The sequence below is a fragment of the Oncorhynchus tshawytscha genome, linkage group LG12 (genome assembly GCF_018296145.1).
Source record: "Oncorhynchus tshawytscha isolate Ot180627B linkage group LG12, Otsh_v2.0, whole genome shotgun sequence".
In the NCBI taxonomy this organism is placed as follows: Eukaryota; Metazoa; Chordata; class Actinopteri; order Salmoniformes; family Salmonidae; genus Oncorhynchus; species Oncorhynchus tshawytscha.
This window is the reverse complement of record NC_056440.1, coordinates 17,313,512-17,457,690: the sequence shown is the minus strand read 5'-3', so window position 1 is coordinate 17,457,690 and position 144,179 is coordinate 17,313,512. Positions and strand designations below refer to the sequence as shown.

The 144,179-nt window shown below is 45.8% G+C and overlaps 2 protein-coding genes and 1 long non-coding RNA gene across 4 annotated transcripts; 2 read left to right on the top strand and 1 right to left on the bottom strand.

Annotated features, from left to right (window-relative positions):
• The first annotated feature begins 37,966 nt into the window (after positions 1 to 37,966).
• Positions 37,967 to 40,162, top strand: LOC121847926. Its single transcript, XR_006084802.1, has 2 exons — positions 37,967 to 39,613; positions 39,777 to 40,162. It is a non-coding gene; the product is annotated as an uncharacterized LOC121847926 (long non-coding RNA).
• A 1,984-nt stretch (positions 40,163 to 42,146) lies between these two features.
• Positions 42,147 to 124,811, bottom strand: LOC112262638 (zinc finger SWIM domain-containing protein 6-like). Of its 2 annotated transcripts, XM_042331412.1 has the most exons (15): positions 124,053 to 124,811; positions 77,868 to 78,224; positions 77,283 to 77,431; positions 75,850 to 76,000; positions 72,419 to 72,598; positions 63,516 to 63,686; positions 57,156 to 57,302; positions 56,791 to 56,937; positions 54,770 to 55,030; positions 50,754 to 50,889; positions 46,192 to 46,349; positions 45,300 to 45,463; positions 45,144 to 45,225; positions 42,510 to 43,365; positions 42,147 to 42,443 (listed from the first exon to the last, which is right to left on the bottom strand). In XM_042331412.1, the coding sequence occupies exons 1-15, from the start codon at positions 124,477 to 124,479 to the stop codon at positions 42,434 to 42,436; spliced, it is 3,396 nt and encodes a 1,131-aa protein (XP_042187346.1). In that variant the 5' UTR covers positions 124,480 to 124,811; the 3' UTR covers positions 42,147 to 42,433. The 2 variants fall into 2 exon arrangements, with proteins under 2 accessions (XP_042187346.1, XP_042187345.1); XM_042331411.1 differs by having other exon boundaries at positions 42,147 to 43,365.
• Positions 124,812 to 128,441: 3,630 nt separating this feature from the next.
• LOC112262637 (small integral membrane protein 15) lies at positions 128,442 to 130,083 on the top strand. Its single transcript, XM_024438292.2, has 2 exons — positions 128,442 to 128,597; positions 129,437 to 130,083. The coding sequence occupies exon 2, from the start codon at positions 129,469 to 129,471 to the stop codon at positions 129,691 to 129,693; it is 225 nt and encodes a 74-aa protein (XP_024294060.1). The 5' UTR covers positions 128,442 to 128,597; positions 129,437 to 129,468; the 3' UTR covers positions 129,694 to 130,083.
• The last annotated feature ends 14,096 nt before the right edge of the window (positions 130,084 to 144,179 follow it).

Sequence of the window (144,179 nt, the reverse complement as noted above, 5' to 3'; positions counted from 1 at the left end):
TAATTTTCATCATAGGTACACTTCAACTATGACAGACAAAATGATTAAAGAAATCCAGAAAATCACATTGTAGGATTTTGAATTAATTTATTTGCAAATTATGGTGGAAAATAAGTATTTGGTCAATAACAAAAGTTTATCTCAATACTTTGTTATATAACCTTTGTTGGCAATGACAGAGGTCAAACGTTTTCTGTAAGTCTTCACAAGGTTTTCACACTCTGTTGCTGGTATTTTGGCCCATTCCTCCATGCAGATCTCCTCAAGAGCAGTGATGTTTTGGGGCTGTTGCTGGTTAACATGGACTTTCAACTCCCTCCAAAGATTTTCTATGGGGTTGAGATCTGGAGACTGGCTAGGCCACTCCAGGACCTTGAAATGCTTCTTACGAAGCCACTCCTTCGTTGCCTGGGCGGTGTGTTTGGGATCATTTTCATGCTGAAAGACCCAGCCACGTTTCATCTTCAATGCCCTTGCTGATGGAAGGAGGTTTTCACTCAAAATCTCACGATACATGGCCCCATTCATTCTTTCCTTTACACGGATCAGTCGTCCTGGTCCCTTTGCATAAAAACAGCCCCAAAGCATGATGTTTCCACCCCCATACTTCACAGTAGGTATGGTGTTCTTTGGATGCAACTCAGCATTCTTTGTCCTCCAAACGCGACGAATATGACATTCTCCCAATCTTCTTCTGGATCATCCAAATGCTCTCTAGCAAACTTCAGACGGGCCTGGACATGTACTGGCTTAAGCAGGGGGACACGTCTGGCACCTCAGGATTTGAGTCCTTGGCGGCGTAGTGTGTTACTGATGGTAGGCTTTGTTACTTTGGTCCCAGCTCTCTGCAGGTCATTCACTAGGTCCCCCCGTGTGGTTCTGGGATTTTTGCTCACCGTTCTTGTGATCATTTTGACCCCACAGGATGAGATCTTGCGTGGAGCCCCAGATCGAGGGAGATTATCAGTGGTCTTGTATGCTTCCATTTCCTAATAATTGCTCCCAGAGTTGATTTCTTCAAACCAAGCTGCTTACCTATTGCAGATTCAGTCTTCCCAGCCTGGTGCAGGTCTACAATTTTGTTTCTGGTGTCCTTTGACAGCTCTTTGGTCTTGGCCATAGTGGAGTTTGGAGTGTGACTGTTTGAGGTTGTGGACAGGTGTCTTTTATACTGATAACAAGTTCAAACAGGTGCCATTAATACAGGTAACGAGTGGAGGACAGAGGAGCCTCTTAAAGAAGAAGTTACAGGTCTGTGAGAGCCAGAAATCTTGCTTGTTTGTAGGTGACCAAATACTTATTTTCCACCATAATTTGCAAATAAATTCATAAAAAATCCTACAATGTGATTTTCTGGATCTTTTTTCTCATTTTGTCTGTCAGAGTTGAAGTGTACCTATGATGAAAATTACAGGCCTCTCTCATCTTTTAAGTGGGAGAACTTGCACAATTGGTGGCTGACTAAATACTTTTTTGCCCCACTGTATCCACCTAATTTTCCTTCATAATAATGCCATCTATTTTGTGAAACGCACCAGTCCCTCCTACAGCAAAGCACCCCACAACATGATGCTGCCACCCCCATGCTTCATGGTTGGGATGGTGTTCTTCGGCTTGCAAGCCTCCCCCTTTTTCCTCCAAACATAACGATGGTCATTATGGCCAAACAGTTCTTTTTTTGTTTCATTGACCAGAGGACATTTCTCCAAAAGGTACAATCTTTATCCCCATGTCCAGTTGCAAACCGTAGTCTGTCTTTTTATGGCAGTTTTGGAGCAGTGGGTTCTTCCTTGCTGTGAGGCCTTTCAGGTTATGTCGATATAGGACTCGTTTTACTGTGGATATAGATACTTTTGTACCTGTTTCCTCCAGTGTCTTCACAAGGTCCTTTGCTGTTGTTCTGGGATTGATTTGCACTTTTCGCACCAAAGTACATTCATCTCTAGAAGACAGAACACATCTCCTTCCTGAGCAGTATGACGGCTGCGTGGTCCCATGGTGTTTATACTTGCGTACTATTGTTTGTACAGATGAACATGGTACCTTCAGGCATTTGCTCCCAAGGATGTACCACACTTGTGAAGGTCTACACTTTTTTTTCTGATGTCTTCGCTGATTTCTTTTGATTTTATCATGATGTCAAGCAAAGGCACTGAATTTGAAGGTTGGCCTTGAAATACATCCACAGGTACACCTCCAATTGACTCAAATGATGTCAATTAGCCTATCAGAAGCTTCTAAGGCCATGACATAATTTTCTGGAATTTTCCAAGCTGTTTAAAGGCACAGTCAACTTAGTGTCTGTACACTTCTGACCCACTGAATTGTAAGTGAAATAATCTGTCTGTAAACAATTGTTTGAAAAATGACTTGTGTCATGCTCAAAGTAGATGCCCTCAACTGACTTGCCAAAACTATAGTTTGTTAACAAGAAATTTGTGGAGTGGTTGAAAAACAAGTTTGAATGACTCCAAGTGTATGTAAACTTATGACTTCAACTGTAGTCCCCCATTTTGTGGGACCAAAAGTATTCATTTATATGTGTATTAAGGTGGTCGAAGGTTTCTTATTTGGTCCCATATTCCTAGCACACATTGACTACATCCAGCTTGTGACTCTACAAACTTGGAGGCATTTGCTGTTTGCCCAATAGAATTGAATGGTAAATTATGTAGTGTCATTTTGGAGTCACTTATTGTAGATAATAGAATGTTATATTATAAACATTTCTATGTTAATGTGGAGGCTACTATGATTACAGATAATCCTGAATTAAATCAGGAATAATGATGAGTGAAAAAGTTGAAGGCACAAATATCATACCCCCAAAACATGCTAACCTCTCACCATACAGTAACTAATGAACACAAGGGGAGACAGAGAGCTGGTTTCAAGCGCACGGTGCAGCAGGTGTTTATTGCAAAGGACCACAAGAGGAGGCAGGTAGCTGGGTCCAGGTGTAAGCAGTAGGTTATACACAGGAGGAGGCAGAAGGTCATACACAGGAGGAGGCAGGTAGCTGGGTCCAGGGGCAGGCAGAAGGTCATACACAGGAGGAGGCAGGTAGCTGGGTCCAGGGGTTGGCAGTAGGTCATACACAGGAAGAGGCAGGTAGCTGGGTCCAGGGGTTGGCAGTAGGTCATACACAGGAGGAGGCAGGTAGCTGGGTCCAGGGGCTGGCAGAAGGTCATACACAGGAGGAGGCAGGTAGCTGGGTCCAGGGGCAGGCAGAAGGTCATACACAGGAGGAGGCAGGTAGCTGGGTCCAGGGGCATGCAGAAGGTCATACACAGGAGGAGGCAGGTTGCTGGGTCCAGGGTTAGGCATTAGGTCATACACAGGGGTCCAAAAGGGCAACAGCACAGACAGAGAAAAGGCTAGTAACATAGTCCGGAAGATCAGGTAGATAACAGGAAATCCAATATGCTAAAGTGCAAGGCAGGGAATAGGCAAAAACTATCATAAACGGGATAAGTAAATTATGGGGAAACCCAAAGCTCTGAGAGGCACGTGTCCAAAAAAAACAATGCCTTACAGTTATGGGGTGCAAAGAACTGAACTAAATAGTGTGTGATAATGACATACAGGTGTGTGAACAGGTGATTAGAATTCAGGTGATTGTGATCTGGAAAGTGAGCTGCGTTCAGGGGATCTATGTGTTTGAGAGTGTGAGCTGGAAAGTGGGCTGCGTTCAGGGGATCTATGTGTTTGAGAGTGTGAGCTGGAAAGTGGGCTGTGTTCAGGGGATCTATGTGTTTGAGAGTGTGAGCTGGAAAGTGGGCTGCGTTCAGGGGATCTATGTGTTTGACAGTGTGAGCTGGAAAGTGGGCTGCGTTCAGGGGATCTATGTGTTTGAGAGTGTGAGCTGGAAAGTGGGCTGCGTTCAGGGGATCTATGTGTTTGACAGTGTGAGCTGGAAAGTGGGCTGTGTTCAGGGGATCTATGTGTTTGAGAGTGTGGGCTGGAAAGTGGACTGTGTTCAGGGGATCTATGTGTTTGAGAGTGTGGGCTGGAAAGTGGGCTGTGTTCAGGGGATCTATGTGTTTGAGAGTGTGAGCTGGAAAGTGGGCTGCGTTCAGGGGATCTATGTGTTTGACAGTGTGAGCTGGAAAGTGGGCTGCGTTCAGGGGATCTATGTGTTTGACAGTGTGAGCTGGAAAGTGGGCTGCGTTCAGGGGATCTATGTGTTTGACAGTGTGAGCTGGAAAGTGGGCTGCGTTCAGGGGATCTATGTGTTTGACAGTGTGAGCTGGAAAGTGGGCTGCGTTCAGGGGATCTATGTGTTTGACAGTGTGAGCTGGAAAGTGGGCTGCGTTCAGGGGATCTATGTGTTTGACAGTGTGAGCTGGAAAGTGGGCTGTGTTCAGGGGATCTATGTGTTTGAGAGTGTGGGCTGGAAAGTGGGCTGTGTTCAGGGGATCTATGTGTTTGAGAGTGTGAGCTGGAAGCAGAGGTTACAGTAACAGCCCTAGTTTCTGATTTTTGCACTGGTTATGATATTTATTCCTCGGGAATTGTATCATTTCAAATCCAAAGTGCTGGAGTACAGTAGTCAAAACAAGAAAACATGTATCAGTGTCCCAATGTGTTTGGAGCTCACTGTATTCCCATGTAGGTAGATAAACTCAGAGATTGCTCAGAATTCTGAATGTGATGGATCATGCACTATCCCTGATACACGAGCTGGGTCATGTACTTCACTGGAACTAAAACAGGGTGGGAACGGAGATAAGTGCATCATATCACACCTTGTACTGCTGCACATTGATCTGGTACTGGTTGGTATAGAGGGTTGCCAGGTGACATACGACGCCTCCTGGCGACCATGTTGGAAGACCACCGCATCAACTCTTCCGACAACAACAATTGAAAAGCTACCCCAAGCTACATGATAACAGTGCCTAAAACTACTTGATTCATCACCATGGTACATTTCTGTGCCGTATTTGGCTGCTCAAACAAGGCAGGAAAGACAACGGAACATTTTTTTTTTTACAGATCATGAATCATGAAAGATTCAAGTTTTGAGTTTTAATGTCACATGAACAAGTACAGTGAAATGCTTTTCTGGCTAACTCTAAACGCAACAATGCAATAATCAAAAGCAAAGTATTACTAGAAAAAGGCACAAGAGAAATATGAAATATGAAATACACAATAAAGTATGTAAGTAAGCATACAATATACAGGAATTATTTACAAAGTCAGTTCCAATACCATATTTACATGTGCAGGGACACTGGAGTGATGGAGGTAGATATGTGCAGTATAGGGGTAAGGTGATTAGGCAACAGGATATAAGATAAACAGAGTAGCAGCAGCTTGTATGTGAGTATAAATGTATGTGAGTGAGCAAAGTGAGCAGATGATGGAGTGTGTGAGTGTGTAGGGCCTGTGTGAGTGTGTAGGGCCTGTGTGAGTGTGTAGGGCCTGTGAGAGTGTGTAGGGCCTGTGAGAGTGTGCAGGGCCTGTGAGAGTGTGTAGGGCCTGTGAGAGTGCATAGAGAAAATACAAGGTCAATAAAGATACAAGGTAAACTTGGTCAGTGTAGCTATTTTGTAAGCTATTTATCAGTTGTATTGCTTAGGGATTTAAGCTGTTCTGGCTGTTGGTGCCAGACTTCGTTACCTCTTGCAGTGTGGCAGCACTCCAAGTTGGGATCTTGGACAATTTTCCGGGCCTTCTTGATGGCAAGGAGCTCGGCCTCAGTGATATACTGGGCTGTCCGCACAAGCACCTCTAGCGCCATGCGATCGAGGGCGGTGCTATTGCCATACCAAGCAGTGACGCAGCCAGTCAATATACTCTCAATGGAACAGCTGTAGAACCTTTTCAGGATTTTTTCAGGATGCCAAACTTTTTCAACCAACTGTGTGTGTGTGTTTGGACCATTTTAAGTCTTCGGTGATTTGGACACTGAGGAACTTGCAGCTGTCTACCTGCTCCACTGCCGCCCCGTCGATGTGGATCTTAAATCCAATCAAATCAAATCAAATTTATTTATATAGCCCTTCGTACATCAGCTGATATCTCAAAGTGCTGTACAGAAACCCAGCCTAAAACCCCAAACAGCAAGCAATGCAGGTGTAGAAGCACGGTGGCTAGGAAAAACTCCCTAGAAAGGCCAAAACCTAGGAAGAAACCTAGAGAGGAACCAGGCTATGTGGGGTGGCCAGTCCTCTTCTGGCTGTGCCGGGTGGAGATTATAACAGAACATGGCCAAGATGTTCAAATGTTCATAAATGACCAGCATGGTCGTATAATAATAAGGCAGAACAGTTGAAACTGGAGCAGCAGCACGGTCAGATGGACTGGGGACAGCAAGGAGTCATCATGTCAGGTAGTCCTGGGGCATGGTCCTAGGGCTCAGGTCCTCCGAGAGAGAGAAAAAAAGAGAATTAGAGAGAGCATATGTGGGGTGGCCAGTCCTCTTCTGGCTGTGCCGGGTGGAGATTATAACAGAACGTGGCCAAGATGTTCAAATGTTCATAAATGATCAGCATGTTCGAATAATAAGAAGGCAGAACAGTTGAAACTGGAGCAGCAGCACGGCCAGGTGGACTGGGGACAGCAAGGAGTCATCATGTCAGGTAATCCTGGGGCATGGTCCTAGGGCTCAGGTCCTCCGAGAGAGAGAAGGAGAGAATTAGAGAACGCACACTTAGATTCACACAGGACACCGAATAGGACAGGAGAAGTACTCCAGATATAACAAACTGACCCTAGCCCCCCGACACATAAACTACTGCAGCATAAATACTGGAGGCTGAGACAGGAGGGGTCAGGAGACACTGTGGACCCATCCGAGGACACCCCGGACAGGGCCAAACAGGAAGGATATAACCCCACCCACTTTGCCAAAGCACAGCACCCACACCACTAGAGGGATATCTTCAACCACCAACTTACCATCCTGAGACAGGGCCGAGTATAGCCCACAAAGATCTCCGCCATGGCACAACCCAAGGGGGGGCGCCAACCCAGACAGGATGACCACATCAGTGAATCAACCCACTCAGGTGACGCACCCCTTTCAGGGACGGCATGAGAGAGCCCCAGTAAGCCAGTGACTCAGCCCCTGTAATAGGGTTAGAGGCAGAGAATCCCAGTGGAAAGAGGGGAACCGGCCAGGCAGAGACAGCAAGGGCGGTTCGTTGCTCCAGAGCCTTTCCGTTCACCTTCCCACTCCTGGGCCAGACTACACTCAATCATATGACCCACTGAAGAGATGAGTCTTCAGTAAAGACTTAAAGGTTGAGACCGAGTTTGCGTCTCTGACATGGGTAGGCAGACCGTTCCATAAAAATTGAGCTCTATAGGAGAAAGCCCTGCCTCCAGCTGTTTGCTTAGAAATTCTAGGGACAATTAGGAGGCCTGCGTCTTGTGACCGTAGCGTACGTGTAGGTATGTACCGCAGGACCAAATCAGAGAGATAGGTAGGAGCAAGCCCATGTAATGCTTTGTAGGTTAGCAGTAAAACCTTGAAATCAGCCCTTGCTTTGACAGGAAGCCAGTGTAGAGAGGCTAGCACTGGAGTAATATGATCAATTTTTTTGGTTCTAGTCAGGATTCTAGCAGCCGTATTTAGCACCAACTGAAGTTTATTTAGTGCTTTATCCGGGTAGCCGGAAAGTAGAGCATTGCAGTAGTCTAACCTAGAAGTGACAAAAGCATGGATTAATTTTTCTGCATCATTTTTGGACAGAAAGTTTCTGATTTTTGCACTGTTACGTAGATGGAAAAAAGCTGTCCTTGAAATGGTCTTGATATGTTCTTCAAAAGAGAGATCAGGGTCCAGAGTAATGCCGAGGTCCTTCACAGTTTTATTTGAGACGACTGTACAACCATTAAGATTAATTGTCAGATTCAACAGAAGATCTCTTTGTTTCTTGGGACCTAGAACAAGCATCTCTGTTTTGTCCGAGTTTAAAAGTAGAAAGTTTGCACCCATCCACTTCCTTATGTCTGAAACACATGCTTCTAGCAAGGGCAATTTTGGGGCTTCACCATGTTTCATTGAAATGTACAGCTGTGTGTCATCCGCATAGCAGTGAAAGTTAACATTATGTTTTCGAATAACATCCCCAAGAGGTAAAATATATATTGAAAACAATAGTGGTCCTAAAACGGAACCTTGAGGAACACCGACATTTACAGTTGATTTGTCAGAGGACAAACCATTCACAGAGACAAACTGATATCTTTCCGACAGATAAGATCTAAACCAGGCCAGAACTTGTCTGTGTAGACCAATTTGGGTTTCCAATCTCTCCAAAAGAATGTGGTGATCGATGGTATCAAAAGCAGCACTAAGGTCTAGGAGCACGAGGACAGATGCAGAGCCTCGGTCCGATGCCATTAAAATGTCATTTACCACCTTCACAAGTGCCGTCTCAGTGCTATGATGGGGTCTAAAACCAGACTGAAGCATTTCGTATACATTGTTTGTCTTCAGGAAGGCAGTGAGTTGCTGCGCAACAGCCTTTTCTAAAAAATTTGAGAGGAATGGAAGATTCGATATAGGCCGATAGTTTTTTATATTTTCTGGATCAAGGTTTGGCTTTTTCAAGAGAGGCTTTATTACTGCCACTTTTAGTGAATAATATATATCTTAAAATGTGGGGATTACAGACTGGGACAAGGAGAGGTTGAAAATGATCGTGAATACCAAGGAGATAAGACAATAACTGTCCGAAAAGTCAATAAACCTTTTTGTCCATCATTCTCGTGTATTTTGTTCCTCTTGAATTACACTTTTTTTATATTTGTACAGTACCAGTCAAAAGTTTGGACACACCTACTCATTCAAGGGTTTTTCTTTATTTGAGCTATTTTCTACATTGTAGAATAATAGTGAAGACATCAAAACTATGAAATAACACATATGGAATCACATAGTAACCAAAAAATTGTTAAACAAATCAAAATATATGTTATATTTGAGATTCTTCAAAGTAGCCACCCTTTGCCTTGATGACAGCTTCAAAGAGTTCCCACATATGCTGAGCACTTGTTGGCTGCTTTTCTTTCACACTGTGGTCCATCTCATCCCAAACCATCTCAATTGGGTTAAGGTTGGGTGATAGTGGAGGCCAGGTCATCTGATGCAGCACTCCATCACTCTCATTGGTCAAATAGCCCTTACAAAGCCTGGAGGTGTGTTTTAGGTCATCAACCTGTTGAAAAACAAATTATAGTCCCACTAAGCGCAAACCAGATTGGATGGCGTATCGCTGCAGAATTCTGTGGTAGCCATGCTGTTTAAGTGTACCTTGAATTTGAATAAATCACAGACACCAGCAAAGCACCCCACACCATCACACCTCATACTCCATGCTTCACGGTGGCAACCACACTTGCGCAGATCATCTGTTTACCTAATCTGTGTCTCACAAAGCAAGTCTCTTCTTCTTATTGGTGTCCTTCAGTATTGGTTTCTTTGCAGTAATTCAACCATGAAGGCCTGATTCACACAGTCTCCTCTGAACAGCTGATGTTGAGATGTGTATGTTACTTGAACTCTGTGAAGCATTTATTTGGGCTGCAATTTCTGAGGCTGGTGACTAAGGAACGTATCCTCTGCAGCAGAGGTAACTCAGGGTCTTCCTTTTCTGTGGCAGTTCTCATGAGAGCCAGTTTCATAAAAGCGCTTGATTGTTTTTGCGACTGCGCTTGAAGAAACTTTAAAACGTTTAAACTTGAAATGTTCCGTATTGACTGACCTTCATGTCTTAAGGTAATGATGGACTGTCGTTTCTCTTTGCTTATTTGAGCTGTTCTTGTTATAATATGGACTTGGTCTTTTACCAAATAGGGCAATCTTCTGAAGGAAAGAAATTCCACAAATTAACTTTTAAGTAGGCACACCTGTAAATTTAAATGCATTCCAGGTGACTACCTCATGAAGCTGGTTGAGAGAATGCCAAGAGTGCAAAGCAGTCATCAAGGGAAAGGGTGGCTACTTTAAAGAATTTCAAATATAAAATATATTTTGATTTGTTTAACACTTTTTTTGGTTACTCCATGTGTGTTATTTCATAGTTTTGATGTAACCATTATTATTCTACAATGGAGAAAATTGTAAAAAATAAAGAAAAACGCTTCAATGAGAAGGTGTTGTCATGTCTGCTCCTGCTCTTCACCCCCTGGCGCCAGGCGTCCCTGCATCACGCACTCCTATCCTCCATTACGCACACCTGCCTACCCTCGTCACGCGCATCACCGATATTGGACTCACCTGGACTCACTCATCACCTGTTATTACCTCCCCTATATTTTTCAGTTCCCCAGCTCTGTTCCCCGCTTCTGCATGAATTGTTTTTTTGTTTGTATTACTCGTTTGCTGACGCTGTTCCTGTCTCGTTCCATGTCCGTTCTTTATTAAATGTTTGACTCCCCGTACCGGTGTCGTCTCGTCATTCCATTTGACCGGTGTCCAAACTTTGACTGGCACTGTATGTATTTAATGTTCTACTCTGCATCGTTGGAAAGGGCTCGTAATCAAGTGTTTCATGACAAAATGTGATTTCATGTGTTACTCAATAGTGTCATCAAAACATATTACTGAATCAGCCATTGAGGGTGTGTTCCAGCTATGTCACACTTCTGAACTGTAACAGTCTTTGACTCAGCATAATATTGTTTTATCTCTGTAACTGTTTTGAGGGAAAGGGTTGATTAGAGTTTGTTACATACAATTCTAAGAATGTGGCAGTGTTGAGTCTTGGATCATATATTTGGCTGTTTGAAAGCATGACTTTGAACCAAATACTTTGGTCCAGATGCCTGTAAGTGTGAACAACCCATCTAAAAGTGCTTTTACGTTGATTACTTTTTTCAAATCCAATGTATTTTCCACTTCACAATATGTTCATAAAATACATTGAAACAACATTGATTTAACCTGTTTGTGCCCAGTGAGAGGCTTTATAAGACCTCTTATCAGGGGGGTTCTTAATGTTTTGTACACTGTATATTCAATGTTTCAATACTGTAGTGTACTTCTACTCACCCCTAATTCGTTCAGTGTACACCGGAACTGTTGTGAATTATTTTTATTTATTTCACCTTTATTTAACCAGGTAGGCTAGTTGAGAACAAGTTCTCATTTACAACTGCAACCTGGCCAAGATAAAGCATAGCAGTGTGAACAGACAGCAACATGGAGAAAACAAGAGTCTATATACATTGTGTGCAAAAGGCATGAGGAGGTAGGTGAATAATTACAATTTAGCAGGTAGAGATACTGGTGTGCAGAAAAGTAAATAAATAACAGGATGAGGTAGGTAAATTGGGTGGGCTATTTACCGATGGATAGCAGATGTTTAAAGTTGGTGAGAGAGAAAAGTATTTTTGCAATTAGTTCATGGATTTATCGGTGACCGTGTTACCTAGCCTCAGTGCAGTGGGCAGCTGGGAGGAGGTGCTCTTGTTCTCCATGGACTTCACAGTATCCCAGAACTTTTTGGAGTTAGAGCTACAGGATGCAAATTTCTGCTTGAAAAAGCTGGCCTTTGCTTTCCTGACTGACTGCGTGTATTGGTTCCTGACTTCCCTGAACAGTTGCATATCGCGGGGACTATTCGATGCTATTGCAATCCGCCACAGAATGTTTTTGTGCTGGTCGAGGGCAGTCAGGTCTGGAGTGAACCAGGGGCTATATCTGTTCTTAGTTCTGCATTTTTTGAACAGAGCATGCTTATCTAAGATGGTGAGGAAGTTACTTTTAAAGAATGACTAGGCATCCTCAACTGACGGGATGAGGTCAATATCCTTCCAGGATACCCGGGCCAGGTCGGTTAGAAAGGCCTGCTCGCAGAAGTGTTTAATGGAGTGTTTGACAGTGATTAGGGGTGGTCGTTTGACTACGGAACCGTAGCGGATACAGGCAATGAGGCAGTGATCCTGATTGAAGACAGCGGAGGTGTATTTGGAGGGCCAGTTGGTCAGAATAATGTCTATGAGGGTGCCCTTGTTTACAGATTTAGGGTTGTACCTGGTGGGTTCCTTGATGATTTGTGTGAGATCGAAGGCATCTAGCTTAGATTGTAGGACTGCCGGGGTGTTAAGCATATCCCAGTTTAGGTCACCTAACAGAACAAACTCTGAAGCTAGATGGGGGAGATCAATTCACAAATGGTGTCCAGGGCACAGCTGGGAGCTAGCGGGGGGGTCAGTAGCAGGCGGCAACAGTTCGAACTGTTTGGGTATGGACCTGGAAAGTATGACATTACTCTGCAGGCTCTCTGCAGTAGACTGCAACTCCTCCCCCTTTGGCAGTTCTATCTTGACGGAAAATGTTATAGTTGGGTATGGAAAGCTCAGAATTGTTGGTGGCATTCCTAAGCCAGGATTCAGACACGGCAAGGACATCAGGGTTGGCAGAGTGTGCTAAAGCAGTGAGTAAAACAAACTTAGGGAGGAGGCTTCTGATGTTGACATGCATGAAACCAAGGCTTTTTCGATCACAGAAGTCAACAAATGAGGGTGCCTGGGGACATGCAGGGACTGGGTTTACCTCCACATCACTCGCGGAACAGAGGAGGAGTAGAATGAGGGTGCGGCTAAAGGCTATCAAAACTGGTCGCCTAGAGCGTTGGGGACAAAAAATAAAAGGAGCAGATTTCAGGGCGTGGTAGAATATATTCAGGGCATAATGCGCAGACAGGGGTATGGTGGGGTGCGGGTACAGCGGAGGTAAGCCCAGGCACTGGGTGATGATAAGAGAGGTTGTATCTCTGGACATGCTGGTTGTAATGGGTGAGGTCACCGCATGTGTGGGAGGTGGGACAAAGGAGGTATCAGAGGTATGAAGAGTGGAACTAGGGGTCCATTGTAAACTAAAACAATGATAACTAACCTGAACAACAGTATACAAGGCATATTGACATTTGAGAGAGACATACAGCGAGGCATAAAGTAATCACAGATGTTGATTGGGAGAGCTAGCTAAAACAACAGGTGAGACAACAACAGCTAATCAGCTAACACAACAACAGCAGGTAAAATGGCGATGACTAGGCAGAGAGGGTCGGATTAACTACACACAGAGCCTGAGTTCGCGGCTGGGGCCTACAGATAAAAAATAAATAAACAGAATGGAGTACCATGATTAATGGACAGTCCAGCAGGCATCAGCTATGCAGCCAAGTGATCATAGTGTCCAGAGGGCAGCAGTAGATGGAACAGGGGAGCCCCACTACGCTAGCGACACGGCGTTTAAAGTTAGCAGCTTCTGCTCCGCCGGATGCCGGATGAAGGCACAGCGGATGGAGTATTCGCTGGCAGACCAGTCGTGGTGGTGCGGTGGAGCGCCGTGACAACAGAGAATCCAAGCCAGATGGTGAAAGAGGTATTGTGGAATTTAGTTTGCTAGCCGGGAGATGTGCCTGGCTCACGGCTAACTGGTGCTAGCTTCGTGGCAGTGGCGTTAGCCACTAAATCCAATCGGTAGCAGCGATGATCCGGTGCCAAGGTCCAGAGTTTACAGCAAGGATCCGGTGGAGTTTTGGGCTCTAGCCGTGTATGAGTGGGGTTCGGGTGAACAGCTGAGTAGGCCGGGAGATGGGCCTCAGGGAATAGCTTCGGTACTAGGTGCCACGGTGAGTGACTGTCTCTCCACAACAATGCCGGATTCCTGCCGTAATCCCTGGACCACTACTTCTGATCTTCACCGCTAGCTTGCAGCTAGCAGTGAAGCTCAGAAGTAGTGGTCCAGGGATTACGGCAGGAATCCGGCGTTATTGTGGAGAGACAGTCCGATATTGGTAGACAAGCGATATTGGTAGACAGGCGAGTATTATCCAGGCTAAAAACAGGGCTGGTATCTGTGCAGAAGGTAAAAGCCGCTAGCAGTGGCTAACAATGACTAAATAGCTTGTAGCCAATTAGCTGGTTAGCTTCTGGAGAGTCTTGAATGTGTTCTAAAATTGAAAATAATAGCGATTCCGTATCACATTGGGTGAGGCAGGTTACCGGAAGGTATAATCGAATAAAAAAATCGAGAAGAGATTGAAAATAAATTGAAATATATATACAAAAAATACAAAAGTACACGAGGACAAAACAAACACGTCTTCACTGCTACGCCATCTTGAATAATTAATATGTTGAAGGCACCTGAAGTGTAGGCTTGGTAGAACTTTACTCAATGATTATAATAAGATAACGTGTGCCAGGACAGTATAAAATGGGACATCAATTGAATATTCTGCACTCAGATAAAATTTAAAAAATGCTACAAGACCTAAGATGATTCTTCGGCAGTCCCCATAGGAGAATCTTCTTTTGCTTCCAGTTAGAACCGTTAGAACCATTTTGGGTTCCATGTAGAACCACAGAGGGTTCTATATGGAACGCAAAAGGGCTCTATGTGGAACCAAGAACGGTTATCCTATTGGGACAGCCGAAGAACCCTTTTGGAACCGTTTTTTCTGAGTGTAGCAATGAATGTAAGGTGTGGAGACTGATAGATAAGGCTAATGAGGGCATTATAAAAGAAACAGTAAACTGGAAATACACTGTTGGATATTACTGGACCTGCTGGAAGAAGATGGCATGATTACAGAAATAAAATTCAATGACCTATGATTGTTGCTGATTAGAACAGCAAAGCCCTGAGGCCTAGTATTCAACAAGCAATGTTGTCCTGTACATCAAATGCTGTAGTCTCAACCAGAGACATACCAACCACGGTTTAGCTCTAAACTAATAAACATCGATAGGCTGCAGTCAATCGTTTTGACTTCAGCCTATCGGTTGAAGAGACAGTTTTGACCTGTAGCTAGTGATTAGTGGTCAATAAAAATAACTGATAATGAGGGTCTTTATCAGTGGAGCAGACTGTTTATAATGAGCTGTTCTAAACGCTAAATGACTGTTTGAGACAGTAGCATGAAGATTCTCCCAACTTGTGTTTTGCACAAACTGACAGAAATACGCAATACAGTTGCACTACTCTGGCCTGTTCCCTAGTTTGACTAAACGTAGCCTCAACTCTAACCTGAACCCTAACCCTGTTCCCTAGTTTGACTAAACGTAGCCTCAACTCTAACCTGAACCCTAACCCTGTTCCCTGGTTTGACTAAACGTAGCCTCAACTCTAACCTGAACCCTAACCCTGTTCCCTGGTTTGACTAAACGTAGCCTCAACTCTAACCTGAACCCTAACCCTGTTCCCTGGTTTGACTAAACGTAGCCTCAACTCTAACCTGAACCCTAACCCTGTTCCCTGGTTTGACTAAACGTAGCCTCAACTCTAACCTGAACCCTAACCCTGTTCCCTGGTTTGACTAAACGTAGCCTCAACTCTAACCTGGACCCTAACCCTGTTCCCTGGTTTGACTAAACATAGCCTCAGCTCTAACCTGAACCCTAACCCTGTTCCCTGGTTTGACTAACCCTGTTCCCTGTTTGACTAATCCTAACCCTGGTTTGACTAAACGTAGCATCAACTCTAACCCTAACCCTGTTCAGGGTTTGACTAAATGTAGCCATAGCCCTAGCCGTAACCTGAACCCTATGTCCACACCCCGGTTCAACCTTTACCCCAGCCATATCTCGAACCCCTCCAAATAGAGCTCCCCTACCTCCAAATCAATTCAACCCCTGATTACAACCAGGATGAAAATTACAACAACTTAAACAAACATCCAGACACACAATCACTACACAACATTGGTGTGAGCTCAGCGCCAGTCTTCAGAAGATGTAGGGCTGATTATTGAGTTATAATTATAGATTTTTGGAGATCCATCAGGCAGCCAGTCCAATTAGTGTTGGGGACAGGGACAGAGCTGAAGGACTGTTCATTAATCAGCTGGACCATGATGAAGACCTGCCCATCCTCCATCCCTCCCAATGTCATTAATACACATGACAGTCACTCATGCACACTCAGCCATATATATATATAATTATACTAATCTGTTATGCTGTCATACACATCATGACATGACACGACAACACCAGAAACACAGAGGCACGGCGCAGAGACACAGCACAAAGACTCATAGACACGGAGACACAGCACAGAGACTGTTGTGGGAACACAGACAGACCAGACATATCCAGTGCTAGACAGTACTGTAGTACAGTATACATGGATGTCACGTAGAGGCAGTCACATACTGTATACACACAACGTACACACACACACACAATGAGTGGAGAAGAGCCTACGTCAGGTTCCTGCAACACCTGCAGAGATCGGTAGGGGGCAATATCCGACAACCTTGTGACTTCTATTGCAAGGCCCGTTTGGTCAGGGGGGTATGCAATATATATGTGTGATCAACTAGAACCATTGTGCACTAGAATATTCAAAAAATGACATGAACCAGAATCAAGCATTCATGGTCTGCTGGAAGCAGTGTCACGATTGTGTTGCATCCATACCAAAGTAGCCTACTGTCTCTTATCAACTAAATTACAAGCAAACCAAAAGATGATCTTCATAACGTTCAATGTAATGACACCTTAAGTTCTATGGGACAAATCAGAACCATTCGAGAGCATGTGGTGGACGCTGTCAATCTGGTTTTAACAGCTAGCTAATGTCCAACACAGGGAATTGTGGTTCAGTTTACAGCCCCCCTGGGTTCCAGCTTCCAGATAATGTCTGTCAGAAACTATGCACTTGGTTTACAGCCATGTGATTCTTTATTATTATGGAGAAATGTCTTATCACTCAACCATGAACATGGGAGGCGAGGATGATGTCATTATGCAACTGATTTAAGGTCATGTACGTGATGGGTCTAATCTGGTTTATATGATTATGATGGTCATAATGCTTCTTTTAAAGTGTATTTTCATGGTTCAAGTAAAGTGACACAGGATGGTCATAATGTTTCTTGACAGTTTGTGTGGCAGATTTGTAGTATAGGTGAATATTCATTCAACAATAAGATATCAACACTGTGGATATATTTGCATTATCCCTGTCAGAAGCAACTTGAAATAATGTTGCGGTCATGTCACACTCTCAAACACTGAGGCGCTGTGTCCACACAATGCACTTTTTCTATTAGGCTACCCCTCATGTGCCTGTGGAGAGGTTGTGTTTGCCAGACGTGTCATATGTATAGGTGCATATGGGGAATATTGTGTACATACAGTACAATGTGTGTGTGTGAAGACAGGAGAGTGAAGGGCGTGTGATTATTGCAGTTCCATGTACTGGCCTGATTTTATATTCTCTCAGGAAAGACATGTACTTCACCTCTTCACAACATACACATTGTCCTTCACCCATTAACCCCTTCACACCATACACATTGTCCTTCACCCCTTCACACCATACACATTGTCCTTCACCCATTCACCCCTTCACACCATACACATTGTCCTTCACCCATTCACCCCTTCACACCATACACATTGTCCTTCACCCATTCACCCCTTCACAACATACACATTGTCCTTCACCCATTCACCCCTTCACACCATACACATTGTCCTTCACCCATTCACCCCTTCACACCATACACATTGTCCTTCACCCATTCACCCCTTCACACCATACACATTGTCCTTCACCCATTCACCCCCTTCACACCATACACATTGTCCTTCACCCATTCACCCCCTTCACACCATACACATTGTCCTTCACCCATTCACCCCCTTCACACCATACACATTGTCCTTCACCCATTCACCCCTTCACACCATACACATTGTCCTTCAGCCATTCACCCCTTCACACCATACACATTGTCCTTCACCCATTCACCCCTTCACACCATACACATTGTCCTTCACCCCTTCACACCATACACATTGTCCTTCACCCATTCACCCCTTCACACCATACACATTGTCCTTCACCCCTTCACACCATACACATTGTCCTTCACCCATTCACCCCTTCACACCATACACATTGTCCTTCACCCATTCACCCCTTCACACCATACACATTGTCCTTCACCCATTCACCCTTTCACACCATACATACTCTTCCCCACTTGGGCTTTCTCATAGTGAGTGAAACCACAACAGAATTGATGATGGGGGTTTTCCCGGTGCAGCTTCATTATGATGCTCATATAATTCCATTACAGCCATATTAGTAGACTACTATTTTATTGTATTACTTTTTATTATTTTTACTTTAGCTTATTCGGTAAATATTTTCTTAACACTTCTTTAACTGCACTGTTGGTTAAGGGCTTGTAAGTAAGCATTTCACGGTCCCCTATTGTATTCGGCGCATCTGACAAATAAAGTTTGATTTGATTTGTGTGTTGCTATTGAATGGGGACGATGGTGTTGTGTGTGGGGTGTTGAATGGGGACCAGGTTGTTGTGTGTAGGGTGTTGAATGGGGACCAGGTTGTTGTGTGTAGGGTGTTGAATGAGGAGCATGGTGTTGTGTGTTGATGTTGAATGGGAACCGTGTTTTTGTGTAGGGTGTTGAATGGGTACCAGGTTGTTCTGTGTCGGGTGTAGAATGGGGACCAGGTTGTTGTGTGTAAGGTGTTAAATGGGGACCAGGTTGTTGTGTGTAAGGTGTTAAATGGGGACCGTGGTGTAGGGTGTTGAATGGGGACCAGGTTGTTGTGTGTAAGGTGTTAAATGGGGACTGTGGTGTAGGGTGTTGAATGGAGCTAAGGCTGAGGGGGATAGCTAAGGCTGAGGGGGATGACTGAGGCTGGGGCTAGAGGGGGTGGCTTAGGCTGAGGGGGATGGCTGAGGCTGGGGCTAGAGGGGGTGGCTTAGGCTGAGGGTGTTGGGGATGGCTAAGGCTGAGGGGGATGGCTGAGGCTGAGGCTGGGGAAGGTAATAATCATATTGTATAACTCAGGTTAATGAACACAGGACCAGTTGATCAACCATAAAGAATGATAGGGAGTCACTAGGAACCAGCTCATGAATTTGATCTACTTTGGCAGGACTACATGTAGTATAAATCTGTAGTGACTCAAGTTCAGGCTGAGAGACAGTGAGAGCGAGTGAGTGAGTGATTTTCTCAGGTGATGAGTACATGCCATCATAGAATTGGAGTTTAGACAGAGAATTAGGAATAAATCTAGTGCATTTGGCTAGGTATCGTCAGTATTTCCACGAGGATAAAAACAGTACACTTTATTCCTCTACACGGTAACACGCACACGGAAGCACACAAACACAGACGGAAGCACACACACACACACACGGAAGCACACAAACACAGACGGAAGCACACACACACACACACGTGTAACACCATTGTTCTCCTATTGAGTGGCTATTCTCTCTTCCCTTCTCTCTCTGTTCATCGGTATGCAGGCAGGGTCTTGCTGTAGCAGTGAGGGCAGTGGGGGCAGACTTGGCTGTTCTGTACCCTCTACATGTCTGCTAAATGACAGTAATTATTTTCCTGGGCTGCAGACGACTCGTGCATGTTTTATTCCCACCTCCACCATCTGCCTGGCCACAGAACACTGTAGTGAATTCAAAAACAGACCAGTTCTCCTGTCCACATCTCTCCCTATTGGGATTCTCTATCCCCCAGTCACTTACTGAGGGGGCCCAGTCTTTATTACCAGTAACACTGGGATGTATGAAGAAATAGAAAGATGATGAGATCACTCACACGTGATGCGGAGAACGGTCTGGCACTAAATGGCTGCCGTGCATCCTCCAGGTGGGTGCTACACATCACCGATGATGGTGAGGTGAGTTACTCCTCTTTCCAATGTAAAGCACTTTCAGGTCTGGGTGGTCTGGGTTCTTGCACAAAATGGCTGCTGTTTGTGATGCTTCACCAGACCAGGATGCTATCTAACACATCAATGGTGGGCGGGTGAGTTATTCACCCTCCTCACACAATGCAAATCTATGTCAAAGCAAAAGGAAAGGTACTGGATAAATGCCATCCATTAAAACTAGGGGATATTGTATATTTTTATTCTGTCATTAGCAGATGGTGTGTTGGGTGGCATCTCTTTTCCAGCCATCCAAAGACAGGCTGTGCAGGCTTTTGTACTAGCCCAGCCATAACAAACCAGATTCAACTAGTCAACGAATCATCAAGCCCTTGATTAGCTGAATTTCCCCAGGACCAGGCATGATTGAAGGTCATTGTTCTTCTGTGAATGGTTTTACTGTATTGCCCAGTGTTTCCTTTGGGTTTTGTGTGTGAAGCGGGGACAGTCGAGCCCATACACCGCAACATGCAGGGCAGCCAGAACTGACATTTCAATAGTCAAAGAAAGGTCATTGAGGGGATTGAAATCAAAATGATCTGAAATATAATACCATCAATTCAATAGTTTTAAGTTTGGATCGTTGAGTTGCATGCACACACACACACACACACACACACACACACATACCTCTGCAACTCATCCTTGTTATTGCTCTCTAACACTCATTCATCAGTGGAGGTGTCAGGGACACCATGGCAACAGTATAATGGGGTTACCCTAATCCAATCCCAGGGGCAAGTGCGGCCCTGACGGAGAATGGTTCTGGGCCTGAGTCCTATTCAAGTCAAGACAATGTGTCAGAGAGCACAGACACTGGAGAAAGCCGACGCTGTCTTGATTGCTCTGTTTACTCTGCCCCTCTCGCCTCTATTCAATACCCCACTTTATGTTCTCCTCCTCGCCTCTATTCAATACCCCACTTTATGTTCTCCTCCTCTCGCCTCTATTCAATACCCCACTTTATGTTCTCCTCCTCGCCTCTATTCAATACCCCACTTTATGTTCTCCTCCTCTCGCCTCTATTCAATACCCCACTTTATGTTCTCCTCCTCTCTCCTCTATTCAATACCCCACTTTATGTTCTCCTCCTCTCCTCTATTCAATACCCCACTTCATGTTCTCCCCCTCTCGCCTCTATTCAATACCCCACTTTATGTTCTCCCCCTCTCTCCTCAATACAATACCCCACTTTATGTTCTCCTCCTCTCGCCTCTATTCAATACCTCACTTTATGTTCTCCTCCTCTCTCCTCTATTCAATACCCCACTTTATGTTCTCCTCCTCTCTCCTCTATTCAATACCCCACTTTATGTTCTCCTCCTCTCTCCTGTATTCAATACCCCACTTTATGTTCTCCTCCTCTCTCGCCTCTATTCAATAACCAACTTCGTTCTCCTCCTCTATTCAATAACCCACTTCATTCTCCTCCTCTATTCAATAACCCACTTTGTTCTCCTCCTCTCTCGCCTCTATTCAATACCCCACTTTATGTTCTCCTCCTCTCTCCTCTATTCAATACCCCACTTTATGTTCTCCCCCTCTCTCCTCTATTCAATACCCCACTTTATGTTCTCCTCCTCTCGCCTCTATTCAATACCCCACTTTATGTTCTCCTCCTCTCTCGCCTCTATTCAATACCCCACTTTATGTTCTCCTCCTCTCTCCTCTATTCAATACCCCACTTTATATTCTCCTCCTCTCTCGCCTCTATTCAATACCCCACTTCATGTTCTCCCCCTCTCTCCTCTATTCAATACCCCACTTTATGTTCTCCTCCTCTCTCTCCTCTATTCAATACCCCACTTTATGTTCTCCTCCTCTCGCCTCTATTCAATACCTCACTTTATGTTCTCCCCCTCTCTCCTCTATTCAATACCCCACTTTGTTCTCCTCCTCTCTCCTCTATTCAATACCCCACTTCATGTTCTCCTCCTCTCTCCTCTATTCAATACCCCACTTTATGTTCTCCTCCTCTCTCGCCTCTATTCAATACCTCACTTTATGTTCTCCTCCTCTCGCCTCTATTCAATACCTCACTTTGTTCTCCTCCTCTCTCCTCTATTCAATACCCCACTTCATGTTCTCCTCCTCTCTCCTCTATTCAATACCTCACTTTATGTTCTCCTCCTCTCTCCTCTATTCAATACCCCACTTCATGTTCTCCCCCTCTCGCCTCTATTCAATACCCCACTTTATGTTCTCCCCCTCTCTCCTCTATTCAATACCCCACTTTATGTTCTCCTCCTCTCTCCTCTATTCAATACCCCACTTTATGTTCTCCTCCTCTCTCCTCTATTCAATACCCCACTTTATGTTCTCCTCCTCTCTCCTGTATTCAATACCTCACTTTATGTTCTCCCCCTCTCTCCTCTATTCAATACCCCACTTTATGTTCTCCCCCTCTCTCCTCTATACAATACCCCACTTTATGTTCTCCTCCTCTCTCTCCTCTATTCAATACCCCACTTTATGTTCTCCTCCTCTCTCTCCTCTATTCAATACCCCACTTTATGTTCTCCTCCTCTCTCTCCTCTATTCAATACCCCACTTTATGTTCTCCTCCTCTCTCTCCTCTATTCAATACCCCACTTTATGTTCTCCTCCTCTCGCCTCTATTCAATACCTCACTTTATGTTCTCCTCCTCTCTCCTCTATTCAATACCCCACTTTATGTTCTCCTCCTCTCTCCTCTATTCAATACCCCACTTTATGTTCTCCTCCTCTCTCCTCTATTCAATACCCCACTTTATGTTCTCCTCCTCTCGCCTCTATTCAATACCCCACTTTATGTTCTCCTCCTCTCGCCTCTATTCAATACCCCACTTTATGTTCTCCTCCTCTCTCCTGTATTCAATACCTCACTTTATGTTCTCCTCCTCTCTCCTCTATTCAATACCCCACTTTATGTTCTCCTCCTCTCTCCTCTATTCAATACCCCACTTTATGTTCTCCTCCTCTCGCCTCTATTCAATACCCCACTTTATGTTCTCCTCCTCTCGCCTCTATTCAATACCCCACTTTATGTTCTCCTCCTCTCTCCTGTATTCAATACCTCACTTTATGTTCTCCTCCTCTCTCCTCTATTCAATACCTCACTTTATGTTCTCCCCCTCTCTCGCCTGTATTCAATACCTCACTTTATGTTCTCCCCCTCTCTCCTCTATTCAATACCTCACTTTATGTTCTCCCCCTCTCTCCTCTATTCAATACCCCACTTTATGTTCTCCTCCTCTCTCCTGTATTCAATACCTCACTTTATGTTCTCCTCCTCTCGCCTCTATTCAATACCCCACTTTATGTTCTCCTCCTCTCGCCTCTATTCAATACCCCACTTTATGTTCTCCTCCTCTCTCCTGTATTCAATACCTCACTTTATGTTCTCCCCCTCTCTCCTCTATTCAATACCCCACTTTATGTTCTCCTCCTCTCGCCTCTATTCAATACCTCACTTTATGTTCTCCTCCTCTCTCCTCTATTCAATACCCCACTTTATGTTCTCCTCCTCTCTCCTCTATTCAATACCCCACTTTATGTTCTCCCCCTCTCTCCTCTATTCAATACCCCACTTTATGTTCTCCTCCTCTCTCTCCTGTATTCAATACCTCACTTTATGTTCTCCTCCTCTCTCCTCTATTCAATACCCCACTTTATGTTCTCCTCCTCTCTCCTCTATTCAATACCCCACTTTATGTTCTCCTCCTCTCTCCTCTATTCAATACCCCACTTTATGTTCTCCTCCTCTCTCTCCTGTATTCAATACCTCACTTTATGTTCTCCCCCTCTCTCCTCTATTCAATACCCCACTTTATGTTCTCCTCCTCTCGCCTCTATTCAATACCTCACTTTATGTTCTCCCCCTCTCTCCTCTATTCAATACCCCACTTTATGTTCTCCTCCTCTCTCCTGTATTCAATACCCCACTTTATGTTCTCCCCTCTCGCCTCTATTCAATACCTCACTTTATGTTCTCCTCCCCTCTCCTCTATTCAATACCCCACTTTATGTTCTCCTCCTCTCTCCTCTATTCAATACCCCACTTTATGTTCTCCTCCTCTCTCCTCTATTCAATACCTCACTTTATGTTCTCCTCCTCTATTCAATACCCCACTTTATGTTCTCCTCCTCTCTCCTCTATTCAATACCTCACTTTATGTTCTCCTCCTCTCTCCTCTATTCAATACCCCACTTTATGTTCTCCTCCTCTCTCCTGTATTCAATACCCCACTTTATGTTCTCCTCCTCTCTCCTGTATTCAATACCCCACTTTATGTTCTCCTCCTCTCTCGCCTCTATTCAATACCCCACTTTATGTTCTCCTCTCTCATTCTACTTGTCCTTTTCTTTCCCCTTCCCCTCTCATTCTACTTGTCCTTTTCTTTTGCCCTTCCCTCTCTCATTCTACTTGTCCTTTTCTTTCCATCTCCCACATAGGATTGAATTAGTACGTTTGGATATCTTCCTGTAGAAGACCTGGCCCAGAGACAACCTAAAGTAATAAACCTGGAACTGGCATCGGGCGCACTCACACACATACACTGGCACAAGCTTGCATCGACACACTCATTCACACACTCATTCACACAAGCACATGGTCACCTTATCTCTCAGTGAAAATAAAAGGAGAGGAGAAAAGGATAGGGAAGTTTAAAAATAGGGATGAGTGATAGAGAATCAATGAGAATTAAAGGGAGGAGTAGAAGAAATTAAATGTAGTATCTACATATAGGGTGTGTTCATAAATTCACTCTGGGGTGCCAGAGTGCGTTCAGAGTGCGCTCTGGGCCTTCATAAATTCAGAGCATTGTTCATAAATTCAGAGGTTTTGCTCTTGGGCATTCAGAGCACACTGGATGCTCTGGCCGAGGAGTAGGGTTGATCAAAGCGTTCTGACCTCACAATGGCAGTCAAGCACCCAAGCTAACTGGCTAAAGTTGGCTAGCTTGCTATCTAGCTACTTCCAGACTCAAATGAGAGAACAAATGAGAGTTACATTCTTATGCTGTGGCTAAATGAAACATTATTCTTTTGTTTCCTCACAGTCAATAAATGTCCATTAATTGAATGACAGGCTGAAAGTACAGGAAATATTCAGCCACCATTAAAAAACATGTTCCCTCATTAAAAGCCTTCTTCAGGGTGCCTGGTCCAATCACAACCCTCCATACTGAGTGAGTGACTTCCATAGGGACACAGTGGCAGCTTGTTAAGGGGAACAGTTTTTAACAGTGGGGGGAAATGGTGTGTAACTCCTGTCACTGGTTCTGCATAAAAGAGAAGCAAGGGACTAGCCTGGGGCCATCTGCATTTGCGGGTGGGGGAAGGGAATGGGGTAGTGATGAAATTTGCATCCCTTTGACTCCGTATCTCTGTACAGCAGAGCAAGAGAAGACGGTGACTGGTAGGGAGGCACAGCATGTCAGCGGTATAGGATATCCAAATTTGGGTTAGTACATAGTGTGAAAAGCGTGTGAACCATGCAAGTTCTAAATTCTTTACTATGTGTCATATCTGTAGAACAGCAACAGACCCATGCATTTCATACAAATAACTATAGTATTCAATCAACTAATTCATTGTATTTACATAGCTAACACTTTTCACATCTTCATTTGCCACAAAGTACTGAGCAGCGTAGGCCAGCACGCTCAAAAGAGCTAGCAACAGGTGACAGTTAAGTCCTACCGGTGGTAATGTTCCTACCACCTAACACCAGTAGTTTTGTCTTTACTCAGAAATGCAAAGATGTTCAGTCCCCAGATGATATAGCACAAGGAAATATTGTTAATGACCATGCTTTGTTATTCTGTAGTCTTCATGACTATTCTACATTGTGCGGAAATCTTGCTGACTGAAAATATATGATCTTGTTTATTTCTCACTCTATCCCTCTCTTTCCTTCCTGTGTTTCTGTTAATTGGACACAGAAAGCCTGCTGCAGAGGAGAGAAGGCTGGCTAACCGCAGAGCCGATCTCAGTTTCTTATTTAGCCCTGTTGTCACACATGGAATGTAAATGATATCTCCAGCTCACATTAAGAACACCTGCTCTTTCCATGACATTGACTGACCAGGTGAAAGCTACGATCCCTTATTGATACCACTTGATAAACCCACTTCAATCAGTGTAGATGAAGCAGAGGAGACAGGTTAAAGAAGGATTTTTAAGCCTTGAGACATGGATTATGTACTATGTGTGCCATTCAGAAAGTGAATGAGCAAGACAAAAGATTGAATAGCCTTTTTTTCCCACCTTTATTTAACCAGGTAGGCCAGTTGAGAACAAGTTCTCATTTACAACTGTGACCTGGCCAAGATTTTTATTTTTTATTTTTTTATTTTACCTTTATTTAACCAGGTAGGCAAGTTGAGAACAAGTTCTCATTTACAATTGCGACCTGGCCAAGATAAAGCAAAGCAGTTCGACAGATACAACGACACAGAGTTACACATGGAGTAAAACAAACATACAGTCAATAATACAGTATAAACAAGTCTATATACAATGTGAGCAAATGAGGTGAGAAGGAGGTAAAGGCAAAAAGGCCATGGTGGCAAAGTAAATACAATATAGCAAGTAAAACACTGGAATGGTAGTTTTGCAATGGAAGAATGTGCAAAGTAGAAATAAAAATAATGGGGTGCAAAGGAGCTAAATAAATAAATAAATAAAAATTAAATACAGTTGGGAAAGAGGTAGTTGTTTGGGCTAAATTATAGGTGGGCTATGTACAGGAGCAGTAATCTGTGAGCTGCTCTTACAGTTGGTGCTTAAAGCTAGTGAGGGAGATAAGTGTTTCCAGTTTCAGAGATTTTTGTAGTTTGTTCCAGTCATTGGCAGCAGAGAACTGGAAGGAGAGGCGGCCAAAGAAAGAATTGGTTTTGGGGGTGACTAGAGAGATATACCTGCTGGAGCGTGTGCTACAGGTGGGAGATGCTATGGTGACCAGCGAGCTGAGATAAGGGGGGACTTTACCTAGCAGGGTCTTGTAGATGACATGGAGCCAGTGGGTTTGGCGACGAGTATGAAGCGAGGGCCAGCCAACGAGAGCGTACAGGTCGCAACCACAAGTTCAAATTGTTTGGGTACAGACCTGGATAGTAGGACAGAACTCTGCAGGCTATCTTTGCAGTAGATTGCAACACCGCCCCCTTTGGCAGTTCTATCTTGTCTGAAAATGTTGTAGTTTGGAATTAAAATGTCTGAATTTTTGGTGGTCTTCCTAAGCCAGGATTCAGACACAGCTAGAACATCCGGGTTGGCAGAGTGTGCTAAAGCAGTGAATAGAACAAACTTAGGGAGGAGGCTTCTAATGTTAACATGCATGAAACCAAGGCTATTACGGTTACAGAAGTCGTCAAAAGAGAGCGCCTGGGGAATAGGAGTGGAGCTAGGCACTGCAGGGCCTGGATTCACCTCTACATCACCAGAGGAGCATAGGAGGAGTAGAATAAGGGTACGGCTAAAAGCTATGAGAATTGGTCGTCTAGAACGTCTGGAACATAGAGTAAAAGGAGGTTTCTGGGGGCGGTAAAATAGCATCAAGGTATAATGTACAGACAAAGGTATGGTAGTATGTGAATACAGTGGAGGTAAACCTAGGTATTGAGTGATGAAGAGAGAGATATTGTCTCTAGAAACATCATTGAAACCAGGAGATGTCATTGCATGTGTGGGTGGTGGAACTAATAGGTTGGATAAGGTATAGTGAGCAGGACTAGAGGCTCTACAGTGAAATAAGCCAATAAACACTAACCAGAACAGCAATGGACAAGACATATTGACATTAAGGAGAGGCATGCTTAGTCGAGTGATCAAAAGGGTCCAGTGAGTGGAGAGGTTGGTTGGGGGTCACGGCGATTTAGACAGCTAGCCAGGCCACCGGTAGCAAGCTAGCATAGGATGGAGGTCTGTTGTTAGCCACCTCTTGCGTTCCGTCAGTAGATTAGTGGGGTTCCGTGTGGTAGAGGGGATTAATCCAAATCACACAACAACAACAAAAATAAAAAAAATAGATATAGTTATAGAGGCCCAAGAAGAAAACATAATAATAATACAAATAAATAAATTGTCCGATTGTCTATTCAGATAGCAGCCGGTAAGACAGCTAACGGTTAGCAGGCCGCAGATGGGCGTTCAGGTAACGTCGCGACGGAGGAGCCAGCCGGATCTCCTTCGGGTAGATAACGTCAGCAGTCCAGTTGTGAAGGCCCGGTGGGGCTCCGCGTAGGCAGTAAAACGCGTCCGGATAGGTGATTGCAGCCCAGGAGTGAGTGATGGAACTCAGGAGTGATTGACGGACCTTGCTAGCTCCGGAATAATTGATGTTTGCTCCGGAATCGACGAAGGCCGATAGTCACACGGATAGCAGCTAGCTAGCTGTGAGATCCGGGTATGAATGTCCAGAGAGCAGTCGAAATCCAGGGACATGGAGAGAAAAATTGGTCCGGTATGTTCCGTTCCGAGCCGCGCTGCGCCGTACAGAACTGGTGATAGATTTTCGAGCTAAAGGATAGCTGATGACCACAAACCGTGGTTAGCTGAATACTAACGATTTGCCAGTAAAGAAGCAAACTAGCTTCTGAACTAGCTTCTGATTAGCTTCTGGATTAGCTTCTGGTTAGTTTCAGGCTAGCTTCTTGGAGTTTCTGGCTAGCTTCTTGGAGGATTACAGATTTGAGGTAAATAATACTTTTTTATAAATATAAATTGGTGAGGCGGGTTGCAGGAGAGTGTTTTGAAGATGAGTTGATGGAAAATAAAAATAAAATGTATGTGAAAAAAGTTGTAAATATATATATATATACAGGACACGACAAGACGAGGACAAAAAGACATCTGAACTGCTATGCCACCTTGGAGTAAGTAAGTAAGATAAAGCAAAGCAGTGCGACACAAACAACAACACAGAGTTACACATGTAATAAACAAGCGTACAGTCAATAACACAATAGAAAAAAAGAGTCTATATACAGTGTGCAAATGGTGTGAGGAGGTAGGCAATAAATAGGCCATTGTATCGAAGTAATTACAATTTAGCAGATTAACACTGGAGTGATAAATGAGCAGATGATGACGTGCAAGTAAAGATACTGGTGTGCAAAAGAGCAAAAAAGTAAATAAAAACAATTATGGGATGAGGTAGGTAGATTGGGTGGGCTATTTACAGATGGACTATGTACAGCTGCAGCGATCGGTTAGCTGCTCAGATAGCTGATGTTTAAAGTTAGTGAGGGAAATATAAGTCTCCAGCTTCAGCGATTTTTGCAATTCGTTCCAGTCACTGGCAGCAGAGAACTGGAAAGAAAGGCGGCCAAATGAGGTGTTGGCTTTGGGGATGACCAGTGAGATATCCCTGCTGGAGCGTGTGCTACGGGTGGGTGTTGTTATCTTGACCAGTGAGCTGAGATAAGGCAGCGCTTTACCCAGCATAGACTTATAGATGACCTGGAGTCAGTGGGTCTGGGACGAATATGTAGCGAGGGCCAGCCGACTAGCGCATACAGGCCGCAGTGGTGGGTGGTATAAGGGGATTTGGTAACAAAACGGATGGCACTGTGATAGACTGCATCCAGTTTGCTGAGTAGAGTATTGGAAGCTATTTTATAGATGACATCGCCAAGGTCGAGTATCGGTAGGATAGTCAGTTTTACGAGGGTAAGTTTGGCGGCGTGAGTGAAGGAGGCTTTGTTACGAAATAGAAAGCCAATTCCAGATTTAATTTTGGATTGGAGATGTTTAATATGAGTCTGGAAGGAGAGTTTTACAGTCTAGCCAGACCTCTAGGTATTTGTAGTTGTCCACATATTCTAAGTCTGAACCGTCCAGGGTGTTGATGCTAGTCGGGCAGGCGGGTGCGGGCAGCGAACGGTTGAAAAGCATGCGTTTGGTTTTACTAGCGTTTAAGAGCAGTTGGAGGCCACAGAAGAAGAGTTGTATGGCATTGAAGCTCGTTTGGAGGTTAGTTAACACAGTGTCCAAAGAAGGGCCAGATGTATACAGAATGGTGTCGTCTGCGTAGAGTTGGATCAGGGAATCCCCCCAGCAAGAGCGGCATCATTAATGTATACAGAGAAAAGAGTCGGCCCGAGAATTGAACCCTGTGGTACACCCATAGAGACTGCCAACAGTGTGCCTGACAACAGTGTGCCTGACAACAGGCACACTGAACTCTGTCTGCAAAGTAGTTGGTGAACCATGCGAGGCAGTCATTTGAGAAACAAAGGCTATTGAGTCTGCCGATAAGAATAAGGTGATTGAGTCGAAAGCCTTGGCCAGGTCGATGAAGACGGCTTGAGCGTGGCTGAGGTGCACCCGTGACCAGCTCGGAAACCGGATTGCACAGCGGAGAAGGTACGGTGGGATTCAAAATGGTCAGTGATCTGTTTATTAACTTGGCTTTCGAAGACTTTAGAGAGGCAGGGCAGGATGCATATAGGTCTGCAACAGTTTGGGTCTAGAGTGTCACCCCCTCTGAAAAGGGGGATGACCGTGGCAGCTTTCCAATTTTTAGGGATCTTGGATGATACGAAAGAGAGGTTGAACAGACTGGTAATAGGGGTTGCAACAATGACCGCGGACAGTTTTAGAAAGAGAGGGTCCAGATTGTCTAGCCCAGCTGATTTGTACGGGTCCAGGTTTTGCAGCTCTTTCAGAACATCTGCTATCTGGATTTGGGTGAAGAAGAAGCTGGGGAGTCTCGGGCAAGTAGCTGCGAGGGGGCGGAGCTGTTGGCCGGGGTTGGGGTAGCCAGAAGGAAAGCATGGCCAGCCGTAGAGAAAAGATTATTGAAATGTTTGAATATCATGGATTTATCTGTGTTTACCGTGTTACCTAGCCTCAGTGCAGTGGGCAGCTGGGAGGTGCTCTTGTTCTCCATGGACTTTAGTGTCCCAAACTTTTTGGAGTTAGAGCTACAGGATGCAAATTTCTGCTTGAAAAGGATAGTCTTTGCTTTCCTGACTGACTGTGTGTATTGGTTCCTGACTTCCCTGAACAGTTGCATATCGCAGGGACTATTCGATGCTATTGCAGTCCGCCACAAGATGTTTTTGTGCTGGTCAAGGGCAGTCAGGTCTGGAGTGAACCAAGGGCTATATCTGTTCTTAGTTCTACATTTTTTGAAAGGGGCATGCTTATTTAAGATGGTGAGGAAATTAATTTTAAAGAATAACCAGGCATCCTCGACTGACGGGATGAGGTCAATATACTTCCTGGATACCCGGGCCAGGTCGATTAGAAAGGCCTGCTCGCAGAAGTGTTTTAGGGAGCGTTTGACAGTGATGAGGGGTGGTCGTTTGACCGCGGATCCATAGCGGATACAGGCAATGAGGCAGTGATCGCTGAGATCCTGATTGAAAGCAGAGGTGTATTTGGAGGGCAAGTTGGTCAGGATAATATCTATAAGGGTGCCCATGTTTACGGATTTAGGGTTGTACCTGGTGGGTTCCTTGATGATTTGTGTGAGATTGAGGACATCTAGCTTAGATTGTAGGACTGCCAGGGTGTTAAGCATATCCCAGTTTAGGTCACCTAACAGAACAAAACTCTGAAGATGGATGAGGGGCAATCAATTCACATATGGTGTCCAGGGCACAGCTGGGAACTGAGGGGGGTCGATAACAGGCGGCAACAGTGAGAGACTTATTTCTGGAGAGATTCATTTTTAAAATTAGAAGTTCGAACTCTTTGGGCATAGACTTTGACAGAACTTTGCAGGCTTACTTTCCATCTCTGCAGTAGATTGCAACTCCTCCCCCGTTGGCAGTTCTATCTTGACGGAAAATGTTGTAGTTGGGTATGGAAATCTCCAAATGTTTGGTGGCCTTCCTAGGCCAGGATTCAGACACAGCAAGGACATCAGGGTTGGCGGAGTGTGCTAAAGCAGTGAGTAAAACAAACTTAGGGAGGAGGCTTCTGATGTTAACATGAAACCAAGGCTTTTTCGATTACAGAAGTCAACAAATGAGAGTGCCTGGGGACACGCAGGGCCTGGGATAACCTCCACATCACCTGAGGAACAGAGGAATAGGATGAGGGTACGGCTAAAGGCTATCAAAACTGGTCGTCTAGTGCGTTGGGGACAGAGAATAAAAGGTGCCGATTTCTGGGTGTGGTAGAATAGATTCAGGGCATAATATGCAGACAGGGGTATGGTGTGGTGCGGGTACAGTGGAGGTAAGCCCAGGCACTGAGTGATGATAAGAGAGGTTGCATCTCTGGACGTGCTGGTTAAACTGGGTGAGACAGATAAACAAAAAAATAAACAAAATGGAGTACCGTGATAAATGAACAGTCCAGCAGGCATCAGCTATGTAGCCAAGTGATCATATGGTCCAGTGAACAGCAATAGATAGAGCAAGGACACCCTAGAGCACTATTTACATTTGAATGCTTAACAGGACAGGAAAATTGTCAAATTCACTCACTTATCAAGAGAACATCCCTGGTCATCCTTACGGACTCTGATCTGGCGGACTCACTTATTAACACAAATGCTTTGTTTGTAAAGATGTTGGAGTGTTCCCCTGGCTATCCGTATATAAAAGTAAACAAGATAATGTTGCCGTCTGGTTTACTTAATATAAGGAATTTGAAATGATTTATACTTTTACTTTTGATACTTAAGTATATTTTAGCAGTTACATTTACTTTTGACACTTAAGTATATTTAAAATCAAATCGTTTTAGACTTTTACTCAAGTAGTATTTTACTGGGTGACTTTCACTTTTACTTTTTTACTCAAGTATGATAATTGGGTACTTTTTCCACCACTGGGTAGGAGGGTCCAGGCGCACCAGTTTGTGGCAAGAACTGCAACACTGCTGGGTTTTTCACGCTCAACAGTTCCCATGTGTATCTAGAGTGGTCCGACACCAAAAGGACATCCACCACCCAAAGGACACAACTTTGGGAAGCATTGGATTCAACACGGGCCAGCATCTCTGTGGAAAGCTTTCAACACCTTGTAGAGTCCTTGGCCTGACGATTTGAGGCTGTTCTGAGGGCAAATGGGGTGCAACTCAATATTAGGAAGGTGTTCTTCATGTTTGGTATACTCAGTGTATTATTCACTGTGTTATTTATCATGCCTTTGGCCAATCACCATACTACTCAGTGTATTATTCACTGTGTTATTTATCATGCCTTTAGCCAATCACCATTCTACTCAGTGTATTATTCACTGTGGCTAAAGGCATGATAAATAACACAGTGAATAATACACTGAGTAGTATGGTGATTGGCTAAAGGCATGATAAATAACAATCACCATACTACTCAGTGTATTTTCCACTGTGTTATTTATCATGCCTTTGGCCAATCACCATACCCTGAATACATGTACAAAGTCTGACTTCTCTTACCTACACTATTACAAAAAAAATGGTTCCTAATGGGTCCTTCGGCTGTCCCCATAGAAAACCCTTTTTGGTTCCATATAGAACCCTCTGTGGAAAGGGTTCTACATGGAACCCAAAGGGGATTTACCTAGAACCAAAAGGGTTCTTCAAAGGGTTCTCCTATGGGGACAGCCGAAGAACACTTTCAGGTTCTAGATATCACCTCTGCAACTCAGCGTATGTATCACATTGTTTGAAAACACGTTGTTTGAGAAAGAACACATTTTCTAATGAAAATCCATCTAGTCAATAACTGAACACAGCGCAACTTCTATACATTTTCTTTTTAAACATTCTTTACTGTGGTCCTTTACTGTGAACAGTAGGACTGGTAGGGCCAAGTGGCAGAAAGGCACTGAGAAGAGTGTGTTTACTCTATTTATCCCTTTCCATATAACACGATTTCCTGTTGTCAAAATGACCATCCTGGGGATGTTGAAACTGCACTTGGTTGCCCTGTTACTATGCATAACCATTCTGACTAGCTCTAATGGAACATATTTGACCTTTGTGACCCAATGATTGTGAAAGTATAAAAATAAATGCTACGTGTAACACTGTTCTGTCAAGTTTATAGGCCTCTAAATGTTATCCTGGCTTTTTAAAAGGTTTATTTGTCAAATGAATAAAAAGATGAGTCTGTTGTGTTTCCATGGGGTATAACTTATGGACAACTTTCTCACTGTGTCAGGCGTTTTAACTCTCTGTCCTGGAGGACATATTCATTTGGTACCCTTAAATAAAGTCCTTTTATATAAAGCTGGAGTTAAATAATGAGAGCTGCTCCCGCCCTGAAGTCCCCCCTTCGGCTTGAAATTAACTTCTCGCTTTTATTAATGTCCCCTTATCGCTCATCGCGCTCACTGACCCGTCTCGCCCCTTCCCACTCAACCAGAGAGAGCGCTCTAGCAAGTGGTCGCTCTCTGCAAATGTAATTGAGGGCAATTTTCAAATTAAATTTTCAAAACCCTCCTCGATCTCCGTGAGGCAGGTGGCGGGAGGGGAGTGGAGAGTGGGGAGCGGATGTCTTGATCGGGTTTTGTGGGCAGGTACCCCGGGTCGAAGAGGTGGAATGATGAACGAGGGGCATTAATCTCCATGACAGGGAGAGGAGTTAGCGCCAGTGATAGCACGGCTAACGGCTTTAATTAGCATTTAATCAGACGCCCCGGGGCCGTTGGGGGGGAGAGGAGAAAATCAAACTGTAACAGCCATAGAAGAGGAGAAAGAAGACAGTCCCACTAGTGACCAAACTGCTGGCAGCACTGCTCGCTAGCATACCACGAAGAGGCCTATGATCTCTCCTCATGTATGGTGGTTTAGATTAGTACAATGACTAGGTAACTATTCTCTTGTGCCATAAAGATCCTGACCTAATATAAAGGTCTATCAAATTTAAACAGCCAGAGAAGAGGAGGAGATCCCACTGGTGATCAGAACACTACGCACTGCTGCGGAGTAGCCCTAGTGAGCATGCACACTTGCTTTTCATAGGTTGTTGTATGCTGTCCTTGGGTAGGTTCCTGGTTTAAATCTGGCTCAAAGGACCATGAAAAACTGATGCCACCTTGAAACCATCGAGACCTCTTTCGGAGTCCCCCGATTAACAGGTCTTCATATATACAGTCATTGTACAAGGGGCCACTCATTTCCAGAGAGGATAGACTCAAAGACATGCATCAAGACTCACCATATACCTTTTCCCATTCTAATGTAGTATCCTTCATTTCACCCTGACACTTGTGACAAGATGCATTAGGTATGTCTGTCTCTGCAAAATGTTTCTAGTGTAGAACTAATGGTTCTCCCCACTAGACATGTAGGATTAGGGTGATATCTGAAAGTGATTTGGCAGATGAGTGAGTGAGTGAGTGAGTGAGACGTGTGAGTTGATGGTGATGGGAATGAAAAGGGCTTTTGGCACAATGTCATTAGAGGTATACAGTGAGACCGGTCTGTTCAGGCTGCCGTACTGTAGGGACGTCATTAACACCTGTTACTGAACAGGGTCCTATGCTATGGTCAGTACCACATACACACATGGACATAGGCACAGACACAAGAACACAGCTAACTGACAAGCCATTTTCTCTCAACGCCGTCAATGTTACAACACAACAAATGGACAGGTCTAACTTCTCTTTGATTGATGTTTGTAAAGTGTACACTGGGAGTCGGGAAGCACGTTCAGGGAGTGAATCATTTAACAAACTAACATGGACAAAACAAAAAACACGAGCAATGCACAGACTTGAAACACTGAAAAGGAAACAATGCCTGGGGACAGACCTAAAGGGAGTGACATATATAGGGAAGGTAATCAGGGAAGTGATAGAGTCCAGGTGAGTCTGGTGAGGCGCTGGTGCGTGTAACGATGGTGACAGGTGTGCGTAATAATGAGCAGCCTGGTGACCTAGAGCGCCAGGGAGAGAGTATACATGACAATGTTATTTTCATCAGGAAGATATACATTCTGAGTATCCATGTGCACTGCCAACAAATTAACCTAATTACAGTACCAACACACACACACACACAGAGTAGGCCTACATTCGGAAAGTATTCAGAGCCCTTCACCTTTTCACATTGTTATGTTACAACTTTATTCTAAAATTGATTCAATCTACACACAATACCCCATAATGACAAAGCGCAAACAGGTTTTTAGAAATGTACCTTATTTACATAAGTATTCAGACCCTTTGCTATGAGACTCGAAATTGAGTTCAGGTGCATCCTGTTTCAATTGATCATCCTTGAGATGTTTCTACAACTTGATTGGAGTCCATCTGTGTTAAATTCAATTGATAGGACATGATTTGGAAAGGTCCCACAGTTGACAGTACATATCAGAGCAAAAACCAAGCCATGAGGTTGAAGGAATTGTCCGTAGAGCTCCGAGACAGGATGGTGTCGAGGCACAGATCTGGGGAAGGGTACCAAAACATTTCTGCAGCATCGAAGGTCCCCAAGAACACAGTGGCCTCCATCATTCTTAAATGGAAGAAGTTTGGAACCACCAAGACTCTTCCTAGAGCTGGCCGCCTGGCCAAACTGAGCAATCGAGGGAGAAGGGCCTTGGTCAGGGTGGTGACCAAGAACCCGATGGTCACTCTGACAGAGCTCCAGAGTTCCTTTGTAGAGATAGGAGAACCTTCCAGAAGGACAACCATCTCTGCAGCACTCTACTAATCAGACCTTTATTGTAGTGGCCAGACAGAAGCCACTCCTCAGTAAAAGGCGCATGACAGCCCGCTTGGACTTTGCCAAAAAAAGTACTTAAAAGGACTCTGACCATGAGAAACAAAATTCTCTGGTCTGATGAAACTAAGATTGCACTCTTTGGCCTGAATGCCAAGCGTCACATCTGGAGGAAACCAGGCACCGCTCATCACCTGGCTAATACCATCCCAGGCATGGTGGTGGCAGGATCATTAATTGGGGATGTTTTTCAGTGGCGGGGACTGGGAGACTAGTCAGAATCAAGGGAAAGAGGAACGGAACAGAGTACAGAGAGATCCTTGATGAAAACTTGCTCCAGAACACTCAGGACCTCAGACTGGGGTGAAGGTTCACCTTCCATCAGGACAATGACGCTAAACACACAGCCAAGACACCAAAGGAGTGGCATCGGCCAAAGTCTCTGAATGTCCTTGAGTGGCCCAGCCAGAGCCCAGACATGAACCTTATCAAACATTTCTGTAGAGATCTGAAAATAGTTGTGCAGCGACGCTCCCCATCCAACCTAATAGAACTTGAGAGGATCTGCAGAGAATGGTAGTAACTCCCCAAATACAGGTGTGCCAAGCTTGTAGCGTCATACCCAAGAAGACAAAGTTTTTGCTTTGTCATTATTGATGAGGGGAAAAATGACTTAATCCATTTTAGAATAAGGCTGTATCGTACCAAATGTGGAAAAAGTGAAGGGGTCTGAATACTTTCCGAATGCACTACACACACACACACACACACACACACACACACACACACACACACACACAGCAGCTTGTGTTGCTGTACCCACCTCTGTGTGTTTGTGCCTTATTACTGTTCACACACAGACAGTTTCAGTGTTTGTGTCAATATTTAATGAGTGACGGGAGTCTGGGGACCCCACAGCTGTCAGGAGTCTGTCTGGAACTACCACCTGTTCCCAAATCCCCAAACACACACACTAACTAATAAACCATGTTCTCTCAACACTGTGGGGAATTGGGGATGCTGTGGCAACATTGTCCATGCTACATACCTGTAAACAGGTGTGTGGTATAGACTGGTCCAAATTTGATTCACAAACTATGGATGTCATTGAATTCTATTGTGATGGAGTTGAAAAACTGCATACAGAACAACTGGATCCAGTGAGTGATTCTTAGTGATTTTCCTGATTGAGCTGCACTCGCTGGTCTGTTTCTATGCCGACCATCCTTTCGAGCCACCTTGTGTATCAGAATGAGATGTACTGTAACCACACGAATACAAAACCAAGGAGCCCAAAATGTACCTTTAAAAAAAAAAAAAGAACTTTAATTCAAACAAAAAAAGATTATAAAACAGTGATTTTAGTTACATAAATAAATTGATATCGGTGTATCAAATCTTCATTTCATAAGCATGTATACATGGATCATTATAATAAATAAAGTGGGAAAACAGAAGATTCCATTTCCTACAGGAACAGAAGAAAAGAAACAGCTAGAGAAAGAGGAAATGCATTCATTAGAGGACGAGACACACAGGACAAAGTTTTCCACCAAACACACGAGGAAATGCTTCGTTAAAAGCACAGTGTTTACAGAGCCATTCAGTTACTAATTAAGGACACTAAAGCTGGGACCAAGGTGGCTTGGCTTTCACTTCTTGGAACATGTTTGGTTGTTAGAACTCCTGTTTGGTTACTTCAAAACAAGGCAAGAGAGAAGGCTGTTTATTCTTTAAAGAACAAAAGAGAAAGCACTTCAACAAAAACCAGAAAAATAAAGAAACAAGACAAGTTATTAGTACAATAGCCGGACCTCGTACAGGAAGACACACACACTGGTCTGGTCTGTGGCGTGTTCAGAAGCAAGCGGACATTTCAGCGGAACACAACTCTTGTCCTGAAGGGTGACAGCCCTGCTGGTTTTAATAGATCAGTTAGTATCACTGACTGACCTAGCTTTCACACCACTGATTAGCCAGATATAACTCTAAAGTCTGGGATTACCAGATAAGGAAGAGAACCAGCAGACCCCGTGGCCTTCGAGGACCAGAGTTATACACAACTGGATGTTGGTCATTTCTCAACAGCTGATCAGTGTTATGATGCCACGTAATGAAAAATCAATGCTCGGGTTATCATATGACATTTCAATGGAATACTGTACATCAGTCAAATACATACATCTGTTCATTGTGAAAAGTAACCCTAGAGAGAACAAGATAATATTTTCACTGTGCTCCAATACCTTGAAGACACCAAATCAAACTGTTGATAGCAGTTCAATAATCTGAACCAATGTCTTAGTACTGACACTACCCTTGTGAGCCTACAGTAACCCTCCATTAGCAAGGCCAATGTGATGTGTTCTGTGGTAAAAAAAAATGACATTGAAAGAAAAAACACTAAGAGAAAAAGAGCAAGCTACAGCGGCTTCAAGTATTTCACATCACATAGAATACTCTGTATAAATTAGTTAACATATACTTTTGAATCCTCCATACACAGTACAATACATGCTTGCTCATATCATTGTTTCCTGTACTCATTCCTTCTTCCTGTTAGTTTTAGAGAAATCCCTGAGAACGTCTTTTGACAGTTGCTGAAGGTTATACACATAGAATAGGCCTATTAAAACTGTATTATAATGGAATTCTAATTATCCTATGGTTCCACATGCACAGAAGTATTGACACTGGCCCATTCTGGAGCTACACTCACCGATTCTACCGATGTGGGATCCTAATTTGAGCCTGTTTGCTACAGTAGGAAAATAATCCTGCAGCAACAGGAAATTTGAACTATGTATAAAATAAATTGACATTTTTGTAGGAGTTGATACATTTTTCGTAAGGGAAAATCAAGTCAGAAATTGTGGAAAAGTGGAAATGAAACCACTTTAAACATCAAAATAAAAGTAAAACATTCTGTATTGCAGGTGATCCAATTAAGATCCTACATCTGTACAACTAGAACCCTGGTAACTTTGGCACTGTAATTAGTTACCCAGCCTGTATTCTTGTGAACACAGAAACAGCCAGGTCACCAGGTTAGTTTTGTGAATACATAAACAGTCAGGTAACCCGGCTAGTCTTGTGAAGGTTAGTCTTGTGAATACAGAAACAGTCAGGTAACCCGGCTAGTCTTGTGAAGGTTAGTTTTGTGAATACAGAAACAGTCAGGTAACCCGGTTAGTCTTGTGAATACAGAAACAGTCAGGTAACCCGGCTAGACTTGTGAAGGTTAGTCTTGTGAATACAGAAACAGTCAGGTAACCCGGCTAGTCTTGTGAAGGTTAGTTTTGTGAATACATAAACAGTCAGGTAACCCGGTTAGTCTTGTTTTGAATACAGAAACAGTCAGGTAACCCAGCTAGTCTTGTGAAGGTTAGTCTTGTGAATACAGAAACAGTCAGGTAACCCGGCTAGTCTGAATACAGAAACAGTCAGGTAACCCGGTTAGTCTTGTGAATACAGAAACAGTCAGGTAACCCGGCTAGTCTTGTGAAGGTTAGTCTTGTGAATACAGAAACAGTCAGGTAACCAGGCTAGACTTGTGAAGGTTAGTCTTGTGAATACAGAAACAGTCAGGTAACCCGGCTAGACTTGTGAAGGTTAGTCTTGTGAATACAGAAACAGTCAGGTAACCCGGCTAGTCTTGTGAAGGTTAGTTTTGTGAATACATAAACAGTCAGGTAACCCGGCTAGTCTTGTGAAGGTTAGTCTTGTGAATACAGAAACAGTCAGGTAACCCGGCTAGTCTTGTGAAGGTTAGTCTTGTGAATACAGAAACAGTCAGGTAACCCGGCTAGTCTTGTGAAGGTTAGTCTTGTGAATACAGAAACAGTCAGGTAACCCGGCTAGTCTTCTGAAGGTTAGTCTTGTGAAGGTTAGTCTTGTGAAGGTTGGTCTTGTGAATACAGAAACAGTCAGGTAACCCGGCTAGTCTCCAGCAACTGTTCATCCTAACACTTGAACCAGTAACTAACCCACAATTACAGGTTTGTTGGTTTTAAGTACATTGTGCACTGTAAAAAAAATATATATATATATCCTGTTGTTTTTACGGTAACTTACTGGCAGCCAGTTAGTTACCTGTAAGTTACTGTAAAAAAGGTTACCATAAATTCCAAAGAAACTTTTGTTTAACGGTACATTACTCTAAACTTTACTGTAAACATGATTTGTTGTTACAGTGTGGGATATTTCTGGCATAATACACCAAATGCTGGTACTCTTGATAATACTCCATATCCTCATCTTATGGCCCATGTGCCATTACTGTAGTCCTGCATTGTTGTCCTTAATCTAACACAGATAGTTATGATTACTGCATCTGAAACAACACCAGTCTGTTAAGACTATTTTTCCAAAACTAGAATCTAACTAATACCTATGACACAGAGAAAACACAAGTGACGAGTCAACAGAAATATTAAATGGTGGTTTTCTCATGGAGCCGAGCTGTACAGTGCTTCCAATAGTCAGGTCTGTGTAGTTTTAAAGCCATAGTGTCTCTTTGAGGCTGCCAATGTGTTTTTACACAAGTGCTTTCGGACAAGGGACTTTAAGCCACTTGACATATACTCAGTATAAAACCAAGATATAAAACAGGGGGATGCTAATAATAATAAACGTTTCTGTTATCTGCTTTTTCCTCTCGCACACACATGGAAAAACACACGCAACATTTCCTCTTCTGAAAATAAAACACACATAGTACTGTACACAGTAATAATAATAATGGTAATGTTTATAACAATAACAGCAAGAATGATAATACTGTGTGGCTCTGGAATTATTTTTTTCCTTCTTCTTTTGCTTTGTCCTCCAACTCCTTACTTGTCCATGTTTAAGTCCAAAGAAGTTCAAAAGGCAGACTGAAGTTAATATAAAAGTACTAGGAGCCGACCCCGGTCAGCCGAACCTCCCCCTCGGGGCCGACCCCGGTCAGCCGAACCTCCCCCCCGGGGCCGACCCCGGTCAGCCGAACCTCCCCCCCGGGGCCGACCCCGGTCAGCCGAACCTCCCCCCCGGGGCCGACCCCGGTCAGCCGAACCTCCCCGGGGCCGACCCCGGTCAGCCGAACCTCCCCCGGGGCCGACCCCGGTCAGCCGAACCTCCCCGGGGCCGGCCCGGTCAGCCGAACCTGTCCCTAGGGGCCGACCCCGGTCAGCCGAACCTGTCCCTCCCCGGTCAGCCGAACCTGTCCCTAGGGGCCGACCCGGTCAGCCGAACCTCCCCCTCGGGGCCGACCCCGGTCAGCCGAACCTCCCCGGGGCCGGCCCGGTCAGCCGAACCTCCCCCGGGGCCCTCCCGGTCAGCCGAACCTCCCCCCGGGGCCGACCCCGGTCAGCCGAACCTCCCCCGGGGCCGACCCCGGTCAGCCGAACCTCCCCCCGGGGCCGACCCCGGTCAGCCGAACCTCCCCCCTCAGCCGAACCTCCCCCCGGGGCCGACCCCCGGTCAGCCGAACCCCCCCGGGGCCGACCCCGGTCAGCCGAACCCCCCGGGGCCGACCCCGGTCAGCCGAACCTCCCCCCGGGGCCGACCCCGGTCAGCCGAACCTCCCCGGGGCCGGCCCGGTCAGCCGAACCTGTCCCTAGGGGCCGACCCCGGTCAGCCGAACCTGTCCCTAGGGGCCGACCCCGGTCAGCCGAACCTGTCCCTAGGGGCCGACCCCGGTCAGCCGAACCTGTCCCTAGGGGCCGACCCCGGTCAGCCGAACCTGTCCCTAGGGGCCGACCCCGGTCAGCCGAACCTGTCCCTAGGGGCCGACCCCGGTCAGCCGAACCTGTCCCTAGGGGCCGACCCCGGTCAGCCGAACCTGTCCCTAGGGGCCGACCCCGGTCCCGAACCTGTCCCTAGGGGCCGACCCGGTCAGCCGAACCTGTCCCTAGGGGCCGACCCCGGTCAGCCGAACCTGTCCCTAGGGGCCGACCCCGGTCAGCCGAACCTGTCCCTAGGGGCCGACCCCGGTCAGCCGAACCTGTCCCTAGGGGCCGACCCCGGTCAGCCGAACCTGTCCCTAGGGGCCGACCCCGGTCAGCCGAACCTGTCCCTAGGGGCCGACCCCGGTCAGCCGAACCTGTCCCTAGGGGCCGACCCTGGTCAGCCGAACCTGTCCCTAGGGGCCGACCCTGGTCAGCCGAACCTGTCCCTAGGTGCCGACCCTGGTCAGCCGAACCTGTCCCTAGGGGCCGACCCTGGTCAGCCGAACCTCTCCCTCACCAGCATCATGAGTTTCTTCTTTCCCTTATAGATCTGTTTGAGGTTGTCTATGAACTGTGTGAACTGGATGTGTCCATCTTGGGCCATGAGGAACGTCTCCCGGGTCTTCCCCAGGAACTCTATGAACTCGCTGTAGTGGCGTGGGCTGATGTGCGTGAGGCGAGAGTGCGTGGTGTTGATGTAGGCCCCGATGGTAGCATCCAGCAGCTGCCTGAGAGGAGCTTTGTCCAGTGACATCAGCTTCCCAGAGTTCCTACGGCTGTGCAGTGCTGACACCAGCCCCGGCGTAGTCAGTGTGCACCGCCGCAAAATATCCGACAGCACCGTGGCACACTTCACACTCTTCACCACCAGGGGGATGACGGCGGCCAGCTCGTTCTTTCCCAGCGAGTGACTCAGAGCGCAGGCCCACAGCACGTCGTTGATGGCTGGGTGGGTATCCTGGTTGTAGCTGAGGTTTAGATGAGCCATGGCTAGCGTGGCTAGCTTGTACGCCCTCATAGGGTACCCCCTGTGCTCCATGTACCTGGCTATCGTGAACAGCTGTGTGTAGCTCATCCCCGTGGCGGCCGCGTCCAGAACGATCTGGTAGGCCGTCTCGAAGGCTATGTGGTCCTTCTCGCAGAGCGTGAGGGCGGAGAGGGCACAGTTCTGGGGGTCCTTCATGGCACACTGCAGGGCCAGGGTCCGGGCAGAGGAGGCCAGGTTCTCCTGCTGGTGACAGTCCAGGTGCAGCCGGACGATGGTGGTGTTGGACATGACGGTGGTGGCCACGATGCTGGTGGCCTCGGTCGGGGTGAAGAGGGTGAACCAACTCTGCATGATGCTGTCCAACGCATACACCCCTGACACACACACACACACACACACACACACCACACAAGAACGAGAAGTCAGAGAGTTAGCAGAGTAATTTGAATAACAATATTTATTTTGAAGCCCTCATACTGAACTAAATATATACTTAACTAAATATGAACTAAATACAGTGAGCTCCAAAAGTATTGGGACAGTGACACATTTTATGTTGTTTTGGCTCTGTACTCCAGCACTTTGGATTTGAAATAACAAAAAGGGGGTTCTACTAAACTAATGTACGGAATTGTTTTAAGATGGCCATAGCAAGGATCATTTAGCTATTTGATATTGAAATGTAAGACCCCTTAAGGGGTTTATTTGATGAAACATTGAATTTGGCATCACTGCTATTAACAGATTCACTACATGGAACAAGATAGACCCCCCAAAAAATCTAAAGGAAGTTTGTTCTGAAGTGACTGTCCTATATCTGAGTGAGATACAGTATAAGAAAGATCAGGAAACATTTTACATATATATTACACACACACACACACACACACACACACACACACACACACACACATACATACATACATACATACATACATACACACATACACACATACACACATACACACATACATACATATATATATATACACATACATACATTTTTACATTTAACCCCCTATTTTAGGCACTAAACTATATCCATATACACATAAACTGGTACCGGGGACCTTTAGACGTGTCTTGTGAGCTTGTATAGCAAAACCTTCCCTCAGAGGGGTCATATTAGTGTGTACTCAAACACTACAGACATAAGTTGGCAGACTGGCTGTACCGACTTAAGACCAGTCCCAAGACGCTTGTGGGGGGTCGTAGAGCAAAACACCAAGTTCACGAGAGTCTCATCTTTGTTTGTAGGCCAAACCGTTTGGATACTACAGACATTGTCGTGAGAAGACCGATTTTCAGGATGTCTCATGGTCTGACGAACACCGCTCTAGCTCTGCCACCTTTCACCACAGATGTGTAAGGGCGATATCGGCGGATGCAGTAGATTGAGCCCACGCAAAATAGCAGATATCTCTAGCTTAAACGGGTGTTCATGAGGATTTTTGTATTATGTTCATTCAATTTCCGCGGGGCCGGGGAAATTGTCAGATTTAATTTGGGGGTATTTTTATCCATATTGGGTGAACCGTTTAGAAATGAAAGCACTTTTTGTACATAGTCCCCCCATTTTAGGGGACCAAAACTAAATGGGACAATTTCACTTGGGTATTAAAAAAGTATCATATTTGGTCCCATATTCATAGCACACAATTGTGACTCTACAAATTTGTCAGATGCATTTGCGGTTTGTTTTGGTTGTGTTTCAGTTTTAATGTTTTACGCCCAATAGAAATTAATGTTAAATAATATATTGTGTCATTTTGGAGTCACTTTTATTGTAAATAAGAATAGAACATGTTTCTGAACACTTCTACATTAATGTGGATGTTACCATGATTACGGATAATCCTGAATTAATTGTGAATAATGATGAGGGAGAAAGTTAGAGGCACAAATATCATACCCCCAAGACATGCTAACCGCTCACCATTACAATAACAGGGGAGGTTAGCATTTTTGGGGGGGTATGATATTTATGCCTCTAACTTTTCATACATTCGTTTAGTAGAACCCCCCTTGTATTATTTCACATCCAAAGTGCTGGAGTAGAGAGCCAAAACAATCCAACATGTGTCACTGTCCTGATCATTCTGGAGCTCACGCTTTGTGGTATATCATAGGAAGGGAAACGTTGTACACTTACCTACTTCAGTGGCACAGGTAACTAACCACCGTACCATCTCCCTCCTCCTCCAGTTCAACGTAGACAGGGTTATCCTCATCACCTGTGAATGAGAGACAGTTAGGGATGGTAGAGAGGTGTAAGTGTGTGTGTGTGTGTGTGTGTGTGTGTGTGTACCTGCAGCCCCAGCTCCAGTGAGACTTTGAGCAGTGTGATGTCTGGCAGGCTGTCCATCAGAGTAGCGATCTTGAAGGCATCCTGGCCCAGTTTAAAGATGTGAGATGAGGAATGGATGTTCTTCTGGATGGACTCTAGTACAGTCTCCAGCTTACGACTATCACCTGGACCAACAGAACAACCACATACAGTACAATGACAAAGGGACCAAAATGTATGTATGTATGTATGTATGTATGTATGTATGTATGTATGTATGTATGTATGTATGTGTGTATGTGTATATGTATGTATGTATGTATGTATGTATGTATGTATGTATGTATGTGTGTGTATGTATGTATGTATGTATGTATGTGTGTGTGTGTGTGTGTGTACGTATATGTGTGTGTGTGTGTGTGTGTGTGTGTGTGTGTGTGTGTGTGTGTGTGTGTATGTATGTATATGTGTGTGTGTGTGTGTGTACGTATGTATGTATATGTGTGTGTACGTATGTATGTATGTATGTGTGTGTGTGTGTGTGTACGTATGTATGTATATGTGTGTGTACGTATGTATGTATGTGTGTGTGTGTGTGTGTGTGTGTGTGTGTGTGTATGTATATGTGTGTGTGTGTGTGTGTGTATGTATGTGTGTGTGTGTGTGTGTGTATGTATATGTGTGTGTGTGTATGTATGTGTGTGTGTGTGTGTGTGTGTGTGTGTGTGTGTGTGTGTGTGTGTGTGTGTGTGTGTGTGTGTATGTATGTATGTATGTATGTATGTATGTATGTATGTATGTATGCATGTATGTATGTATGTGTGTGTGTATGTGTGTGTGTGTGTGTGTGTGTGTGTGTGTGTGTGTGTGTGTGTGTGTGTGTGTGTGTGTGTGTGTGTGTGTGTGTGTGTACCTTTGGCTGCAGTCAGCATGGTGGAGGCCAGTTCACACTGCTGGGACTCTATGTGGGTGAGTGTGAACCAGCGAGGGTAACGGTTAGGGACCACAGACACCATGTGATGGGGTCGCGACAGGTCACCTGACGAGGCTGTGGACTCCAACACAGGCAACCTGAGGAGCACAGAAAAACCACAAGGCTGATTTGGATCACACACACACAAACACAAGCACAAAGTATAATCAGCAAGATTGTGTCAGTGTTCTGGAGTACATTAAAGGTGTTGGCATACTGCAATTTACTTCCAACCAAGTCCTTCATCACAGAACTGAAGCAACAGTAGCATAATGACTGTTTTCTTGACTTGAATTACTGGTAATTAAGAACATAGGCCTGCTATTCCTGCTGGCCAAAATATATCACAATATTTTTCTTATTTTTGATGGCATTTTCTGTTTCTGAATAATAAAAGTCTAAATATGTTATGAGTAGTGCATGACCCTAGGATGGCAGTAAATGAATTATAAGTTGTTTTAATGTCTTTCTCTATTCTGATGGTTTTATACTCAACCAAACTGACAGTTAAGTAGTCCAATTTGTAGAACTTTTCATTTACTTAGCACTTTATACAAATACCGTTATAGACAGTATTGTAAAGATCCATACCAGTATGTGGATCCATACCAGTGTACATTAAAAGACGATGCATCACCCAGCCCTAGTGTATATAGGTCTTACGCATCTGCAGACAGACAGACATTGAAGTATACAATATTCTTGTCTTTATGTGTGCTACTGTGGGCAGCTCATCTCAGTTTCAAACCTCATCTTCCAGCCCAGTTGCAAAGGTCTCTTGCTGCCTTGGAAAGAGAAGAGAACCTGGGCAGATCTCAACCAATCACAAAGCTAATTGAGTCCATGGGGAAATGAGCGGATTCACCTTCCAGCCCTCTATGCCTGGACACACATCAAACCCATACGCACCCACCCACACACACCCACCCACATAAAAGCAACGTTACAAGACTATGCTAAATGGCAGTTTGATTTCAGAGAAAAGGGCCAGAGACACTATTGCTACGTGAGGAATACCTCCAAGTCTGGTTCTAATGTTGATTATTAGCTGAAGTATGTCAGGCCCAGACAAGGTAAACGCCTGGCCAACAGTCTGGCTAGATAAAGGTGAGAGAAAGCAAGACGAGACTTGGTGTGAAATGGAGACGTGCCGATGCCAAAGAGACAAGGGGTTCGTTCCAAACACATCTAAAGATCTGCTAATACACTGGGGGATTCTGGACCATTGCTGGGGTGGAACTAAGCAAAATGTCTCTCCCTAAAGATGGAACCCTTGTCAACATTCCTACCTTTGTGTGCCTTACAGAGACCCACTGGTGGGGACTGATTGTTTGCCACCAATTCTCCTTATAGGACACATCACTGCACTCTATACTCCTCTGTAAACTGGTCATCTCTGTATACCCATCGCAAGAACCACTGGTTGATGCTTATTTATAAAACCCTTTTAGGCCTCATTCCCCCCTATCTGAGATATCGACTGCAGCCCTCAACCTCCACATACAACACCCGTTCTGCCAGTCACATTCTGTTAAAGGTCCCCAAAGCACACACATCCCTGGGTCGCTCGTCTTTTCAGTTCACTGAAGCTAGCGACTGGAACGAGCTGCAACAAACACTCAAACTGGACAGTTTTATCTCAATCTCTTCATTCAAAGACTCAGTCATGGACACTCTTACTGACAGTTGTGGCTGCTTCACGTGATGTATTGTTGTCTCTACCTTCTTGCCCTTTGTGCTGTTGTCTGTGCCCAATGTTAGTACCCTGTTTTGTGCTGCTACCATGTTGTTATTGTGTTGCTACCATGCTGTGTTGTCATGTGTTGCTGCCTTGCTATGTTGTTGTCTTAGGTCTCTCTTTATGTAGTGTTGTCTCTCTTGTTGTGATGTGTGTTTTGTCCTATATTTATATTGTATTTATTTATTTTAATCCCAGGCCCCGTCCTCGCAGGAGGCCTTTTGCCTTTGGTAGGCTGTCATTGTAAATAAGAATTTGTTCTTAACTGACTTGCCAAGTTAAATAAAGGTTGAATAATTTAAAAAATATATATTGTTGTTCAATGCAATGACACAGAAGCGGCATCATCTATTCCACATCAAAACGAATCCATTGCTAGTGTAAAGTACGTCACACTGCTCACTTCCTCCCATACCTAGAGCAAACTCGGGACCTCTGCCTTGTTAGCACACATGAGCGCCCTCCTGATGCGTTTACCAGTCGGCGTCCGGCGAAAAGCTAGATATTCACTGGCACAAGTGGGAACACACATACTTTCATGAAGACACTTAGCCTTGACTTGAATCCATTTAACAGTGAGCCATAACACACCATCAGTCCCAAGCGACTGATGAGGGCAGCTGTGGTGTCAGATTGGTCCTGTGGCACTATAGCACCCTGTCAAAGCAGGGCGGGATGCTTTGATAGAGAGAGAGAGGGGGAGAGGAACATATATTGTCCCGAAGCCACTCCCGCGTTGTCTTGGCTGTGTGCTTAGGGTCGTTGTCCTGTTGGAATGTGAACCTTCACCCCAGTCTGAGGTCCTGAGCGCTCTGGAGCAGGTTTTCATCAAGGATCTCTCTGTACTTTGCCCCGTTCATCTTTCCCTCGATCCTGACTAGTCTCCAAGTCCCTGCCGCTGAAAAATACCCCAACAGCATGATGCTGCCACCCCCATTCCATCTCTGCAAGCAGGCTGTCATGTGCCTTTTACTGAGGAGTGGCTTCCGTCTGGCCTGATTGGTGGAGTGCTGCAGAGATGGTTGTCCTTCTGCAAGGTTCTCCCACCTCCATAGAGGAACTCTGCTGCTCTGTCAGTGACCATAGGGTTCTTGGTAACCTTCCTGACCAAGGTCCTTCTCCCCCGATTGCTCAGTTTGGCCAGGCGGACAGCTCTAGGAAGAGTCTTGGTGGTTCCAAACTTCTTCCATTTAAGAATGATGGAGGCCACTGTGTTCTTGCTGACCTTCATTGCTGCAAACATTCTTTGTTACCTTTCCCCATATCTGTGCCGACAATCCTGTCTCAGAGCTCTACGGACAAATCCTTCGACCTCATGCCTTGGTTTTTGCTCTGACATGTACTGTCAACTGTGGCACCTTATGTAGACAGGTGTGTGCCTTTCAAAATCATGTCCAATCACTTGAATTTACCACTGGTGGACTCCAATCAAGTTGTAGAAACATCTCAAGGATGATCAGTGGAAACAGGATGAACCTGAATTCAATATCGAGTCTCATAGCAAAGGGTCTGAATACCTATGTAAATAAGTTTTTTTTTACATTTGCAACAATAAAAAAAAAACTGTTTTTGCTTTGTCATTATGGGGTATTGTGATGTCATTATGGGATATTGTGTGTAGGTAGATTGATGAGGAAAAACATGTATTTAATCTATTTTAGAATAAGGCTGTAACGTAACAACATGTGGAGAAATGGAAGGGGTCCGAATACTTTCCGAATGCAAAATAGATAGAAGTGAAAGAGAGCAACTATATATCCAGTTCTTTCATAGTCTGGTCCTGGTTTCTGGTGAACATCAGTGAGACTACTGAACTCTTTACCTCCTGGTTTTCACCCTCAGACAAAGTAAACACTTCACAACGTCATTTCACTTCCCCAATCTATCCATCACAGGAGCTGCTGGAAACCTCTTCTCAAGACATCTTCCTGATATACAAAAGCTCCCCAAGCCACCGCAGACTAGTAGTGGAGGCTACATGGAACAGTCATTTCACACTAGCTGGATACCAATCTTCATAAATTCAGGTGATATTCCAACACCCCTGCACTAGCAAAATCAGCAGGGTGTGTGTTCAGTACAAACACACTACTTCCTTGAGCTGAATAGAACTTCTTAGCACTAAGCAGTGGTTTGAATAAGGAGAGGCTGTGTAAGTCTATCATAGTGTTCTAATGGGTTGATATAAGCCAGTCCTTTTACCTGGCCTCTATATTTAACCAGCAGCCCCGTGGGAGTGGGAAGGTATACGCTGCTATTATATTAAACCAGCACCACATTGAACACATTCATTATGTGACAGACAGACAGACACCCAGGTCCCTGGAGTAGCTAGACGTGGCCACAATATTCAACCTCACCCTCTCTTTCCACAGGGCTGGGTGGGGAGAGAGGCGGGTTGGGAGGGCGGGAGGCGAGGCCTGACTAAGGTATAGTTTGGGCACTACTCAAGCCAAAGTTTTTCGACTTGCATATTTCAGTGCCCAATGATACGTGACGTAGCTCTCATTCATTGACAATCATTAAGCGTCGCCAGTGTTAGCAGTGTTCACAAAGCATCTCAATGAGAAGCCAATGGCAGAGAGGTTTTGGTGTTAGCCATGTAGCTGTCCTGACACTGTTGACCAGGTGTGTGAGAGCCATCTCATAACACAGTCATTAAAATCTCGTTAACATCATTCATATTCACTGATCCAGCTCCCCCTTCCCAAAAACAATTTCAAAACAGAGCCACTCCGCAACTAATAATAAAAGAGAGCCTCACCGCATGGCTCTGAGTGCAATCTTGTACGCCAGTTCAGCGTCGTGAGGTAGGAGAGAGGTGAAGAGGTAGCGGGTGAAGGTGTGCATGGGAACACTCTCTCTGTGGACAATCTCTCCGTGGCCGCTGTACGGCCCACCTGGAGGTACAAGGAGAGAAGAAGAACACGGGACAGAAGACACGTGGTTCAGACAGGAAGTCAGGGTGAAACAGTTCACTGATGGAACAAAGACAGAAATATCAGTTGCAAAAACAGGAAATGCATTTAATTTAACATTGGTGGAGTTAAGGAGAATGTTATAATTGCTAAATTGTAATTACTTCGCCACAACGGCCTATTTATTGCCTTACCTCCCTAATCTTACCTGTTTTGCACAAACTGTATGTAGATTTTTTTTCCCTATTGACTGTATGTTTGTTTATTCCATGTGTAACTCTGTGTTGTTGTTTGTGTCGCACTGCTTTGCTTTATCTTGGCCAGATCGCAGTTGTAAATGAGAAATTGTTCTCAACTGGCCTACCTGGTTAAATAAAAGGTGAAATATATATACAGTATATCACAAAAGTGAGTACACCCCTCACATTTTTGTAAATATTTGAGTATATATCTTTTCATGTGACAACACTGAAGAAATGACACTTTGCTATAATGTAAATTAGTGAGTGTACAGCTTGTATAACAGTGTACATTTGCCGTCCCCTCAAAATAACTCAACACACAGCCATTAATGTCTAAACCGCTGGCAACAAAAGTGAGTACACCCCTAAGTGAAAATGTCCAAATTGGGCCCAATTAGCCATTTTCCCTCCCCGGTGTTATATGACTCATTAGTGTTACAAGGTCTCAGGTGTGAATGGGGAGCAGGTGTGTTAAATTTGGTGTCATCGCTCTCACACTCCCTCATACTGACTGGTCACTGGAAGTTCAACATGGCACCTCATGGCAAAGAACTCTCTGAGGATCTGAAAAAAATAATTGTTGCTCTGCATAAAGATGGCCTGGGCTATAAGAAGATTGCCAAGACCCTTAAACTGAGCTGCAGCACGGTGGCCAAGACCATACAGCGGTTTAACTGGACAGGTTCCACTCAGAACAGGCCTCGCCATGGTCGACCAAAGAAGTTGAGTGCACGTGTTCAGCGTCATATCCAGAGGTTGTCTTTGGGGAAATAGACATATGAGTGCTCCCAGCATTGCTGCAGAGGTTGAAGGGGTGGGGGGTCAGCCTGTCAGTGCTCAGACCATAAGCCGTACACTGCATCAAATTGGTCTGCATGGCTGTCGTCCCAGAAGCAAGCCTCTTCTAAAGATGATGCACAAGAAAGCCCAAAAAAAGTTTGCTGAAGACAAGCAGACTAAGGACATGGATTACTGGAACCATGTCCTGTGGTCTGATGAGACCAAGATAAACTTATTTGGTTCAGATGGTGTCAAGCGTGTGTGGCGGCAACCAGGTGAGGAGTACAAAGACAAGTGTGTCTTGCCTACAGTCAAGCATGGTGGTGGGAGTGTCATGGTCTGGGGCTGCATGAGTGCTGCCGGCACTGGGGAGCTACAGTTCAGTGAGGGAACCATGAATGCCAACATGTGCTGTGACATACTGAAGCAGAGCATGATCCCCTCCCTTCGGAGACTGGGCCACAGGGCACTATTCCAACATGATAACGACCCCAAACACACCTCCAAGACGACCACTGCCGTGCTAAAGAAGCTGAGGGTAAAGGTGATGGACTGGCCAAGCATGTCTCCAGACCTAAACCCTATTGAGCATCTGTGGGGTATCCTCAAACGGAAGGTGGAGGAGTGCAAGGTCTCTAACATCCACCAGCTCCGTGATGTCGCCATGGAGGAGTGGAAGAGGACTCCAGTGACAACCTGTGAAGCTCTGGTGAACTCCATGCCCAATAGGGTTAAGGCAGTGCTGGAAAATGATGGTGGCCACACAAAATATTGACACTTTGGGCCCAATTTGGACATTTTCACTTTTGGGTGTACTCACTTTTGTTGCCAGCGGTTTAGACATTAATGGCTGTGTGTTGAGTTATTTTGAGTGGACAGCAAATTTACACTGTTATACAAGCTGTACACTCACTACTTTACATTGAAGCAAAGTGTCATTTCTTCAGTGTTGTCACATGAAAAGATATACTCAAATATTTACAAAATGTGAGGGGTGTACTCACTTTTGTGATATACTGTATATACACTGCTCAAAAAAATAAAGGGAACAGTTAAACAACACAATGTAACTCCAAGTCAATCACACTTCTGTGAAATCAAACTGTCCACTTAGGAAGCAACACTGATTGACAATACATTTCACATGCTGTTGTGCAAATGGAATAGACAACAGGTGGAAATTATAGGCAATTAGCAAGACACCCCCAATAAAGGAGTGGTTCTGCAGGTGGTGACCACAGACCACTTCTCAGTTCCTATGCTTCCTAGCTGATGTTTTGGTCACTTTTGAATGCTGGCGGTGCTTTCACTCTAGTGGTAGCATGAGACGGAGTCTACAACCCACACAAGTGGCTCAGGTAGTGCAGCTCATCCAGGATGGCACATCAATGCGAGCTGTGGCAAGAAGGTTTGCTGTGTCTGTCAGCGTAGTGTCCAGAGCATGAAGGCGCTACCAGGAGACAGGCCAGTACATCAGGAGACGTGGAGGAGGCCGTAGGAGGGCAACAACCCAGCAGCAGGTCCGCTACCTCCGCCTTTGTGCAAGGAGGAGCAGGAGGAGCACTGCCAGAGCCCTGCAAAATGACCTCCAGCAGGCCACAAACAGAAACCGACTCCATGAGGGTGGTATGAGGGCCCGACGTCCACAGGTGGGGGTTGTGCTTACAGCCCAACACCGTGCAGGACGTTTGGCATTTGCCTGAGAAGACCAAGATTGGCAAATTCGCCACTGGCGCCCTGTGCTCTTCACAGATGAAAGCAGGTTCACACTGAGCACACATGACAGTCTGGAGACGCCGTAGAGAACGTTCTGCTGCCTGCAACATCCTCCAGCATGACCGGTTTGGCGGTGGGTCAGTCAGGGTGTGGGGTGGCATTTCTTTGGGGGGCCGCACAGCCCTCCCTGTGCTCGCCAGAGGTAGCCTGACTGCCATTAGGTACCGAGATGAGATCCTCAGACCCCTTGTGAGACCATATGCTGGTGCGGTTGGCCCTGGGTTCCTCCTAATGCAAGACAATGCTAGACCTCATGTGGCTGGAGTGTCAGCAGTTCCTGCAAGAGGAAGGCATTGATGCTATGGACTGGCCTGCCCGTTCCCCAGACCTGAATCCAATTGAGCACATCTGGGACATCATGTCTCGCTTCATCCATGCTTTAGTCCAGGTCTGGGAGGAGATCCCTCAGGAGACCATCCACCACCTCATCAGGAGCATGCCCAGGAGTTGTAGGGAGGTCATACAGGCACGTGGAGGCCACACACACTACTGAGCCTCCTTTTGACTTGTTTTAAGGACATTACATCAAAGTCGGATCAGCCTGTAGTGTGGTTTTCCACTTTAATTTTGAGTGTGACTCCAAATCCAGACCTCCATGGGTTGATACATTTGATTTCCATTGATCATTTTTGTGTGATTTTGTTGTCAGCACATTCAACCATGTAAAGAAAAAAGTATTTAATAAGAATATTATTAAGAATATAGAAACTATGGAGAGAGGAGAGAGTCTTGGAGAGAGGGAAGGATAAGCTATAGAGAGACTAGGAGAGAAGAGAGGAGAGAGAGGAGAGAGACTAGGACTGGAGAGAGGGAAGGAGAAACTATGGAGAGACTAGGAGGAGAGAGAGACTAGGACTGGAGAGAGGGAAGGAGAAACTATGGAGAGAGGAGAGGAGAGACTATGAGAGAGGAAAGGAGAGAATAGGAGAGAGGAAATGACAGACTAGGAGAGAGAGGAAGGAAAGAGAAAAAGCCCTTTCTGCTTTCACAGCTACAGTAACACACATATCCAAAGCAACCCTATGGAAGATTATTGTACACTTTAACCAATAGTGTGTCCTCACTCTCTAACAGGAAGACGGCTTGCTTGCGGAAGATCTTGACCAGCATGTCATCCAGCTCCACTTCCTGCAGCTTGGCTAATAGCTGCTCTTCGTTGCGACACACCTTCTCCTGGGCATACAGCCCGTCAGGCATCACCCTCTGCTGGCCTAAGCCAATCAGAGCAGTCTCTACGGCCAGCGCCACGTACGATTCCCCCTCGCCTAGCAAACGCTGCACTGGAAACCGCTGCAGCTCCGCATGACTCACCACGCTGGAACAGTCTGAGAGAGAAGAGAAAGAGAAAAACAAGAGAAAGAGGGGAGAGAGAGGTCAATGTTCAATAGTCAGTGTATCTGTTCTTTGAGGTTTGGAGGCTCCCTCCTATTCCACACCACTGAGGGTCAGGCCGTCCCAAATAGAACCCTATTCCACACCACTGAGGGTCAGGCCGTCCCAAATAGAACCCTATTCCACACCACTGAGGGTCAGGCCGTCCCAAATAGAACCCTATTCCACACCACTGAGGGTCAGGCCGTCCCAAATAGAACCCTATTCCACACCACTGAGGGTCAGGCCGTCCCAAATAGAACCCTATTTCACACCACTGAGGGTCAGGCCGTCCCAAATAGAACCCTATTTCACACCACTGAGGGTCAGGCCGTCCCAAATAGAACCCTATTTCACACCACTGAGGGTCAGGCCGTCCCAAATAGAACCCTATTTCACACCACTGAGGGTCAGGCCGTCCCAAATAGAACCCTATTTCACACCACTGAGGGTCAGGCCGTCCCAAATAGAACCCTATTCCACACCACTGAGGGTCAGGCCGTCCCAAATAGAACCCTATTCCACACCACTGAGGGTCAGGCCGTCCCAAATAGAACCCTATTCCACACCACTGAGGGTCAGGCCGTCCCAAATAGAACCCTATTTCACACCACTGAGGGTCAGGCCGTCCCAAATAGAACCCTATTTCACACCACTGAGGGTCAGGCCGTCCCAAATAGAACCCTATTCCACACCACTGAGGGTCAGGCCGTCCCAAATAGAACCCTATTCCACACCACTGAGGGTCAAGCCGTCCCAAATAGAACCCTATTCCACACCACTGAGGGTCAGGCCGTCCCAAATAGAACCCTATTCCACACCACTGAGGGTCAGGCCGTCCCAAATAGAACCCTATTCCACACCACTGAGGGTCAGGCCGTCCCAAATAGAACCCTATTTCACACCACTGAGGGTCAGGCCGTCCCAAATAGAACCCTATTCCACACCACTGAGGGTCAGGCCGTCCCAAATAGAACCCTATTTCACACCACTGAGGGTCAGGCCGTCCCAAATAGAACCCTATTCCACACCACTGAGGGTCAGGCCGTCCCAAATAGAACCCTATTTCACACCACTGAGGGTCAGGCCGTCCCAAATAGAACCCTATTTCACACCACTGAGGGTCAGGCCGTCCCAAAAGAACCATATTCCACACCACTGAGGGTCAGGCTGTCCCAAATAGAACCCTATTCCACACCACTGAGGGTCAGGCTGTCCCAAATAGAACCATATTCCACACCACTGAGGGTCAGGCTGTCCCAAATAGAACCCTATTCCACACCACTGAGGGTCAGGCTGTCCCAAATAGAACCATATTCCACACCACTGAGGGTCAGGCTGTCCCAAATAGAACCATATTCCACACCACTGAGGGTCAGGCTGTCCCAAATATAACCATATTCCACACCACTGAGGGTCAGGCTGTCCCAAATAGAACCATATTCCATATATAGTGCACTACCTTTGACCACAGTATTTGGGACAGGCCCGAGATCTCCAGATACTTTTTTTTCCATATCACTGTGCCAAGCTTAGGGTATGCCTTGACTATGTTTGACTAGGAGAGGAGAAAAGAGAAAGACAAGAGGAATGTGAGCGAATGGTGAGGGGTGAGAGGTGGAGGAAAGGGACCATCTGAGTGAGGGAGATGAGAAGAAAAAATTCAAAGAAAAGTAGAGAGAGAGACAGAAGACTAGATGAATATGTTTAGTACCTGAAAGGTCAAGGCATGTGTTGGCCCCCTCCTCTGCCCCCCGTCCCGTCTCAGTGAGGGTGCTGAACAGGGTGCCGATGGGATCCAGAGGGTGACCCACCCAGCCCTCCATGTTGGTTATGGAGGTGATACCTTTATGGAGCAGCTCTGTCACGAACAGGACAACACATGTAAACTACCGCTCACAACCCTATTAGGTTGCAGCAACGTCCCAATTAACAACACTGTGTGCCTCAACTATTTATTGTAGAAACGTTTTCAGCAGGTAGAAGTCCCATTAAATTGGTGGACAACACTTTAGTACTTAATGGCGGTATAGAATGGTGGTATAATATTCATATTCAGTCACTTAAGGGCAGTCTGACCTTTCTTATGTCTGCGGAAATGCTCCAGCTGCCTCTGCTGCTGCCGCCGTAGTGTATTTACCACGGCAATGGCCAATCGCAGCGCTTCACGGGGGTAACCATGGGAACGCAGGGCGTCCACCCGAGCACACGCCGTCGGAACGTGTTCTGAGAGCGAAAGAGACAGATGCTACGTGTCTATACATTCTATAAGGCTTTTGGCTTGTGACCACTCATATTGGCAAAGGGCAACAGACACACACACACAGACTGTCACAACGTCCAACCACACACCGTCACAACGTCCACACACACACCGTCACAACGCCCACACACACACCGTCACAACGCCCACACACACACACACAGTCACAACGTCCACACACAGTCACAACGTCCACACACACACACAGTCACAACGCCCACACACACACACACAGTAACAACGTCCACACACCCACACAACGCCCACACACACACACAACGTTCACACACACACACAACGTCCACACACACCGTCACAACGTCCACACACACAGAGGGAAACACCGTCCACACACACAGAGAGAAACACCGTCCACACACAGAGAGAAACACCGTCCACACACAGAGAGAGAAACCGTCCACACACAGAGAGAGAAACACCGCCCACACACACACAGAGAGAAACACCGTCCACACACACAGAGAGAAACACCGTCCACACACACAGAGAAACACCGTCCACACACACAGAGAAACACCGTCCACACACACAGAGAGAAACACTGTCCAGACACACAGAGAGAAACACCGCCCACACACACACAGAGAGAAACACCGTCCACACACACAGAGAAACACCGTCCACACACACAGAGAAACACCGTCCACACACACAGAGAGAAACACCGTCCACACACACAGAGAAACACCGTCCACACACACAGAGAGAAACACCGTCCACACACACAGAGAAACACCGTCCACACACACAGAGAAACACCGTCCACACACACTCCCACTGTCCACATAGCCTTTAGCCGCACCCTCATTCTACTCCTCCTCTGTTCCGCGGGTGATGTGGAGGTAAACCCAGGCCCTGCATGTCCCCAGGCACCCTCATTTGTTGACTTCTGTGATCGAAAAAGCCTTGGTTTCATGCATGTCAACATCAGAAGCCTCCTCCCTAAGTTTGTTTTACTCACTGCTTTAGCACACTCTGCTAACCCTGATGTCCTTGCCGTGTCTGAATCCTGGCTCAGGAAGGCCACCAAAAATTCGGAGATTTCCATACCCAACTATAACATTTTCCGTCAAGATAGAACTGCCAAAGGGGGAGGAGTTGCAGTTTACTGCAGAGATAGCCTGCAAAGTAATGTCATACTTTCCGGGTCCATACCCAAACAGTTCGAACTACTAATTTTGAAAATTACTCTCTCCAGAAATAAGTCTCTCACTGTTGCCGCCTGCTACCGACCCCCCTCAGCTCCCAGCTGTGCCCTGGACACCATTTGTGAATTGATCGCCCCCCCATCTAGCTTCAGAGTTTGTTCTGTTAGGTGACCTAAACTGGGATATGCTTAACACCCCGGCAGTCCTACAATCTAAGCTAGATGCCCTCAATCTCACACAAATCATCAAGGAACCCACCAGGTACAACCCTAAATCTGTAAACAAGGGCACCCTCATAGATGTCATCCTGACCAACTGGCCCTCCAAATACACCTCCGCTGTCTTCAACCAGGATCTCAGCGATCACTGCCTCATTGCCTGTATCCGCTACGGAGCCGCAGTCAAAAGACCACCCTCATCACTGTCAAACGCTCCCTAAAACACTTCTGTGAGCAGGCCTTTCTAATCGACCTGGCCCGGGTATCCTGGAAGGACATTGACCTCATCCCGTCAGTTGAGGATGGCTGGTCATTCTTTAAAAGTAACTTCCTCACCATTTTAGATAAGCATGCTCCGTTCAAAAAATGCAGAACTAAGAACAGATATAGCCCTTGGTTCACTCCAGACCTGACTGCCCTCGACCAGCACAAAAATATCCTGTGGCGGACTGCAATAGCATCGAATAGTCCCCGCGATATGCAACTGTTCAGGGAAGTCAGGAACCAATATACGCAGTAAGTCAGGAAAGCTAAGGCCAGCTTCTTCAGGCAGAAGTTTGCATCCTGTAGCTCCAACTCCAAAAAGTTCTGGGACACTGTGAAGTCCATGGAGAACAAGAGCACCTCCTCCCAGCTGCCCACTACACTGAGGCTAGGTAACACGGTCACCACCGATAAATCCATGATTATCGAAAACTTCAACAAGCATTTCTCAACAGCTGGCCATGCCTTCCGCCTGGCTACTCCAACCTCGGCCAACAGCTCCCCCGCAGCTACTCGCCCAAGCCTCTCCAGGTTCTCCTTTACCCAAATCCAGATAGCAGATGTTCTGAAAGAGCTGCAAAACCTGGACCCGTACAAATCAGCTGGGCTTGTCAATCTGGACCCTCTATTTCTGAAACTATCCGCCGCCATTGTCGCAACCCCTATTACCAGCCTGTTCAACCTCTCTTTCATATCGTCTGAGATCCCCAAGGATTGGAAAGCTGCCGTAGTCATCCCCCTCTTCAAAGGGGGAGACACCCTGGACCCAAACTGTTACAGACCTATATCCATCCTGCCCTGCCTATCTAAGGTCTTCGAAAACCAGGTCAACAAACAGGTCACTGACCATCTGGAATCCCACCGTACCTTCTCCGCTGTGCAATCTGGTTTCCGAGCCGGTCACGGGTGCACCTCAGCCAAGCTCAAGGTACTAAATGATATCATAACTGCCATCGATAAAAGACAGTACTGTGCAGCCATCTTCATCGACCTTGCCAAGGCTTTCGACTCTGTCAATCACCATATTCTTGTCAGCAGACTCAGTAGCCTCGGTTTTTCGGATGACTGCCTTGCCTGGTTCACCAATTACTTTGCAGACAGAGTTCAGTGTGTCAAATCGGAGGGCATGCTGTCCGGTCCTCTGGCAGTCTCTATGGGGGTGCCACAGGGTTCAACCCTCGGGCCGACTCTTTTCTCTGTATATATCAATGATGTTGCTCTTGCTGCGGGCGATTTCCTGATCCACCTCTACGCAGACGACACCATTCTATATACTTCCGGCCCGTCCTTGGACACTGTGCCATCTAACCTCCAAACGAGCTTCAATGCCATACAACACTCCTTCCGTGGCCTCCAACTGCTCTTAAACGCTAGTAAAACCAAATGCATGCTTTTCAACCGTTCGCTGCCTGCACCCGCACGCCTGACCAGCATCACCACCCTGGATGGTTCCGATCTTGAATATGTGGACATCTATAAGTACCTAGGTGTCTGGCTAGACTGTAAACTCTCCTTCCAGACTCATATCAAACATCTCCAATCGAAAATCAAATCAAGAATCGGCTTTCTATTCCGCAACAAAGCCTCCTTCACTCACGCCGCCAAATTTACCCTAGTAAAACTGACTATCCTACCGATCCTCGACTTCGGCGATGTCATCTACAAAATTGCTTCCAACACTCTACTCAGCAAACTGGATGCAGTTTATCACAGTGCCATCCGTTTTGTCACTAAAGCACCTTATACCACCCACCACTGCGACTTGTATGCTCTAGTCGGCTGGCCCTCGCTACATATTCGTCGCCAGACCCACTGGCTCCAGGTCATCTACAAGTCCATGCTAGGTAAAGCTCCGCCTTATCTCAGTTCACTGGTCACGATGGCAACACCCATCCGTAGCACGCGCTCCAGCAGGTGTATCTCACTGATCATCCCTAAAGCCAACACCTCATTTGGCCGCCTTTCGTTCCAGTTCTCTGCTGCCTGTGACTGGAACAAATTGCAAAAATCGCTGAAGTTGGGGACTTTTATCTCCTCACCAACTTCAAACATCTGCTATCTGAGCAGCTAACCGATCGCTGCAGCTGTACATAGTCTATCGGTAAATAGCCCACCCATTTTTACCTACCTCATCCCCATACTGTTTTTATTTATTTACTTTTCTGCTCTTTTGCACACCAATATCTCTACCTGTACATGACCATCTGATCATTTATCACTCCAGTGTTAATCTGCAAAATTGTAATTATTCGCCTACCTCCTCATGCCTTTTGCACACAATGTATATAGACTCCCCTTTTTTTCTACTGTGTTATTGACTTGTTAATTGTTTACTCCATGTGTATCTCTGTGTTGTCTGTTCACACTGCTATGCTTTATCTTGGCCAGGTCGCAGTTGCAAATGAGAACCTGTTCTCAACTAGCCTACCTGGTTAAATAATGGTGAAATTAAAAATGTTTAAAAAACACACCGTCCACACACACAGAGAGAAACACCGTCCACACACACAGAGAGAAACACCGTCCACACACACAGAGAGAAACACCGTCCACACACACAGAGAGAAACACCGTCCACACACACAGAGAGAAACACCGTCCACACACAGAGAGAAACACCGTCCACACACACAGAGAGAAACACCGTCCACACACACAGAGAGAAACACCGTCCAGACACACAGAGAGAAACACCGTCCAGACACACAGAGAGAAACACCGTCCACACACACAGAGAGAAACACCGTCCAGACACACAGAGAGAAACACCGTCCAGACACACAGAGAGAAACACCGTCCAGACACACAGAGAGAAACACCGTCCACACACACAGAGAGAAACACAGTCCAGACACACAGAGAGAAACACCGTCCACACACAGAGAGAAACACCGTCCACACACAGAGAGAAACACCGTCCACACACAGAGAGAAACACCGTCCACACACACAGAGAGAAACACCGTCCAGACACACAGAGAGAAACACCGTCCAGACACACAGAGAGAAACACCGTCCACACACACAGAGAGAAACACCGTCCAGACACACAGAGAGAAACACCGTCCACACACACAGAGAGAAACACCGTCCAGACACACAGAGAGAAACACCGTCCAGACACACAGAGAGAAACACCGTCCACACACAGAGAGAAACACCGTCCACACACAGAGAGAAACACCGTCCACACACAGAGAGAAACACCGTCCACACACACACAGAGAAACACCGTCCACACACAGAGAGAAACACCGTCCACACACACAGAGAGAAACACCGTCCACACACACAGAGAGAAACACCGTCCACACACACAGAGAAACACCGTCCACACACACAGAGAAACACCGTCCACACACAGAGAGAAACACCGTCCACACAGAGAGAAACACCGTCCACACACAGAGAGAAACACCGTCCACACACACAGAGAGAAACACCGTCCACACACACAGAGAGAAACACCGTCCACACACACAGAGAAACACCGTCCACACACACAGAGAGAAACACCGTCCACACACACAGAGAGAAACACCGTCCACACACACAGAGAGAAACACCGTCCACACACACAGAGAGAAACACCGTCCACACACACAGAGAGAAACACCGTCCTCACACACAGAGAGAAACACCGTCCACACACACAGAGAGAAACACCGTCCACACACACAGAGAGAAACACCGTCCACACACACAGAGAGAAACACCGTCCACACACACAGAGAGAAACACCGTCCACACACACAGAGAGAAACACCGTCCTCACACACAGAGAGAAACACCGTCCACACACAGAGAGAGAAACACCGTCCACACACAGAGAGAAACACCGTCCACACACACAGAGAGAAACACCGTCCACACACAGAGAGAAACACCGTCCACACACACTCACACTGTCCACACACACCGTCCACACACACAGAAACACCGTCCAGACACACACAGAAAAAACGTCCACACACGCAACCTTCCATACACACACACAACCACACCCTGATAGTCCACACACACACTGACAATCCACACACACACCGACAGTCCAAACACACACACCGACAGTCCAAACACACACACCGACAGTCCAAACACACACACCGCCCCTACCGTCCACCCCCTACCGTCCACCCACCCCCTACCGTCCACCCACCCACCCACACACACACACACCCCACCCCCCGTCCACCCGTCCACCCACACACACCTCCCACACACACCGCACTGCCCCCACACACCCCGCCCCCCACACACATACATACACCCCGCCCCCACACCCCGTACACAGACACAGCCCCCACACACACAGCCACCCCACACACACACACAGCCCCCCCCCCACACACACACACACACATACATACATACACCCCGCCCCCACACAGACACTGCCCCCACACCCCACACAGACACCGCCCACACACACACACATACACCCCGCCCCACACAGACACTGCCCCCACACCCCACACAGACACCGCCCCCCACACACACCCCCAAAAAAAACACACACACTCACCGTGCCACATGGGCCATCCGCGTGTGTCGAAGAGCGAGCCGTCCTGGTTGTCGTGGTAACAATAGTTGGCGTAGAGGCCACTGGCGATAATGTGCTGCAGGTGACGGTCCTGCCAATGGAGGTCACACGCCTCGATGGCCCGCGTGAACACCGTCCTGTGGGGACGCAACTCTGACAGGAGAGAAACTAGCATTAGATTGAGGGGAGGGAGAGAGAAACCAGCATTAGATTGAGTGGAGGGAGGGAGAGAGAGAAACTAGCATTAGGTTGAAGGGAGAGAGAGAGAAACGAGCATTAGATTGAGTGGAGGGAGGGAGAGGGAGGGAGGGAGGGAGGGAGGGAGGGAGGGAGGGAGGGAGGAGGGAGGGAGGGAGGGAGGGAGGGAGGGAGAAACTAGCATTAGATTGAGGGGAGGGAGGGAGAGAGAGAAACTAGCATTAGATTGAGGGGAGGGAGGGAGAGAGAAACTGGCATTAGATTGAGGGGAGGGAGGGAGAGGGAAACTAGCATTAGATTGAGGGGAGGGAGGGAGAGAGAGAAACTAGCATTAGATTGAGGGGAGGGAGGAGAGAGAGAAACTAGCATTAGATTGAGGGGAGGGAGGGAGAGAGAGAAACTAGCATTAGATTGAGGGGAGGGAGGGAGAGAGAAACTGGCATTAGATTGAGGGGAGGGAGGGAGAGAGAAACTGGCATTAGATTGAGGGGAGGGAGGGAGAGAGAAACTGGCATTAGATTGAGGGGAGGGAGGGAGAGAGAAACTGGTATTAGATTGAGGGGAGGGAGGGAGAGAGAAACTAGCATTAGATTGAGGGGAGGGAGGGAGAGAGAAACTAGCATTAGATTGAGGGGAGGGAGGGAGAGAGAAACTAGCATTAGATTGAGGGGAGGGAGGGAGAGAGAAACTAGCATTAGATTGAGGGGAGGGAGGGAGAGAAACTAGCATTAGATTGAGTGGAGGGAGGGAGAGAGAAACTAGCATTAGATTGAGTGGAGGGAGGGAGAGAGAGAAACTAGCATTAGATTGAGTGGAGGGAGGGAGAGAGAGAAACTAGCATTAGGTTGAAGGGAGAGAGAGAGAAACGAGCATTAGATTGAGTGGAGGGAGGGAGAGAGAAACTAGCATTAGATGGGAGGGAGGGAGGGAGGGAGGGAGGGAGGGAGGGAGGGAGGGAGGGAGGGAGGGAGGGAGGGAGGGAGGGAGAAACTAGCATTAGATTGAGGGGAGGGAGGGAGAGAGAGAAACTAGCATTAGATTGAGGGGAGGGAGGGAGAGAGAAACTGGCATTAGATTGAGGGGAGGGAGGGAGAGAGAAACTGGCATTAGATTGAGGGGAGGGAGGGAGAGAGAAACTAGCATTAGATTGAGGGGAGGGAGGGAGAGAGAAACTAGCATTAGATTGAGGGGAGGGAGGGAGGGAGAGAGAAACTAGCATTATATTGAGTGGAGGGAGGGAGAGAGAGAAACTAGCATTAGATTGAGTGGAGGGAGGGAGAGAGAGAAACTAGCATTAGATTGAGTGGAGGGAGGGAGAGAGAGAAACTAGCATTAGGTTGAAGGGAGAGAGAGAGAAACGAGCATTAGATTGAGTGGAGGGAGGGAGAGAGAAACTAGCATTAGATGGGAGGGAGGGAGGGAGGGAGGGAGGGAGGGAGGGAGGGAGGGAGGGAGGGAGGGAGGGAGGGAGGGAGGGAGGGAGGGAGGGAGGGAGGGAGGGAGGGAGGGAGGGAGGGAAACTATCATTAGATTGAGGGGAGGGAGGAGAGAGAAACTAGCATTAGATTGAAGGGAGGGAGGGAGTGAGAGAGAAACTAGCATTAGATTGAGGGGAGGGAGAGAGAGAAACTAGCATTAGATTGAGGGGAGGGAGAGAGACAAAAACCAGCATTAGATTGAGGGGAGGGAGGGAGAGAGAAACTGGCATTAGATTGAGGGGAGGGAGGGAGAGAGAAACTGGCATTAGATTGAGGGGAGGGAGGGAGAGAGAAACTAGCATTAGATTGAGTGGAGGGAGGGAGAGAGAAACTAGCATTAGATGGGATGGAGGGAGGGAGGGAGGGAGGGAGGGAGGGAGGGAGGGAGGGAGGGAGGGAGGGAGGGAGGGAGGGAGGGAGGGAGGGAGAAACTAGCATTATATTGAGGGGAGGGAGGGAGGGAGAGAGAAACTAGCATTCGATTGAGGGGAGGGAGGGAGAGAGAAACTGGCATTAGATTGAGGGGAGGGAGGGAGAGAGAAACTGGCATTAGATTGAGGGGAGGGAGGGAGAGAGAAACTGGCATTAGATTGAGGGGAGGGAGGGAGAGAGAAACTAGCATTAGATTGAGGGGAGGGAGGGAGAGAGAAACTAGCATTAGATTGAGGGGAGGGAGGGAGGGAGAGAGAAACTAGCATTATATTGAGTGGAGGGAGGGAGAGAGAGAAACTAGCATTAGATTGAGTGGAGGGAGGGAGAGAGAGAAACTAGCATTAGGTTGAAGGGAGAGAGAGAGAAACGAGCATTAGATTGAGTGGAGGGAGGGAGAGAGAAACTAGCATTAGATGGGAGGGAGGGAGGGAGGGAGGGAGGGAGGGAGGGAGGGAGGGAGGGAGGGAGGGAGGGAGGGAGGGAGGGAGGGAGGGAGGGAAACTATCATTAGATTGAGGGGAGGGAGTGAGAGAGAAACTAGCATTAGATTGAAGGGAGGGAGGGAGTGAGAGAGAAACTAGCATTAGATTGAGGGGAGGGAGAGAGAGAAACTAGCATTAGATTGAGGGGAGGGAGAGAGACAAAAACCAGCATTAGATTGAGGGGAGGGAGGGAGAGAGAAACTGGCATTAGATTGAGGGGAGGGAGGGAGAGAGAAACTAGCATTAGATGGGAGGGAGTGAGGGAGGGAGTGAGAGAAAACTAGCATTAGATGGGAGGGAGTGAGGGAGGGAGGGAGGGAGGGAGAAACTAGCATTTGATTGAGGGGAGGGAGGCAGAAACTAGCATTAGATTGAGGGGAGGGAGGGAGGGAGGGAGGGAGGGAGGGAGGGAGGGAGGGAGGGAGGGAGGGAGGGAGGGAGGGAGGGAGGGAGGGAGGGAGGGAGGGAGGGAGGGAGAAACTAGCATTATATTGAGGGGGAGGGAGGGAGAGAGAAACTAGCATTAGATTGGAGGGAGTGAGGGAGGGAGGGAGAAACTAGCATTAGATTGAGGGGAGGGAGGTAGGAGAAACTAGCATTAGATTGAGGGGAGGGAGGGAGAGAGAAACTAGCATTAGATTGAGGGGAGGGAGGGAGAGAGAAACTAGCATTAGATTGAGGGGAGGGAGGGAGAGAGAAACTAGCATTAGATTGAGTGGAGGGAGGGAGAGAGAGAAACTAGCATTAGATTGAGTGGAGGGAGGGAGAGAGAGAAACTAGCATTAGGTTGAAGGGAGAGAGAGAGAGAAACGAGCATTAGATTGAGTGGAGGGAGGGAGAGAGAAACTAGCATTAGATGGGAGGGAGGGAGGGAGGGAGGGAGGGAGGGAGGGAGGGAGGGAGGGAGGGAGGGAGGGAGGGAAACTATCATTAGATTGAGGGGAGGGAGTGAGAGAGAAACTAGCATTAGATTGAAGGGAGGGAGGGAGTGAGAGAGAAACTAGCATTAGATTGAGGGGAGGGAGAGAGAGAAACTAGCATTAGATTGAGGGGAGGGAGAGAGAGAAAACCAGCATTAGATTGAGGGGAGGGAGGGAGAGAGAAACTGGCATTAGATTGAGGGGAGGGAGGGAGAGAGAAACTGGCATTAGATTGAGGGGAGGGAGGGAGAGAGAAACTAGCATTAGATGGGGGAGGGAGGGAGGGAGGGAGGGAGGGAGGGAGGGAGGGGGAGGGAGGGAGGGAGGGAGGGAGGGAGGGAGGGAGGGAGGGGGAGGGAAACTATCATTAGATTGAGGGGAGGGAGTGAGAGAGAAACTAGCATTAGATTGAAGGGAGGGAGGGAGTGAGAGAGAAACTAGCATTAGATTGAGGGGAGGGAGAGAGAGAAACTAGCATTAGATTGAGGGGAGGGAGAGAGACAAAAACCAGCATTAGATTGAGGGAGGGAGGGAGAGAGAGAAACTGGCATTAGATTGAGGGGAGGGAGGGAGAGAGAAACTAGCATTAGATGGGAGGGAGTGAGGGAGGGAGTGAGAGAAAACTAGCATTAGATGGGAGGGAGTGAGGGAGGGAGGGAGGGAGAAACTAGCATTTGATTGAGGGGAGGGAGGCAGAAACTAGCATTAGATTGAGGGGGGGAGGGAGGGAGGGAGGGAGGGAGGGAGGGAGGGAGGGAGGGAGGGAGGGAGGGAGGGAGGGAGGGAGGGAGGGAGGGAGGGAGGGAGGGAGGGAGGGAGGGAGGGAGGGAGAAACTAGCATTATATTGAGGGGAGGGAGGGAGAGAGAAACTAGCATTAGATTGGAGGGAGTGAGGGAGGGAGGGAGAAACTAGCATTAGATTGAGGGGAGGGAGGTAGGAGAAACTAGCATTAGATTGAGGGGAGGGAGGGAGAGAGAAACTAGCATTAGATTGAGGGGAGGGAGGGAGAGAGAAACTAGCATTAGATTGAGGGGAGGGAGGGAGAGAGAAACTAGCATTAGATTGAGTGGAGGGAGGGAGAGAGAGAAACTAGCATTAGATTGAGTGGAGGGAGGGAGAGAGAGAAACTAGCATTAGGTTGAAGGGAGAGAGAGAGAGAAACGAGCATTAGATTGAGTGGAGGGAGGGAGAGAGAAACTAGCATTAGATGGAAGGGAGGAGGGAGGGAGGGAGGGGGAGGGAGGGAGGGAGGGAGGGAGGGAGGGAGGGAGGGAGGGAGGGAGGGAGGGAGGGAGGGAGGGAGGGAAACTATCATTAGATTGAGGGGAGGGAGTGAGAGAGAAACTAGCATTAGATTGAAGGGAGGGAGGGAGTGAGAGAGAAACTAGCATTAGATTGAGGGGAGGGAGAGAGAGAAACTAGCATTAGATTGAGGGGAGGGAGAGAGAGAAAACCAGCATTAGATTGAGGGGAGGGAGGGAGAGAGAAACTGGCATTAGATTGAGGGGAGGGAGGGAGAGAGAAACTGGCATTAGATTGAGGGGAGGGAGGGAGAGAGAAACTGGCATTAGATTGAGGGGAGGGAGGGAGAGAGAAACTAGCATTAGATGGGGGAGGGAGGGAGGGAGGGGGAGGGAGGGAGGGAGGGAGGGAGGGAGGGAGGGGGAGGGAGGGAGGGAGAAACTAGCATTATATTGAGGAGAGGGAGGGAGAGAGAAACTAGCATTCGATTGAATGGAGGGGGTGAGAGAGAAACTAGCATTAGATGGGAGGGAGTGAGGGAGGGAGGGAGGGAGAAACTAGCATTAGATGGGAGGGAGTGAGGGAGGGAGTGAGAGAAAACTAGCATTAGATGGGAGGGAGTGAGGGAGGGAGGGAGGGAGAAACTAGCATTTGATTGAGGGGAGGGAGGGAGAAACTAGCATTAGATTGAGGGGGGGAGGGAGGGAGGGAGGGAGGGAGGGAGGGAGGGAGGGAGGGAGGGAGGGAGGGAGGGAGGGAGGGAGGGAGGGAGGGAGGGAGGGAGGGAGGGAGAAACTAGCATTATATTGAGGGGAGGGAGGGAGAGAGAAACTAGCATTATATTGAGGGGAGGGAGGGAGAGAGAAACTAGCATTCGATTGAATGGAGGGGGTGAGAGAGAAACTAGCATTAGATGGGAGGGAGTGAGGGAGGGAGGGAGAAACTAGCATTTGATTGAGGGGAGGGAGGGAGAAACTAGCATTAGATTGAGGGGAGGGAGGGGAGGGAGGGAGGGAGGGAGGGGGAGGGAGGGAGGGAGGGAGGGAGGGAGAGGGAGGGAGGGAGGGAGGGAGAAACTAGCATTCGATTGAATGGAGGGGTGAGAGAGAAACTAGCATTAGATGGGAGGGAGTGAGGGAGGGAGGGAGAAACTAGCATTTGATTGAGGGGAGGGAGGGAGAAACTAGCATTAGATTGAGGGGAGGGAGGGAGGGAGGGAGGGAGGGAGGGAGGGAGGGAGGGAGGGAGGGAGGGAGGGAGGGAGGGAGGGAGGGAGGGAGAAACTAGCATTATATTGAGGGGAGGGAGAGAGAAACTAGCATTAGATTGGAGGGAGTGAGGGAGGGAGGGAGGGAGGGAGAAACTAGCATTAGATTGAGGGGAGGGAGGGAGGAGAAACTAGCATTAGATTGAGGGGAGGGAGGGAGAGAGAAACTAGCATTAGATTGAGGGGAGGGAGGGAGAGAGAAACTAGCATTAGATTGAGTGGAGGGAGGGAGAGAGAAACTAGCATTAGATGGGGGGGAGGGGGAGGGAGGGAGGGAGGGAGGGAGGGAGGGAGGGAGGGAGGGGGAGGGAGGGAGGGAGGGAGGGAGGGAGGGAGGGAGGGAAACTATCATTAGATTGAGGGGAGGGAGTGAGAGAGAAACTAGCATTAGATTGAAGGGAGGGAGGGAGTGAGAGAGAAACTATCATTAGATTGAGGGGAGGGAGAGAGAGAAACTAGCATTAGATTGAATGGAGGGGGTGAGAGAGAAACTGGCATTTGATTGAGGGGAGGGAGGGAGGGAGGGAGGGAGGGAGGGAGGGAGGGAGGGAGGGAGGGAGGGAGAAACTAGCATTAGATTGAGGGGAGGGAGGGGGAGGGAGGGAGGGAGGGAGGGAGGGAGGGAGGGAGGGAGGGAGGGAGGGAGGGAGGGAGGGAGGGAGGGAAACTATCATTAGATTGAGGGGAGGGAGTGAGAGAGAAACTAGCATTAGATTGAAGGGAGGGAGGGAGTGAGAGAGAAACTATCATTAGATTGAGGGGAGGGAGAGAGAGAAACTAGCATTAGATTGAGGGGAGGGAGGGAGAGAGAAACTAGCATTAGATGGGGGAGGGAGGGAGGGAGGGAGGGAGGGAGGGAGGGAGGGAGGGAGGGAGGGAGGGAGGGAGGGAGGGAAACTAGCATTATATTGTGGGGAGGGAGGGAGAGAGAAACTAGCATTAGATGGGAGGGAGTGAGGGAGGGAGTGAGAGAAAACTAGCATTAGATGGGAGGGAGGGAGAAACTAGCATTTGATTGAGGGGAGGGAGGGAGGGAGGGAGGGAGGGAGGGAGGGAGGGAGGGAGGGAGGGAGGGAGGGAGGGAGGGAGGGAGGGAGGGAGGGAGGGAGGGAGGGAGGGAGGAACTAGCATTAGATGGGAGGGAGTGAGGGAGGGAGTGAGAGAAAACTAGCATTAGATGGGAGGGAGTGAGAGAGGGAGTGAGAGAAAACTAGCATTAGATGGGAGGGAGTGAGGGAGGGAGTGAGAGAAAACTAGCATTAGATGGGAGGGAGGGAGAAACTAGCATTTGATTGAGGGGAGGGAGGGAGGGAGGGAGGGAGGGAGGGAGGGAGGGAGGGAGGGAGGGAGGGAGGGAGGGATTGAGGGAGGGAGGGAGAGAGAAACTAGCATTATATTGAGGGGAGGGAGGGAGAGAGAAACTAGCATTATATTGAGGGGAGGGAGGGAGAGAGAAACTAGCATTATATTGAGGGGAGGGAGGGAGAGAGAAACTAGCATTCGATTGGAGGGAGTGAGGGAGGGAGGGAGGGAGAAACTAGCATTAGATTGAGGGGAGGGAGGGAGGAGAAACTAGCATTAGATTGAGGGGAGGGAGGGAGGGAGAAACTAGCATTAGATTGAGTGGAGGGAGGGAGAGAGAAACTAGCATTAGATGGGAGGGGAGGGAGGGAGGGGGAGGGAGGGAGGGAGGGAGGGAGGGAGGGAGGGAGGGAGGGAGGGAGGGAGGGAGGGAGGGAGGGAAACTATCATTAGATTGAGGGGAGGGAGTGAGAGAGAAACTAGCATTAGATTGAAGGGAGGGAGGGAGTGAGAGAGAAACTAGCATTAGATTGAGGGGAGGGAGAGAGAGAAACTAGCATTAGATTGAGGGGAGGGAGAGAGAGAAAAACCAGCATTAGATTGAGGGGAGGGAGGGAGAGAGAAACTGGCATTAGATTGAGGGGAGGGAGGGAGAGAGAAACTGGCATTAGATTGAGGGGAGGGAGGGAGAGAGAAACTAGCATTAGATGGGAGGGAGAGAGAGAGAGAAACGAGCATTAGATTGAGTGGAGGGAGGGAGAGAGAAACTAGCATTAGATGGGAGGGAGGGAGGGAGGGAGGGAGGGAGGGAGGGAGGGAGGGAGGGAGGGAGGGAGGGAGGGAGAAACTAGCATTAGATTGAGGGGAGGGAGGGAGGGAGAAACTAGCATTAGATTGAGGGGAGGGAGGGAGGGAGGGAGGGACTAGCATTAGATTGAGGGGAGGGAGAGAGAGAGAAATTAGCATTAGATTGAGGGGAGGGAGGGAGAGAGAAATTAGCATTAGATTGAGGGGAGGGAGGGAGAGAGAGAGGGAGAAAACTAGCATTAGATTGAGGGGAGGGAGGGAGAGAGAAACTAGCATTATATTGAGGGGAGGGAGGGAGAGAGAAACTAGCATTATATTGAGGGGAGGGAGGGAGAGAGAAACTAGCATTAGATTGAATGGAGGGAGTGAGAGAGAAACTAGCATTAGATTGAATGGAGGGAGTGAGAGAGAAACTAGCATTAGATGGGAGGGAGGGAGGGAGGGAGGGAGGGAGGGAGGGAGGGAGGGAGGGAGGGAGGGAGGGGAGGGAGGGAGGGAGGGAGGGAGGGAGGGAGGGAGAAATTAGCATTAGAATGAGGGGAGGGAGGGAGAGAGAGACACTAGAATTAGAATGAGGGGAGGGAGGGAGAGAGAAACTAGCATTCTATTGAGGGGAGGGAAGGAGAGAGAAACTAGCATTCTATTGAGGGGAGGGAGGGAGAGAGTTCAAACATTAGCTGCAGGCTAACAACAGAGAGAGAGAGAAACACAGGGGAGGAGGAGAGAACGAAAGAGAAAAGAGACCTGTCTCGCACCTTGGTTGCCATGGGCACCCTGAGGCAGGGAGTGGGTGAGGTTGGGCAGATCGTTGCCATGGTTACCGTCCTCCCAGGGACACACGTCCACGCTGTTCCACCTCCTCAGCTGTTTTAGCCACCAACACTTCTGCTCCGTCTTACAGTGGGGGTTTAGCACGATGCACATCCACAGAGCACCTGTACACACACACACACACAAAAAAAACAAATGTGTCCAGCGTTGTTATTTAGCGACACTAAAGAAATGGGTTTTAAAGTTCATCCAACTTTTCAAAGTCTAGGGTTTAGAAAGTTATCCGATCAATTATTTCACTCCAAACAATTTGAAGGTAGTCGCATACTTATTAGATGCAGTCTGGTACTGACACACAATACAACTGTTCACGCACTGTCACAGACACACATCAATACTAGCTAGGTAAACAGAAACAAACTAAAGACTAAAAGTGAAGAAGTCTCAGAGGATATCACAACACATTCAGGGATATATAGGACGATGGTGTCACAAAGACAAACCAAAAACACATGCACGTGTTGTACACACACACAGCTATTACAACTACAATTGGACATTAGGCAACGATTGATGGACGAAAGGGGGAGAAAAATGTTGAGAAACGCGGAGAGGGACAAGGAGAGAGCGAGAAAAAATAAATGGAGATGAAGTAGAGAAGGAATGAAGGAAGGCTTTGTGTCTGGAGGAGACGAGTAACGGCCCTGAGGTGGAGGGGAAAACAAAAGAAGAAAGCAGCCGAGAGGCAGCATTTGCCACACATCAAGCAGTCAGAGAAGGACTCTGGGAGAGACTGATGTCTGGACTTCAAAGCATCGTTACACTTCCAAAAACACAAACTAAAGCAGCCAAACTTCCACAATGTGGGTGTGTGTTCATGTGTCTGACGAAGCCATCCCTAAAAAGCAGAGAACAAGGCCGGAAGCAAAAGAGACAACTAAAACAAAACAACAAAGGCTGGAGATAAAACAGCAGTCATTGTCATGGTAACAGACCAGTGGGATTCTGAGTTCTGACTGTCCGTCTAGTGATTAGGAGTAAACAACCAGTAATCCATTCAAAGACCGACGCTTAGTCTCTGCGCCGGTCCTCATTCACACATGAGCAGGAGAGCAGAACCAACATAACACAGGCTACACACGTGTGTGTGTAATCTCTACTAACGCGAGTACTTCCTATCCACAGTAGTATGGTGGATAGCATGTGTCGGTGACAGTGGCATAGATTCATAATAAAAACAACAGCATGCAAGGAAGATCGTTTGTTGTACAGTACATACAATTTGCCTCCAGGACAGCCTGAATTCTTCAGGGCATTCTACAAGTTGTTGGAAACGTCAAGCTGACGCAATGGCATCACGCAGTTGCTGCAGATTGGACGACGGTGCATTCATGCTGCGAACAGCCCGTTCCATCTCATCCCAACGATGCGAACAGCCCGTTCCATCTCATCCCAACGATGCGAACAGCCCGTTCCATCTCATCCCAACGATGCGAACAGCCCGTTCCATCTCATCCCAACGATGCGAACAGCCTTTTCCAATCTCATCCCAAAGATATTGGGTTGAGGTCTGGGGACTGACCAGGCCACTCAAGTAAACTGAACTCGATGTCATGTTCCAGGCAACGTTTTTCCCCTCCTCAATTGTCCAGTGTTGGTGATCGCATGCCCACTGGAGACGCTTCTTCCTGTTTTTAGCTGATAGGAGTGGAACCCGGTGTGGTCGTCAGCTGCAATAGCCCATCAGTGACAAGGACCGATATGTTGTGTGTGTTTTGAGATGCCATTCTGCACACCACTGTTGTACTGCGCCATTATTTGCCTGTTAGCTTGCACGATTCTTGTAATCATCTTCAACCTCTCATCAAAAAGCTGTTTTTGTCCACAGGACTGCCGCTGACTGGATGTTTTTCGTTTGTTGCACCATTCTCTGTAAACACTAGACACTGTTGTGCGTGAAAAGCCCAGGAGGCCAGACATTTCTGAGATACTGGAACAGGTGCGCCTGGCACCAACGATCATACCACTCTCAAAGTCACTTAGGTCCCTCGTTTTGCCCATTCTAACATTCAATCAAACCGTAACTGAATGCCTCGATATCCGTCTGCCTGCTTTATATAGCAAGCTAAGGCCATGTGGCTCACTGTCTGTAGGAGCGATCCATTTTCGTAAACGGGGTTGTGTACCTAATAAACTGTCCGGTGAGTATGTGTGTACTCACCGGCCAGGAAACACCCGTGCTCAGGTCTTTTCATCGCAGGTCTGACCAATCGGATTCCACGCTTCAAAATTGCTTCGATCACGTGGACTGGGATATGTTCCGGATAGCCTCAGACAACATTGATGTATACGCTGACTCGGTGAGCAAGTTTATTAGCAAGTGCATCGGTGATGTTGTATCCACGGTGACTATTAAAACCTTCCCTAACTAGAAACCGTGGCAGCATTCGTGCAAAACAAAGCGCGAACCACTACTTTTAATCATGGCAAGGTGACTGGAAACATGACCGAATACAAACAGTGTAGCTATTCCCTCTGCAAGGCAATCAAACAAGCTAAGCGTCAGAATAAAAGACAAAGTAGAGTCGCAATTCAACGGCTCAAACAAGAGACGCATGTGGCAGGGTCTACAGTTAATCATGGATTACAAAAAGTAAACCAGGCCCGTCGCAGACATCAACGTCTTGCTTCCAGACAAATTAAACAACTTCTTTGCTCGCTTTGAGGACAATACAGTGCCACTGACACGGCCCGCGACCAAAACTTGTGGGCTTTCCTTCACCGCAGCCAACGTGAGTAAAACCCTGCCGGCCCAGACGGCATCCCTAGCCGCGTCCTCAGAGCATGCGCGGACCAGCTGGCTGGTGTGTTTACGGACATATTCTGCAGTCTGCTGTGCCCACATGCTTCAAGAGGGCCACCATTGTTCCTGTACCCAAGAAGGCTACGGTAACGGAGCTAAACGACTATCGCCCCGTAGCATTCACTTCCGTCATCATGAAGTTCTTTGAGACTAGTCAAGGATCATATCACCTCCACCCTACCGGCCACCCTAGACCCACTGCAATTTGCTTACCACCCCAATAGGCCCACAGACGACGCAATCACAATCACATTGCACACTGCCCTATCCCATCTGGACAAGAGGAATACCTATGTAAGAATGCTTTTCATCAACTACAGCTCAGCATTTAACACCATAGTACCCTCCAAACTCATCATTAAACTTGAGACCCTGGGTCTCGACCCCACCGTGTGCAACTGGGTCCTGGACTTCCTGACGTGCAACTAGATGCACAAGCATTTCACTACACTCGCATTAACATCTTCTAACCATGTGTACGTGAACAATAACATTTGATTTGAATGAACTAAATCTGAATTAATTCTGCTGCCCATTAGTGTGTGTGCTCACCTAGTTCATCCCAGAGCTGTCTGTACTTGTCGGTCATGGTGGTGCCCTGCTGTCTCCACAGTGCCAGGCGAGGGTCGGCCATGAACTGTTCTGTGATCAGTGTTAACATCCTGGCACCGTTGGAGTCACGCATACGAAGCATCTCCCTCACCTATGGGACAAGGAGGACAGCATCCGTGTGTGTAAAGGAATCAAAGAGCTTAAAGCAGGCAGATATTAAAACCAGGGGGGGCAGGGGTGTTAATGGTCAGCCAGTCTTTACATAACGGTCAAGACATTAGTGCCAACAAAATATTTCCCATTAGCGCTAGGGTTTAGGCTGTGTCCCTAATGGCACCCTATCCCTATGTAATGCACTACTTCTGACCAGAGTCCATAACATATTCATTATGTAATGCACTACTTCTGACCAGAGTCCATAACATATTCATTATGTAATGCACTACTTCTGACCAGAGTCCATAACATATTCATTATGTAATGCACTACTTCTGACCAGAGTCCATAACATATTCATTATGTAATGCACTACTTCTGACCAGAGTCCATAACATATTCATTATGTAATGCACTACTTCTGACCAGAGTCCATAACATATTCATTATGTAATGCACTACTTCTGACCAGAGTCCATAACATATTCATTATGTAATGCACTACTTCTGACCAGAGTCCATAACATATTCATTATGTAATGCACTACTTCTGACCAGAGTCCATAATATATTCATTATGTAATGCACTACTTCTGACCAGAGTACATAATATATTCATTATGTAATGCACTACTTCTGACCAGAGTACATAATATATTCATTATGTAATGCACTACTTCTGACCAGAGTCCATAACATATTCATTATGTAATGCACTACTTCTGACCAGAGTACATAATATATTCATTATGTAATGCACTACTTCTGACCAGAGTCCATAACATATTCATTATGTAATGCACTACTTCTGACCAGAGTACATAATATATTCATTATGTAATGCACTACTTCTGACCAGATGGGTCCAGATCAAAAGTAGGGAATTGAGATTCAGGCTAAATATTTGACATTAGGTTAAATCTATACTAGAAGAGCATATGACAATGCAGAAGTTGACACAGCATTTAGTCTTCTCTACACAAGAGGAGTGTAAGTGTACATCAAGGACTAAAAACAACGTCAAACCTCAACAATGGCACTGTTTAATGTACATGCCAACTGCCATGGTAATGGGCCTTCAGACTAACAGAGGCTTTGATATGAACAGAAGCAACGCAGCATTTTGATGTTAATGAGTTTGTATATGAAAGGAGTTGTGTTTCAGCTAGTAATACTAGTCGTTTTAAAGTTTTACATGGAGAAGCTGTGAGGAGGAGAGTACTCTGTACCAGACTGAAAATATTCAGTGTCTAAAGGAGGAGAGGGGGGGGGGTTACCTTACTGAACAGCAGGTTGAGTTGTTTCCCAGAGCCGTGGTATCCTCCCTGAGAGAGGAAGAGTTTCACCTGCTCCTGGACCTGCTCCTCATCCAAGTGCCAACAGTTCTCATCATCTACACTGGCTCCTGCCGTGGGATCCGGGGCCCCTGCACACAGAGATACGACACGATTTATTAATTTAATAAATAACTCTAAAATAATATATCTACTTCAGGCAACTTGTGGAGCTGGGTAAACCTGAGAGAGGAGTCATATTCCTCTGTATATTATTTATATTGTCTTCCTCTCTGCCTTGTTGGGAAGGGCCTGTGAGTAACTATTTCACCGTCTACATCGGTTGTTCACCAAGCATGTGACAAATACAATCTGATTATATCCCTCCCTCGACCTCTCCTTCCTTTCTAAGGTAAATAAAACCCAGGTCTATAGTGTTGTTTAGAGATGGACAGAGTGTTTCGTTTACAGGCAGCATCAGACTAATGAGCAGCATTGAGCTGCCTTTACCTTTAGCTAACAATCAATGTCCTCAGTGGGGCCTACGTGCACACGCACACACACACACACGCACACACACACACACACCGTGGACCTGGTTGATCTCGGAGTTAGTTGACAGTATCTCATCAGCCAGTTTCTGTGCGGTGGGCAACACCTCCGTATGATGCACTGATATCAGGTACTGGACAAACTTCTGCAGCTGATCTCGGCTCATCTGGAACAGCGTCTCTGAGATGGGCAGGTGCAGTTTGACCTGATCGGGCTTCCGTACGCGGTACAGGGCCAGCGCTACAACGTGGGCGCAGTAGAAGATGTCCTTGTTGCCGCAGCTACAGGTTACTGCAGTGATCTTACAGCGGTCGAAGCTGACGCTCACGCTGCAGATTATCTCAGGCTGAGAGGACGTGGCCGGGTCTGTTACCGTACCACTCAGATGAAACCCTGGGAAGGAAACAAAAAGAGTGAGTTTTAACAAGCCTTTATTGTACAAGCCTTCAACGTGGCATCGACTATAAAATAAAAGTGAAGGAGGGAGAGAAAGAGGAGGGAGGGAGGATATAGAGGGAGAGAAAGGAGGGAGGGAGGATATAGAGGGAGGAGGGAGGGAGAGAAAGAGGAGAGAGGGATAGAAAGAGGAGAGAGGGAGGATATAGAGGGAGAGAAAGAGGAGAGGGAGAAAAAGAGGAGAGAGTGAGGATATAGAGGGAGAGAGAGGAGAGGGAGGATATAGAGGGAGAGAAAGAGGAGAGAGGGAGGATATAGAGGGAGAGAAAGAGGAGAGAGGGAGGATATAGAGGGAGAGAAAGAGGAGAGAGGGAGGGAGGATAGAGGGAGAGAGGATATAGAGGGAGAGAAAGAGGAGAGAGGGAGGGAGGATATAGAGGGAGAGAAAGAGGAGAGGGAGAAAAAGAGGAGAGAGTGAGGATATAGAGGGAGAGAGAGGAGAGGGAGGATATAGAGGGAGAGAAAGAGGAGAGAGGGAGGATATAGAGGGAGAGAAAGAGGAGAGAGGGAGGATATAGAGGGAGAGAAAGAGGAGAGAGGATATAGAGGGAGAGAAAGAGGAGAGAGGGAGGGAGGATAGAGGGAGAGAGGATATAGAGGGAGAGAAAGAGGAGGGAGGGAGGGAGGATATAGAGGGAGAGAAAGAGGAGAGGGAGAAAAAGAGGAGAGAGTGAGGATATAGAGGGGAGAGAGAGGAGAGGGAGGATATAGAGGGAGAGAAAGAGGAGAGAGGGAGGATATAGAGGGAGAGAAAGAGGAGAGAGGGAGGATATAGAGGGAGAGAAAGAGGAGAGAGGATATAGAGGGAGAGAAAGAGGAGAGAGGGAGGGAGGATAGAGGGAGAGAGGATATAGAGGGAGAGAAAGAGGAGGGAGGGAGGGAGGATATAGAGGGAGAGAGGATAAAGAGGGAGGGAGGATATGGAGGGAGAGAGAGGAGAGAGGGTGGATAGAGGGAGAGAGGATATAGAGGGAGAGAAAGAGGAGAGGGAGGATAGAGGGAGAGAGGATAGAGGGAGAGAGGATATAGAGGGAGAGAAAGAGGGAGGGAGGATAGAGGGAGGAAACATAGGGAGAGAAATAGGGAGGGGGAGGATATAGAGGGAGAGAAAGAGGAGAGGGAGGATAGAGGGAGAGACAGCGGAGAGAGGGAGGAAATAGAGGGAGAGACAGAGGAGAGGGAGGAAATAGAGGGAGAGACAGAGGAGAGGGAGGAAATAGAGGGAGAGACAGAGGAGAGAGGGAGGATATATATTTTTTTACACCTTTATTTAATCTTTATTTAACTAGGCAAGTCAGTTAAGAACACATTCTTATTTTCAATGACGGCCTAGGAACGGTGGGTTAACTGCCTCGTTCAGGGGTAGAAAGACAGATTTTCACCTTGTCAGCTCAGGGGACCCAATCTTGCAACCTTACAGTTAACTAGTCCACCGCAATAACAACCTGCCTCTCTCTCATTGCACTCCACAAGGAGACTGCCTGTTACGCAAATGCAGTAAGCCAAGGTAAGTTGCTAGCTAGCATTAAAAAGTTATCTTATAAAAAACAATCAATCATAATCACTAGTAAACTACACATGGTTGATGATATTACTAGATATTATCTAGCGTGTCCTGTGTTGCATATAATCTGACTGAGCATACAAGCATACAAGTATCTAAGTATCTGACTGAGCAGTGGTAGGCAGAAGCAGGTGTGTAGACATTCATTCAAACAGCACTTTATTGCGTTTTGCAAGCAGCTCTTCGTTTTGCGTCAAGCATTGCGCTGTTTATGACTTCAAACCTATCAACTCCCGAGATGAGGCTGGTGTGACCGAAGTGAAATGGCTGGCTAGTTAGCACGATAATAGCGTTTCAAACTTCACTCGTTCTGAGCCTTGGGGTGGTTGTTTCCCTTGCTCTGCATGGGTAACGCTGCTTCGATGTGGTGGCTGTTGTCGTTGTGTTGCAGGTTCGAGCCCAGGGAGGAGCGAGGAGAGGGACGGAAGCTATACTGTTACACTGGCAATACTAAAAGTGCCTATAAGAACATCCAATAGTCAAAGGTTAATGAAATACAAATGGTATAGAGGGAAATGGTCCTATAATAACTACAACCTAAAACTTCTTACCTGGGAATATTGAAGACTCATGTTAAAAGAACCCACCAGCTTTCATATGTTCTCATGTTCTGAGCAAAGAACTGAAACATTAGCTTTCTTACATGGCACATATTGCACTTTTACTCTCTTCTCCAACACTTTGTTTTTGCATTATTTAAACCAAATTGAACATGTTTCATTATCTACTTGAGGCTAAATTGATTTTATTGATGTATTATATTAAGTTAAAATAAGTGTTAATTCAGTATTGTTGTAATTGTCATTATTACAAATACATTTGTATTTATTATTATTATAAAAATAAAAATAAATTAATTTAAAAACGTCCGATTAATCGGTATTGGCTTTTTTGGCCCTCCAATAATCGGTATCGGTGTTGAAAAATCATAAAATCGGTCGACCTCTAGAGGACATAGAAGCCCCAACCTTTAAAACCTTTAAACAACATACACAAAAACATCAGGCATGGGAGATGTATATTAAATCAAACAATTCATTACAAAGCCATGTCCTCTCAATAAAGGCAAGCCATGTGTAACGGTAGACCTTCATAAACCTTATGAAAGAGGTGCAAAGATATATTCCATATACCCCTAACATCAAATTATGACCACATTGAATTCAGAGCAAAGTCCTGTGGCACGGAATCAAATCAACAGAAACAGAGACTGCAGGTTGGGTCAGCAATGATAGCAAGACAGATACTGTGTGTTAGAGTGAATAATAGAGCTGGCTCATTTTAATAGTGTTTGATCTCCTGAGCTCTGCATTTCCAGAGGCGGCGGGTTACTATGCATCTATGAATATGCATGAGGAGGGCGGGGCTGCAAGTGCCAGTCTAGAACACACACTGATGAGCATATGAAAGAGACCCAGCCAGCGTGAGACCATGCATTTATTAATATTGGGGAGGGGCCAGGGAGACAGAGTGTGTTATTAATTAATTTATGCGCTGAGGAGAGAGTTAGAGAGATAAAGATGAAAACGTATCGGGGCCAAGTGGAGACATGCATGTATAAATCCACTTATCAAAGATCTGTGAGTGCCGTGATTTCAGGCGTGTATTAACAGGGATATCTAAGCTGCCACAGCTACTCGACATGGGGCCTGTGTGTGTGTGTGTGTGTGTGTGTTTGTGTCAAAAACAGGTTCAATGTGTGTTCTCCAGCCTTTCCCAGTCCAGCTCTCATACACCCCTTTGGAAATATAACACCTACTGTAATTTATCTTTAGCAGACCAGAAATCCACAACAGGCTGAATAGGAATAAAAAGTCAAACAAAAAGTTAAAAAGAATACAAAACATATGCCAATCTCTTACAAGCAGATAAATTCCATAACATAACAAACACCAAGGTCTATCCCATTAAGACTGCTGCCGGGGCTCTTTAGTGGGTCCTCCCTCCTTTCCCTTCCCTTTCTCCATCCATCTTAGTTCTCTCCCTCTCTGTTTGACAGATGGGTCAGTAATGACCTTTCTTCTTTCTCTCCTGTACATCGGTTTGGCCACCACAAACTAGTCCCCACGTGAAAAATGCACTTTTAATTGAGCTAATCGCTGAGCACAGGAATATAACTATTTATACACCCTTCTCTCACTCTTCTTCCCATCTGCTGGTTGGTATGAAATCTTCAGTATCTCATGTGCTAGCTATTAGACTGTGTTCCCCTCCCTGCCCCCTCAGCCCCCTCCCAAAGTGCAGCTAAGGGCTGCTGTGTGTTGGAGAGGCCAGGGCAGACATTTTTAGAACAAGGCCTGTGTGAGGTTGCCCTAGAAACACCCTCATGACCACTCTGGTGAAATCACACTTGGCTTCGAGAGAGAAACATAGAGCGTGAAAGCGCAAGAAGTAGAGAGTGTGTGTGTGTGTGTGTGTGTGTGTGTGTGTGTGTGTAAATGCACAAGGGCCCCCAGACCACCCATACACTTGGGGGCCCACATCAAAGCACTAGCCCAGATACTCCCTCTGCGCTTTGGAAACGGCATGAGTGGTGATAAGCCAGCAAGCTCTCTTGACCAGCTACAAGCCCTCCTTCCTCACATTCAACAACATGGGGCCCCCAAAATACCAAACCCCTGCTCTCATTTCAGGGAGAAGGAGAGGCCACAGTCCCTCCAAAATTAACCCATGCAGACCCACAGGAGCAAGAATGTAGCCTTTATATATGGAGTCTTATAATAAAATTGGGTTGAGCATTCCCACATTAAGAGACCTAGTCGAGGCTGGAAGGCTGCTTGCCTAAGCACAAAAGCTCTCAGTGTGCAACCATCCACTAGGATAAATTAGATTGGGGAAATATATGTGTGATGCTCAATCAAATTAAGATTCCAAGTCGATGGAGAAAATTCAGCCACAGGGGCGGTTGGCTCATTAACATTATTTGCAGAATTGGTTAGAGTGAATGTCACTTTAAATCTAATATGACACAGTCGTGTGTGTGTGTGTGTGTGTGTGTGTATCTTTTTCCTCAATTGGATTTGCTCAACTCCTGTGTCCTCTCTCCTCCGTCTTCTCTGGCCTCCTTTAAAAAAAAAAGGTCAAAGGTAATCGACGAGAGGAGAGGGAAAGTGGTAGAAAATATGCTTGTATGAAATGAGACTCTCCTCCAATCGCGCGGCATCATGCCAATGATGTTTACAGGGTGGAATCCAAAGTATAAAAGGTGACAACTATTTTGCTAGTAGTTGTGTATCGTAAGTGGTGTATCGTTTAAACGTTTGCCTGCTTTTCTCCTTCGAAGAAAACAATAGCTGGTTCAAATGGGGTGTGGCAGATTTCAAAAAACTCTTCCGTAAAAATTTCAGAGAGGATACACTTGTGCTTCCTCACCTAAAGGAGGCTATCAAGGAGGGGAGGACCGTCTGTTGCCTACTAATGAATTCTCCTCAACCACTTAGAGACAGAGGAGAGAAAGAGCAGAGAGGACGGAGGAGAGACGGCAGATTTGTCCAAATAAGAAAAGGCCTGTGTGTGAAAGAAAGATGTAGGCCTATATAGACAAGGATAGAGAGAGGACAAGAGAAGCGAGGCTTTAACTTTGACATTTAATCACATTACCACATGAGCAACAGACAGACAGGGAACAGCTCAATCCAGTTCTGTACCAAAGCAAGCCAGAGCCAAGGTCCATTTCAGCTCAGTAGAAGACCGCAGTAGAAGGGGAATGGATCCTATGTTAGTCAGAGGAATCCTCCAGTATATCTAAAAAAGCACAGAGCTCGTTTGGAATTCCATATGGCCTGAATCAGAGGACCTGAGAGGAGATCTGACCAGCATGTGAAGAATGGTGCTCTACTACAGGAGAGGAGAGAGGGTGGGGTGGAACCAGAGATGGGATGAATATCCCTATGGGCCCTGGTCAAAAGTAGTGCACTAGATAGGAAACAGGGCGCTATTTGGGATGGACAATTGGAGTTCTAGGGGGAAACTAAGAACCCTTTGAAAAGTGAGTGAGCAATCTGTTCAGCCCTTAGGCCTATATTAGTGATGTCATTATCTAAAACAACCTCCGAAGGGCTGGCTATATAACTCCAGAGGAAATCTGAGAAGGAAAGATTCAGAGGTTTTAGGGCGTGGGTGTACACCTCAGTCTTACTGGGAGTGGAGGGGCTTATGTGTATTCCAGTGGTGGCTGCTGAGGGGAGGACAGCACATAATAATGGCCAGAACGGCACAAATGTAATGGTATGCATTTGATACTCTTCCACTGATTCCCCTCCAGTCATTACCACGGGCCCCAATTAAGGTGCCACCAACCTGTGGTGTATTCCCATGTGAGAGAGAGCCAGAGAATGAGAGTGGTCCTATAAGGAAGCCCTCATACAGAGACCATAAACACTGATCAATACATTTACACAAGGGGACGCTGCTTTAGGAGTGCTGTAGTGTGTGCGTGTGTGGTCTAGGTGAGGGTCAATCTGGAATAGCACAGCTGAGCACCAAGGGTGGCCATGTTTGGTGCTATGACCTCTCTGAAACATCAAAGGCCTTGTCCTCCACAGGAGCAGTCACACCAACCAGAGCCAGCTGTAGCCTAGAAAATTAACCCTTTTCTGATTTTTTACATTCTATGAATTTCAATTCCATTACTTCTACATGTGAATTTGACAGCAAATGTGCATATTGATCATTAGGAGTGTGTGTGTGTGTGTTTGGAGGTGTCATCCTGCGGCTACTTAAATGACAGTCGACTCTGGTCTAGCCGGGTGAAGCAGCCACGCGATCCATCAGGAATGACTGGCAATTTCCAAACTATCACTTACAAAATGGAGTCTAATTTTGTTGGATTGGACAGTCAGACCCAGTCTGTTTTACTGGCCTGTTGAGTGATTCTGGAGCTTGGCAGAGGACGGCTGTCTGACTAGCCGTGAGACATTCAACTGAATTATTTGGACAGCAGGGTTTTAGCAAGCCTCTTTGAAACCACATGCCTGCTTTGGACGCTCGGTCTATACATCCGTCACAACCATGTGAAGAGTTATGAGGGAAATTAGAGATGTATGGAAATTAGCATGTGTAATTACCAAGAAAAGTCCCTCAAGAGAGTCTCTTGGCTGAAGATGAACGCAAGTGGTTGGTGTGTGTGTGTGTGTGTGTGTGTGTGTGTGTGTGTGTGTGTGTGTGTGTGTGTGTAAGTGTGTCTGAAGATGAATGTACTGAGGATCCATTGAAAAGCCATTGTCAGCTCTTTAAAGCAGGCTAAGTGTGTTTGTAAGGACAAGCCTCTACATCAGGAGGGGGATTACAGACAGTGACACATGAGGCTAGACCTAAACAGCTACAATGTCACGAGACTGGTACAAATCCAAACACAAAAGAAACACATGAAAAACATGGTTGGGTTTTGATGACGATGGCCAAGGGAAATCTGAATGTGCTTCTCACACACCTTCGAACAGAGAATCAGAGGGGAAGTAAAAAGAGAGTGTGTGTGTTAGGGGCGACTAGTCAGGAAGTAACCTTCCCTTTGCCCCTCCCATTCCGTTGGAAAAATCAACTGACAGGCTAGACTCCCCCAAGCTCGCACACACAAAAAAAATGTCCCTAAACCCTATCAAGGATAGTAAAACCAAACACACACACCTACCTGACTACTAAAGTATGCTTCCTACTCCCACAAACACAGCCCCTCTTTCTTTCCCTCCCCCCCAACAGTCACTCAGTGCTGCCTAGCCCTAAACTGACCTGCTGTGTGTGTGCTGACGTCACACACCAGACAAGAGGCACCACTCCAGACACACACATATAACGGCCTTAGACGAGGGGAAAGCAGCATTCCAGCACTGTGTTCACAAACACACAGGAAGCACTCAGCTGTAGCAAAGGGTGAGGGATAGAGGGATTTGGCCGTGAGCCAGAGTTCCTCTGAGCTCTTCCCCTTTCTGCTCCAGCCAGCCACAGTTTGTGTAAAGCAGCCCTGCCAGTTCGGACTTAACCCCTCCCTTCCTGGAGTCACCCAGGTAATTTACCAGCATCTAGATTGTTCTAATTCTGACTTACCAACGCCACAACCCCCACAAGCAGCCCACAGTCTAAGATAACGATGGCTAAAAGCACACACATACATTTAACAACTAGCAAAAATATATATTTGACCTTTATTTAACTAGGCAAGTCCGTTCACTTCTTTGGGAATGGGGGGCAGTATTGAGTAGCTTGGATAATAAGGTGCCCAGACTAAACTGCCTGCTACTCAAGCCCAAAAGCTAAAAAAATATATAATTATTAGATTTGGGATAGAAAACAATCTGAAGTTTCTAAAACGGTTTGAATGATGTCTGTGAGTATAACAGAACTCATATGGCAGGCAAAAACCTGAGAAGAAAATCCAACCAGGAAGTGGGAAATCTGAGGTTTGTAGTTTTTCAAGTCATTGCCTATCGAAAATATAGTGTCTATGGGGTCAAATTGCACTTCCTAGGGCTTCCACTAGATGTCAACGGTCGTTAGAACCTTGTTTCAGGCTTCTACTGTGAAGGGGGAGAGAATGAGAGCTGTTTGAGTCAGGTGTCTGGCAGAATGCCATGAGCTCAGTCTCACGCATGTCCATGAGAGTTAGCTGCGTTCCTTTTCCTTTCTAAAGACAAATGAATTGTCTGGTTGAAACATTATTGAAGATGTATGATAACATCCTAAAGATAGAAACATGTATAGAATCAACGAACTGTAATATAACTTTTTTGACTTTTCGTCTGAACTTTCGCCTGGACTTGCCTGCGCCTCGTGAGTTTGGATTTGTGAACTAAACGCGCAAACAAAAAGGGAGGTATTTGGACATAAATGGACTATCGAACATAACAAACATTTATTGTGGAAATGGGATTCCTGGGAGTGCATTCTGATGAAGATCAAAGGTAAGTGAATATTTATAATGCCATTTCTGACACCTCTCCTTCTTTGGAAATTGGCTGTATGTTTTTCTGTGACTTGGCGCTGACCAAACATAATCGCAAGGTGTGCTTTCGCTGTAAAATCTATTTGAAATCTGACAGCGGTTGCATTAAGGAGAAGTTTATCTATAATTCCATGCATAACACTTGTATCTTTTATCAATGTTTATTATGAGAATTTCTGTAATTTGATGTGACTCTCTGCACTTTCACCGGATGTTTGTTTGAGACAATGCATTTCTGAACATAACACACCAATTTCAAATGAGGTTTTTGGACATAAAGATTAACTTTATCAAACAAAACACACGTTTATTGTGTAACATGAAGTCCTGTGAGTGCTATCTGATGAAGATCATCACAGGTTAGTGATTCATTTAATTGCTATTTCTGAATTTTATGAGGGCTCTCCTTGGCTGGAAAATGGCTTTATGGTTTTCTGTAACTAGGTGCTGACCTAACATAATTGTTTGGTGTGCTTTCGCCGTAAAGCCTATTTGAAATCGGCCACTGTGGCTGGATTTACAAAAAGTTTATCTTTAAAATGTTGTGAAATACTTGCATATTTGAGGAATTTTAATTATGGGATTTCTGTTGTTTTGAATTTGGCGCCCTGCAATTTCACTGGCTGTTGGCGAGGTGGGACGCTAGCGTCCCACATATCCCAGAGAGGTTAAGAACAAATTCTTATTTTCAAATGATGGCCTAGGAACAGTGGGTTAACTGCCTTGTTCAGGGGCAGAACAACAGATTTTTACCTTGTCAGCTCGGGATTCAATCTTGCAACCTTTCGCTTACTAGTCCAACGCTCTAACCACTAGGCTACCTGCTGCCCCAATCCAGAATGCATGGGTGAGAGAAGGAGTGGGGATACCTTGGAACACACAAGCACGGCACCCCCTCATCCTGTCACGCAGAGAGAGAAATGAAACAGATAATGGCAGCTTGGAAGACAACCCCACGAACCCCAATATCTTTGTTTGGCATTTTGCATTCACTGTAGTAGTGCGTTTCCTGCTTACTGTCCTGAGAGCCCAAATCAATAAGACTCTCAAACTCCCCCACTACTCGAACATTACTCCTATCATCTCTTGGTTTGCAGTCACACAATGAATATCCATTTATGAATGACATGGTTTCAAGTGGTAGCCTATACACAATTCCTAATTCAAAAGACAAAGAAGGCTTCACAGAGGGCTCAGAAGCACAACATCCCATACACTAATTCCCTCACTGCTCCAGGAGCTGATTATCTCCCATACGAATCACAAAGGCATGTGACCGCACATACGGTGCGAGACACACGTATCACTACGCCGTCTTACCTTTACATTTAGGCGACTTCACATAGACCTACACTGAGCCCGGTTGCTCAAATGACTCCCTATTCAGTGCACTACTTTCGACCAAAGCCACTGGGGAATATGTTCAGGATAGGGTGTTATTTGAGCTCGTCTTTGTCCTTCCTGAACCTGCCTTTGTCTAGCTATGTATCCCAGAGTGGGCCGTGCGGCGCTGAACCTGTACCATGTCAGAGGTAATACATCAGACATGACATCTTCTACCCCCAAACAGAGATGACAAGTGTCATTCTTCACACTAACCACACCGGACAAAGCCAGGAACAGGAGGAAGGATGGAATGGAGGAGGGGATGGGGGGGGGGTGCTCACGTTTAATATCACTTGACACGCGTCATCTAGTATCTCTCAGCCCTCCGCTGAGGCTGTGTAAAAGCCTCAGCCGTCATACACACACATCAAACAAAGACCAAAACAAACATCTCACGAGCCCAGCGCTGCTATCGACAGATACTGAGGAGGAGAAGAGAGAGAAACACAGTTCTATTCACCTGCCTGTAAATACTGTGGTCGAAACGCCTGCCTGTAGGCAATTCCTGTAAATACTGTGGTCGAAACTCCTGCCTGTAGGCAATTCCTGTAAATACTGTGGTCGAAACTCCTGCCTGTAGGCAATTCCTGTAAATACTGTGGTCGAAACTCCTGCCTGTAGGCAATTCCTGTAAATATTGACATTGAGGTTAAGGATATTCTCTCATGGGCAGACTATCAATGGATAGCTAACATTGTCTCTTAACGCTGTAAGCATCTGACATTATACAGTACCACCTTTCTTATCTCACACAAACACATGGAGGCAAAGAGTGGGCCTACTGAATGCGTCGTTGACTTGCCTAAGAGCGGTTACTAGAATAGGGAACTGAGTCCTCCGAATAGGTCTGTAGATACTTTAGGTTTCGTCTCTCCAGCTAAACGCAGACAGCTGATCTTATCAAACCCCTTTCAGAACCCTATTCCGGTGAAATGGCTCTCATTGCATGTAAATAACTACCCTTTATTGATGGATGATTGAGAGAAATTGTCCACTACTAGAGAGAAGGGAATATTTCCCCTAGAGCTCTTTGTTGGGAGTAGCCATGATAATGCTGGCTGGTTGACCATCACCAGGTAGGCAGCCACAACACACCGTCTGGCAGGTCAGCCCACCAATGACTCACAAATCTAGCTGGTGTCTATTCTATTCAATTCCATTATATTACATTAGACAACACAAGGCTATGTTATTGACTGCTTGAATCAACACCATCTGTAAATATGCTACCTCTGACTAATCATATTAATGAAATGTTTCATCTGTTGTGTGTTTGGAGATCGTCATTAGTTCCATTTGAGATGATACAGTGGATACACAGGGCAGGGATTGGGTGGGGTTGAGAGATCCCCCTCCCAGCTGATCAAGATGGCATCCATCCTTGAATTAGGTCAATGAGTTTGTCAAAATGAGAGAGCGAGCGAGATCTCTGGACTAATGGGGTTATGGGAGCAGAACCAAGCAGCTGGTTTAAGCAGAGTTCATCATATTCATCACATTGGTTAGACAGCTAATTACAGATACAGGCCAATACACTTACATGTGGAAACACACACACTAAGGCTGGGCGATATGGCCTAAAAATCATGGGGGTTCAAAATATGCATCTCGATTTTTGGGCCATATATCTAAAAAGAGCTTTGTTGTACATCTAATTCTAGAGTCTAAGCTGGGGGGGTCTGCTCAGCTAGCATATAGAATCATTTATACTGCCTTCAGAATATATTCACACCCTGAAATTGATTCAATTGAGATGTTTTGGCCTCCACTGGCCTACACACAATACCCCATAATGTCAAAGCGGAAGTATGTTTCTAGATTTTATTTTACTAATGATTTAAAAATGCATCAATAAGTATTCAACCCCTTTGTTATGGCAAGCCTACATTTGCTTAACAAGTCACTGTGTGCAATAATAGTGTTTAACATGATTTTTTAATGACTACCTCATCTCTGTACCCCAAACATACAATTATCTGTAATGTCCCCCAGTTGCGCAGTGAATTTCAAACACAGATTAAACCACAAAGACCAGGGATGTTTCTCAATGCATTGGAAAGGGCCTCTATTGGTAGATAAACAAAAGCAGACAATGAATATCCCTTTAAGCATGGTGAAGTTATTAATTACACTTTGGATGGTGCATCAACACACCCAGTCACTACAAAGATACAGGTGTCCTTCCAACTCAGATTTCACCATGAGGCCAATGGTGACTTTAAAACAGTTAAAATTCAACAGCTGTGATGGGAGAAAACTGAGGCTGGATCAACCACATTGTAGTTACTCCACAATACTAACCTAATTGACAGAGTGAAAAGGAAGCCTGTACAGAATAAAATATTCCAAAACATGCATCCTGTTTGCAAAATGGGACTAAAGTAGTACTGAAAAAAATAAATGGTAAAGCAATTTTTGTCCTGAATACAAAGTGTTATGTTTGGGGCAAATACAACACATAACCCGAGTATCGCTCTCCATATTTTAAAGCATAGTGGTGGCTGCATCAAGTTATGCGAATGCTTGTAATGATTAAGGACTGGTGAGTTTTTCAGGATAAAAAATAAACAGAAAAGTTCTAACCACTGTTTTCCTCTAGGATTTTGACATTGTTCAGTCGGCTTTTCACCAGACACTGGGAGATTAATTCACCTTTCAGCAGGACAATGTACTAAAAACACAGGAAGTTTATTTTAATGTGTCTGTCTGTCCTATTCCTGAGAGATATAAGATCAGGATTTTTTTTTTAAATGGACACATATTTGACCCCTTTTAGGCACTACTTCCATATTTAACAGGTACCAGACTACCTTCAGGCGAGTCTTGTGGGTGTTCTAGAGCAAAACAAGCAACATGTACATTCCATATAGGGGCCATAGTTTGTAGGCCAAACCGTACATACATTTTCACGAGAAGAGTGATTTTTGGGACGTCTCATGGTCTGACACACCACTGTAGCTCTGCCACCTTTCACCGCAGATGCAGAAGGCCAAAATCGATAACTCTCACTTAATTAGAGCTACCCCCCTACTTTTTTCAATTCCCGCCTGAAGACATACCCAAATCTAACTGCCTGTAGCTCAGGCACAGAACCAAGGATATGCATATTCTTGGTACCATTTGAAAGAAAACACTCTGAAGTTTGTGTAAATGTGAATTGAATGTAGGAGAATATAACACAATAGATCTAGTTTAGATAATACAATGAAAAAAAAACATATGTTTATTTTTATTGTTGTATCATCATCTTTAAAATAAACAAGATAAAACAAACATTCAGATAGGATGATGGGGACAATTTCAGTGAAAAAAAATATAAGAGGGCAACAGTACTTGTGCAAAGTTTCAGAATGATAACTTCCAAAATGAGTGTACTACATGACATTTATCATGAAGTCACCCAGGTGTCCCACACAAGTAGCCCAAATGTACCCAAGTGGCCAAATTGGTGAAGTTATACATTTTGAATGGAATAACTATATAGACAATACCAAAATGGTATTCTAACACACCCCCCCCCCCAAAAAAAGGGAGAAGAAAAACATGGGGAAAAAATATATATACATTTACAAAATAACACTTTCAATATTTGGAAGACCCTCAGTCCTCTACACAATATTATGCTGCTGATGCCAGGTGCCAAAGCGGTCTCTGTCTGCTGTAAAGCAGAGGGTCACCAAGCATGTGGTGCAGGTGATGGGGGACTTCATTTTGCAAAGAACACAGCGACGCCTCCATGCTGTGCCCTTTTGGCCTTGAAGCACATCCATGCCTGCAGAAATACATTTGGGCAGATGCTCCTCTGTCCTCCACTTGTTACCTGTATTAATGGCACCTGTTTGAACTTGTTATCAGTATAAAAGACACCTGTCCACAACCTCAAACAGTCACACTCCAAACTCCACTATGGCCAAGACCAACGAGCTGTCAAAGGACACTTGAAACAAAAATGTAGACCTGCACCAGGCTGGGAAGACTGAATCTGCAATAGGTAAGCAGCTTGGTTTGAAGAAATCAACTGTGGGAGCAATTATTAGGAAATGGAAGACATACAAGACCACGGATAATCTCCCTCGATCTGGGGCTCCACACAAGATCTCACCCCGTGGGGTCAAAATGATCACAAGAACGGTGAGCAAAAATCCCAGAACCACACGGGGGGGACTTAGTGAATGACCTGCAGAGAGCTGGGACCAAAGTAACAAAGCCTACCATCAGTAACACACTACGCCGCCAGGGACTCAAATCCTGCAGTGCCAGACGTGTCCCCCTGCTTAAGCCAGTACATGTCCAGGCCCGTCTGAAGTTTGCTAGAGAGCATTTGGATGATCCAGAAGAAGATTGGGAGAATGTCATATGGTCAGATGAAACCAAAATATAACTTTTTGGTAAAAACTCAACTCGTCGTGTTTGGTGGACAAAGAATGTTGAGTTGCATCCAAAGAACACCATACCTACTGTGAAGCATGGGGGTGGAAACATCAAGCTTTGGTGCTGTTTTTCTGTAAAGGGACCAGGACTACTGGTCCGTGTAAAGGAAAGAATGAATGGGGCCATGTATCATGAGATTTTGAGTGAAAACCTCCTTCCATCAGCAAGGGCATTGAAGATGAAACGTGGCTGGGTCTTTCAGCATGAAAATGATCCCAAACACACCGCCCGGGCAACGCAGGCGTGGCTTCGTAAGAAGCATTTCAAGGTCCTGGAGTGGCCCAGCCAGTCTCCAGATCTCAACCCCATAGAAAATCTTTGGAGGGAGTCCATGTTGCCCAGCAACAGCCCCAAAACATCACTGATCCAGAGATCTGCATGGAGGAATGAGCGAAAATACCAGCAAGTGTGTGAAAACCTTGTGAAGACTTACAGAAAACGTTTGACCTCTGTCATTGCCAACAAAGGGTATATAACAAAGTATTTGTTATTGACCAAATACTTATTTTCCACCATAATTTGCAAAAAAATTCATTAACTATCCTACAATGTGATTTTCTGGATTTTCTTTTTTCATTTTGTCTGTCATAGTTGAAGTGTACCTATGATGAAAATTACAGGCCTCTCTTATCTTTTTAAGTGGGAGAACTTGCTAAATTGGTGGTTGACTAAATACTTTTTTGTCCCACTGTATAATATTTTATATTATTCATTTCAAACAACGGCATTAGCATGAGAAGAACTTACCAGTCAAAAACAATGTCCTCTCCATTCAAAAAATATTTGTTCATTTGGGAATCGCTAAATTAATCGTCCTCAATCAATTTCTTCTAAAATTGTGTGTACATCTGTATATCTAGACTTAGATTTAGCTTTCCCTGACTTAGTCGCCATACTGATTGATATACAAACAGCTGAAAATGAGCTTTACCAAAACAATGCTGTGCGCAACATGCGTTGCTCCTTCCGGTATGAATCGTCAATGGCGAATGAACCTCTTTACGCCGGAGTTTACTACATGGGTTGGTCTTCCAACACATAAACATTACATATTGCCGTTTACCTCAGCTCATTGGCTATCTACCCAGCTAGATTTCAAGATGATCAGTGGTCATTGGGTTAAAATACAGTCAATCAACGAAACAGCGGGCAAATCATTGATGCACAATGATGTCATTACTTGTCAAATTGGTTTCTTGCAGCCCTGCGAAATGACCCATCAGGTTTGCTTGTGTTACAAACAAACCAGTTGATTGCAATGAAACCAAACATGACTGGAAAAGTCACGTTTTGTGTGTGTATTTACCTCGAAAATGGAATGAGACCGAATTCACGACACAAGCGGTTCACAAAATGTTTCCTGTTAGGCTATAAAAATGGATTTTATCAAACAAAAGACCATTAATTGTGTAACAATGAGCATTGGGATTGCAAACAGAGGAAGATCGTCAAAGGTAAACTATTTATTTTATTGCAGTTTGTGATTTTGTTACACCTGTGCTGGGTGAAATAGTTGTTTTTTTATGCGGCTCTATCCTCAGATAATCACATTGTATTCTTTCGCAGTAAATCCTTTTTAAAATCTGACAACGCAGTTCGATTATCAAAATTCTAGGCTTTCGAAACATGTGAGACAGTTGTATTTTCATTAATGTTTAATATGACTATTTATGTAGTGATCGGGTTCGGTGCGCAGAGATGTTAAACAGATAGATTTTTAATGTTTTTTTTTTTTTAATTATGCAATTAGATTTCCGTGGGGCTGTGGAAATTGACTCAAGAGGGCGTAAAAGGTCAAATACACAGCATTTCAAACAGTCAGCAATAATATAATGAATTCAGAGTTTGGGAAATTATACTGAGGCTGAATATAAATCTTCCACAACCTGCTTTTTTGCAATTCACACTAATTTGGCTTTCAAGTCGGCCTATAAAAATGCCCTTTTTGCTACAAATTTAACCAGAACCATGCATAATACACATTCACTATTGACAAACACTATTGCCTTATAGCATGCATTATTGAAAATGAACACAGGCCTCTTAAAACAATCTCACAAGCACCACGTGCTAGTGAGTAGCAAGCTATGTTTTTATATTTCAAGTTTAGCCAACTTGGATCTGCTAGCTAACATGGTAGAACAGTTGAACTGTTATGAACACACCCTTCTGTCCATCTCCAACTTTTAACAACATGTTCAATTTGTTCAGATGTTGAAATCAAGTGGCTTACCTTATTTCTCAGAATGAGAACGAGTTGCCAATTCCTTATATAAATTGTGTTTTGTGATTATTGCACATTTATAAAACAGACTAGAAAGCTAGTATAACATTCTTTGGCTAAAATCTTGCAGCGGTATGTGCACACGACAAACTGAACATTTCTTTTCCAAAATCAATTCCAGATCAATGAATTGACAAATCTAGATACCGCCCAAGTTTAACAGGCCTTCCCTCATACCCGGATTTAAAGGTATTACCAGCATAGCACACAAGGGGCTGCTAAACACACCAGAAAAGCACATGTATTACCAGAATACTAAAAGAATTAGCACAAAGTAATAGCAAAATCACAACAATGTTAGCTAATTGCTTACTTTTTTATTTTATTTTTTATTTCACCAGGAAGGTTAGTTGAAAACAAGTTCTCATTTGCAACTGCGACCTGGCCAAAATAAAGCAAAGCAGTTTGACACATACAACAAAAGAGAGTTACACATGAAACAAACAAACGTACAGTCAATAATACAGTTGAAAAAGTCTATATACAGTATGTGCAAATGAGCTAGGATAAGGGAGGTAAGGCACTGGTGACCAGTGAGCTGAGATAGGGCGGGGCTTTACCTAGCAAAGACTTGTAGATGACCTGGAGCCAGGGGGTTTGGCGACGAGTATGAAGCGAGGGCCAGCCAACGAGAGCATACAGGTCGCAGTGGTAGGTGGTGTATGGGGCTTTGGTGAGAAAACGGATGGCACTGAGATAGTCTATGCAACAAATTGGATGCAGTCTGTGGGGGGCTATTTTGTAAATGACATCGACAAAGTCGAGGATCGGTAGGATGTCAGTTTTATGAGGGTGTTTGGCAGCATGAGTGAAGGATGCTTTGTTGCGAAGCCGATTCCAGATTCAGTTTTGGATTGGAGATGCTTAATGTGAGTCTGGAAGGAGAGTTTACAGTCTAACCAGACACCTAGGTATCTGTAGTTGTCCACATATTCTAAATCAGAACAGTCCGGAGTAGTGATGCTGGACAGGCGGGCAGGTGCAGGCAGCAATCGATTGAAGAGCATGCATTTAGTTTTACTTGCATTTAAGAGCAATTGGAGGCCACGGAAGGAGAGGTTTGTTAACACAGTGTCCAATGGTGTCAGAATGGTGTCGTCTGCGTAGAGGTGGATCAGAGACTCACCAGCAGCAAGAGCAACATCATTGATGTATACAGAGAAAAGAGTCAGCCCAAGAATTGAACCCTGTGGCACCCCCCATAGAGACTGCCAGAAGTCCGGACAACAGGCTCTCCGATTTGGCACACTGAACTCTATCAGAGAAGTAGTTGGTAAACCAGACGAGGCAGTCATTTGAGTATCCAAGGCTGTTGAGTCTGCCGATAAGAATGTGGTGATTGACAGAGTCGAAAGCCTTGGCTAGGTCGATGAATACGGCTGCACAGTACAGTCTCTTATCAATGGTGGTTATCATATCATTTAGGACCTTGAGCGTGGCTGAGGTGCACCCATGACCAGCTCTGAAACCAGATTGCATAGCGTAGAAGGTACGGTGGGATTCAAAATGGTCGGTGATCTGTTAGTTAACTTGGCTTTCGAAGACCTTAGAACAGCAGGGTAGGATAGATAGGTCTGTAGCAGTCTGGGTCTAGGATGTCTCCCCCTTTGAATAGGGGGATGACCACAGCAGCTTTCCAATCTTTGGGAATCTCAGATGATACGAAAGAGAGGTTGAACAGGCTAGTGATAGGGGTTGCAACAATTTCGGCAGATAATTTTAGAAAGAGGGTCCAAATTGTCTAGCCCGGCCGATTTGTAGGGGTCCAGATTTTGCAGCTCTTTCAGTACATCAGCTATCTGGATTTGGGTGATGGAGAAATGGGGAGGCTTGGGCAAGTTGCTGTGAGGAGTGGAGGGCTGTTGATCGGGGTAGGGGTAGCCAGGTGGAAAGCATGGCCAGCCATTGAAAAATGCTTATTGAAATTCTCAATTATAGTGGATTTATCAGTGGTGACAGTGTTTCCTAGCCTCAGTGCAGTGGGCAGCTGGGAAGTGGTACTCTTATTCACCGTGGACTTTACAGTGTCCCAGAACTTTTGGAGCTTGTACTACAGGATGCAAATTTCTGCTTGAAAAAGCTAGCCTTAGCTTTCCTAACTACCTGTGTATATTGGTTCCTAGCTTCCCTGAAAAGTTGCATATCACGGGGACTATTCGATGCTAATGCAGAACGCCACAGGATGTTTTGTGCTGGTCAAGGGGAGTCAGGTCTGGAGAGAACCAAGGTCTATATCTGTTCCTGGTTCGACATTTTCTGAATGGGGCATGCTTATTTAAGATGGTGAGGAAGGCACTTTTAAAGAATATCCGGGCATCCTCTACTGACGGGATGAGGTCAATATCCTTCCAGGATACCCAGGCCAGGTCGAATAGAAGGGCCTGCTCGCTGAAGTGTTTTAGGGAGTGTTTGACAGTGATGAGGGGTGGTCGTTTGACCGCAGACCCATTATAGACACAGGCAATGAAGCAGTGATCACTGAGATCTTGGTTGAAAACCAAGGTGTATTTGGAGGGCAAGTTGGTAAGGATGATATCTATGAGGGTGCCCGTGTTTACGGATTTGGGGTTGTACCATTGTGGTTTCATTGATAATTTGTGTGAGATTGAGGGCATCAAGCTTAGATTGTAGGACGGCCGGGGTGTTAAGCATGTCCCAGTTCAGGTCACCTAACAGCACGAGCTCTGAAGATAGATGGGGTGCAATCAATTCACATATGGTGTCCAGGGCACAGCTGGGGGCAGAAGGTGAGAGACTTGTTTCTGGGAAGGTGGATTTTTAAAAGTAGAAGCTCGAATTGTTTGGGTACAGACCTGGATAGTAAGACAGAACTCTGCAGGCTCTCTCTGCAGTAGACTGCAACACCGCCCCCTTTGGCAGTTCTATCTTGTTGGAAAATGTTATAGTTAGGGATGGAAATTTCAGGGTTTTTGGTAGTCTTCCTAAGCCAGGATTCAGACACGGCTAGGACATCCGGGTTGGCAGAGTGTGCTAAAGCAGTGAATAAAACAAACTTAGGGAGGAAGCTTCTAATGGTATCATGCATGAAACCAAGGCTTTTACGGTTACAGAAGTCAACAAATGAGAGCACCTGGGAAGTAGGAGTGGAGCTAGGCACTGCAGGGTCTGGGTTAACCTCTACATCACCAGAAGAACAGAGGAGTAGGATAAGGTTACGGCTAAAGGCTCAAATAACTGGTCGTCTAGTATGTTCGGAACAGAGAGTAAAAGGAGCAGGTTTCTGGGCACAATAGAATAGATTCAAGGCATAATGTACAGACAAAGGTATGGTAGGATGTGAGTACATTGGAGGTAAACCTAGGCATTGAGAGATATATTTTCTCTAGAGACATTTAAACCAGGTGATGTCACTGCATATGTGGGAGGTGGAACTAAATGGTTGGTTAAGGCATATTGAGCAGGGCTAGAGGCTCTACAGTGAAATAAGACAATAATCACGAAAAGGACAGTAATGGACAAGGAATATTGATATTAGGGAGAGGCATGCGTAGCCGGGTGATCATAGGGGTCCAGTGAGTGGTTGGGCTGGCTGGAGACACGGCGATTCAGACAGCTAGCAGGCTGGGGCTAGCAAGCTAGCAGAAGGGCCTTAGAAGGACGTCTCATTGTAGGAAAGTGTTTTAGCCTCCGCGTGCGGTGACGTCGATAGACCAGTCGTGGTGGATTAGTAGGGTTCCGAGTAGCAGAGGGGTCCACAAGTCCAAATGGGAAAACAGGTATAGTGGCCCAAGAAATTGGCCGATGGATCTATTCAGCTAACAGTCCAGTATGCTCTAGACAGCTAGCTGGCCACGGCTAGCAGCTAGCAGGCGGTGGCTAGCAGATTCAGGGGACAATGCGATGTAGGGGCCAGTTGAGTACCCCCCTTGAGCAGATTACGTTGTAATCCAGTCGTGAAGGATCGGTGGGGTTCCGTGCCCCGTACCGGCAGTAGAAGGGGTCCAGGTATTGTAGCCCAGGAGTGGCTGATGGGCCTCTTCAGCTAGCCGGGAGAATTGGCCTAGCATGGGCTAGCTTCAGGCTAATTGGTGCTTGCTTCGGGACAGACGTTAGCCAGGAGTAGTCACTCGGGTGGCAGATAGCTAGCTGCGATGATCCAGGTGAAAAGGTCCAGAGCTTGCGGTAGGAATCTGGGGGTATGGAGCTAAAATGAACAAACTAATTGCAGAAACAGGCAAATCCAGCTCATAAAGTTATACAAGCGTAGTTAGTAGCTACGAATGTCATTTTCGGTGTGAGTGGACATATACAAGCGAAAGTGAACAAGAGAAATTGTGCAAATGAACAAAGTTGTGATAGATGCTTTTCTGAAGGAAGAGCAGCATGTGTACATGGAGCAGACAGGAGAAGGAAGAGCAGCATGTGTACATAATGTGACAGGTGAAATGTTCTGGGGAACTACGGTAAGCTTCATCATTTACAATAATGTGACAGGTGAAATGTTCTGGGGAACTACGGTAAGCTTCATCATTTAAAATAATGTGACAGGTGAAATGTTCTGGGGAACTACGGTAAGCTTCATCATTTAAAATAATGTGACAGGTGAAATGTTCTGGGGACTACGGTAAGCTTCATCATTTAAAATAATGTGACAGGTGAAATGTTCTGGGGAACTACGGTAAGCTTCATCATTTAAAATAATGTGACAGGTGAAATGTTCTGGGGAACTACGGTAAGCTTCATCATTTAAAATAATGTGACAGGTGAAATGTTCTGGGGAACTACGGTAAGCTTCATCATTTAAAATAATGTGACAGGTGAAATGTTCTGGGGAACTACGGTAAGCTTCATCATTTAAAATAATGTGACAGGTGAAATGTTCTGGGGACTACGGTAAGCTTCATCATTTAAAATAATGTGACAGGTGAAATGCTCTGGGAACTACGGTAAGCTTCATCATTTACAATAATGTGACAGGTGAAATGTTCTGGGGAACTACGGTAAGCTTCATCATTTAAAATAATGTGACAGGTGAAATGTTCTGGGGAACTACGGTAAGCTTCATCATTTACAATAATGTGACAGGTGAAATGTTCTGGGGAACTACGGTAAGCTTCATCATTTACAATAATGTGACAGGTGAAATGTTCTGGGGAACTACGGTAAGCTTCATCATTTACAATAATGTGACAGGTGAAATGTTCTGGGGACTACGGTAAGCTTCATCATTTACAATAATGTGACAGGTGAAATGTTCTGGGGAACTACGGTAAGCTTCATCATTTACAATAATGTGACAGGTGAAATGAAGAATGCAATCTTTATCTCCTGAGGTATTGCACAAGTTGCCTGCAGGTAATAACTTTTAAAAAAGGTAACAAAAAATATTTACATTTATTGAAAAACTGCAAATAAATAGTTGACGGTATTGAAAAACCATCCCGTGGCTATTTCCAAATACCCCAGTAAACGCTATATACGGTATACCACCCAAGCCTATTCATTGATACTCCTGTTTTAGTAGTGTCTGCTCTGTGTGCAGTTTGAGGAATATTATTAGAAAGGTTAACTTGTCCTCTACAGTTAAATAATGTCTCTGTATCTCTCTCCATATGACCCATTCTGTTGGACCACACCTCAAATAGCGAGTTGAATCCACTTGTCCGAGAGGCACGACGACTCCCATTGTTAGGGTGGAGACATGAGCATCTCGTCATTATATATAGATCTGTAGTGGAAATGGGAAGGTGCACAGAGCACAGAAGGAGACGAGACCAAAAAAGACAACATTAGAACAAGCAGACAAACGCAAAAAAAATGTAAATAAAAACTTAATTCTGTGATAGACATTTGGACATTCAATATATCACCTAGCCCTAACGCACACGTACATACGTATGCGTACATAAACACTCCCTAAACCCCAAGTTCTGACAAGTCACACAAGTCAACACAAGGAGGAAGGTTCTTAACATCAACCTTCAGCCAAAACACTTTCTCTGCCCAAAACTCTCTGATCACAAACACTCTGCATCACAGCTTTGTTTTCATTGATCAGGTTCAGTTACAACAGTCAGCGCTGTCAGTGCCTGGTTTGAAATGTTCAAAGTGGGACTCCAAAAGGTGTCCAAAAACAAATTTTGTACTGAGAATGAATATCTAATTATCAGTGTTAATGTACAAGAACTAGGGTTACAACAGTAGGGTATATTACTGGTAACTTTCGAAGTTTACCAGTAAACTACCATAATTTTGGTACCTTTCAAGGATTTTATCACAAGAAATCAAGTGGCCTTTTTGGGTTCTTCAGATTATCACAGGTGTCTAATTATCTCTGGCCCTCTGTGTGGAATCATCACAAGTAAATATATGACAATCAAATAAGATGGGTTTAAAATACAAAATTGAACGACAAAGCTGTAAAACATTCTCCTAAATATAAACCATAAACTTAATGAATACCATTGGTGTTTAATATATGAGTGGTTCAGCTTGAAATGTCCTTTTTTTTACTATGTCAATATGTCTTTGTTTTAAATGTTTTAGCACAAAACTGGTGCCTGTTGTGAAAAAAGTAAATAGTTGAATAAGTTGCAGAGGTAATTGAAAAATAATGACATTTTCAATAATGAGGCTATTTTGTCTATCTACTAGAAACTCATGGACAATATGGTCATATATAAAACATGTAAACTGCAGGCCTACGACATGAAGGCACGAGCACTGGTGCTCCAACTGTCAGTTGACCTTGAGGTCAGGAAGAATGTGTCAGGACTACCAGAGTTACTCCTATAAACTGACAATATAATGCTTATCTATATAATGAATCCTTCCGCACGCCTACATCTGTAAATCAGACTCAGTAGCCTATCTGACAAGGATTTACAAAAACAAAACAAAAATGCATGTTGTCATAGCATACCACCAGCATCTCTGTCTGTCTGGGACTAGGCCCAGCTTCTCTTCCTTTAGATGCATTTTTACATGATCATATCAAACAGTGGACTACTATAGTACTACTCATGCTACATACACATACCCTGATACATTTAGTACTCAAATCTCTGACAGCTGAACAGTGAGGTGGACAATTATTGTTTAAAAAGTAAAAAACAATAGACTATAAAGTTTGGCATATACTACAACCCCACGCTACACAACAATATACTACACAACCCCACAACCATATACTACACAACCCCACGCTACACAACTCCATGCTACACAACCCCACGCTACACAACCCCACACCACACAACCATATCCTACACAACCCTATGCTACACAACCATATCCTACACAACCCCACGCTACACAACCATATACTACACACACACTACACAACCCCATGGTACACAACCATATACTACACAACCCAATGCTACACAACAATATATTACACAACCCCACGCTACACAACCATATACTACACAACCCAACCGTATACTACACAACCCCAGGCTACACAACCATATACTACACACGCTACACAACCATGCTACACAACCCCACGCTACACAACCCCACACTATACAACCATATACTACACAACCCCACGCTACACAACCCCACACTACACAATCATATACTACACAGCCCCATGCTACACAACCATATACTACACACGCTACACAAACCCACGCTACACAATCATATACTACACAGCCCCATGCTACACAACCATATACTACACATGCTACACAAACCCACGCTACACAACCATATACTACACTAGCCCACGATACACAACCCCACGCTACGCAACCATATACTACACTCGCTACACAACCCCACGCTACACAACCCCACGCTGGGCTAGACAATCTGGACCCTCTCTTTCTAAAATGATCCGCCACAATTCTTGCAAACCCTATTACTAGCCTGTTCGACCTCTCTTTCATATCTTCTGAGGACCCCAAACATTGGAAAGCTGCTGCTTCCCTTTGAAGAGGGGGATGACACTCGAGACCAAAACTGTTACAGACCTATATCCATCCTGCCCTGCCTTTCTAAAGTCTTCAAAAGTCAAGTGAACAAACCGATCACCGACCATTTTGAATCCCTCTGTACCTTCTCCACTATGCAATCTGGTTTCCGAGCGGGTCATGGGTGCACCTCAGCCACGCTCAAGGTCCTAAACAATATCATAACCGCCATCGATAAAAGACAATACTGTGCAGCCGTATTCATCGACCTGGATTTCAGTGTGTCAAATCGGAGGGCCTGTTGTCCGAACCTCTGGCAGTCTCTATGGGGGTGCCACAGGGTTCAATTCTTGGGCCGGCTCTTTTCTCTGTATACATCAATGATGTTGCTCTTGCTGCTGGTGATTCTCTGATCCACCTCTACACAGACGACACCATTCTGTATACTTCTGGCCCTTCTTTTAACTAACCTCCAGACGAGCTTCAATGCCATACAACTCTCCTTCCGTGGCCTCCAACTGCTCTTAAATACAAGTAAAACTAAATGTATGCTCTTCAACCAATCGCTGCCTGCGCCCGCCAGCCGAGCATCACTACTCTGGATGGTTCTGACCTAGGTGTTTGTAGTTGTCCACATATTCTAGGTGTCTGGTTAGACTGTAAGCTCTCCTTCCAGACTCACCTTAAGCATCTCCAATCCAAAATTAAATCTAGAATCGGCTTCCTATTTCACAACAAAGCATCCTTCACTCATGCTGCCAAACATACCTTCATAAAACTGACCATCCTACCGATCCTTGACTTAGCTGATGTCATTTACAAAATAGCCTCCAACACTCAGCAAATTGGATGCAGTCTATCTCAGTGCCATCCGTTTCGTCACCTAAGCCCCATATACTACCCACCACTGCGACCTGTATGCTCTCGTTGGCTGGCCCTCGCTTCATATTCGTCGCCTAACCCACTGGCTCCAGGTCATCTATAAGTCTTTGCTAGGTAAAGCCCCGCTGCCCTAGCTCACTGGTCACCATAGCAGCACCCACCCGTAGCATGCACTCCAGCAGATATATTTCACTGGTCATTCCCAAGGCCAACTCCTCCTTTGGCTGTCTTTCATTCTAGTTCTCTGCTGCCAATGACTGGAACGAACTGCAAAAATGACTGAAGTGGAGTCATATCTTCCTCACTAACTTTAAGCATCAGCTATCAGAGCAGCTTACATATCATTGCACCTGTACACACCCTTCTGTAAATAGCCCACCCAACTACCTCATCCCCATATTGTTATTTTATTGCTTGTTTGCAACCTAGTAGCTCTACTTGCACATTCATCTTCTGCACATCTATCACTCCAATGTTTAATTCCTAAATTGTAATTATTTTGCCACTATGGCCTATCTAACTCCCTAATCTTACGACATTTGCACACACTGTATATAGATTTTTACTATTGTTATTGACTGTACATTTGTTTATCACATGTGTAACTCTGTTGTTTGTGTCACACTGCTTTGCTTTATCTTGGCCAGGTCGCAGTGGTAAATGAGAACTTGTTCTCAACTGGCCTACCTGGTTAAATTAAATAAATAAAAATATGCTACACAGCCATGTGTTTTATGTATTTGATACCATTCCACTCATTCTGCTCCAGCCATTACAATGAGCCAGTCATCCTCAATTAAGGTGCCACTAACTTCCTGTGTGTCACAGCTATGGGTCTCTGAACCTTCCTTCATGTGTCAGTAATACGGTTTGATGTGTCCTGCTGCCGTTGACGAGTCTTAGAGTGGGCTGTCAAACACACAGAGAAACACCGACAGGTGTCTTACGTGGTACACATCTCCCACTGATGTGCCTCCCACTGAGGCCTGGATGGGCCTCGTCACAGCATCCTCCAGTCTGACAGACAGCGATGGGGAATAAAGGCACTCCCCCTCCTGGGCAACCATCAAACTCAAGCCCCTGGTCTGGCTTGCCTCGGGAAGTGACAAGGCCCACTATTCCTGGCCATTGTGTTTCCCTACCTCTCCCACCGTCAATCGTATTTCACATGTTTCATTCCCAAAGAGTGTGTGTGTGTGTGTGTGTGTGTGCGTGCGTGCGCATGCATCTCCAAACCTCCCCTGCTGTCAATCATATGTCACATCATATGTATTATTCTCTCTGTGTGTTAGTGTGTGGGGTCAGGGTGGGGGGAGACAGGTAGAACAGGCTGTGTGTGGGGTCAGGGTGGGGGGAGACAGGCAGAACAGGCTGTGTGTGGGGTCACGGGGGGGACAGGCAGAACAGGCTGTGTGTGGGATCAGGCAGAGCAGGCAGAACAGGCTGTGTGTGGGGTCAGGGTGGGGGGAGACAGGCAGAACAGGCTAAGTGTGGGGGAGACAGGCAGAACAGGCTGTGTGTGGGGTTAGGGTGGGGGAGACAGGCAGAACAGGCTAAGTGTGGGAGAGACAGGCAGAACAGGCTGTGTGTGGGGTTAGGGGGGGGGGAGACAGGCAGAACAGGCTAAGTGTGGGAGAGACAGGCAGAACAGGCTGTGTGTGGGGTTAGGGTGGGGGGGAGACAGGCAGAACAGGCTAAGTGTGGGAGAGACAGGCAGAACAGGCTGTGTGTGGGGTTAGGGTGGGGGGAGACAGGCAGAACAGGCTGTGTGTGGGGTCAGGGTGGGGGGAGACAGGCAGAACAGGCTAAGTGTGGGGGAGACAGGCAGAACAGGCTGTGTGTGGGGTTAGGGTGGGGGAGACAGGCAGAACAGGCTGTGTGTGGGGTCAGGGTGGGAGGGGGACAGGCAGAACAGGCTGTGTGTGGGGTCAGGGTCAGGGGACGGTTGTCTATATTAGTTATGGTATTGAGAGGCAGCACTGCATAAAGCATGATTTACCATGCTGTTCATACAGCTGAGTGACATTACAGAACGCAATCAATCTGGGTCCAACCCTGCTTCTCTAGTAAGTCCCAGCCACAACGGCCCATAGGGCAGGAGCCCATCTCCTGTTTATGTAGGCTAGTGTGAGGCAGATTGTACAAGTGCACACCCTGGACAGGATTCTAGTCTGGGTCTTACCCCCAATCCATCTCCTTCATGTTGAGTCCCAAGCAGAGGCATCGCGTCCCCCACTTTTTAAATCTTCGGTACGACTTGACCCGGGATCCAATCCCGGCCCCAACCTTCCAATTGAGTCTCTCTGCTTCAATGTTTACAACAGTTAGTTGGCGAAAAAAGAACACAGTCTGAGACTAAAGCACAAACACACTACCACCATGCAGACAGGTGTCTGCTACCTGCTCTTACTGAGACGGGGGGGAAAGAGACTTGTAAAACAGGTAGGAAGACCAGAGTGGCTTTGGGTGAAGCTAACTGTCCATCAGTAATGCCAAACCATCCCATATGAGTCAATCAGGGGTTTAGACTAAAGAAACAGCCCACTAGACACTAGAGCGAGAGGGGTTGTGTTATTTCAGATCTTTACACTACACTACACCAAACTTGTGTTATGGAGATAAGCCTCTGTAGGGGCCCCTTTTAAAAACTATTTTTTTAAGGAACTCACTCCAGCTTTCACTTACTCTTGAACGTTGGAATAGTAGAAAGCACAAGGTGCAATTTCAAAATGAGGAAGTGCATCATCAGTTTTCCTCATGTCAGCCATTGCCTACCCGAGAGAGCTATCTAGAACTTGTCAGAAATGTCCAGATCAACTGGCCCAGCAAAAAAACATTTTGATAGGTTTTTTTAGCCTATACATTTTGTTGTAATGTCTGAGTCAAGTAGAGAATTGCAAGAAAATTAGCTTCAAAACTCCAAAACTGTTCTCTGCACCCCATGACAAAATGAAATAAACTTTAAACCTGCTAAAAACTCTCTCCACCAACAAGAGGGGTGTGAACAGTTTGTGTCATGAACAGTGCTTGTGCCCATAGAAATAGACATGGGGCGTGAGATGTTCCCCAATGCGGGAAGGTTGGCCTGAGTGAAAACGATTGGGAACCCTTGCTCTATAGGGCTGGAGCAGGACAGGGTCTGGGAGCCAGGCAACAGGAGGCTGAAGTTGAGCCAGGGCTAGAGATAGCAGTCAGCCAGAGAGAGAGACCGGCCTGGGCTATGGCAGGGGCAAAGCAAGGGCAAGGGAGAGGTGTGTGTGTGTGTGCGTGTGTGTGTGTGTGTGTGTGTGTGTGTGTGTGTGTGTGTGTGTGTGTGGGGTGAGGGGGCGGGTGGGTGGGCAATTCCAGGATAACGGAATTGTGCTGACTATACTCTACTGTAATGTAATATCCAAACTTCTGAACCAATCATTGGGCCAAATGAAGGCCGGCCCCGACGCCTGCAGACTGACCAAACATCCATGGACGTCTGGTGTCAGTAAGAGCTGGGTGACATTCATTGGAGAGAAAGAGAGAAGGGAGGGAGGGGTTGTCCAGACAACAGAAGGAGAAAGTAAACAGTTATCAGCTGAACATAACAGTATGTTAGTGGAAGGGAGGACAGTAGCAGGAGACACTATGAGCTGAACATAACAGTATGTCAGTGGAAGGGAGGACAGTAGCAGAAGACACTATGAGCTGAACATAACAGTATGTCAGTGGAAGGGAGGACTGTAGCAGGAGACACTATGAGCTGAACATAACAGTATGTCAGTGGAAGGGAGGACTGTAGCAGGAGACACTATGAGCTGAACATAACAGTATGTCAGTGGAAGGGAGGACAGTAGCAGGAGACACTATGAGCTGAACATAACAGTATGACTGTGGAAGGGAGGACAGTAGTACTGAACATAACAGTATGTCAGTGGAAGGGAGGACAGTAGTACTGAACATAACAGTATGACTGTGGAAGGGAGGACAGTAGTACTGAACATAACAGTATGTCAGTGGAAGGGAGGACAGTAGTACTGAACATAACAGTATGTCAGTAGAAGGAGACACTATGAGCTGAACATAACAGTATGTCAGTGGAAGGGAGGACAGTAGCAGGAGACACTATGAGCTGAACATAACAGTATGTCAGTGGAAGGGAGGACAGTAGCAGGAGACACTATGAGCTGAACATAACAGTATGTCAGTGGAAGGGAGGACAGTAGCAGGAGACACTATGAGCTGAACATAACAGTATGACTGTGGAAGGGAGGACAGTAGTACTGAACATAACAGTATGTTAGTGGAAGGGAGGACAGTAGTGCTGAACATAACAGTATGTTAGTAGAAGGAGACACTGAGCTGAACATAACAGTATGACTGTGGAAGGGAGGACAGTAGTACTGAACATAACAGTATGTCAGTGGAAGGGAGGACAGTAGCAGGAGACACTATGAGCTGAACATAACAGTATGTCAGTGGAAGGGAGGACAGTAGCAGGAGACACTATGAGCTGAACATAACAGTATGACTGTGGAAGGGAGGACAGTAGTACTGAACATAACAGTATGACTGTGGAAGGGAGGACAGTAGTGCTGAACATAACAGTATGTCAGTGGAAGGAGACACTATGAGCTGAACATAACAGTATGTTAGTGGAAGGGAGGACAGTAGTGCTGAACATAACAGTATGTTAGTGGAAGGGAGGACAGTAGTACTGAACATAACAGTATGTCAGTAGAAGGAGACACTATGAGCTGAACATAACAGTATGTCAGTGGAAGGGAGGACAGTAGTACTGAACATAACAGTATGTTAGTGGAAGGGGGGACAGTAGTACTGAACATAACAGTATGTCAGTGGAAGGGAGGACAGTAGTACTGAACATAACAGTATGTTAGTAGAAGGGAGGACAGTAGTGCTGAACATAACAGTATGTTAGTGGAAGGGAGGACAGTAGTGCTGAACATAACAGTATGTTAGTGGAAGGGAGGACAGTAGTGAACTGAACAGTGGAAGGGAACAGTACTGAACATAACAGTATGTTAGTGGAAGGGAGGACAGTAGTACTGAACATAACAGTATGTTAGTGGAAGGGAGGACAGTAGTACTGAACATAACAGTATGTTAGTGGAAGTGGGGAGGACAGTAGTACTGAACATAACAGTATGTTAGTGGAAGGGAGGACAGTAGTACTGAACATAACAGTATGTTAGTGGAAGGGAGGACAGTAGTACTGAACATAACAGTATGTTAGTGGAAGGGAGGACAGTAGTACTGAACATAACAGTATGTTAGTGGAAGGGAGGACAGTAGTACTGAACATAACAGTATGTTAGTGGAAGGGAGGACAGTAGTGCTGAACATAACAGTATGTTAGTGGAAGGGAGGACAGTAGTACTGAACATAACAGTATGTTAGTGGAAGGGAGGACAGTAGTACTGAACATAACAGTATGTTAGTAGAAGGGAGGACAGTATAGCAGGAGACACTATGAGCTGAACATAACAGTATGTTAGTGGAAGGGAGGACAGTAGTACTGAACATAACAGTATGTTAGTGGAAGGGAGGACAGTAGTACTGAACATAACAGTATGTCAGTAGAAGGGAGGACAGTAGTGCTGAACATAACAGTATGTTAGTGGAAGGGAGGACAGTAGTACTGAACATAACAGTATGTTAGTGGAAGGGAGGACAGTAGTACTGAACATAACAGTATGTTAGTGGAAGGGAGGACAGTAGTGCTGAACATAACAGTATGTTAGTAGAAGGGAGGACAGTATAGCAGGAGACACTATGAGCTGAACATAACAGTATGTTAGTGGAAGGGAGGACAGTAGTGCTGAACATAACAGTATGTCAGTGGAAGGGAGGACAGTAGCAGGAGACACTATGAGCTGTGCTTTGGCAAAGTGGGTGGGGTTATATCCTTCCTGTTTGGCCCTGTCCAGGGGTGTCATCGGATGGGGCCACAGTGTCTCCTGACCCCTCCGGTCTCAGCCTCCAGGATTTATGCTGCAGTAGTTTGTGTCGGGGGGCTAGGGTCAGTTTGTTATATCTGGAGTACTTCTCCTGTCCTATCCGGTGTCCTGTGTGAATTTAAGTATGCTCTCTATAATTCTCTCCTTCTTTCTCTCTCTCGAAGGACCTGAGCCCTAGGACCATGCCTCAGGACTACCTGGCACGATGACTCCTTGCTGTTCCCAGTCCACCTGGCCGTGCTGCTGCTCTAGTTTCAACTGTTCTGCCTGTGATTATTATTATTTGACCATGCTGGTCATTTATGAATATTTGAACATCTTGGCCATGTTCTGTTATAATCTCCACCCGGCACAGCCACAAGAGGACTGGCCACCCCTCATAGCCTGGTTCCTCTCTAGGTTTCTTCCTAGGTTCTGGCCTTTCTAGGGAGTTTTTCCTAGCCACCGTGCTTCTACACCTGCATTGCTTGCTGTTTGGGGTTGTAGGCAGGGTTTCTGTACAGCACTTTGAGATATCAGCTGAAGTACGAAGGGCTTTATAAATACATTTGATTTGTTAGTGGAAGGGGGGACAGTAGTACTGAACATAACAGTATGAGAGTGGAAGGGAGGACAGTAGTGCTGAACATAACAGTATGACTGTGGAAGGGAGGACAGTAGTACTGAACATAACAGTATGAGAGTGGAAGGGAGGACAGTAGTGCTGAACATAACAGTATGACAGTGGAAGGGAGGACAGTAGTGCTGAACATAACAGTATGACTGTGGAAGGGAGGACAGTAGCAGGAGACACTATGAGCTGAACATAACAGTATGACAGTGGAAGGGAGGACAGTAGTACTGAACATAACAGTATGAGAGTGGAAGGGAGGACAGTAGTGCTGAACATAACAGTATGACTGTGGAAGGGAGGACAGTAGCAGGAGACACTATGAGCTGAACATAACAGTATGACAGTGGAAGGGAGGACAGTAGTGCTGAACATAACAGTATGACTGTGGAAGGGAGGACAGTAGCAGGAGACACTATGAGCTGAACATAACAGTATGACAGTGGAAGGGAGGACAGTAGTGCTGAACATAACAGTATGACAGTGGAAGGGAGGACAGTAGTACTGAACATAACAGTATGACTGTGGAAGGAGGACAGTAGCAGGAGACACTATGAGCTGAACATAACAGTATGACAGTGGAAGGGAGGACAGTAGTGCTAAACATAACAGTATGAGAGTGGAAGGGAGGACAGTAGTGCTGAACATAACAGTATGACAGTGGAAGGGAGGACAGTAGTACTGAACATAACAGTATGACTGTGGAAGGGAGGACAGTAGCAGGAGACACTATGAGCTGAACATAACAGTATGACAGTGGAAGGGAGGACAGTAGTGCTGAACATAACAGTATGACAGTGGAAGGGAGGACAGTAGTACTGAACATAACAGTATGACTGTGGAAGGGAGGACAGTAGCAGGAGACACTATGAGCTGAACATAACAGTATGACAGTGGAAGGGAGGACAGTAGTGCTGAACATAACAGTATGACTGTGGAAGGGAGGACAGTAGCAGGAGACACTATGAGCTGAACATAACAGTATGACAGTGGAAGGGAGGACAGTAGTGCTGAACATAACAGTATGACAGTGGAAGGGAGGACAGTAGTACTGAACATAACAGTATGACTGTGGAAGGGAGGACAGTAGCAGGAGACACTATGAGCTGAACATAACAGTATGACAGTGGAAGGGAGGACAGTAGTGCTGAACATAACAGTATGACAGTGGAAGGGAGGACAGTAGTACTGAACATAACAGTATGTTAGTGGAAGGGAGGACAGTAGCAGGAGACACTATGAGCTGAACATAACAGTATGACAGTGGAAGGGAGGACAGTAGTGCTGAACATAACAGTATGACAGTGGAAGGGAGGACAGTAGTGCTGAACATAACAGTATGACAGTGGAAGGGAGGACAGTAGTACTGAACATAACAGTATGACAGTGGAAGGGAGGACAGTAGTGCTGAACATAACAGTATGACTGTGGAAGGGAGGACAGTAGCAGGAGACACTATGAGCTGAACATAACAGTATGACAGTGGAAGGGAGGACAGTAGCAGGAGACACTATGAGCTGAACATAACAGTATGACAGTGGAAGGGAGGACAGTAGTACTGAACATAACAGTATGACTGTGGAAGGGAGGACAGTAGCAGGAGACACTATGAGCTGAACATAACAGTATGACAGTGGAAGGGAGGACAGTAGTGCTGAACATAACAGTATGACAGTGGAAGGGAGGACAGTAGTGCTGAACATAACAGTATGACAGTGGAAGGGAGGACAGTAGTACTGAACATAACAGTATGACTGTGGAAGGGAGGACAGTAGCAGGAGACACTATGAGCTGAACATAACAGTATGACAGTGGAAGGGAGGACAGTAGTGCTGAACATAACAGTATGACAGTGGAAGGGAGGACAGTAGTACTGAACATAACAGTATGTTAGTGGAAGGGAGGACAGTAGCAGGAGACACTATGAGCTGAACATAACAGTATGACAGTGGAAGGGAGGACAGTAGTACTGAACATAACAGTATGACTGTGGAAGGGAGGACAGTAGCAGGAGACACTATGAGCTGAACATAACAGTATGACAGTGGAAGGGAGGACAGTAGTGCTGAACATAACAGTATGACAGTGGAAGGGAGGACAGTAGTGCTGAACATAACAGTATGACAGTGGAAGGGAGGACAGTAGTACTGAACATAACAGTATGACTGTGGAAGGGAGGACAGTAGCAGGAGACACTATGAGCTGAACATAACAGTATGACAGTGGAAGGGAGGACAGTAGTGCTGAACATAACAGTATGACAGTGGAAGGGAGGACAGTAGTACTGAACATAACAGTATGTTAGTGGAAGGGAGGACAGTAGCAGGAGACACTATGAGCTGAACATAACAGTATGACTGTGGAAGGGAGGACAGTATAACAGGAGACCCAACTGTTAGTACTATGATTTCCCTTTGTAGCGAAGTCAATTGCAGAAATTCAGTTAACGTTTTTTCAAAATTCTGTTACCAATAACAGAAGAGTTTTAACCAATAATTAATAAACAAAAAAACGCAGGTGTAGGCAACTACATTCAGCCAAGGGCTGATTTATGTCAGAGCAGATGGTCGACCATAATTATAATAATTTGTACACTACAAATTGAACCCCCAAAAAATAAAAGGCCAACAATAGATTGTATTTGAAAATAACAATAATTTCATAGCTTGATTACATTAAATTATTACTAAAAACACTTGTGAGATCATTTTGGCCCACCTGTCACCTGTTGCAGATCCCTACCATAACTAATTAATAGGTGTACCTTCACTTGTTACTTCTGTGAACGTTCATTACATCCGTCCTCATGAAGGAGAGAAATCAGAAAATATCTTCAAGATGTGGGTTTTGGGAAATTGAATTGACACAATACAATGTTTCTTAAACTTATAGATGGCAAATATTTTCTCCAAAATTAAATAAAAGTGTTGATATTTGTTGGCAGGGGTCTTGCCTTATTGTGTTCTGATGCATTTCTAATACCTAAGACTTTTTCTGGTAGATGTTTTGAGACTGTCACGGTCGTCATAAAGAGGAGACCAACTGGGGACCGTCGCTGAAGACCCCGGGCTGGTGACCGTCGTTTGAGGCTCCGGACTGTGAACTGACGCCGGAAGCTCTGGACTGGGTACTGTCGCCGGAACCTCCAGCGGCGGTCCCCAGTCCGGGGCCTCCAGCGGCGGTCCCCAGTCCGGGGCCTCCAGCGGCGGTCCCCAGTCCGGGGCCTCCAGCGGCGGTCCCCAGTCCGGGGCCGCCAGCGGCGGTCCCCAGTCCGGGGCCTCCAGCGGCGGTCCCCAGTCCTCCATAGTCCTACAGGCAGTAGCAGCAGCTGTGTCTGTCCCCTGTGTTTGTGTCAGTTAATATTTAGTTAATCTCTGGTCTGGGACCTGCAGGATCGAGCGGAGCTCTTGGTCGACTATCCATCTCCCAATGATCTATATTCCACGCCCTCCCTCCGCCATCAACCCCCACATAGAGAGAGAGGGGGGGAGAGAAGAGGACCAGGGGAGCGATGGGGATAGAGGCGGGGAGACCAGGGGTTTATTTGTGGAGGAAGGGGGGGGGTTAGTTTGTGAAGGAGAGGTGGAGGGGTTAGTTTGCCAGCGGCGGTCCCCAGTCCGGGGCCTCCAGCGGCGGTCCCCAGTCCAGAACATCCGGTGATGATCCACGCAGCGAGGGTCCCCAGCCAGGGGCCTACGGCAAGGATCCGCAGTCCAGAGCCTCCGGTGATGATCCACGGTTCAGTGCTACAAGAGCGGACTCAGTGTAAAGAAGGGGGGCGGCGTCCAGAACCAGAGCCTCCACAGAGGTTTGATGCCCACACAGACCCTCCCATATCGGTTTAGGTTTGCGCCCGGGAGTCCAAACCTTTTGGGGGGGAACTGTGTGGGCATCAAACCTCTCTTTGTTTTCTTTATTATTTTGGCTAGGTCAGGGTGTGGCGAGGGTGGTTTGTTTAGTTTTTGCATTGTCTAGGGTTTTTTGTATGTCTAGGGGTTTTTCTCGTCTAGGTGTTTATATGTCTATGGTTGCCTAGATTGGTTCTCAATCAGAGGCAGCTGTTTATCGTTGTCTCTGATTGGGGACCATATTTGGGTAGCCATATTCCTTGGATAGAATAACAACCCACCAACTATGTTTAGTTGCCTGTTTCTGCACTAGCCAGATTAACTTCACGGTTAGTTTTGTTCAGTATTCGTTCTTTCATTAAAGAAGTATGTATGCTTACGACGCTGCGCCTTGGTCTCCTCATTATGACGACCGTGACAGAGACCCATTTTCCATCCGTTTGACAAGAAATGAAAGCCTTTGTTCATTCCAATTTTTCAGGATGGAAAATTGTTTAAAAATATGTCTTAATATATTTATTTGTATCTTTCATTTGACACCCAGTTTGACATGCACCTACGAACTTCACGTTGGTGCTCATTGGTCTTTTTACATGGAAATGATCATATACTGCATGAGTACGTGCAGCGTGCATGCATGTGTGTGTGAGGGAGCTAGCTTGTGGTTGAGGGGTGAAAGTGGGGGCCAGAGAGAACCAGAGCTAGAGCCAAACGCTCAGCTGAGGCAGGACTATGGCTGGAGCCAAGGCAAGGGGCCAGGAGAGGAGGGAGGGGGCTGGGAACGAGAGGAGGCTTGGAACGGAAGGAGGCTGGGGCAGAACCAGGGGCCCCAAGCCAGTTGTGGCTCTGCAGCAGTAAAGCTATTCATTAGGCCTGTAGTCATGACACACTGAGCTCCCGAACAGGTGGAGAGAGAGAGAGAGAGGAGTTGAAAGGGTGTGTAATTAAGGCAGAGCAGCACGTATACTGGCCTTGTTTCTAGAAAAGTGTTGAGATGAGATTTGAAGACAGAGGAGAGTGGTTGAGGTTTTGCCACAGGACAAGCTGCTGCTGGGAGAAAAATCACTTTCCAGGCTATTATATACCCATTCAGATGAGCAAGTCACTGTGATAAAAGCATTTGTCTGTGTGTTCAATTGAGTCAGCAGTTTTGAGCCGCTGCAGGTGGACAGTCATAACTACACACTGCATATCAATGAGCTGCAGGTGGACAGTCATAACTACACACTGCATATCAATGAGATAATAGGCTATAGTGAGGGAAATAGTGCATGAGGGAAGGACACACACACACACCCCTCCCCTTGATTGGCATATGCAGAGGGTGTACCACAGACCCTCTCCTTCTCCTTCACAAACTAACCCCTCCACCTCCCCTTCACAAACTAACCCCTCCACAAACTAACCCCTCCACATCTCCTTCACAAACTAACCCCTCCAAACTAACCCCTCCACATCTCCTTCACAAACTAACCCCTCCACCTCTCCTTCACAAACTAACCCCTCCACCTCTCCTTCACAAACTAACCCCTCCACAAACTAACCCCTCCACTGCTCCTTCACAAACTAACCCCTCCTTCACAAACTAACCCCTCCACCTCTCCTTCACAAACTAACCCCTCCACCTCTCCTTCACAAACTAACCCCCCTTCCTCCACAAATAAACCCCTGGTCTCCCCGCCTCTATCCCCATCGCTCCCTGGTCCTCTTCTCTCCCCCCCTCTCTCTCTATGTGGGGGTTGATGGCGGAGGGAGGGTGTGGAATATAGATCATTGGGAGATGGATAGTCGACCAAGAGCTCCGCTCGATCCTGCAGGTCCCAGACCAGAGATTAACTAAATATTAACTGACACAAACACAGGGGACAGACACAGCTGCTGCTACTGCCTGTAGGACTATGGAGCATGCTTTTATCCTCCATATTCACTGGAGAGAGACGCACACATGCAAACGCAACACACACCGGCAGATACACACAATACACACAGAGACATGTTAACTGCAAAGTGCACACACACCAGGGGCAAGCTGGTAATCACAGTCTCTCCTCCCCCTCTCGGCCAGGGCGAACGGAGCGAATGAAAAAAGGAATAAATCTTTATTAGGAGACATGTCCCTACTCTATCGATCGACCGCTCCCTCCCCCCCCTCTCTCTCTTTGCTTTCTTTTGTTTTTATAGGCGTGTCTGCCATCCATCCAGTCCAATAGACTCTGACTGTAAGTCAGAGAGAAGGCCATTACCCATCACTCCCTGGATTACACGTGTCTCAGTACAGAGCCCTGCGGAGGCTGGGAGGAGGGCCTGACTGGGTTCTGCTGGGAGGAGGACCTGACTGGGTTCTGCTGGGAGGAGGACCTGACTGGGTTCTGCTGGGAGGAGGACCTGACTGGGTTCTGCTGCTTAGGGGAACATCCAGGCCAGAATGGACCACATCAGACAGACACAGCCCACATCTAGATACATGCATCAATTATGCTAATCAAGCACTCCAAATGGTAGCCTGTAACAAATATGGCCACTGGTGTCCCCCACTCCCCACCACTGAATGTTACTTTGGATAGGAATGGTGTGGTTCAGAGAGCAAAGAGCCCCAGGTCAGGTCTGGCTCATGGTACTAGAGCAGAGTTTCCTGTGGGAGCCTCATGGACACAGGAAGTAGAAAGGCCTACAGTGTATTTCCATTCTAGATGGATGAGCATAAATAAGATATGAGCTTCTATTAACATTACAGGAGGGTAACTACCTCCGACTTTGCTGATTGCTACTTTGAGGGAAATGTATTTACTATAACTGTGATATGTGCGTCTCCTAAATGACTCAAATGTCAAATGTAAATGGAGAAAAATATGAGCTTCTATTAACATGCTTCCTGGAGGGAAACTGGAAGACATGAGCTTCTATTAACATGCTTCCTGGAGGGAAACTGGAAGACATGAGCTTCTATTAACATGCTTCCTGGAGGGAAACTGGAAGACATGAGCTTCTATTAACATGCTTCCTGGAGGGAAACTGGAAGACATGAGCTTCTATTAACATGCTTCCTGGAGGGAAACTGGAAGACATGAGCTTCTATTAACAGATATTCCGCCAGTTAGGATGTGTTTATTAGAAAACAGTCATGTGCCTGTGGACAGTCCCTGGAACGGAATGACACAGCTGGGGACAGTCTGACCTAGTCCCCGAGGGGTCAAGTGATGAGGTCAGACTGAGGCCAGCTCCGTGGAGGAGGAGAGTGAGTGAACACCTCCACCCCTTGAGTGTGTGTAAGGGGTCATCGCCAGGTAAACTGTTCATTCTGAGGGGCCAAACAAAAAAGGTGCCAAAACAAAACTAAATAGCCTCAGGGCGCCAGGCAAGTTATGAGACAAGTGTGTGTGTGTGAATGGAAACAAGATAGGATGAGAACGAAGATTGACAGGAATGCCATCCACCCTCATCTTTAGAATGCCTAGACTCTATCCAGGCTGAAACACACACACACACACACAGCCATATTTAAAATTTTGCTTACCTTTAACAACATATCAAATTAGTTCAGATTTGCATAAAATTCTCCAAACACAACAGTAACCGTTGAGCCGTAAACAACCCAAACCAGTTGTGGTTCAGATAGGGACAGGGAGAAACCTTCACACCACCCAGCCCTCCAGTGACCCCGGTGGTCGCTCGCCATGTTTTGTTTTTGGGCAGATAGAGATGTTTGTTCTCAAATCAGTAACGATAGCAGGTAGGATAACCATCAACCACTTTACTCCAGCCTTACAGACTGGGGCACGGATGGGGGCCCGAACGCACACACACAGAAACGGGATCCAGGCAGGATGGGGGCCCGAACACACACACACACACAGAAACGGGATCCAGGCAGGATGGGGGCAGGGTCCAGCTTAGTGCTTATTTCAGCAGCAGCACATTGGTGCAAAGAGGAATTCATTATCAAGAAAAAGATAGAGCCAAATGCTGAGTTTGGCATTCCTCTACTGTTATTATTGCCAAATCGAGAGAAGAGAGGACTGGTAATAAAAGTAATGAAATGAAATTGAGAACCTTTAAATGGAGTCTTGTCATTGGTGCTATAGCCATCTCTCTTTTCTCTTTGTTCCCTCCCTCTCTCCTCTGGTTTGAGACGAGAGCATATGAGCGCCATTCTGGGGAAGACCGGATTCTTGGAAAGTGTCATGACACAACCCAGCCACGGGCCAAGAATGGAGACAGGAAAACACCACAGGCTAGGGCTGAAGACTGAGGCTGGAGAATGGTACTGGAGAAGGGGGCTGTATGACTGGAGAAGGGGGCTGTATGACTGGTGGTTAGGGCTGGAAGATCCATAACAGTTGGGCCTGAGGCTATAGGGTGAGGAGCTGAGGGCTGGAACATGGAAGGTGGAGAGGGGAACGACAGCTGAGGTCTGGAAGGTGGGGAGGGGAACAGGGTCTGAGGGCTGGAAAGAAAATAATAATAATAAATAATAATAATAGCCATTTAGCAGATGCTTTTATTCATAGCGACTTGCAGTCATGTGTGCATACATTTTACTGGAAGTTGGAGAAGGGAATATGAGCTGGGAACTGGAAGCTGGAATACAGCTGAAGTATCTGTGAGCTTCTTCAGAACTAGGCTACACCCTTTGTGTATCCTCTGCCTATCTTTAAGCTCCCACCTCAGTTAATGTGTTTCCATGACAAAGCAGCTGAAACGAAGCCCATCTTGTATCCAGTCAGCCATACGAATGAAACTGAGTCGTAGGATACTGGTTTTCCCTAAAACACTCCTTACCCTTGGATGGTGCTCCCGAAGATGATGGATGAATGAAGATTGTAAACGGCCTGAGTGAACTAATGAAAAGAAATAGTGCGTTCAGGTCTACTTAACTGTGTGTGTATCCCATAGACAACAATGCTATAGCAGCTGGGTCTGGTCTACTTAGTTCATTTACGATTATTGAACCAGAAAAAAAATAAAAAAATAAAAAAACTGCGAGTGTGGTGTCTCGCTTCCTCTTCAGTCTCTGGTGTGCTCATGTTACCTTTGGAAAGACAGTTGTTTACACTAACCCAGACCCGGCCATGTTTCTATGACGATAGGATCCCAGGGTCGGTCACATGGCAAGGGGAAAAGGGAGTCCCAGGGCCCAATCCAATCACAACAAGCTAACCAGGTTAACAGAATGGTTAACAGAATGGTCTGGGCGTATAACGGTCATTAAACATTTTCATGCGAGTAGACCGCTGATTGGTCAGCTGATCCTCCTCAGCAAGATGGCATCAGATACAAGTTTGAGGTGGGGGTTTGTGGGTTGTCTCCCATGTATGCTTTGGCCACAAATATGAGTATAGGAGGAGTCAACAACATTATTTGGGTATGAGTTAACAGAATATTTCACTGAACAGTTAGCATACTTTAAGAAGTGGCCATGAAGGAGATACATCTAAACAACCCTTAGGCCAGGTGGTTGTTTTAAAAGAAACTGTGCTCAGATAACTAACCTGAAAAAATAATGGAATCAACCATAAGGAAATAAAGGCTCCTCTACAACAGGAGAGTGTAGAGGCCTAGAGCTTTCTGCTTACATAGTACCCAAATCAAATCAAATGTATTTATATAGCCCTTCGTACATCAGCTGATATCTCAAAGTGCTGTACAGAAACCCAGCCTAAAACCCCAAACAGCAAGCAATGCAGGTGTAGAAGCACGGATGGAGCCACAGAGAGACTCAAAGACAACATGGTCATGCAACATTTAAGTTCCAGATCATAAATCATGCACTTCTGTGAACCAAATACCTTTCATTCAATCAATGGAGAACAAACTGGATGAACTCTATCTTATCAACAGGACCTGAAGAACTGTAATATCCTATGTTTCTCAGAGTCGTGGCTTTATGGTAGAGTAGCCAGACTGAAGCAACTCTTCAGTAAAAGGCACATGATAGCCCGCTTGGAATTTTCCAAAAGGCACCTAAAGGACTCTCAAGACCATGAGAAACAAGATTCTCTGGTCTGATGAAACCAAGATGGAACTCTTTGGCCTGAATGCCAAGCGTCACATCTGGAGGAAACCTGGCACCATCCCTACGGTGAAGCATGGTGGTGGCAGCATCATGCTGTGGGGCTGTTTTTCAGCATCAGAGACTGGGAGACAAGTCAGGATCGAGGGAAAGATGAACGGCGCAAAGTACAGAGAGATCCTTGTTGAAAACCTGCTCCAGAGTACTTAGGACCTCAGACTGGGGTGAAGGTTCACCTTCCAAGTGGACAATGACCCTAAGCACACAGCCAAGACAATACAGGAGTGGCTTTGGGACATGTCTCTGAATGTCCTTGAGTGGCCCAGCCAGAGCCCGGACTTGAACCTGATCGAACATTTCTGGGGAGACCTGAAAATAGCTGTGTCATGTTAAAAATAGCGTCATGTTATGGGTATGCTTGTACTTGTTAAGGACTCAGGAGTTTCAGGATTTTAAAAAAGTAACTGGAGCTAAGCACAAGCAAAATCCTAGAGGAAAACCTGGTTCAGTCTGCTTTTCACCAGACACTGGAAGGTGAATTCACCTTTCAGCAGGACAATACCTTAAAACACACGGCCAAATCTCCCCTGGAGTTGCTTACCAAGAAGATGGTGAATGTTCCTGCGTGGCAGAGTCACAGTTTTGAATAAAATATTTGTGCAAAGATCTTAAGAGACTTACCCAGATAGACTCAGAGCTGTCATCGCTGCCAAAGGCTATTCTAACATGTATCGACTCTGGGGTGTGAATACTTACGAAATGTCTAATTTTTGTATTTTATTTATTTATTCTATTTATTTATTTATTCTCTGTTTTCACTTTGTCTTTATGTGCATTGTGTGTAGACGGGCGAGGAAAAACAAAAACAATTTAATCCATTTTTGAATAAGACTGTAACCTTACAAAATGTGGAAAAGGGATCTGAATACTTTCTGAAGACACTATCTACCTCAATTTCCTTGTACCCCTGAACATGGTACGTCCTCTATATAGCCAAGTTATCATTGCTCATTGTGTATGTAATTACTTTTATTATCACGCGCTGTTACTTTTCTATTACTTCTTTAATTTTCTTTCTCTCTGCATTGCTTGGAAAGGCCAGTAAGTAAACTTTTCACTGTTCGTAAACACCACATGTAGACTAAGCATGTGACGGATAAAAGGCTTTCATTTGACAATGCCTGAAATGTCAAAGCAGGCCCCTGGCCCCTGAAGAACTGAAGAAGCTTTTGCTGAAGAACTGAAGCAGAGAAGTGAGGTTGTGTGTTCTCAATACACACATGCTCAATGTCACCGTCTTAGTCACAGGCAGAGACATTTAAACCCATGAACGCGTACGCCAATTCTCATCCTCTCATGCGAGTAGTAACCCTGAACCTAGCCGAACTCTGCTAGCCAAACCGACCTTCGCTTGAGAAAACAGCAAACCTAACAAAAAAAGTAACATAATGTCATCATAATATAAGCACAAACTCTTCTGAACTATTAAGTATGCGTACGCCTTAAGAGGTCACTGTTGTTTTTTCACCTGCTAATGAGGCTAGTTCCCCCCTCACACCACCTTCCTCCATCTTTCTCTCTGGAGTGACTTACCCCGTGCTGTGCCCATGACATAGTGCCCAACGTTCAGCTCAATGCTTCTGATAAATAAAGGTGATTTATAGGCGATATGAAGTTGATGTGAAGGCCTAAATTGGGATGAAATACAAACTGATGACACTACTGCTTGTGCACTCATTATTGCCGTATAAATGCTTAAGACATGGTTTACTAGGAGGCACACACACGTGCACACAGCAAAAGCATGAAGTCAACTACTTTCAGATAACTGCAACATGATGTCATAATCCACTCCATAGCTCATAATTAGGGCCAGGAGTTTTGGGGCACTTTGAGGCACTGTGCTTTTACAGGCTTTCCAGCATTGTCCACTAGTGTTGCTGCAGATAGGAATTCCTGGGAAATGTTATGTAATTGACACAAGTGGCCTCCAATCAATCAATCAATCAATGGCTGTGTCCTATTGCACTGATGAATGCAGGTATATTAGGGCTCTAGTAAAGGGACTCAAACCTGGGTCCAGCGACTGCCACTGGATTTCTCTCTCTCAAGCAAGTGAAATAGATGAAACAAAAGTTTTTTTTAATTTTTTTTACAGGTTTTTGTTTTTTTTACAGTAAACTACACTCAAAATGCCAAAGGATAGAGACATTTCAAATGTCATATTATGGCTATATATATATCACAGTGTTGTAACAATGTGCAAATAGTTACTGAGTCTGTACATAGTCAATGCCATTTGGCATTTTTGTTTTGTCATGATTTGGTTGGGTCTAATTGTGTTGCTGTCCTGGGACTCGCTCTCTCTCCATCTCTTCTACCCATTCTCTCCTTATACTGCATCCCCCATCCCTCCCCCTGGTCTATTCTTCAAACTCAGCATTGATGTACAGGGGGGTGATTAATGTCTTTGAGAAACAGATAAATAACCAGGAGACCAGGGGGCTGGTAGTTGGCCTTAGGGGAGTAAATATGGAGCATTTTATAGCTGTTCACCGGGGAGAGGGGGAGAGTACAGACTCATTCAACTAGATTAGCTTTTACACACAACAACCTCTGCCTTCTCGCTCTGTTCATGTACTGTCTTTCATCAACACCCCAATAGTACACACACACACACACTTTGGACAAATCCTCCAGCGGTTGACAGCCCCCTCCCTCCCATGTCAACCTGCTTTTAAGCCATTCCTCCTGTGGCAGCCTATCCCCTGGGAGAAGATTGCATCTTTTATTTATCACTTTATTTTACCTGCAAAAATGTGCTGATTGCAATTTTCGCCCCCACAACAGGCCCTCCTCCTGCTGAGGGTTCACCTGTCATCCTCCCTCTCCCTGCTAGCATGCAGAATGAGACAGACAACACACAAACTCCTCTTTCCATCCATCTCCCTCTTTTACACACACACCACACACACACACACCCCTCACCAAATCTGAGCCAACACTCATTTGCTAACATGGCAACATGGCAGGCAGCACACAAATAAGCATTAATGCTAAGGAATCTGGTAAACAGCTAGGAGCTGGTGGAGGGATACTGTTGTGCACAACATATGATCCAAGACCCAAAGAGCTGGAGAAATACAGATCCTTCTGAAGGGAGAGAACCAGGGGAGGAGGGACAGGGAAAGATCCTGCATATGTAATCAAGTTTGCAGATTGCATTAGAATTCAGATGAACTGGGGAGGGTAATGAAATTAAAATGCTGAAGTGTTTCCAAGGGTGGGGAGGCAGAGTGACAGCTGAGCCTATTGCAGGAATATTATGGCTCTGGTAAAGGGAGGCAGGAGGGTTGAGGCCACAGCAGGCTAAATGCCTATATTTATTTAGACTTGATATCCTACAAATAATGCATTATGGAATAGGACGCATAACTGTACGATATTGGCAATGGCATAGCCTACACTAGCTCGTGCCATCTCATAGCCTACTCATTTTCTCGTGCTTGGAAAAATCTCCCACGAAAGCTGAAAAGCAGTAGAAAAAAAAGCTTACATCTCACAAAAGGTGTTTGGCAAACAAAATAGAAGCGCTGTGGCTTTAAATCGCTGTCCCTCCCAACCATTCTACATATATACAATTTATCCAGTGGTGAAAAGATATAGGGGCTTTTGTTTGGTTACCCATTGGAGGTGGACAGAAAGCTGAAAAGACAAACGATCACGAAAATATGAACAAAGTGCTATGCGTTCAAATGGGAACGGCTCGGCAATTTTATATGCGCACTGGGCAAAAACAAAGGGAAAACTGTTCGTTACTCTGCCCCCTTCACTGGAAATGACAGAATAGCATGGAACGAATGCGGATAGATAATGTCAATTCTCTCCCACATGACAGATATACCAACGTGGGTTAGCTAACTGTTATTCCCCGGCAAGCATCATATTTCCCAGTAGCCTAGCGATAGATACTCACCGACTTGCAGTACGTTGTCCACCCAGCCGCCCTCCAGCAGAGTGACACCCCGTAGGAAAGGCAGCTGAGTCTCTTCATGATTTTCCCCGCTAGTTCCACTCTCTTCTCCTCCTGCGTTGAACGAAGAATACATGCAGATCTCCTTTTCGCTCCTCGGAAAGGACCAGTACACGATCCTTCTCTGGACGGGTTCTGGAATACGTTCGAACCGTTCCTCCACCCGTTGGAAGGGCCACTTCTCCGCGACTCTCCGCGCCGCTATGTCTAGCAGCGATTCGGGGTTGTGTGTTTTTCCCGATCCCCCTGGAGCGGACCCCGGACCGCCACACAGTACTCCTCCAGCCCGCTGCCCCTGTCTGCATGCCGGGTTGTAGCCGGGCCTGCAGCAGAGTCGCTTGGCCGGGGGCTGCTGGACTCGCTCCGCCATGATTGCACCGCTGTAACTTGCAGCACAGTCTCCCCGATCATATAAACGGGATACGGAAGAGAAAAGGGCAGTCCAGCCGATTGTTTGCCGTACATGGAGAGACGACCCTTATTTGGAATAGTAGGCGGTTTCTTTTGGGTTCGGCGAAGTCCTTTGTGTTGTCAAATTAACCGAGATGGGTGGGATCCTTGGTCATCCTGGGCCGATTCCAGCGCACAAGTGTCGGTAAAAAAGGAGCTATAGGCGGAATTCCCAAACGTCGGCAAATCCTTTGTGAAGCCATTCCGGAGCGAGAAGGCGGGGCCCCAGTATGTGGTGGTGGGGGGATACTAAAATACGAAAATACTCTGAAGTTTGTTAGTGTTTGAGTTTAAAGGCGGGGTCTTATCCAAGGGCGGTCTTATAGTTTCCCACAGGGGTTAAAGGGGCAAGAGTTGAAGCCGCATTTTTGGTATTGAAGAAGACATCTACAACCGTAGGCTCTCTCCTCTCAATAACATCACGAGTGACTGGGTTGTTTTCTTAGCAAGTTCAGAGGGCTCAACTGTCAGTGAGGGAGAGGGCGTGGGAGGAACGTAAGGATATGGACGGCTCGTAGATTCTCTAATCATTTTATCAATAAGGGCCTTATTCAATTAACAATGGCCTCTCTCTCTTTCTGTCGAATGAACAAAAGTAAATACCAATAATACATTCCAACATTGCATTCAAAAATGCCTTCATTTTCTTTTCCTGTGTTGTAAGTTAACTGGGGTACCTTTTTATGAATGCCCATTTTTATAAAGCGTTTGTGAATAGATTAACGTTATAACTAGCCTATAGGCCTAGACTTTGGTATAGGCTGATAGAATAACATGCTATGTTGAAACAATAGGCTGGTTTAGAAATGGAACAATAAATACTTCTATTTATCCAGTTCATAGCAGCCTTTTCACCCATCTCACAGCTCAAGCACCAACATGACTGAGTAAAAAAAATGTTATATCACTGATTAAATAAGGAATATTCTGTTAACAACTTACCAATACATATCATTTGTAAAGTCAATTAAGCTTAGGCCCAGAAAGGTTCACATTCCAAGTGGGCAAATCATAATTTGATCTAGTACAAACCTACGGTCTCTCTCTTGCATGCTGTGATTTTTATTTTATTTTCTATTTTACAAATTTGACATCACAAAAATACATGGAAACTCATGGACTCATTCACTGAACAGGAAAGAAAAACCTTGCCGTCTAATAATGAGCATTATTAATCCCAAATAAAAGCAAACTCTCTGCTTGGTATGTGCATTTGCCTGTCTGGTTGTCCTACATGCGTTTCAGGCGAACCCCTTCTCCTCCCCTGTGTACAGAAGCCTTTAAACTGCAGGTGTGACCAACCCCGATTTGGTTTCAATACTTCCACACAGGAAGTTCAGACAGCCTGATGCTCCTTTGTTGTGAAGTTCAACTTTTTTATTTTCTCATTAAATATCAGAAAACTGGTGACCAAAACTTTTGGCCATCGATTCAAATGACATTTAACACTGCCTTCTACGGTTTAACCTCAAATAAACAAACACTGATGCAGATAAAGTTACATAGGCCTGCGTTTTGAGCACTTTCCAACATTGGCCTACCCCAAACAATTGTCAAAACAGCATGGTCTCAAGATGGTTGCCTTCAAAGAAGCACACTTGTAACCAGTGTTGGGGAGTAATGAACTACATGTAGTTCCACCAGTAAGTTAACTACATTTTGCAGCAGCTTGGTGGTAGTTTAACTCATTTCAAATCTAGGTAGTGTTTTCAATAGTTAAATGTTTTTGCCATTTAAAGGTGTAGCTAACTACTGGAACTGCACTACTTTTTTTCCAAAAATAAAATATGGGGGGGAAGTAGGCAATCATTTCCTTTTGCATCACATTTGCCGAATTCTAATTCTCATTGGAAATGTAGTTGTGTTTAATAGGCTAATTTACACATTATGTTAACATATGACCGCAAAATTATTTGTTCTTGCAATTTGTAGTCATTGACATTTCAGATTTACGCATGTTCATTTTTCAGAAAGTCATTTGGAGGTAGTGAACTACTTTTTCAAAGTAACTTTACTTAAGTAAATTATATTTACCTTAAGGGTAGCTTAAATAAAAGTTGTTCCTTTTAATGTCGAAATAAACATGTCTCCAACCCCCTGATCACACAATCACAAACTGAAATATATGTGCGTCAGGGGAGGATGACTCATAATAATGTCTGGAATGGCGAGAATGAAATAGCATCGAACACATGGGAGGCCATGTGTTTTGTGTATTAGTTACCATTCCACTGATTCCACTCCAGCCATTACCACGAGCCCGTTCTCCCAAGTTAAGGTGCCACCAACCTCCTGTGGTGTGTGTACATTGTATAATCAATTAGTGAGAGAGAGCCTCAAATATCACATAATATTTGTATATCCACTCTATTGTTGACAATAGAGCCTCCCACAATGCAGGCGATGACTGCAGCATTAGGTTGGTTAACAGCAAATGCAGAAACTTGCAGTAAATTGCAGTCAAAACTTCAAATCAAATCAAACTTTATTTGTCACATGTGGGGTCAATATAATAGTACAAAACAAATGTGGGGGGGGGGGTCAATGTAATATTCCGGCGGCCATTTGATTAGTTGTTCAGTCGTCTTATGGCTTGGGGGTAGAAGCTGTTAAGGAGTCTTTTGGTCCTAGACTTGGCGCTCTGGTACAGCTTGCCGTGCGGTTGCAGAGAAAACAATCTATGACTAGGGTGACTGGAGTCTCTGACTATTTTATGGGCTTTCCTCTGACACCGCCTATTATATAGGTCTTGGACTGCAGGAAGCTTGGCCCCAGTGATGTACTGGGCCGTACGTACTACTCTCTGTAGCGCCTTGAGGTCAGATGCCGAGCAGTTGCCATACCAGGCGGTGATGCAACCATGCTCTTGATGGTGCAGCTGGAGGACATTTTGAGGATCTGAGGACCCATGCCAAATCTTTTCAGTCTCCTGAGGGGGAAAAGGTTTTGTCGTGACCTCTTCACGACTGTCTTGGTGTGTTTGGACCATGATAGATCGTTGGTGATCTTCATGCAGTCGACATTTAGGTGCAAGTCAGACAATTTTTATTCCCACAATGCAACACACTTTGAAAGTCAGTGACTAACGATGGTCACTGACTTGACAAAAGTGATCCACTCAAAAGCACCCAATAGGCCGTGTTCGATAGCATCAAATCCATGATGTATTGTTGGTAAATGGTGACTGAATGAGCTACAAATAATAATGAGTAGCGTGATTTGAGTAGTAGACGGCACAATATATATTTATATATATATATTTAAAAAAATAAGGATAACCAGGGGCACACTCAGACATAATTTACAAACAAAGCGTTTGTGTTTAGTGAATCTGCCAGATCAGAGGCAGCAGGGATGACCAGGGATGTTCTCTTGATAAGTGTGAGAATTTGACAATTCTCCTGTCCTGCTAAGCATTTGTAATGTAACGAGTACTTTTTGGTGTCAGTGAAAATGTATGGAGTAAAAAGTAGATTATTTTCTTTGGTAATGCAGTGGAGTAAAAGTTGTCAAAAATAGTAAAGTACAGATACCCCCCAAAACTACTTAAGTAGTATTTTACTACTTTTTTTCTTAAGTACTTTACACAACTCTCAGTCAATAAGCAGTCGCCTGTCCTATTGGCTTCAACATCGAACAATACCAATTTTGGGACCTATAATACAATACACTTTGAAAGGTACTGACCGACGATTGTCACCGACTTGACAAAAGTGATCAGCTCAAGACCATCAAATCCATGATGCATTGTGTAAATGGTGATTGACTGACTGATCTACAATGTCGAACAAGCCCACTTTTGGTCCAGTAGTGCAACACAATGAAAAGCGTCTTGACAAAAGGGATCTGCTCAAACGCACGCATGAACTTTCTTGAATTTGTCTAGAGTCTGAGGTCACTGGTATCCTTGTATCACAATAAAACTACAATTCCATACATGCCATGCCAGGCTGTACACGTCATAACCACTAGCAAGAACCAACTTCCTGGTGGTAGGGTGCCGGATCAGCGTGGGATAAAAACAAAAATCTCTGTTAAGTGAGTATGTTAACCTAATTATACCACTGTTATATAGCCTTGATTTAAATAGTTGTCGCTGTGTTTACTGCGAAACTAGATCAAAGTTGCTAGGGCGATGAGGTTGTTTTACAATGCAAATAAGCTAGCTAGCTACCTAACGTTAGCTTAATTGATTACAGACGCTAACTGAGTTTGTTCGTGTAGCTAACGGTTAGTGGCTAAGCTAATGTTAGTTGTAAAGAGGCAATCTGTCTTTTGCTTCTCCAGTACTAAAGTAATGTGTATATTCAGTGCGTTGTGCATAGGCTATTTCATGCTCATGGAATAACTCTTTTTGGGCGTGGAACTATCTGTGGTTGAGACTTTAAAATTACAGAGGCAGTTTGACTGTTTTTCACTTGTGTACCAGTACACGGTAGGTATATAATCTAGCATACAAGACATCCAATGTAAACATAACATTGGTTAGATTTGAAATTAAAAGATGTCACCAGGTTCTGAAACTGTGTGTGGCTGTAGCAACAGAGCCGAGGCTACTTCCATTTGACATTTTAAGTCATTTAGCAGAGGCTCTTATCCAGAGCAACTTACAATTAGTGCATTCATCTTGAGAGGTGAGACTACATCATTCGTATAAAGTACATTTCCCCTCAACAATTTATCAAAGTCGGTGCTAGTAGGAAAAGATGAGTGTGTTTATTTTTGGGGGGAGTAGCAGCACCTGTTGGTGGTGAGTAAATTGTACCCAGTCAGCAGTTTAATGTTCAGCAGGGCAACAGTGTGTAGGCAGTGGCAATGTTTTGTTGCAAGCTTCTTGTGTTTAAATAATAAACCTTCTCCTCGTTCCCATGTTCCAGGTTTGGGATTGGAGTTGCTGTTGGCGATCAGGATGATTGACATGCGGGCGTGGGCGGAGTACCTGGTGGAATGGGCGGCCAAGGACCCGTACGGCTTTCTGACCACTGTCATCCTGGCACTTACACCCCTCTTCATCGCCAGTGCCCTGTTGTCGTGGAAACTGGCCAAGATGATTGAAGTGCGCGACCGCGAACAGAAGAAGAAGCAGAAACGTCAGGAGAATATCGCCAAGGCCAAGAGGACCAAGAAAGACTGAGCTGTGGAGGGAGAAAGAAAAGCTACAGTACACAGCAATGCTCAACACTCTCGTCACTTGCAACACCGCTCCCCATCGCCTCCTCAACCCAGTCCAGTGCAGGACCACAGACCATCACTCCTGTCCAGTGTAGGAAGGATTGTAAGGCCCTACATGGTGGCCTTAGAGCTGAGAGGGAACTGTATAGACAGAGGCGGCTCATTTGATTGGGCTATCAGCGTGTGAACCGGGATTCTGATTATGGTGGTGTTGCAGTACTTAGCATTCCATTTGTAACAACTCCATTCCAATGATTTCATAAACTACTTTGATTGTTTATCTCCATTTTAAATAACTTGTTAAATTTCTGAATCACTTGCATGTTTTTATTAAATGAAGTTCTAAATAAAATAGGCTTGTATTTCTTGCAAAACATAATTCCCCATAACCCTGCCTGGATGACGCTTAATTGAAAACGGTTGAGTTCCGACCCGACTTGATGCGCAGGCATTGTACTGCATCAACCAATGGTTTTATGTCATCAACTGTTCAGTCGGCCATAGACTGCTATATCATAGCTGATAATTAAACACCTATCCAATCGTTTTGAGATCTGGCAGGAGTCTGGTATGGACTCGGGCAGGAACTCGACCAAGATGTGTTCCAGGCAGTTGTCATGTATGGGCTTCATGTAGTTAAAAAAAAATTTTGGTTAAAAGGTTTGTAGTGTCAGAGGAGGTGTATATCATACATATGTAAAGACATTATAAAAAAAAAAGTGTCACACTGAAAATATATGTATGCCATTTGGGCAAACTTTATCCAAATCAACTTACAATAGTGTGTGCATACCTTATATGGGTGGCCCCAGCGGGAATCAAACCCACCATTATGACATTGCAATCGCCATGATCTACCAACTGAGAAACACTACCACCTACTTGCCAGCACTTACATCACATCCCAGTTTGCTCAAGCCTGGTAGTTTAATTTACAAACCACAAAAAAATCATCAACTATACCTTGATTACCTACAACACAACTCATATACAAAGCCTTTATAGTTGGAGATCAGAAAATGTGTCTTCTACACCCCATGAATGCCATGCACTATATCAAGTATTCCCTGATTTAACACAAAAGGTTTTTCATGTAAGAGAGCTCCCATTAGTATACATCATGTCCGTTGTATTCATTACTGCAAACCGTAATAAAACGTGTTGCGGTTGGAAACCACTTACGTCAAACTTGTTTGAAATGACCGGTTTCCATTGCCAAGCATTTTGCTAAGGTGTGCACTAATGAATACGATCCAGTCCACCTTCCAGCTCCAAGTTCCCTATACTAAAGGAGAGGGATTATGAAGCTTCCTTCCTCTACCTTGCTGCTTTCAATTGACCAGTCTTTTCAGGTGGGTCACTGAACAATGGTGGCGAGGATGGAAGGAATCTTGTGAAGTTCTATTTCGTGTATATACTGTATTGTGTGTGTACCATAGTGTGTGTTAGGTACCAGTATCATGGCAAGGAAATAAGGATCCAAACATAAGCAGACATTTCTTAATAAGGTAAACAGTTCACACAACAGCAGGTTTTGCTTCGGGTTTTATGTTTTACCCTGGAAAATCCAGCATCGCAATACTGTTGTTTTTTGTGTGTGTGTGTGTGTGTATATCTTGGCTGTGGGTGTCCAGGAGTCAGGCTGGAATATGTTAGCTGTTCTGACATGCTCCTCGCTGGTCTCTGGCTGGCCGACGCTGAAGGCGGCGTGGCCCTCGGCTATGGTCTGAGTAGGCCAAGCCACCAGCCCCTCCTCGTACTCCTTAGGAAGCAGCTCTCTCTCTCCTCCACCTCCCTCGCCTTGCCTTCTGTGTGCTCCCTGTAGTTCTGATTCCTCACCAGCTACTGTGAAGGGTGCGCGCGCGCGCACACACACACACACACACACACACACACACACACACACACACACACACACACACACACACACACACACACACACACACACACACACACACACACACACACACACATTTAATATCAGAGGTAAAACCAAGGCTTTTGAACACACTCTTTTTGAGGGGATAGCTAGGAGTCCTCTAACAACTCATCCATAAGAGCTCAACCCTGAACGTCACACATCAGCAGCAGCTAAAGCTACTATCCAGTCCATGGTGTTAGTTTTGCCTTGGCAGAGCCAGAGAGCCATGGCCAGGGAGGGATGTCTGGACTTCTTACTGTTGTGTGTTGGCAGCAGAACTAGCAGGCTGTGAAGGGAGAGGGGAGACCAGGGCCAAACAGCTCTGCTTTGGGGAGCGAGGCGAGCATATGCAACCGCTTTTCCAGCCTGTTAATGACATGATTTAATCCAATCAATTTATGTCAACTTGGACAGGGACAAAATTAAGCGTTAAGGAAGGGGGAGGCATAAAGTGCCAGGGGAGCGGTTTTGGCTACACCACTGTCCAGCTGTGGACGACTGCACTGGGCAGACAGTACACAGAAAATTGGAATAGAATGTTCTGGCAACACTGAGGTAGGAACGGCATTGGCCATTGGCATGGAGTATACAGAGAGGGGCTGCCTGGGTATTAGCCTTGTAGAGGCTTTCCCATAGCCTCCATGTTTGAGAATAGGAAAGTTAGCAGGCTAACCCTTTGATCCTGTTCTGTGACGTAGGCATAGCCTTTGACGTCTAGCTATGGGCCCTGGTCTAAAGTAATGCACCACATAGGGAATAGGGTGCCATTTGGGACACCACCAAAATGAGAAGTGGGACTGTTGAGCCCATAGAGATAGATAGAGGGCTCATCTTTGTATCTGTGCCATTATAGCGTCTGTGACAGCATGGGCAGCGCCATTGAGGCAATCTCCCTTTTGAAGTAGTCAATTATCTTCTTCACGATTAGCTGATCCTTCCTGATAACCCGGTTGGACATGACTCCAACAGGGTCACCAGGAGGGATCAGACAATGAAGTTGAAAGTCCCACCCAGTTGACTACATTAAAATGGTGGAAGTCCTCAATGGTGCTACCCATGCTAACAAAGCCTTTTAGCCACTAGAGGCCTCTATCATTCTCTATGATTTACTCCCACCACAACCTGTCCCATCGTCTGCCAAACAGACAGACGGACACAGAAAGACAGAGCTATTTACTCAACACCCGTCCCCCAAAATTTCGTGGCTCTGTTGAAAATGGAGAAAAAGCTAAACAAAGTGTTTCTCCTAGACTCTTCCCTCCCCATACCCAGTCCCCAAGAGCTCCCACAAACACAGCAGGGGTACGCACTTCAATGGAGGGGGCTGCTTCCTTGCTTCCTGGAGAAGGGAACAGACAGACGAGAGTTAGAACACCCATACCACTGCACAAACAAAATGAACAGTTACCGGTCATTTACACTATAGAAGCAGCACTAGCTTGGCCACGCTAGTCTCGCCCTCATGTGGGTGCTACGTATCAACAGCCATTGTCAGTCAATCCAGCAGGATTTGAAAGCTATGGTTAGTCGCGTCGCAATATCGCAGAAGATTTGAATAAAGTTCAGCTTTCCCTAATTTTAGTCCGGCCCTGTTCAGCTCCCTCGCCCTTGCTCGGATCGCTCAACGGTCCCCTTCCCACTCCGTTCTCTCCCTTTCCTACCATTGAAAGGGAATAGCGGGCCTCCCGGGTGGCGCAGTGGTTAAGGGCGCTGTACTGCAGCGCCAGCTGTGCCATCAGAGACTCTGGGTTTGCGCCCAGGCTCTGTCGTAACCGGTCCGTGGGGCGACGCACAATTGGCCTAACGTCGTCCGGGATAGGGAGGGCTTGGTCGGTAGGTCCTTGTCTCATCGCGCACCAGCGACTCCTGTGGCGGGCCGGGCGCAGTGCGCGCTAACCAAGGTTGCCAAGTACACAGTGTTTCCTCCGGCACATTGGTGCGGCTGGCTTCCGGGTTGGATGTGCGCTGTGTTAAGAAGCAGTGCGGCTGGTTGGGTTGTGTATCGGAGGACGCATGACTTTCAACCTTCGTCTCTCCCGAGCCCGGACGGGAGTTGTAGCGATGAGACAAGATAGTAGCTACTACAACAATTGGATACCATGAAATTGGGGAGAAAAAGGGGTAAAAAAAATAAATGGAATAGCTTCAGATGTTTCACCGTGCGATGCCGCTTCATAGTGTAAACGGTCCGTTACACGTGACATCCAATGTAACGGTATTGAATCACTTGTTTAACTGTGTAGTTAAAGTAGCACAATATCAAATAAATAGTAAGTGATCTAAACAGAATTTTTCCTGTTTCCTTTCTTTAGAATTCCAGTGTGATACATGACACGATAACATCTAGAATATGGCATCTCTGTGATTTACCAGTCTAAGCAGAGAGGATACTGTAGTAATGTACACATTTAAACTATATACTTTATATACTTTACTATACTTTATACAGCATAAAGAAAGAGACAGTAGATCTCTTCTACTCTGATCCTTGGATTAACCTCTCTCTCTCCATCTATCGCTCCCTCCTTCTCCAAAGCAAGTCAGAGACATAGAACTTTTCCTATCTAGTTGTCTGGAAAATGGAAACAGTTTTTGAGATTGTCAGATAGGGTGCCCGTGATACATTCATGAATACATTTCTGAATAAATAGGTGATTCATGTTTGTTCTAGTACAGTTTGTTGTTGCCTAGCACTATTGTGTAATCTGTACTACAGTGGTATTCCGAGCCCCAGATTCACAGGTCCCTTGGCTTAGACTGTAGCATGGAGACTAGCAGGCATCCATATAGCATACAGCTAAAGTGTCAGTACCCCACCCAGAGATGTCCCCACATTACCATCCCACTCTGAGGATATGCTGCCTTCCAGGTACTCAAACTCTGTAGCGTTAACCGCCACCACCACCCACTTGGCCCAGACTATCCACCCTGAGAAAACAATGAGAGAGAGAGAGAGATCATTTTTAAAACATCAATACAGGAAAATAGACATGTAATCAAGTGCATAAAAAACAACCCACACAGACAAACACAATTGAGATCTCACACACATGCATGCACGTACGCGAAACGCACGCACGCACACACACACACACACGAGGGGTGATAGTGTTCTGACAGGCCATGGATGATTAGCTCGTGGCCCTCAGGCCTGCTCCTCAGATCTCTCAGAGTGTGTCCAAATCTGGGCTAAGCCTTATGTAAATCAGCCCCCCTAAATGTAAATCAGCCCCCCTAACCCACCAACCACAGCCCCCTAAATGTAAATCAGCCCCCTAACCCACCAACCACAGCCCCCCGCCCCCGCCCCCGCACTCACTGACACCCTCATCTAATTGCAGCCCTCTGCTAACAATGCCCTCCAAATCAACGTCAAGCCGTATAGGAGACAAGATAGGTCAGATATCACAGGCAACAGAAGAGAGATGAGCTGAGAGGCATACTAAAACCCTCTGTCCCATTCTGTACTCTACAGCACTACTAGCAGGACCAACACCAATTATTTGGGGGGGAAACTGCTGATTAAACAAGTCGAGCAGGCACAGTGACATCCAGATGAAGAGAGGGATAAAGGGATAAATAGAAAATGATTGAGCAGTAAAGGTTCTCACAACATTCCTTAATGATGTCTGTTTCACATTCCCCGAAGTGTGTGTGTGAGAGTAAGAGTGAGAGTAAGAGTGAGAGTGAGAGTGAGAGTGAGAGTGAGAGTGAGAGTGAGAGTAAGAGTGAGAGTAAGAGTGAGAGTAAGAGTGAGAGTGAGAGTAAGAGTGAGAGTGAGAGTGAGAGTGAGAGTGAGAGTGAGAGTGAGAGTAAGAGTGAGAGTGAGAGTAAGAGTAAGAGTGAGAGTGAGAGTAAGAGTGAGAGTGAGAGTGAGGTGAGAGTGAGAGTAAGAGTGAGAGTGAGGTGAGAGTAAGAGTAAGAGTGAGAGTAAGAGTGAGAGTAAGAGTGAGAGTAAGAGTGAGAGTGAGAGTAAGAGTGAGAGTGAGAGTGAGAGTAAGAGTGAGAGTAAGAGTGAGAGTAAGAGTGAGAGTGAGAGTGAGAGTGAGAGTAAGAGTGAGAGTAAGAGTGAGAGTAAGAGTGAGAGTAAGAGTGAGAGTAAGAGTGAGACTGAGAGTGAGAGTGAGAGTAAGAGTGAGAGTAAGAGTGAGAGTAAGAGTGAGAGTAAGAGTGAGAGTAAGAGTGAGAGTAAGAGTAAGAGTAACGACCATAGTTCGAATGAGAACAAGATGCAGCGTGAGGTAGGTTACTCATATTCTTTAATGATAACCAGGAAAAACAAGAAAGAGACAACCAACGAAACGTACAGCCTTGTAGGGCTCAACAGCAACAATACAAGAACAAGTTCCCACAACATAGGTGGGAAAAAAAGGCTACCTGAGTATGATTCCCAATCAGAGACAACGATAGACAGCTGCCTCTGATTGGGAACCACGCTCGGCCAAACGCGAAGAAATACAAAACATAGAATGCCCACCCAAATCACACCCTGACCAAACCAAATAGAGACATAAAAAAGCTCTCTAAGGTCAGGGCGTGACAGTGAGAGTAAGAGTGAGAGTAAGAGAGTGAGAGAGTTAGAGAATGAGAGAGAGTGAGTGAGAGTGAGAGTGAGAGTGAGAGTTAGAGTGAGAGTGAGAGTTAGTGTTAGAATTAGAGTTAGAGAGAGGTTGGGCTCTACATTATGAATGTAGCGGCTAGAGAGAGATGATCTGTGGCGAATGCAATGCACATTTGCTGTTGTGAAGGATGAATGGATGGACAAGCTTCAAGCAACATCAATCTGTCAACATTCTATCACCATTCCACTCCAGCCGAATCCATTAGTCTTCACAGAGCTGAAGACAGTGGACATTGACAAATGGCACCACTACACAGACACACACGCTACCCACGCGCGCGCTGTTGGTCCAGGGATAACAGATAGATTAGACGTGTGGATGGATGTGGCAGTAGAGGACTATGTCCAACATACATGGCCTCTTCTCTTCATCTCCTTTCCTTCGTTTGCACGGATTTTAAGACACAGGACAGGTGCAAGCAATAAGATTCAGGCCAAGTAGGTCTATTTGTTTCACCTGTCACATTTTCCATCACATCAGTGCAGATCAAATCAAATCAAATTTTATTTGTCAAACACATGATTAGCAGATGTTAATGCGAGTGTAGCGAAACGCTTGTGCTTCTAGTTCCGACAATGCAGAAATAACCAATGAGTAATCTAACCTAACAATTCCACAACTACTACCTTATACACACAAGTGTAAAGGGTTAAAGAATATGTACATAAAGATATATGAATGAGTGATGGTACAGAACGGCATAGGCAAGATGCAGTAGATGGTATCGAGTACAGTAGATACATATGAGATGAGTAATGTAGGGTATGTAAACAAAGTGGCATAGTTTAAAATGGCTAGTGATACATGTATTACATAAAGATGGCAAGATGCAGTAGATGATATAGAGTACAGTATATACAGTGGGGCAAAAAAGTATTTAGTCAGCCACCAATTGTGCAAGTTCTCCCACTTAAAAAGATGAGAGATGCCTGTAATTGTCATCATAGGTACACTTCAGCTATGACAGACAAAATGAGGAAAAAGAATACAGAAAATCACATTGTAGGACTTTTAATTGATTTATTTGCATTATTAATTATTAAGTATGGTGGAAAATAAGTATTTGGTCAATAACAAAAGTTTATCTCAATAATTTGTTATTTACCCTTTGTTGGCAATGACAGAGGTCAAACGTTTTCTGTAAGTCTTCACAAGGTTTTCACACACTGTTGCTGATATTTTGGCCCATTCCTCCATGCAGATCTCCTCTAGAGCAGTGATGTTTTGGGGCTGTTACTGGGCAACACGGACTTTCAACTCCCTCCAAAGATTTTCTATGGGGTTGAGATCTGAAGACTGGCTAGGCCACTCCAGGACCTTGAAATGCTTCTTACGAAGCCACTCCTTCGTTGCCCGGGCGGTGTGTTTGGGATCATTGTCATGCTGAAAGACCCAGCCACGTTTCATCTTCAATGCCCTTGCTGATGGAAGGAGGTTTTCACGCAAAATCTCACGATACATGGCCCCATTCATTCTTTCCTTTACACGGATCAGTCGTCCTGGTCCCGTTGCAGAAAAACAGCCCCAAAGCATGATGTTTCCAGCCCCATGCTTCACAGTAGGTATGGTGTTCTTTGGATGCAACTCAGCATTCTTTGTCCTCCAAACACGACGAGTTGAGTTTTTACCAAAAAGTTATATTTTGGTTTCATTTGACCATATGACATTCTCCCAATCTTCTTGTGGATCATCCAAATGCTCTCTAGCAAACTTCAGACGGGCCTGGACATGTACTGGCTTAAGCAGGGGGACACGTCTGGCACTGCAGGATTTGAGTCCCTGGTGGCGTAGTGTGTTACTGATGGTAGGCTTTGTTACTTTGGTCCCAGCTTTCTGCAGGTCATTCACTAGGTCCCCCCGTGTGGTTCTGGGATTTTTGCTCACCGTTCATGTGATCATTTTGACCCCACGGGGTGAGATCTTGCGTGGAGCCCCAGATCGAGGGAGATTATCAGTGGTCTTGTATGTCTTCCATTTCCTAATAATTGCTCCCACAGTTGATTTCTTCAAACCAAGCTGCTTACCTATTGCAGATTCAGTCTTCCCAGCCTGGTGCAGGTCTACAATTTCTTTTATAAAAAATAAAAAAAATGTTTACCTTTATTTTACTAGGCAAGTCAGTTAAGAACGAATTCTTATTTTCAATGACGGCCTAGGAACAGTGGGTTAACTGCCTGTCCAAGGGAAGAACAACAGATTTTGTACCTTGTCAGCTCGGGGATTTGAACTTGCAACCTTTCGGTTACTAGTCCAATGCTCTAACCACTAGGCTACACTGCCGTAGCGGGCCGTGTGTTTCTGGTGTCCTTTGACAGCTCTTTGGTCTTGGCCATAGTGGAGTTTGGAGTGTGACTGTTGAGGTTGTGGACAGGTGTATTTTATACTGATAACAAGTTCAAACAGGTGCCATTAATACAGGTAACGAGTGGAGGACAGAGGAGCCTCTAAAAGAAGAAGTTACAGGTCTGTGAGAGCCAGAAATCTTGCTTGTTTGTGGTGGACCAAATACTTATTTTCCACCATAATTTGCAAATAAATTCATTAAAATCCTACAATGTGATTTTCTGGATTTTCTTTCCTCATTTTGTCTGTCATAGTTGAAATGTACCTATGATGACAATTACAGGCCTCATCTTTTTAAGTGGGAGAACTTGCACAATTGGTGGCTGATTGTCTCCGGTGATTTGTTGTGCAGACCTCACTACACTCTGGAGAGCCTTACGGTTGTGGGCAGAGCAGTTGCCTTACCAGGCGGTGATACAGCCCGACAGGATGCTCTCAACTGTGCAGCTGTAGAAGTTTGTGAGTGCTTTTGGTGACAAGCCGAATTTCTTCAGCCTCCTGAGGTAGAAGAGGCGCTGCTGCGCCTTCTTCACAATGCTGTCTGTGTGGGTGGACCAATTCAGTTTGTTCGTGATGTGTAAGCTGAGGAACTTAAAACTTACTACCCTCTCCACTACTGTCCCGTCGATGTGGATAGGGGGTGCTCCCTCTGCTTTTTCCTGAAGTCCACAATCATCTCCTTTGTTTTGTTGACGTTGAGTGTGAGGTTATTTTCCTGACACCACACTCCGAGGGCCCTCACCTCCTCCCTGTAGGCCGTCTCGTTGTTGTTGGTAATCAAGCCTACCACTGTAGTGTCGTCCGCAAACTTGATGATTGAGTTGGAGGCGTGCATGGCCACGTAGTCGTGGGTGAACAGGGAGTACAGCAGAGGGTTCAGAATGCACCTTTGTGGGGCCCCAGTGTTGAGGATCAGCGAGGTGGAGATGTTGTTACCTACCCTCACAAACCTGGGGGCAGCCCGTCAGGAAGTCCAGTACCCAGTTGCACAGGGCGGGGTCGAGACCCAGGGTCTCAAGTTTAATAATGAGTTTGGAGGGTACTATGGTGTTAAATGCTGAGCTGTAGTCGATGAACAGCATTCTCACATAGTTATTCCTCTTGTCCAGATAGGTTAGGGCAGTGGGCAGTGTGCAGTGTGCAGTGTGGTTGCGATTGCGTCGTCTGTGGACCTATTGGGGTGGTAAGCAAATTGGAGTGGGTCTAGGGTGTCAGGTAGGGTGGAGGTTATATGGTCCTTGACTTGTCTCTCAAAGCACTTCATGATGACGGAAGTGAGTGCACGGGGCGGTAGTTGTTTAGCTCAGTTACCTTAGCTTTCTTGGGAACAGGAACAATGGTGGGCCTCTTGAAGCATGTGGGAACAGCAGACAGGGATAAGGATTGATTGAATATGTCCGTAAACACACCAGGCAGCTGGTCTGCGCATGCTCTGAGGAAGTGGCTGGGGATGCCGTCTGGGCCTGCAGCCTTGCGAGGGTTAACACGTTTAAATGTTTTACTCACGTCGGCTGCAGTGAAGGAGAGTCTGCAGGTTTTGGTAGCGGGCCGTGTCAGTGGCACTGTATTGTCCTCAAAGCGAGCAAAGAAGTTATTTAGTCTGTCTGGGAGCAAGACATCCTGGTCCGCGGTGGGGCTGGTTTTCTTTTTGTAATCAGTGATGTAGACCCTGCCAAATACCTCTTGTGTCTGAGTCGTTGATTTGCAACTCTACTTTGTCTCTATACTGACGCTTAGCTTGTTTGATTGCCTTGCGGAGGGAATAGCTACACTGTTTGTATTGGGTCATGTTTCCGGTCACCTCGCCCTGGTTAAAAGCAGTGGTTCACGCTTTCAGTTTTGCATGAATGCTGCCAGTAATCCACAGTTTCTGGTTTGGGAATGTTTTAATCCTTGCTGTGGGTACGACATCGCCGATGCCCTTTCTAATGAACTGGCTCACTGAATCAGTGTGAAGAAAAGGAGGCGAGGAAAGGAAGAAGACGAGAAAAGGAAGGAGATGAGGAAAGGAAAGCCCATAACGCTATTGAGATAATAATAATAAAATAAAATAATAATAACCCATAATAATCAGGCTAAATAGCCTACCTCTCTTTAGTTCTTAGCTATAGTCAAGACTAATGGATCATTTTAAAGGCAGAAAAAATCTCGTAGGGTAAGAGTTGAGACCCCTGGTCTAGACCCCTGGTGTACAGTAGTTACTAAGCTATATAGACCCACTGCAGGGTAGCCTACATAGTAGCTGGGCCTATCAATTGGTTCAGCCCATGAGAATAGAGATTGTAGAATTGTTCTATTTGTTTACATACATGCCTTTATCATTCAGCTTAGAGCAGCTTCATAGAAAAACCGCCACGACCTACAATTCAAACATAAGCCTGGCATCTCTAGGCAATACCAACAAATACATTAAAACAGGTAGTAAGCTAATTATAAACAGGTCTTATCCACATTTGCATTGGGTGTGTGTGGTGGAGGATACATTTATGGTGGAATTATCCTACAGTCCCTACAAGCGTTATATTTAGCTAGCGCTTAGCTAATAAGAATGAATAGAAGCAATCACTCCCTCTTTCTCTAAGACATCTACCTCTCTCTCTCTCTCCAACACCCTCCCTCTAGCATGGCTTACATGTACATTTGACATTTTACTCATTTAGCAGACACTCTTATCCAGAGTGATTTACAGGAGCAATTAGGGTTAAGTACCTTGCTCAAAGGCACATGGACAGTTTTCACCTAGTTGGCTCGGAGATTCAGTTACCGGGCCAATGCTCTTAACTGCGAGGCTACCTGCCGCCCTAGGCTTCCCTAGGGTCCCCTCGCCTTGCATTGCAGGCATGACTAAATCCTTCCACCATGGCTTTTATCCTTGGATTTGAATAACAAATGTGTACATATATATTTATGAAACAAGCCCATTCCTCCCACCACACTGAAACCCGTGCCCACATGCACACAAACACACACACATAGACACGCACACGCACGCACGCACACACACACAGACACCCACACACACACGCACACACACGGGAGGTCCGTCCATCCGTCTGTACATCTGTCAGGGGTAAACCTCTCTCCTCTGTCTGTTTCAGGGTAAGATAAACACATTTTATTATGCACTCCATCCAATTACAGCTGCAACAGAACCCACAATCAAAACAGATCCTCCTAAATAACTATGGCTTGATTTGATTTAATAGGGTTGTCCCTTCTGAACATTGACCTTGTTGTAATACAAATAGTCCTTCTAATAATACATAATACAGGCTATAATATAATAATGCGCAACAATACTACCCAAACAGGCTCACAGAGGAGGGACAGTATAGGCTACACACACTGTTACATGTTCTTGTGCTTCACCAGAGAAGAGAGTTAACCCATCATCACATAAAAAATGGATCTACGCCAGTTTTAAGAAAGGAGCATTCTGAGACAATAACGTGAAAAATCCCCCACAGTATTTCTGTCAGCCATTTTCATCACAACCACCTCAGAGCGGAGCTCTCAGTCTCAACAAAGCATGCAGGCAGGCTACACACTGAGTATGCCTACCTTTAGTGAATAGACTATATACCTTAGCCCATGGGCTAGGCAACCCTGGTCCTGTAGTGCTGCAAGCACTTCATATTTTTTATTTAACCGACCTGGTGAGTGGGGGAGGGGTGTGCGGTGCTCTTTCTCTCAGCGGGACCATATGACAGGCCTGCCTCACCCACCCTCACTAGGGGGCACAGAGTCACCCATCACACACACACACACACACACACACACACACACACACACACACACACACACACACACACACACACACACACACACACACACACACACACACACACACACAGAAGGCCCAGGTTAACCTGCAGGATGGAAGGGAGGACACAGTGCTGCTCACCATGAAGGACGAATGCAGCGCAGTGGAGAAGAGTGGAGAGGGGAAGGGGCCACGTACAGTCAGATGAAGTCCCTCCTCATGAATATTGATGAGCCATCTCACCTGTCTGAGCGATTCATCTGCCAGGCTGCGATGAGTCCAGGGGGAGGAGGGAGGAGCAGAAGGGAGGAGGGAGGAGGGGAACGGATGTTTGAGGGGTTGCTGTGGCAGTAGGGACGGCAGCCAGTCAGTGATTCTCCTCTGTTACGAGGGATGAGCTGTGTGTGCTCGTTGAACCCTGAACAGACCCTGTTAAACTCCATCACCTGCTTTAACACACCCCTAAGCCTCCACGTGCGCGCACACGCACACACACACACACCACACACACGCAAACACACATACACACACGCACACACACACACCACCCACAGTCCCAGAGAGGTTCTATTGACGGGGACCTTGCCGCTTAGTAATGCCAGCCATGGCACAAAACTGGGACAGTACTCTACAGGGCCGGCTCAAGCCTTTTGGGGCAAAATATTTAGTGGCCACCCCCGACGCCAGAGAGACATTTTTTAATTTTTAAAGTAAATTTCCTGCAAAAGGGTCAATGCAGATAGTTAAATAGTAAACCAAATAGCTACCCAGATGAACTATTACCAAGTGGTGATGGAGCCAGTCAAGATGCTCTCAATGGTACAGCTGTATAACTTTTTGAGGATCTTGCGGTCAAATGCCAAATAATTTCAGCATTTCAGAGTGAGAAGAGGCCATTAATGTTGTGCCCTCTACACAACTGCGTTGGTGTGTGTGGACCATGACAGATCCTTAGTGATGCGGACACAGAGGAACTCTCGACCCACTTCACTACAGCCCCTTTGATGTTAATGGGGGCATGCTCAGCCTTCCGTTTCCTGAAGTCAACTATCAGCTCCTTAGTCTTGCTGACGTTGGAATTAAATTACTCTCTGTTTTAATATCCAATTAAATTAAACACTCTGTCCATTCATAAGGACTTGTAAGACCCTTATTCTATAATAATAGACAGAGCCCAGTCTCAAAATCAAACAGCAGAGTTTATTCTCGAGAGTACTGAATACTATACAGTTTTACCACAGGTTATAAATTAGTTCCAGCCCCAACCCGTGCCATCTCCGTTCCAGTACAAAGGCTGTATCTCAAGCCATCCCACATCCGTCTCCATACCAATTTAATATAATTTACGAGTCAAGGTTTTCTCGTGTAGATAAGCATTCTAGCCAGTCTGATTCATTTGTACCAAGGAACAGACAGTCATTGTTCTAACGCTTGACCACATTCACACACATTATATTCAGTACTGGGATCAAGAAAGAAAATTCATACATATACAGTAACATAATAGTATTCTGATTAGTACATATACAGTAACATAATATTATTCTGATTAGTACATCCTGATTGAAATGTATACATAATTAGTCATTATAGATAAAAATTCCCTAAACATTAATGAAGCTGGTGACTGATGTGGTAAACTCCTCAATGCCATCGAATGAATCCCAGAACATATTCCAGTCTGTGCTAGCGAAACAGTCCGGTAGGTTAGCATCCGCTTCATTGGACTACTTCCTTATTGGACGCATCACTGGTACTTCCTGTTTGAGTTTTTGCTTGTAAGCAGGAATCAGGAGGAT

Excerpts from the sequence above, each read along its gene's own strand:
- LOC112262638 (XM_042331411.1), bottom strand. The coding sequence starts at position 124,479 with ATGGCGGAGCGAGTCCAGCAGCCCCCGGCCAAGCGACTCTGCTGCAGG. Across the intron at positions 55,031-56,790 it reads CACATGCCTTGACCTTTCAG|ACTGTTCCAGCGTGGTGAGT; the intron begins GTACTAAACATA and ends CTTCTCTCTCAG. Across the intron at positions 45,226-45,299 it reads CACTGGAGCTGGGGCTGCAG|GTGATGAGGATAACCCTGTC; the intron begins GTACACACACAC and ends TCTCATTCACAG.
- LOC112262637 (XM_024438292.2), top strand. The coding sequence starts at position 129,469 with ATGATTGACATGCGGGCGTGGGCGGAGTACCTGGTGGAATGGGCGGCC.